The sequence below is a fragment of the Mus musculus genome, chromosome 11 (genome assembly GCF_000001635.26).
Source record: "Mus musculus strain C57BL/6J chromosome 11, GRCm38.p6 C57BL/6J".
Taxonomy (NCBI): Eukaryota; Metazoa; Chordata; class Mammalia; order Rodentia; family Muridae; genus Mus; species Mus musculus.
Window position 1 is genome coordinate 58,249,636 of NC_000077.6, and position 139,877 is coordinate 58,389,512.

Here is a 139,877-nt window from a genome sequence, read left to right on the forward strand (position 1 = left end):
TTTTTAGCCATGGATTTGAGCTCACTCACCTTGGCTGCATTTTTAAGGGAGCACAAGAGCATGCTTTATATTTTATGTGCCTAACTTCTCACAAATGTTGAAAATGGTCATTCCGTGGCTGCCCAAAGCCCAAGAAGCCAAAAGGCAGTCTGCAGTCTCAGAGCGCGCATTATCGTGGGTGGGGCAGCAGGAATACTTACAAAGTCATTAGTGAGTAAGTGTGACTAAGGCCTATGATTACACTTAAATGGTGTGGAGGAGACTCTAGGCTACAAATACAATGCAAACAGGCAAAGGGATAAGCCAGCCTTGTAATTACTGAAGCTTGTTCTGTAAAGTTTTTATAGAATAGTTTTTCAGTTATAAATGTAATACCCATTCATTATAAAAAATACACCCATATACATAATACATATGTCTATATATGCCAAACAAATACATATGTTTATAAAAATTTATATGTATATGTATGCATATACATATGTATAGAGGTCTAACAGATATGTGTAGACTGAAGTCAGGTGGCAGCTAAGGTGAAGTAACTCATTATTTTTACTTACAATGGCATCCTTAATAAACTCCTAGTGGATGAGTCCATTTTTTTTGTTTTTTGTTTTTTTAGGTTTCTTGTATAAATAGGATTAAAAATTTTTTTTTCATTTTGCAACGCCTATTTTCTTAAGAAAAATGTCTAGAAGTATAATTTCTGGGGAGGAAACAGTGTGAGTTTTTTTTTTCCTTCTTTTTTTTTTTTTTTTTTTGATTTGAAGGTTAAGCCAAATGGCTTCGTCCTGAAAATTCAGTAGTTAACAGAGCATTGTCCTTTTAATTTACTTTTTCTTCCATGTGGATACAACTATACTTGAATACAGTTTTCTATTGCATACATTTTACATCTGGACTTTGCCTAGGAGAGCCGGTATGTGGTGTTTGTCTTTCTGAGTGTGCTTAATCCTTTTAACATGGTAATCTCCACTTACATTTTCCCATGATTGACATGATCTCATTCTTGTGTAAAGCTAAATAAACCATTGTATATATACGTTATTAAAAAAAAAAAAGAAATCTCTCTGTTGCAAGACACCTGGGTTGTTGCGTAACTAAGCTGTTGTGGGTAACACTGGCGTGAGCACGCATGTGCAGGTCTCTGAATGTGGCTGACTTATACCCTGGAGAGGAGCTGGTCCACACAGTGCTTCCATGTTTAGGCCTGCCTGCCTGCCTGCCTGACTGCCTGACTGCCTGCCTAGCTACCTTCCTTCCTTCCTTCCTTCCTTCCTTCCTTCCTTCCTTCCTTCCTTCCTTCCTTCCTTCCTTCCTTCCTTCCTTCCTTTCTTTCTTTCTTTCTTTCTTTCTTTCTTTCTTTCTTTCTTTCTTTCTTTCTTTCTTTCTTTCTTTCTTTCTTTCTTTCTTTCTTTCTTTCTTTCTTTCTTTCTCTCTTTCTTTGGAATCTCCAAATTTATTTCCTTAGTGGCTGTACTAATTTACATTTGTACCAGCACAAAGATGCTTCCCCTCCCCTAAATCCTTGTCTGTCTGTCTGTCTTTTCTCTTTCTCTCTTTTTAAAAAGATTTATTTAGCTAGACATTGTTGTACAAGTCTTTAATCCCAGCACTCAGTAGGTAGAGACAGGCAGATCTCTGTGAGTCCAGGGCCTTTTCTTATGTATTTATTGGTCATTTGAACATTGTTCTTTTTTAAAAGAAAAGATTCAAGATGGGGCTGGAGAGATGACTCAGTGGTTATGAGCACTGACTACTCTTCTAGAGGTCCTGAGTTCAATTCCCAGCAACCACATGGTGACTCACAACCATCTGTAATGGGATCTGATGCCCTCTTCTAGTGTGTCTGAAGACAGCTATTTATTTATACTCATATAAATAAAACAAATCTCAACAAACAAACAAACAAACCAACAAACAAACCAACCAACAAACAAAGGTTCAAGATTCTTGGTCTTTGAGAAAATGTAAGTCAAAACTACCCCGAAGTATTTGAATTTCTTCTGTTGTCAACCATGCGTTCAACTCATTTGTCTCTTCGTTATTATGATTGGTTTCTTTGTTGTTTGTGTTTTGAGTATTAATGCCCTGTCAGGATTTGCTCCCACCCTGAAGCTGCCTCGTCAGTCTAGTGATTGTCTCCTTTGCTGTTCAAAAGCTTCTTAATTTCATGCAATTCCACTGTCAATTCTTGGGGTTATTTCCCAAGTTAATGGAGTCCTTTTCAGAGTGTCTGACTGTGCTTACATTTTGAAAGTCCTAGCTCTTTTTTTTTTTTTTGAGACAGGGTTTCTCTGTGTAGCCCTGGCTGTCCTGGAACTCACTCTGTAGACCAAGCTGGCCTCGAACAGGGAGATCCGCCTGCCTCTGCCTCCCGAGTGCTGGGATTAAAGGCGTGCACCACCATGCCCAGCTAAAAAATCCTAGTTCTTGTATTAAAGTCCTTTCCATTCCTTTTCATTCCCTCCCCTCCCCTCCCCTCCCCTCCGCTCCCTTCTCCTCCCCACCCCTCCCCTCCCTTCCTCTTCTCTCCTCCTCTCTTCTCCTTTCCCTCCCTCCCTCCCTCCCTCCCTCCCTTCCTTCCTTCCTTCCTTCCTTCCTTCCTTCCTTCCTTCCTTCCTTCCTCCCTCCCTCCCTTCTTTCCTTCCTTCTCTCCATACTTTTCTTTTCCTTTCGTTTCTCTCTTTCTCTTCTTCTCTTTCTCTTCTTCTCTTTCTTTCTTTCTTTCTTTCTTTCTTTCTTTCTTTCTTTCTTTCTTTCCTTTCTTTCTTTCTTTCTTTCTTTCTTTCTTTCTTTCTTTCTTTCTTTCTTTCTTTCTTTCTTTCTTTCTTTCTTTCTTTCTTTCTTTCTTTTCCTTTCTCCCTTTGTTTCTTTCTCTCTCTCTCTTTCTTTTTTTCTTCCTTTTTTAATGAGACAAGGTCTTGCTTTGCACTTCCTTCCTCCCTCCCTCCCTCTTCCTCCCCTTCCCCCTTCCCTCACTCTCCCTTCCTCTCCCCCTCCTCTCTCTCTCTCTCTCTCTCTCTCTCTTTCTTTCTCACTTTTTTGTGAGACGAGGTCTTGTTATGTGCTTCCTCCCTCCCTCCCTCCCTCTCTCCCCCTCCCTCCCTTTCTCCCCTTTCCCCTCCTCTCCCCCTCTTCTTTCTTTCTTTCTTTCTTTCTTTCTTTCTTTCTTTCTTTCTTTCTTTCTTTCTTTCTTTCTTTCTTTCTTTCTTTCTTTCTTTCTTTCTTTCTTTCTTTCTTTCTTCCTTCCTTCCTTCCTTCCTTCCTTCCTTCCTTCCTTCCTTCCTTCCTTTTTTATGAGACAAGGTCTTGCTATGTAGACCAGGCTGGCGTTGAATTCACAGGAATCTGCCTCTGCCTCTTGAATGCTGAAACTAAGGGCCTGACCACTATGGCTGGCTCGTTGTCTTTGGTCTATTTTCCACTGAGTTTTGTACAGGGCTAGAGACAGGAATTCGGCTTCACTCTTCTAACCCAAACTACATTCTTCTGGATGTGGTTTCCCATATTCATAGAACCATTCATAAAAAAAGAGTTACATCTACAATGTCTGTTTTTAACATCTCCAACCCCACCCCCACCCCCACCAAGCTGGAGGATGCAAGCCCTTTGGCCTCTGCTCATTGCACTGGCCTGCATGCCTGTGGCCTGTGCCAGCACCACACCGGCTTTGTTCTGTGGCCCTCAAGTATAGTTTCAGGCCTGATTTGACTTCTGCAGCATCTCTTTTTGCCTGGGATACTTCTGCTAGTTCGAGTCTTTCATGCTTCCATGTCCACTTTAGGATTATTTTTATTTGTCTTTGGGATTTTGACTGGTATTGCACTCTATTTGCAGATTGTGTCTGATAATATAGCTCATTTTCTTGGTATTAACTTTGCCAGGTTATGTGTGTGGAAGGTCTTTCCATTTCTGTGCCTTCTTTAACTTCTTTTTTCATGTTTTACCGAAACATTTCACTGTAGATGGTTTTCCCTTCCTGGCTTGGTTTATTCCTACATTGTGAATGGAATTTTGCCAGATTTCTTTCTCAGTATGTTTCTTGTTGGAATGTAGGCAAGGTTCTGGGTCTGGCTCTTGATCCTGTTGCATTCTTGAAAGTATGGAAGTTCAGTTAAAAGAACTTATTTATTTTATAAAATTATATTTTTTTTCTTCGAGACAGAGTTTCTCTGTGTAGCCCTGGCTGTCCTGGAACTCACTTTGTTTATCAGGCTAGCCTCGAACTCAGAAATCTGCTCTACCAAGTGCTGGGATTAAAGGCATGCGCCACCACTGCCCAGCATGAAATTGTATCTTAAAGGCAGCCTTTCTAGACTAACAGTAGAGGTTTGCCTGTTTTTTTTTTTGTTGTTGTTTGCTTTTTTGAGACAGGATTTCTGTGTAGCCTTGTCTGTCCTGCAACAAGGCCAGACTGGACATAAGTATCAGCAAAAATGTGAAAGTATGTTGTTTTATTTGTTGAAAAACAATCAGAAGTTTATAGATTAATCTAGAATTGAACACAATAAAAGTTAATAGCATTTGTTTAAAAAAAGAGAAAGTATAAGTCCTAAGGGTTTTCTGTTGAAGTCTTTTAAGTTCATAGCCTGTCTGAAATAGGGAAAATTTGACTTCTTTCTTATTTGTGTTTTTTATTTTGCTTTATTGTTCTGGCTACAATATTTAGCATATGTCTTATAAAAATTGGGAGAAGGGATAGCTTTGACTCACTCTTTTAAAAAAAAGTTAACTAACTAAATTATTAATTAATTTAGATGGAATTTCACTATGTAGCCCTGGCTGGCCTCATAGAGGCCAGCTGCTTTTGTCTCCCCAATTCTGGGATTAAAAGTGTGTACCACCAAACCCAACTAAAAGAGTTAGTTTTATTCATGTACATGTATGTATGCTTGTGTGAGTATATACTGTGTGTGCGCATGCGCCTGCAGTAGCCAGCAAAGAGCACCAGCTCCCCTGGAGCTAGATTTACGGGGGCTTTGTGAGTCACCCAATGTGGGTGGCTGGGAGCAGAATTCAAGTCCTCTGGAAAAGCAACCAGTGTTCTCAGCCACTGAGCAATCTCTCCCATCTCTGTCTCATTCTTAATATTAGAGAAAATGCTTCCAACTTTTTTTTTTTTTTTTTGGTTTTTTAAGACAGGGTTTCTCTGTGTAGCCCTGGCTGTCCTGGAACTCACTTTGTAGACCAGGCTGGCCTCAAACTCAGAAATCCACCTGCCTCTGCCTCCCGAGTGCTGGAATTAAAGGCGTGAGCCACCACGCCCGGCTACTTCCAGCTTTTAAACATTTAGCCCAATGTTGGTTATAACGTTGACTATAGGTTATTATCTTGTAGGTTTTCCGTTGTATTGAGGTATGCTGTTTTTATTTCTAGTATTTTTTTTTCCAGGAATTTTATCTGAAGGGATATTGGATTTTTTTCATAATCCTTTTCTGCATAGTTGGGATGATCATATGATTTCTGTTCCTGGGTGTATTCATGTCTTGTGCTGCTTTATTGATATGCGTATGCCAATCATCCCTGTGATTATGGAATGAAATCTTACCGACCACACTGTGAGATCTTAATGTGTCATCAAATTTAGTTGGTTGTTGCAAGTAGTTAGTTGAGAAATTTTGCGTTGCTGTTCATCAGGGAACTTGGTCTGTCATTTTCCTTCTGTGTGTGGTTGTTGAGTTTGTATCTGGGCTTGGTATCAGACTAACACTGACTGACTCATATGATGAGTTTGGCCGTGATTGTCTCTTTTGTATTTTATGATATACTTTAAGGAGCATTGGTGGTAGCTCAGCTCCCCAGGTCTGTCATGGATTGATTTATTTCCTTTTAGGTTTTCAAGACAGTTTCTTTGTGCAGCCTTGGCTGTCCTGGAACTCATTCTGTAGACCAGCTGGTCTCCAACTTATAGCGATCCCCCTGCCTCTGCCTCCCGAGAACTGGGATGAAAGGCGAGCATCAGCACTGCACAGCTTGCCCCACTGCACGGCTTGCCATGGCTTTTTTTTTTTTTTTTTTTTTTTAAAGATTTATTTATTTATTTATTATATGTAAGTACACTGTAGCTGTCTTCAGACACTCCAGAAGAGGGCGTCAGATCTTGTTACAGATGGTTGTGAGCCACCATGTGGTTGCTGGGATTTGAACTCTGGACCTTCCGAAGAGCAGTCGGGTGCTCTTACCCACTGAGCCATCTCACCAGCCCTTGCCATGGCTTTTTATTTGACAGAAGATTCTTTGTGATTTCAGTCTTCTGGCTGCTATAGATCAGTCGTGTGGTTTGTAACCTCTAGATTGAATTTTGGCAGGCTCTATGTATCTCAGAATTTATTCATGTTTCAAAAGGTATTCTCTAGCAATCCTCTGGATTTTTCGGTGATATCTGTTGTGATTTTTAAAAAAATCTTTACAATTATGTTATACAAGGTTAAAAATGGCCAGATCCATCAAGTGTATAATGTTCACTGAGAACAATCCCCACCACATCCTGGCACCTACCCTTTCTCCCCTGACTGTTCTCCCTGTCCTGTCCCTAGACAGTTTTGCTTCTGCTTTCTTGTCATCTGCACATATATGCTTTTATATATGGGAGAAGGGAGGATTATATATATATGGGAGAATTAGAGGAAATGTGATGTTTGTTTTTCTGAGACTGCATTTGCTTAATGTTGCCTCTGCTTTCCTGGAACAATAGAACTTCACCTTTCCTATTGAAGAAAAACCTCCAGTGTGCACAAGCACACACCTCGGTTTCTTTATCTGTTCCTGTGTTGGCAAATACCCATTCTCACCCTTACTTTTATTAACCAGGGCTCTCTTTCTTGTGATTAGTTTGGTTAAAGGTTTCTCATTCTTTTATTCTTTTCTTTAGAGGACTATCTCCTTGTTTCACTGACTTTTTAAAAATCGACTTTTCTTTTAGTCTTGTTTTTTTTAATTTTGGTTCAGAACTTTATTTCTTCCATCTGACAGTTTTGGCTTGTTCTTCCTACCTTCCTAAACCCTCAAGAGGCATCATCAAGTTGTTTATGGAACCTCTGATGTGTTTAATAGATGCACTTACAGCTGTGAACTTTCCCCTTAGAACTGCCTTTGGTGAGTCGCAAAGGTTCCAGTAATTTATCTCTTCATTTCCATTTTGTTCTGAGAACTTTTATGTTTCCTGATTTCTTCACGGACTCAGGTTCACTATGCATGTATTTGCATGGTTTCTCTTGTCATCGACTTCCAGTTTTATTCCATTATGATTTGATAAGATAAACTGTATTATTTTCTCCCTTTTCATTTTCATGCATGTGCGGTGTGCATGTTTGCATGTATGGGTATGCATGGGTATGTGGGTGCACATGGAGTTGATGTCTGAAACCATCCACCTTCTTTTTTCCCCTTATTCAAAGCAGGGTCTTTCAATCAAACTAAGACAGAACTAATCTTACTAGCCAGTTATTTTGGAGTTCCCCTGTCTCCAGCTTTGCAGGGCAAGAAGAAATTACAGGTGAACTACCATACCCATCCAACATTTATGTGGGTTCTAAGAGGTCCAAACTTCGATCCTTGTGCAGCAAGCACGTTAGCCACTGAGCTATCTCCCCAGCCTCTATTTTGTATTTGCCAAGGCTTGCTTTGTGTCCTGAAATATGATCTATTTTAGAGAGAGTTCCACAGACTGCTGAGAGAACTCATATTCCACAGTTGTTAGAAGGGATATTCATTCTGCAGATGTCAGGGAAGTCCATTTGGTCTATGGTACACCTTACCTCTTAAGATTCCTGGTTGATTCATGTCCCTATCTGTCTGTCTATCTATCTATCTATCTATCTATCTATCTATCTATCTATCTATCTATCTATCTATCTATCATCTATCTATCTATCTATCTATCTATCTATCTATCTATCTATCTATCTATCTATCAATCATCTTTTGATGAGTGTGTCATATTGAAGGCACCCACTATTGTATTTGCATCCATCTTTCCTCTCTGTCCAGTGTCTGCTTTATGAAGCCCAGTGTGCCAGGATATGGTGTGTGAGCATTTGCAATGGCTGCATCTTCCCATGGATTGTTCCCTCTATAATGTGCAGTGATCCCTCTACCTTCTCTGACTGATTTTGCACGTGGCTACTCTTGCTTGGCTTTGCCCCCTCTCGTTTGGTATATTGCCTTCTATTGTAGTCCATTTCTATGTGTATGTTTGCCAGGGAACTGAGTTTCGTGGAGACAGCAGGTTGTTGGATCCTGTTTTAGTCTCATCAGCTTGTCTGCATCTTTTAATTGGATGATTAAGACTACATTTAGGGTTATTATCGAGATCCTGTAATTTTCCTGGTTGTTTTTCTGGTTGGGTAGACAAATTATTGGTGTATACTGATTTGGTCACGGTCTTGCTGGGTAGTGCTACGTGACCTGCTACTCGCTATGTAGCCAGTATGTACCTCAAACTCACAGTAATCCTCCTGCTTCCACCTCCTGAGGGCTGAGGTGACCAGCTGAGCCACCACATCAAGCTTTCTTTTGTCCTTTCTGATGCTCTTTTCCTTTGTCTCTTCAGGGAAGAGTGGGTGAAGGTTTGAACCATGATATGAGCAGCTGGAAATGGACCTGCTCACCCTTTCTCTGACTCAGGGCTTGGAATTCCATGAGTGACAGACAGTGAGGAGAACAGTGGGGGTGGGGGTGAGTTTGCTTATTGGTAAAAGGCCCTGTGGGGCTGAGGTTTAGCCCCATGGCAGGATAGTTATCTAGTGTGTACAAGGCCTTCGATTTGAACCTTATCATCTTCACAAGAGAGTGAGGCCCTGGGTTCAGTCTCCAGCTCCACATAAACGCACCATGGTGGTGCTCACCTGTCATCCAAGCCTAGGAGGTGAAGGCAGGAAGATCAGGAGTTTAAGATCATCTTTCATTACGCAGACAGTTTGATGCCAGTCCAATCTACATTAGACCTTGTCTCCCCTGGGGAGGGGGGGAGGTGTAAAAAGGTGAAATTTGAAACCTGGGTTTTCATATCTGAGGCAAACTCATAATCCAGAGGGCATCTCAAAGCTCAGAAGGGCCACATAGATATAGATCCCCCTTCCAGACCCTGGCTCTGTGTGTGGTCTAGCCTTCTGCCTCCACTATCTATCTCAGTATGTTCCCTTCATTTCTCTGCCTAGATGCCTAGCCTCGGCTTTTCACTCCTGCTTGGCCAAGCCTGGAGTTAGGAGGGCAACACTACCTCACCACCCTCGATCGTGCACAGAGGTGCCTGCATCCCTGCACCACAGTTTTGCTATGAGATTTAAAAATTTTTAATTTTAATGTATGTGTGTCTTTGCGTGGGTTTGTTTGTGAACGCAGGGCAGATGCTTGCAGAGGCCAGAAGAGGGCATCAGATCCTGTAGTTACAAGTGGTTTCAAACCACCCAACGTGGGAGCTAGGAACAGACCTGGGATCCTCTGCAAGAGCAGCTAGCTAGCTTAACTGAGGAGCCGTCTCTCCAGCCAAAATAAAGTGCTGATTCAACAGATGATAACGATAGACGATTGTGCTATGCATGTTGACATTGACAATTGCGTTTGTTTAAAAGTATTTATTATTTTATATTCTCCATTAGTCAGCTTTAATATTATATCAGTGTGATTACTCCCACAAAACAAAAACAGGACCTGTTAAGGGTGGCACTTAATAATAAATACTAGTATAATTATCAAATGTTACATAAGGAAACAGGATCTAATATTAAGTTTTCTAACATCTATTTTTGGTCTTTCCTGGAAGAACTTTAAATATAACTTTAAGATGAATATATGCATGTTCATGTGTGTGTGTGTGTGTGCGCGAATGTGCGTGTGTGTGTGTGTGTGTGTGTGTATGTGTGTGTGCGTGTGCGTGTGCGTGTTTGGTGTATGTGTACAGGTGAATGCCTACATGCATGTGGGCGCGGGTGAAATCCAGGGAACAACCTCGGGTTTGTAGCTCAGGGCTGTCCATTTATTTATCTTTTGACGAGGCTAGGCTAGGTAGGCTAAGCTGACTGTCTACAAAGCCCCATGGATCCTCCTGGCTCAGCCTCCCCTGTACTGGGATTCTAGTGCCCAGATTTGTTTTTACCTGGTCCTGGGGAATCTAACTCTGATCCTCCTGCTTGTGTGGATAACACTTTACTGACTGAGCCATCTTGCCAGCCCTGTTGTTTAAATTCTGTGGACTATAGTAGATCTCTTTGTGCTTTCTTATGTCTCAAACATTGATCCCTGCACTGCAGGACATTTTTGAATTCCTAAGAGGAGCACCCAGATGCTGGCTTAGCCTGACTCATTGTCACAATTATCACCTGAAGTATTTTTTTGGGGGGGGGGCATAGCTTTTCTGTGAAGCCCTGGCTGTCCTAGAATTCACTTTGCAGACCAGGGTGACCTTGAACTCAGAGATCTGCCTGCCTCTGCCTTCTGAGTGCTAGGACTAAAGAAATACCAAGCCTGGGCTCTCCCTTATATTCATTTTAGAAACGTGTTTTTGTATACCCTCTGTCCAGCAGGGTTCCTGACGCAACTAGAGACAGTTATTTTTCCCAGCCATGAAGTTGGCCTCTTATTTCAATACACAATGTATGTCTTCGATTTGCCAGTCTTGCCCCATCTGAGTGTTGTTTCCTTCCTCATGATATGGAGAATAGGCTGTTGCAAGGTGTCAGTGGAAGAGTTAATGCAAGAGTCCGGTCAAGGCTGGGGGTGAGGCAGATGTGTGGCTTATGAAGGACTGTGAGGAAGTCTAATCTGGGCACAGAGAGCAACTAGCACAAAGGCCCAGAGGTTGCAGCCTGCCAGGACTATCTATCTAGTGATCTGAAGGAAGAAAGAATGGAGTTGAAGAGCAATAGGGGCAGAGGCGACTGGGAGCTTTGGCCCCTGATTTAGCCTCTTGCTGAAAGAAAGCCAAAGATACAGATCATGTCTCCACACAGTCACAAACCATCCCCATGGCAGCTTTGAAGCTTAATTTTGCCTCATCCAAACAGGTCTCACTGAAGCGGAGAGGTGGACACCCCTGGGGTGTGCCGGGTAGGAAAGCTGTGCAAGGGCAGGCCACACCCAAGGTTATGACACAGGAATGGGGACAACTGTTGCCAGAGACACCTGTATAGATGCCCACGGCATAAACCTACCCGCACAGCATGTACAACAGAGCTCTACGGCACATAGACCTTTACAGTAGCTGCTTCCACCACGCATGCGCCTCCGCATCTGCACGCACTGCAGGAGCCTCCTTCGTACCATGCACGCCTCTTTCATGCACATTTCAATCTTACAGCACCACATATGTCACAGCCTCCAACACATCCCGTTACACTGCGACTCGAAGCTTTCTAATACTCATGTTTCCTAAGTTGCTTTGATTTTTCTGCTTAGCATCATCAGGGATGCTCCACTCTCTGTTTTGCTTCTACTGCACGGCAGATACATAATGGTCAGGGCCTTTTGTCTGCCTTCCTTTCTCAGCAGTTACTTAGGTTTTCCCTTCCTATTGGTGTGTGTGTGAGATGAATGAGGGATGGTGGAATGGTAGGGTTCGTGTTCCTTCTGACTCTCCACTGCATACAGAGATAGACAGGCAGGACCCCTGTCTTACCATTTTTTTTTAGTATTTGATAAGCACTCTCTTGTGTGAACACTATGATTAACACTAAGTCTTCCAATCCAGGAAGAGTGCAGTATCCTTTAGATTTTTTCCTTGCCCCTTGCTCTCTGGTCCCCTGGAAGCATGCAGGACTTGGGGTTGTGTTGATAATTTACGAACTCTATTAGTTCGTAGCACTAATGAAGGGTTGTGGGTGGAAGGAGAAGCTATAGAGATTTCCCCTAGTCCTATTTCCAGGCCAGGATGAACGAGATTTTTTCCCCTACATGTCTCCTTTGTTAGTGAGTCTTTTAGGTTGCTTCAAGGGAGGGCATCAGAGAATGTGTGGGTCGGCCTAGACACAGTTTTTCTTGAAGTAACTGAGAAGATTCAGGATCTTGCATTATTCAGTGATCTGCAGTAACCAGAGTGAAGAAAACAGGCAAGAGAGGTCAAAAGAAGTATGAGAGGGTGTGGTGGCGCATGCCTTTGATCTCAGCACTTGGGAGGCAGAGGCAGGCGGATCTCTGTGATTTTGAGGCCAGCCTGAGTTCCAGGACAGAGAGGACTATATATAGAGATCCTATCTCATATACAAAACAAAAACAAACAAACAAACAAAAAACTTTTTTTTTGACCAGGCAGGTGACGTTGGAGGCACATGCTTTTAATCCCAGCACTCCGGAAGCAGAGGCAGGTGAATCTCTGAGTTCAAGACCAGCCTGGTCTACAGATAGAGTTCCAGGGCAGCCAGGGCTACACAAAGAAACTCTGTCTCAAAAAAGGGGTGGGGCCTGGTGAGATGGCTCAGCGGGTAAGAGCATTGATCACTCTTCTGAAGGTCCTGAGTTCAAATCCCAGTTCAAATCCTGAGTTCAAATCCTGAGTTCAAAACCACATGGTGGCTCACAACCACCGGTAATGAGATCTGATGCCCTCTTCTGGTGTGTCTGAAGTCAGCTACAGTCTACTTACATATAATAATAAATAAATCCTAAAAAAGCAAAAGAAAGAAAAAAGAAGAAGGAGGAGGAAGAGGAAGAGGAGGAGGAGAGATAGGAGGAGGAAGAAGAGGAGGAGACTAAAGACCAGCAGTGAGAGAGCCAGGCAGGTGGGGGCTATGGCCTCTGATGGGGAGTCACAGTAAGTAGGAGGAGAGGGAGACTGGGAGAGGAAGACCCTAACCTAACATATTTGTAAACAATCCCTGCAACTGTGCAGTCTCAACGCATAAACCTCACCAGGGCATAAAGTCTCAGTAGGGCAGGCAGGCGGGCGGAGCTGTAACTCCACAGTGCCAGGAAACCCTCATCCAGAGTCTCAGCCTCTCAGCATCTGCCAGGGCAGGGATGCCCCAGGCTTCCCCACTGATGCCATCTCTAGAACAGAAGCTTGCTTTCAGGGGCTGGGACCTGTCATCTTTGAGAACCCAGAGATGGGCTCAGTGGCCCATCTGGTCCTACCACCCACCTGTCTGAGTTCCAGAACAGCCAACAGAGGAAAAACTGCCTCAGAAAAATAATAAATAAATAAATAAATAAATAAATAAATAAATAAATAAATAAAGTAAATAAAATAATAAAAGCAAGATCAAACAATCATTTTCAAGTTACATATATTTTATTGCAAAAACATGTTTTTCAAGTGGAAACATCTTCCTGGAAGTTCCCCCATTCAGCTCTCTGTCCCAGTGCCAACAAGTGTCAAAGAGTCACAATAGGGCTTTCAGCAGCCATCTTAACCTCATCCATCCCAGACAAGATGAACTGTCATTGAGGAGTCCTATGCCCACTGTCCTTAGCTTGCTGTTGTTGTGACAAAACACAATGACCAAACAACGTTCGGGAAGAAAGGATATCAGGGCAAGAAGTCAAGCAGCTGCTGCTGCAGGAACCATGGGGAAACTGGTTACTTGCTCTCTTCCCTGGCCTGCATTCAGCCAGCTTTCTTTTCCAACCAACTCCACTTGCCCAGGGGTAGCCCTTCCCACATCAATCATCCAACAGTCCAGACAGTGTCCCACACACCTGCCCACAGGCCAGTCTGATGGAGGCAACTCCTCAACTGAGGCTCTCTCTTCCCTGGTGACTCAAGCTTGTGAAAACTGGCAAAAAGTAACCAGCATGCTCAGGTAGATTAAAAGACATGACCAATGTCATGTCGCCGATGAGAAATCAAAGTTACCTGCAGACTTCAGAGTGCCAGCTCCCATTAGAGGTGATCATCTTTTGTCTTGTTTATGCGGCACCTCTGAAGGCTCATGCTGGAAGGCAGGGTGTGGAGGTGTGGCCTGTCTGAACTGATCCAGACCCAGGGTGGCTTACAGTTGGGGGCCAGACATGATGAGCCTGGCGTCTGGGACACAGATGCTTTGGGGCAAGATTCCGAGTCCTGTACCTGAGTCTCATAGACTTAGGCAAGGGTTTCCCTACTCCCTGATGCCACCAGGAAGATGAAAACTCTGAGGAGCTCCCTCTTAGTTCCTGCCATTCCCAACTATCCTGGTCCTATTGTATCCCCATACACAGAATGCATCCCAGGAAAACAACATGGCCAGCCTCTGAATGTTTCTGCACATGGAGAAAGGGCAGTACAGGATGCTGGGCAAGCCCAGGAGGGGCCAGAAGCTAAGCCAAGGCCTCAGCTATGGCAGGCATGCAGGATGATAAGGAAGGATGGCTTCAGGCTCCAATCACTTGAGGATCTGGGGATCAATGGAACCAAGACACATGTCTGGGGCTTGTGTGGTGCCCACGCATGTCAGGGAGGGCAGACTGTTACACAGACCACATGTTTAATGATGCCCTCAGAGTCACACCCAGAAATACACAGGTAGGTAGTCAGGTCCAAACCAAACACGGAATCAAGCATCACAGAGAAGTATTTCCATGATATATTTATATACTTAACAGATGCATCTCAGAAGTTGTCTGAAGTCCATCAACACACTTATTGCCTGTCATATCATGGTATCATGCTGAAAGCCATATTTTAGGTTATCATTTCAAGTTGCATGTCACAGAATCAGCCAGATCTCCTTGTCTACTACGCTACACTGAGTTCACACTTCTAGTCATGGCCAGTATGCATGTGTGCACGTGTGTGTGTGTGTGTGCATGTGTGTGTACATGCACGTGGATGCTGGAGGTCAATACCAAGTGTAATGACTCTTTGCTTGCTTTTCTCTAAATTGTGTGTGTGTGTATGTGTGTGTGTGTGTGTGTGTGTGTGTGTGTGTGTGTGTGTGTGTGCTCATGCGTGTGATTTGGCTGTACACTGTGCTCAAGAGCTCAGAGGAGCGTGTCGGGTTCCCTGAGACTGGAGTTACAGATGATTATGGGTCCTGGGAATCTAATTCAGGTCCTCTGGAAGAGCAGTCAGCGCTCTTAAGCACTGAGCCATCTCTCCAGCCCCAACCTCGTTTTCGAAGCCAGTCTATAACTGAACTTGGAGTTCAACGATTCTAACTATGCTGGTTAGCCAATGGCTCCAGGGATCTGCCTGTCTCCACCTCTCCCGTGCCAGGATGCAGACGTGCACCACCACACCCAGCTGTTTATGTGGGTGCCAGGACCTCACACTGTACAGCAGCCATCTCCACGGCCTAATCAGGGCTGTTTTTCCAGGGTTGCCCTTTTGATTGGTGCTGTGCCTCACAGAGCCTTTACTGTACGTGGATGGCTTCTTGCTTCCGAGTGAGATGGAAATAGTTATCTTCTCTTCCTACCTGGTCACTCTATAATTTGGAAGCACTAGTTGAGAATGCTTGTCTTCATGAACACATGGCTATTTTTTATAAGGCCGAGAAGAGGCTGGCCCCATTGCAAGGGGACAAAACTGGGAATGTTACTCACTGCCATTGCTTTGACGAGAATATTGGATTAGCTATTTCATGAGGTGTGGTGTGGACAGGCAGATCTAAGGAACTAAGCCTGACTGCAGAATGGGCCTGGGTTTTACCACGGAGCAGGGAAGGGCACTGTGGAACCCCTCCCTGAAGATCTGCCCATATACACAGCTAATGGTTTCTGGGAGAGAGAGGTTTTCTTTAGTGGTGTAGCTGCTAGTAAGGTGACCACTCACCTGCAAGCAACCCTCATCGTGATCCTCACTGGTTCACAAAATGAAACAAATGAAAGACAGGAATTAGAAGAAGGACTAGTTGGGAAGAGGCGGGACTTGGTGGGTGGGACAGAAGATGGAGGCGGGACTTGGTGGGTGGGACAGAAGACGGCAATGGGCTGAATCTAATTAAAATACATTGTACACAAGTGTGGTGTCATCCTGAAACCTGTTATTATGTGTAACTAATATATGCAAATTTTTAACGAAGCTGACTTGGAACCTGCTTTTCAGAACTTCCCAACCTCTTAGGTGGGTTAAGTTCACCTCCCTCAAGTCCCAAGCCCCAGGAGTCCTTTGAAAGAGGACCACCCAGACTTACCAACGTGGAAGAGGTCTGGTGGAGAGTCCTGGGCTTGGTGTCCTGGTCTCAAGGGGCTTTGCAAAAGGCGATCCAAAATTTCCTTGTGTGAACTTCTGGTGAAGAAAAGTTGAAAAGCCTGTGTGGTTAATTACTATTCCTGATGTGCTCCCACAGACAAGCAGAGAGAGCTACCCGGCGTGGTGCTCCCACCTGCAATCCAAGCACTCAGGACGCTGAGGAAGGAGGATTGTTGTGAATTCCAGGTCAGCCTGGACTGCAGAGTAAGCTCCAGGTTAGCCCGGGATACAGTTAGCTTCTGCCTCAAAACAAACAAACAAACAAACAAACAAACAAAGAACCCCTCCCCAAACAAACAAAAATCATTCTCCAAATATAATGAAACAAGACCTATTTGTAAATAAGGAAGACCTTACATTGGTTTTGGGGGATGGCCCAGTGTTTAAGAGCCCATGTTACCCTTTCAGAGGACCCGAGTATAGTTCCTAATATCCATATCAGGCAACTCACAAGTGCCTGTAACTCCAGCTCCAGAAGGTCTGACACCCTCCTCTGGCTTGTGTGGGCACTGTGTTTATGTGCATAGACCCACCGTCACTCTAGACACACATGCAGAGATGTAATCTAAAATAACAGTACTGGCTAGGTTAGTTGGAGCATGCCTTTAATCCAAATAGTTCAGAGGTGGGCACAGAAAGAACTCTGTGATTTTTGAGGCCAGCCTGCTCTACAGAGTTTCAGCACAGCCAGAACTATGTAGTGAGACCCTGTCTCAGAAAACAAGATAGACAAATAAATAATAAAATAAAATAAAAGGTAATGGGGCTAGATAGGTCGCTCAGTGGTCAAAAGCACTTGCTGGTCTTATAGAGGACTCAGGTTCAGCTAAGCACAAGTTGCTCTTTCATAGGACCTGAGTTTAATTCCCAGCACCCACACCAGGCAGCTTATACCCTCCTGTAACTCTAGTTCTAGGGGATCCAACATCCACTGGCCTCCAAAGACCCTTCATGCACACGGTACAAATAAGCTCACACAGACATGCATACAGCCATATGCACACATACATACATAACAACAAAATAAATCTTTAAAACCAGGGTGACTACAAATAGAAATTGAGTGTTTCAGTGGGAAGCTATAGGTCTCCTACAGATTTTCACTTCATACAGCTTCCTCCAGAGTCTGACTACTGTTTCCCAAATGGACATTTCCAGTTTCTCTCCCCCACTTCTGATTTGAGGTCAGTTCTCACATAACACAATGACTAACTGCTTATCTATCTATCTATCTATCTATCTATCTATCTATCTATCTATCTATCTATCTATCTATCTATCTTTCATCTGTCTACCTATATTCTATCTATCTATCTATCTATCTATCTATCTATCTATCTATCTATCTATCTATCTATCTATCTATTTGTTATCTATCTATCATCTGCCTACCTATATTCTATCTATCTATCTATCTATCTGGACGTATTAATCTGCCTTCATAGTTGAGCTGCATTTGTTAGGACTCCATAGAGAGAAAGGCACCAAAAACTTATAATGGTATGCTGTAGCTTTCGCCAGTTTCTTGCTGCTTCCTTGGACTCAGGCTAATTGGCAGAGTGATGTCAGCTGAGACAGATGCAAGACCCGTGATGGACATGTGATGTTTGGAGGGGGTATAAATAGGACTCAATAGACAGTGATGGGAGCTGAGCTTGGCTGGCTTATAGAGTTAGCTGTGCAACGCTTGTGGGTCTGGAGTCTTCGCTGACCTGTGCTTCCCTGAGAGAGGCTGAACACTGTGTTTAACAGAGGTAGACAGGTCTCTGAATTCTTCTGCAATATTAAAAGAAAATGTGTGCTTACTATCTCCTAATAATCAAAGGGCTAGGTCATGGGATGCTGATTAATAGAATAATCAAAAGGAAACCTAGAGTAAATGACTGGATTGATACATAAAATAAAAGACTGGGCTTATGATCTGCAAGAGATGAGCTGGCCAGAGAAGTTTTTAGAATAGCAAGAGAGAACTGCTTGGAGAAATGTCTTGGGCAGAACATAGAACTGGCTAGGGGACTGGAGAGGTGGCTCAGAAGTTAAGAGCACCTTCTGCTCTTCAGAAGGTCCTGAGTTCAAATTCCAGCAACCATATGGTGGATCACAACCATCCGTAATGAGATCTGATGCCCTCTCCTAGAGTGTCTGAAGACAGATACAGTGTACTTACATATTATAAATAAGTCTTTAAAAAGAGAGATAGAGAGACAGAGAGAGAGAGAGACAGAGAGAGAGAGAAAGAACTAGTTAAAGATCTCCAGAGAATGCAGATCAGAGAGAGAAAGCAGATCAGAGAGAAAGCAGGCTGGAAAGCTGTCTCCAGCAGAACATAGGCCACCAGCTTGGACCCACAGTTTGACTTTGAGTCGTTTGTTTTCTCTGCTCCCAGACACGCCTTCTCTCAGAAATCCTCTCCAAGTCAAGGCTGGTCCTTGGCAGGTTCTTTCATTCCAACCTTAGTATTATCTATCAAGTCATATGTTATATAACACAGTATATATATATGTATACATGTATATACATATATATATGTCTGTCTATGATTTGTATGTGGATTACAGAATTCTATCTATCTATCTATCCATCTATCTATCTATCTATCTATCTATCTATCTATCTATCTATCTATCTATCTACCACCTGTGTATATGTAGGTTACAAAATGGCTTCAAAGGGCTAAAAAGCCACAGCAGAGTTCAAGAGTTCACAGAAGGCCTGACAGAGTTGTGTGTGTTTAAGGCAAACAGCTGGCGGTGCTGCAGCCTGTGGGCTAAAGGACTGGGGTGTGGTAGAGGTGGTGGAAGTGAAGGGTACAGCCAGGTTCAGACAAACACGCAGACGGACAGGTGGACAGCAGATTCATGTGGATGAACAGACAGACAGACAGATGACAATTCATGTAGGCCATGTCTACAGCAGGACCAAGATGGGCTGAAGCTCCTGGGACAGTGGAGAGTGTTATGCCTGAAAGTCACTTGACACATACACCAGGTGGTCACGTGGCAAGTTGGTGGGATCTACTGAGCGTTAGGTGCCCTTCTTCTGTGGGGTCTAGGTGGGCAAGTTGCAGTGTGTGTGCTAAATTCTCAAGCCTGAGTTTCTACTTGACTTTAATAGCCAGGTGTGTGCCTACAGTCCCAATCTGGAACCATTTGTACTTTTAAAAAGGAGTCACTTACAGTTTGTGCTGTGTGGTTGGTGTCAGACATATGGTGTTGTTCCCCCTGTCGACCCACGTGCAGAGTCGCCCTCATTCTCAAAGTGGAGTCAAAAACAGTCATGGTGGCTCACACCTTTAATGACAGCTCTTAGGCAGAGACAGATGGGTCTTACGAAGTTCAAGACCAGTCTTGTCTACAAACAGAGTTCCAGCTACAGCAACATAAGAAGACCCTGCCTTCACACACACACACACACACACACACACACACACACACACACACACACACACAACTTTAAAATGGGGCAGGGTATAACCTAAAAAAAAAAATCACTATTTTGCACAATAAAGCAACTTAGAGCAGGGCAAGGCCTGAGTTCGAGTCCCCTGTTTTTCTAAGATGTATGTATGTACGTACGTATGTATGTGAGTGCTCTTTTTTCATGAACACAGAAGAGAGCAGCAAGTCACATGGTGGCTCACAACCATCTGTAATGGGAAATGAACTCAGGACCTCTGGGAGACCAGTCAGTGCTCTTAACTGCCGAGCCATCTCTTCAGCCCCGAGTCTCCTGTTTTTCAGGAGGAAACTTCTTTCTTTTTAAATGATTTCTCATTTGATGGCTGCCGTGCACTTCATGAGGTGGGGATTTATATGGAAATAAAAAGAAAAGAGCATATTCTGAACACAGAGGACCACTGGCTGAGACTTCTGTTGGACACGCAGCATCTTTAATGACCAGAGTAGCAGGGCACGCTTTGGGTGTTTCTGTTAGTTCTCCAAATGCCCAGGGCAGGCTCACAGATGCGTGTGGAAGCCTAAGTCAAGTCACCCAGCATAAGCCTTTAGGACTTGGAGGAAAGGACAGCATTAGCTGTAACTTTAAGTTTTTATTTTTATGATGGTTCTTAAACTCCTTAGCCTTCCTCTAGCCCACCACCCACCAGAGGTAGTGGGAAAGAGGATGTAGGGGGGAGTGGACCTGTTTAGAAAGGTTCTGGTTTTCGTTTTGTTTTGTTTTGTTTTGTTTTGTTTTGTTTTGTTTTGTTTTTTAAGACAGGGTTTCTCTGTGTAGCCCTGGCTGTCCTGGAATTCACTCTGTAGATCAGGCTGTCCTCGAACTCAGAAATCCACCTGCCTCTGCCTCCCGAGTGCTGGGATTAAAGGCGTGCACCACCACCTACTCTACTGTGCATTACCATTTCTACCACACCTGGGTCTAACCTTGCTCTGTCCCAAGCTGATCCTGAACTCAGGAATCTGTCTGCCTTTGTAAGCATAAACAACAAACAAACAAACAAACAAAACCTTAGCTGGATCGGATCTCCTGCAGTCACCACTCCCTACATCTCTTTATCTCCTTCCTTAGTATCTGACAAGTTACCTTATAGTGTAGCTGCCTCTGTTCATTTAAATTCATGAAGCGCCACATATAATTCATATTGCATCCTTAGTTTTTGGATAGTTGAGAAATTAAATATTTTCGAACTTATGTTTTTTAGAGTTCTTTTCCACAGCCTTAAAGGCTGTCCTGAAGATCCCAGCATTTACCATTTTGCTGAGACATAGCCACACCTTTGCCTCTTAGACAGGTGCTGTCGGGTTATCATGGAGTCATTAATGTTAACTGGGAGGACTTTCCTTAAAGGAGGAATGTAGAATATGTACATTTTTATACAAATGAGCCTTATGCCCATGGCAGCCATTGCCACTCATGGAGGCCACTTCTGCTGGCCCTGGCCCATGGGCAGGAACCATGTTATTCTGTCCCCACCAAGGACATGCAGGACCTGGCATGAACCTATGTTTGTCTCGGTCAGGTTTCCAAGGAAAACAACTGCTTGTTAAATTGCTGACGAGGAAGCTAGTGCACTTTCTGAATGTATTGTTAGTAAATGATCAATACACCCTGACACTAAGGAAAGACATGAGAGTGTCTATTTCTGACAGCATGCTTATGACTGGGGGCGCTGCCGAAGGCTCTCTCCTTGATCTAACATGTCTGACTCCCTCAAATTTTCTTTCTGATAAGTCAGCTAACCCCAGATGTGATCATACTTTGCATCTGCACCTCTCAAAATCTATCCCTGGCCTGCCTTCAACATTCTTACTGTCTCAAAAGAGTGAGACACATATGATTTTCTTTCATGTTCAAATTGCACGTGAGCACGCATGCGGGCACGTGTGTATGTATCCATGTGTATTCATATTATTGTGAGTGCATGCATGCACATGTGTACATGTATGTGGAGGGCAGAGAACAATCTAGGTGTCACTCCTCAGGAACCACTCATCTCACTTTGAGGCAGGGTCTCTATATGGCTGGGAGCTAACACTGACTGGCCACTGGGCTTCAGAGACCCATATGTTTCTGCCTCCCCCGTGCTGGAATTCAATCCTGGACCATCACATCTGTTTTATTTATCAATTGTGTGTGTGCATGTGTGAACCATACATTCACGTAGCAGTCAGGAGACCACTTTGCAGAGTCGACAGTTCTAGCCATCCATCTTCACCTAGGAATGGAACTCAGGTCCCAGGTTTGTACCACTGGGTGGCAAACACCTTTGCCTGCTGAGCCACCCTGCCGATGCCACTTCTGGGTTTTTTACCTAGTTCTGGAGATTAAATCCAGGTCCTTGTGCTTTCAGAGCAAACACTGTGATGACTGATGCATCTTCCTAGTCTCCTCTCCTCTCTTCTCTTCTCCTCTTTTCTTGGCCCCTTCCCCATTCTCTCTCAGATTTGAGACAGTCTCATGTATCCCAGGCTGGCCTTGAACTCAATATGAAGATATAGATGACTTTTGACTCCTGATCTTCCTGCCTCTACCTCTCGAGCTCTATGATTCTAAGCATGAGCCACCATGCCTGCAGCTCCTGCTAGTACTTTTCCATTCTCTCACATCTGCTTGACTCCTTGGCTATAAATCTCGGTTTGTCCTTGTATTAAAAATTCAGTCCATACTCTACTGCACGAAGAGCCTCATTCCAGGGTAACAAGACAATGCAACGGGGAAAGATATTGCTTATACAGTGTTATTGGGAAAACTGTGTTTTCATGTGCAAAACAATAAGACACTGGCAATCTCCTTCCTGAATGCATACATAAAAGAAATGAAACCACCACCTCTCCTCTCCTCTCCTCTCCTCTCCTCTCCTCTCCTCTCCTCTGCTCTCCTCTCCTCTCCTCTCCTCTCCTCTCCTCTCCTCTCCTCTCCTCTCCTCTCCTCTCCTCTCCTCTCCTCTCCTCTCCTCTCCTCTCCTCTCCTCTCCTCTCCTCTCCTCTCCTCTCCTCTCCTCTCCTCTCCTCTCCTCCCTTCCTTCCTTCCTTTCTCTTTCTTTTTTGAGACATGCCTGCCTCTCTCTCTCTCTCTCTCTCTCTCTCTCTCTCTCTCTCTCTCTCTCTCTCTCTCTCTCTCTCTCTCTTTTGACAGGGTTTTTCTACATAGCCCTGGATGTTTTGGAAACACAGGTTTCTCTACATAGCCATGGCTGTTCTGGAACGCTATGTAGAACAGGTTGGATCCACCTTCTTCTGCCTCCTGAGTGCTGGCTTTAAAGGCATGCACCACCACTCTCAGCTTGAAATTACCACTTTTTAAAGAAATCTGCAATAAATATTCATTGCAGATTAATAACTGTAGTATGGAAACAAACCTCAATCAATAGATTAATGGATAAAGAAAATATACCAGCTATATCCATATATATGTATATCTGCACATGATATATCTAAGCACATGACATATACCCATGCATATCTATTCATACATATGTATATATTCATGTAGATGATATATATGTGGTGTGTGTACTTGTGCTTAATGGACTATTAAACCCAAAAGGAGAATATTGCCTGAGCTCACTTTTATTTTAAAACCTGAAAACACTCAAATACACATTGACAGAAAATGGAACAGTGGTTATTTTGGTTGGGGCAAGGGTAAGGGAGAGGAGATAAGAAGATGTAGATTAAAAGTGATATAATGATATGCCATGGATGGTAGACAGGATGAACATAGCATACAGTATGAGGACCAAGTTCATTACATTGTAATAGGGATTTTGGTTGTTGTTGAGTAGATTTAATTGGTCGTGTCACACATCACACAGAGTATAACCTATGTGGGATAACAGATGTGGAATTTTACCATGTGTACATACCCTAGAACATTATGCATGAACCTTAAGTACACAAAATAAATTTTATTTGTTAAAAAATTATTGTATTATGCTGAGCTGACTGGCAAGCTGTTCCATCTGGTCCAATAGTGTCACAACCATCGTGGGGTTAACTAATTACCTTCTAGTTGACCGTGAGACCTGCTCAACTGGAGGAATTTCATACCTGGTACTGGTCCAAAGTCCATGACTGGGGACATCACAGACTCACAGGCCACAATGGAAAACCCACTCTTGTCACAGTAAGTAGTCATGCCTTCAAACTTGCTTCTAAATCTTTATAGATTTGTGGTGTTCTCAACTTTGGTCAGAGAAGCTCCATTCTACAGTGGCTAGCTAGTTAACCGTGCAGAGACTCACGTTGGTCAAAGTGTAAGTAACTGTGAGTGCTTAGCTGTGGATGGATCATCTGAATTTGCCTCTTTCCACCCAAGGCTCAGGGAACATCGAGGAAGAGGAGGTAGGAAGAATCCAAGAGCTGGTGAGTGTGAGTGACACCTCATAGCTGGGGGAGTTGCCAGCAGAAGACTGGCACAAGATCAAGAGAGTCAATATTGGAGTGGCTCCCTGGTGGAGGAACTTTTGGCAGTTGATGGTGCTGAGGGAGGAAAAAGTCATGCCCCTTTAGGGATATGGGTACCAGTACATTGTTCATGCCTAGGGCACACATCTATGCACTTGTAGGCTGCAGTCATGGATTCAGGACCTCATTAATAACAACGACAAAGGGTAGAGCTGCAGGTGGGTGGGAGATAGAGTGGGATCACCAGGAAGTGCCAGGCAGAGGCACTGGAAGGCACAGTAATAAAAGTTGTATAGTTCTATGAAATTTTGAAAGAATAAATAAAAAATAATACTTTTTTTTGAGACAGGGTTTCTCTGTGTAGCCCTGGCTGTCTTGGAACTCACTCTGTAGACCAGGCTGGCCTACGAACTCAGAAATCCACCTGCCTCTGCTTCCCAAGTGCTGGGATTAAAGGCATGTGCCACCACGCCCGGCTAAAATAATACATTTTTAAAAAGCTGTTATAGCTTTCTGACTCTCTTCTCTCTCTGATCCCTTTGTCCCCCTCTCCTCTTCTTCCTCACCCCCTCTCTCCATGTGTTCCTGGCTGGCTTTCTTCTTCTTCTTCTTCTTCTTCTTCCTCCTCTTCTTCTTCCTCTTTCTTTCTCTACCTCTACTCCCTTCTCAACCCCCTTCCCCATGTCCTCAAATAAACTCTATTCTATACTAAATATATATATAAAGCAATTATAACATGAATTAAAAGAAAGACAAGAGTCAGGTATCCCCAGTGCTACTAATTCAACATCTGCCATGAGATGGTAGCTCTGTGTAAAGGGCAGAGAAGGCAGAGCTCTGGGAGATGGGGCAATTGGAGGTGGAGATCAGAGTTAGGGTGTAGCCCCTCCACCCAGCATGCACTCTCAGGTGCTGCCTTCTCTTAGGAGACACCTCAAACCTGCTAGTCATGCTGGAACTTTCTCTCCTTATGCAGCTTTCAGAAGGGAAAGAACAGGTGCAAAGCTGGGGACAGAGGCAGCCCACAGTCACACAAGGTCGTGTGAGTTCACTCCCTGTAGGACATGAAGACACAGAGCCCAGGAGCTGGGCTTCATGATGGCAGAACTGAGGACCCACCCCCACCCAGAGGTGCCAGGTCCTGCTGAGCCACTGATGGCCACACCCTCTTGCACCATGCCTCTTCTTGCATCAGGATGAGAGCATTGCCCTGGATGTCACACAGAAGCATATGATCCCACTCTCTTCATCGAACTTCTCTGGCTTGTCAGCAGACCTGGAAAGCAAGGAAAAGCCAAAGGAGTCCAGCTTCATCTTCATTGAGAGTCATGGGCTCATGACAGAGGAGTACAGATGGCCACTTCCTGTCCGGAACTCTGACCTTCACTCACATTCCTCAACTCTGACAACTCTTACGAACTCTTACCCAAGCTCTGGCTCTGTGGACATGGATGCTACCAGCCCCAGGCAGGCTTCTAGGTATGAACCCCTTGCCTTCTTTCCCAGAGTGAAGATCCTGGAAATGACCTCTCTTAGCTTGTATGCCACCCTAGAAGGGGGTGCTTTCCCCCTCTGCCTGTGTCAGGTCCCTTTTGCCTGGACACAACATCCTAAGACTAGCTTTTGGATACCAGGGTACAGCATAGTGAGAGTTCTTCTGGGGTGAGTCCTCACTTCAGTAACTCAGGATGGTCCCATTTCTCCTGCTATTTCATTTGGAATGAGATGGTCCAGAATCACTTCAAGGAGGAAGGGCGTGTGTGTGTGTGTGTGTGTGTGTGTGTGTGTGTGTGTGTGTGTGTGTGTGCGCATGTGTGGTGTATTTTCTGTAATGTGCTGTGTTATGCATGTGTGCTGTGTGTGTTATGTATGTAATATGTGGCATACGTGCACTGTATGTTATATGTGATGTGTGTGGGTTTGTTGTTTTGTTTTGTTTCGTTTTTTTGGTGTGCTCTGTGCTAATTGGGTCTGAGACTGAACAAATGGTGTGAGCTGTGTGTCCCCTAACCCCAGCTGCTTTAGAGGCAACTCTTTGTTCTCCTGGGTTTCCATCCTCTCTCTCCTCTCTTCCCTGCAGGCTTAATCTCCATCCCCCCTCCGTCCATCATGATGTTTTTTGAGCTTCTGTACTGTGCATGCAGTGTAGGGCCAGGCTCCTGACCCACATAATGACCTCTTGAGCCTTCTCTGACTCTGACTCTCTCCAGGGGCAGGGCAGGGAGCAGTTCCCACAGGAGGAACGAGGGTTCTGAGTGGTCATGGTCTCTTTCTGTGTGCAGGGCACAGGCGATTCCCACACAGCCTTGTGGGGTAGGTGCAGGGGCAGACACAAGAGGTGCAGAAAGAGAAAGTCATGTTGCAAGGGCAGGGGCCAGTGCAGGCCCCCAGCATCCTAAGCGCCGACCCACAGTTCCTCATTCTGCTTTTGTGCTTCCTTTACTCTTGTGGGCTCTACTCACATAAATAGACTCAGGCCTTGGGAATACTCTGAGGACAGCCATCTCCTTCACCAACACCATTACAGCATTACAGAGGGATCCCCACCCTGGCTGTCAGACCCCCAATCAAAGAATAAACAGAAGCTGGGCATGGTGCACACCCAAAATCCCAGCACTTGGGAGGCAGAGACAAGAGGACCATCTTAAATTTGAGGCTAGCTAGTTTGCATAGGGAGTTCCAGTTCTGGTTACACAGACCAGGTTTTGTAGATTCTCTCTCTCAAGAAATGGGGAGAGGTGTGGCTTGGAGAGATACTCAGGGGTTGTGCACTTGCTGTCCTTCATCAGGATCTGAGTGTGGTTCACAGAATCCACACCAGGCACCCCATAAATGCCTGTAACTCCAGCTCTAGAGGATCTGACACCCTCTTCTGGCCTCCCCGAGTATCCGCACACCGGTAACATATATGCAAATAGACAGATGGACCCCCAAGACAGACTGTAGGATAGACCTCAGGATAGACGCAAATCTCTAAATTAGACATTCAGGACACACCCTCGGGATTGATACCCTTCTCTCCACCCCATCACAGGCCCCAATACAGACCCCCCCCCCAAAGACAGATCTCTGAAAGCAGACATCCTGGGACAACCTTCTGCAAGACAATAGCTTCTGGACAGAGATCCATGCCCATCTTAGAGGCAGGCATCTCTTTGTGACTGGTGGTCAGAGTCCAGTCTAAGAGTTTCCAGGTTCTTGGCATCTTATTCAGAAAACTGAAATAGACACCCATAGATTAGCAAAAGTGATAAGGACTTTATTCAAAGCAAAAAGTGACAGCGCAGGTCAGAATGTGCCTTAAGAGAGCAGTGGGCCACACAAGTGAGGGTACTCAAGGGTCCTGATTACCCTTCGAGACTTTCCTTTCAAGAGCTTCAGGAGAAGAAGTTCAATTGCTGGGAGGTGTCATGTTGGTGGTTCTCTGCTTTGATCGACAGGCTTGGGTTATGTAAGCCTTTGCTCACTACACATGTCTTTTCCCAAAATGCATCTGATTTTAATAATCTTATGCCCAATTATGCCTAGCTATAAGATGGCCAATAGAGGGTTTCCCCCAAAAGTTCACTCAAGGGACACAGTTTGTCTTGTCATGCATTGTTATGTATAACTGGTCTAGGATGGCTCAGCCCATCAATCTTGGTTTCAAGATGTGTTCTAGGATGTATTTGAATAGAAAGGGGACATTATCAAGGGTTGGCAAAGGAGAGGAACTTAACCTCTATTGCTTAAAGCAGGTTTACATGCAGCCTGGTGCAAGTGGGGCCTTCACTTGCTATGCTATTTGTGCCAATCTCTTGTTGGCCAACCTCTGCATCCCTAGGGCAGTATAGCCCCTTTTGACGCACTGAGCAGAGGATAAGATCTCTTTCAAGACGCAAGTGACAGTGAGCCCTGGCCTGAAGACAATCCCCTGCCTCAAAACACATCCCAGTTCTAGAAGTGTCCCAGTTCACACTAGAAGCATCTCAACCCCAACTGACATTCTGCTCAATTATATTTCATTTCTCTTCTACTATTGGCTTGTTGCCTGTAAATACTCATGTGCATGCATGTGTTCTTGCATGCACATGAACACACATCTTTTTAGAGCTAGAATCTCATTTAGTGCAATCTGTCCTTGAACTTGCCACATAGCCGAGGCTGCCCTTGAACTTCTGATCCTCCTAGTCTCCACCTCCTGTCTTATTTAAGGTTTCTATTGCTATAAACACTATAACCAAAAGCAACTGGGGGAGGGAAGGGTTTATTTCAGCTTACAGCTCTTAGGACCATCACTGAGGAAAGTGTTAGGCTCAAAGGAAAATTCAGTTCCCTAAACCCCAAAAGGCGGTCCAGATACCCAGAAATGAGCTCAACCTGAGCTACAGGAGGATTTCTGGCAGTTGGATAAAATCCAGCATTCCTCAGGAACTTGTGAAACTGGTTTCTACTTACCAAAAGGAGTCATTTCTCTTACTTCTGGTAGAAGGGACTTATGGCTACCTGTAGTGCCTATTAGCATATCCAAGCACATGCTGGCCAGCATGATATTTGTGACATTTCAAAGTCCATGCTAGCTAGCATCCTTTCCAGTCTCACCTCCTCCCCTCCCCTAAACTCCCTCCAGCTCATGACTTCCCTCTCCCCAACTACTCTTTCTCCTTCTACTCCTGCTATTCCTGCTATGTGCATCCTCCATCTCTGTTCTGCCCCATGCTTTCTCTATTCTCCATCCCCTACTGATCTCCTCTCTCCAGCAGAGAGCCCCAGCCAGGCTCAGTCTGCTGGCTCTGTTCAGTGTACTTCTTTCTCTCTCTGCTCTGGACTCTTCCAGATGTCCCTGGTTGTTGGTTGTCGTATATCTACAACAAAAACATTCCCATTAGCCATACCACAGAGTGGTCATTGCCATCAGTTTATACAGAAAGTCAAGGCGGGGACCTGGAGGCAGGAACTGAAGAAGATACTGGAAGACTGTTGCACAGAGGCTTGCTTCCAACGGCTTGCTCAGTTTACTTTCTTATACAACCGAAGACCACCTTACTCATGGATGGTACCACCTACAGTGGACTGGGCCCTCTTCTACCAATGATCAATTAAGAAAATGCCCCCACAGGCTTGCCTATAGACCAGTCTGATAGAGGCATTCTGTCATATGAAATTCCCTCTTCCCAGATGACCTTGGCTTGTCTTAAGTTGACATAAAAACTAGCCAATGCACCTCCCACCCACCTTCCACCTTAACATTTTGAACCTAGGAAAACTGTGTGTGTGTGTGTGTGTGTGTGTGTGTGTGTGTGTGTGTGTGTGTGTGTGTGTGTGTGTGTGTTATATTTGTACATGTGTGTATGCTCAGATGTGGAGGTCAGGGGAGGCTGTTGGGGATTCTGATCTATCAAGTTTCATTTTATTACTGTGAAGCAGGGTCTCTTACAGAACCTGCAGCTAGAATCCAGCCAGCAATGCTCAGCAAGTCACTTTCTGTAACACTGGGGTCACAGACACACAAAGTCACATCTAGCTTTCACGTTAGGTGCTTTGGATTTGTGCTCGGGTCTGTGTGCTCACACAGAAAGTGTTCCTATACACTGCCTTGTCTCTTCAGTCCCTACAAGAAAAAAACAAAACAAAAAACAAAAACAACCAAACATTTTAAGCCAAGCTTATACACTTCTAACCTGGCACTCAGGAGAGAGATACGTGCGAATTAGAAGTTTAAAGCTAGTCTTGGCTACATAGTGAGTTTGTAGCCAGCCTGAGCTACGTGAGACACTGTCTCAAAAATTTTTAGACATGCAGTTTTAATGGTAATGAGGGGTTCACTTTTGTGGTTTAGAACTGGCTTTTGAAATCTTATATACTGCTCTGCATAGTAGTGACACACTCATGCGACCACCACTCAGGGGGCATTGTAACGAATTTCTAGTAGACCCAGGAAGGTTTCCTGTGTCTGATCCCAAGCCACACTTTCCAGAGATCAGCCTTGTGATCACGTGTGGTGTTACTGCTAGAGACAGAGTCACCTTTAACCTAGCTGTCCTGGAACTTGCTGTGTAGCTCATACTGACCTCAAACCCACAAAAAGCCTCCAACCTCAGCCTCTGCAGAGCCGGGATGACAGGTGTGAGCCCCCGATGGTCATTTTATCCCCATTGTTACATCATGAGATGTAGTTATAGCGGGATACCATGAGATGGGGTTTGAGAAGCCTAAACCCAGAGTCTGGTGATGTTCTTGCTGGATGAGATCAGGTTTCAGGAGGCCTCCTGGCTCTAGATTTCAGAAGGCCAGAGTGAGGCTGTGCCAGGCTGCAGGTGCCTGTGCCTGTTGGATGTGCTCTCGTCATTCACCTCTGCTTTCCACCAGGTCCAGATTTGCTCCTTCTGCAGGCGAGTCTTCAGGAAGAGCAGCCTTTACGTGGGTTTGCTCCAACCGGCTCCATCCCACAAAGGGAGGGACAGGGAAGGGTGACAGCCTTCAGAAGGGCTATGGGAAAAAAATAGGCTCAAGTCCTGGAAGTTAGAGATGTGTCAGAAGAGCACTCACCAGGGGCTCATCAAGCAGGAAACAAACACAACTGTCCCAAGTGCCCTGGAGCCCTGGAGGCAGGAGGAAGAGGTGGCTCTTTCCTAGAAGAAAATCTAGGAGAAAGGAAGGATGATGGAGAGAGAGCCCGAGGCAGGTCTGGAATAACACAGTGAGCCCCAGGCTAGCCGGGGCTATATGGTTAAGCCTCCATCTCAAAAAAAAATTAAATATGAAGATGAGAAGGAGAAAAAGGAATAGAAGGAAGAGAAGACAGCAGTAGGAAGGAGGAGCGAATGCTGAGGTGAAAGATTCTCAGGAGGGTTCGAATCTCTCCTAAGGCTTCTGGCCAAAAACCGCTGGAAGGATTCATTAAACCCCTAGTGAGAGGCAAGGGGAATGGAGCTTGATGTAGAGAGCACATGTTTGCGAATGATCCCTCAGGACCTGGGCTCTCTTCTCCAGGGCTACCCCCACCGTCACCCCTGTGCTTCTGGTGGCAGAGTTGTGAATGGAGTATCAAGACAGTGGATGAGCTCTGACATGGGAGAGAGGCATGACCTGTCCTGATTGCCCACCTTCAGACAGACTCAAGGAATTGGAGTCATCTGGTCCCTGGAGACCTGGGATCCATGGCTGGGCTTCTGTGGGAACCGGGAGGAAGGCTGCTAGGCCAGGACTCGGGGCCACCTTCAGGGTTCCTTTGTCATCCCCACAGCTCAGCTCTTAGACCCATGGTGACTCTGGTTTCCAAACCAATGACGAAATGATCTGGCAGGTGTATTTTGAAGTAGACAAAGGGACAGAATTGGTTTTACTTTAGTTAGTTTAGTTAGTTTTGTTTTAGTTTTTAAGACAGGGTCTCATATATCCCCTAATGAGCTCCGACTATAGCTGAGGACCTTGAATCCTTGGTACTTCCTCCCTCCCCCTCCCAAGTGCTGGGATGACAGGTGCACAGCTCTGTATTTTTATCTTTCTAATGGTACATAATGACCACACAGATTCCTGGCTCACAGTGTGATAATTTAGCACCTACTACAGTATGTGATCATAGGGCAGAGGCGGCCTTTTCATCTGTTTACACAGTCATTGTTGTTCAATATCATTTCAAATCCCCCCTTCTTGCTCTTTACAAAATATACAAGAAAGTCAGGCATAGTGGGTGGTACATGTCTGGGCTCCCATCGAATGGGAAACTGAGGCAGGAGGATGCAGAGTTCAAGGCTAGTCCATGTTCCAATGTAAGAGTCTATCTCAAAATTAAACAAAAGCTGGGCATGGTGGGCTCAGGCCCCACCTCCAGCACTTGGGAGGTAGAGGCAGGAGGATTAGGAATTCAAAGGCCAGCTTTGACTACTCTGAGTGTGAGGCTAGTTTGAGCTACCCGGGATCCTGTCTCAGTAAACAAACAAAAATATATTAATTAGGTTGTCAGTTAGTTACCTTACTGTAAAAAATTAGAGCCTTTTCTTTTGTTCTTTCTCTCTCTGTTTTTGGTAGTTTTTTTTAACGTATACAACACACACAATATATGTGTATATGAGTGTTTGCTTGTACATCTGTATACCATGTATGCAGAAGTAAGTATTGAATCCTTTGGAACTGGAGTTACAGATGCTCAACTGAACCTAGGTCCTCTGAAAGAACAGCCACTGCTCTAACCAATGAGCCACCTCTCCAACTCCCCCTTGGTAGACTCTTGTTTTTATGAGGCAGGCTGTAGTCCTGGCTGTTTTAGAATTCCCTCTGGAGATCAGGCTAGCCTCAAACTCTGAAATCTGCCTGTCTCTGACTTTTTATTTATTTATTTATTTATTTATTTTTGAGCCAGGATCTCATGTAGTAAATTCCAGACCAACCTGAGCTTCTTTGAGTGAGGTCTTATCTTAAAGAAACAGATTCAGGAGGTGAGATTTCCGCATCCAGTTCCTCACTTGCAGATTTTATTCATTTCTCCAACAAAGTCATTACACATACACCCACAGTGCTTCTGTGGCCACACGAAGCTTAGCGTCCATGCAAACGGGCAGGTCAGACATGGCTCCTGATTCCAGCAGACACGTGGATTTCTCGTGGTCACCCCACCGAAGACACAGCCACTCTTTAAAGCAAAGGGTGGGTGGAGGGACGCTAGCGCTGTGGATCTGGTGCCAGCTTCAGCTTGCGTAGTAAATGCCTGTGGTAGCCTGGGCCACCACAGGCTTCCTGGCTCCGGATTTGTTTTTCTGCATGTAGTTGGGGACTGTGGGTTGTTGTGCTAGATACTCCCGAAGCTCAAAGATGCTCCTGAAGTTCAAAGATGCTTTGTTCTCCTCTGCTCGACTCTGCAGTAACTGTGTTGGAATGGCTCTCCAGGGCAGGGCAACTGACAGAAAAAAGAGAGCAGCCCAGTGGAACTTCCTCCACTCAGGCAAAACCAGCTTGAGAGAAGTTGTGTTTCCCAGAAGGTCCAGCCTTTTTAAAGGGATTGCTGGTGATTTCAAGCACCATTTTCCAGCAATGCAGTTAAGATGATGGGTGCATACTGTATGAGTGTGTTAAGGTATCATATTGAATCATGCTCGTATGGACAATGCATAAATGCAAATTAGTGCCTCACAAGGGAGCAAAGAGGGAAACCCCGAGACTTCCGGTTTCCAAACCAGTTTGAGTCCACTTCCTTAGTATTCACTAGTTCCACTCCTTGAAGAAAAAAAAGAGATGCGTGAATCCAAGGTGTGGAAAATAGGCTGGAGTTGGGTGGTGGTGACAGTGATGGCGATGATGGTGTGTGTGTGTGATCATTCCTCAAAAAATAATTATTAAGTCAGATGCCTAGTGTGCAGGTTCACAGAGGGAGTCTGGAGACTAGGGTAGGCCCTGAGGAAAGCAGACAGAAACAGATTGTAAAGGTGAGTCGAAGGATGAGCGGCAACAAGTCCAGACGAAACCCTGGCTCCTAGCCGCAGGCCTGGTGTCTGTGATGATTGCAGAGGTTGGAGGAATACCTCTGTCCATGTGTCCTTCCCTCTGTCTACTCATCCACTCCTCAGCCCACCGTCTTTCTGTCTGCCCATTCCTCCATACGTGTATTTCTCAATTGCTGGATGAACTGTTAGGAGCTAAGCTCTTGCAGATGAAACTGAATCCTGATTCAAGCTGGATACGACAGGTTGAGCAATTATCTAACGTATCAAATATGCGTATTGAACAGGAACAGAGGGACTCGGTGCTGGGTGGGGTGTCTGAGATAACACTCAGTCATACAGAGAAGGCAGTTCCTCTGCGTCTGCTCTCTGTAATGCTACGACGTGTTTCAGTGGCAACCTATGCTCTTGGAGAAAGGTACCCAGTCGATCTTCTCTTCACCAACCTGGGAAGATGCAGAGGAACAACCTGTATTAGTCAGCTCAGACTGTAAGAAAATACCATAGAGTACATGGATGGGTGTCTCAACGAAGGTATTGCTGGTGGGTTTGGTCTCTTCAAAGGTTTTTCATCATACCTTCCTCATGGGTATTGCCTTTTGGTGTGGGCATCTCTGATGTTCCTCTTTAGTGTTCACATTTCCTCTTCCTTTTTATTAATACAATATTAGTATTACTTTTTTGAGCATTTCATACAATGTAGCTTGATCATAGTCACCCCCAACTCCTCTCCCTAACTCCCCAGACCCATCTTCCCCTCCACACTTTTCTTCTTCTTCTTCTTCTTCTTCTTCTTCTTCTTCTTCTTCTTCTTCTTCTTCTTCTTCTTCTTCTTCTTCTTCTTCTTCTTCTTCTTCTTCTTCTTCTTCTTCTTCTTCTTCTTCTTCTTCTTCTTCTTCTTCTTCTTCTTCTTCTTCTTCTTCTCCTTCTCCTTCTCCTTCTCCTTCTCCTTCTCCTTCTCCTTCTCCTTCTCCTTCTCCTTCTCCTTCTCCTTCTCCTTCTCCTTCTCCTTCTCCTTCTCCTTCTCCTTCTCCTTCTCCTTCTCCTTCTCCTTCTCCTTCTCCTTCTCCTTCTCCTTCTCCTTCTCCTTCTCCTTCTCCTCCTCCTCCTCCTCCTCCTCCTCCTCCTCCTCCTCCTCCTCCTCCTCCTCCTCCTCCTCCTCCTCCTTCTTCTTCTTCTTCTTCTCCTCTTCTTCTTCTTCTTCCTCCTCCTCCTCCTCCTCCTCCTCCTCCTTCTTTTAGAAGAAGCTATCTCAAAATAGATGTATGTCCTTTGGCTCTTCCGATCTTTCCACACCCCACACACATACCCTGTCTTCCTCAATGTTCCTTGAGCCTTAGTTGTAGGGATTGTGTTGTAGATGTATCAGTTGGGGCTGGGTACATAACAGTAGGTAGTTCTCTGTGTTTTGACCAGTTGTAACTTTCTGTAATAGTCTCTGCTCCGAAAAGAACCTTCTTTGTTAGGGGATGAGAGTAACACTTCCCTGTGGGTATAAGGATAAGTATTTAGGATGCAGTAAGAAATTGTGCCAGTTTAGGAAAAGGTTGGAGTTCTCCTTGAGGGCCATGGCTTACACTCTTCCTCTTCTTATGAGGATATCTCATCGGAGGAGGACCCAGCTTGCAGCTTCGTTTGAACTCACTCACCTTTCAAAGGTGATCATCCCTACATAGAGTTGCAATTTTAAGATCTTGTGGTTTAAAGCCTCAACATATAAGTTTGGGAAGACTCAGTTTGTCCCATAACACAGACAATAGCTTTTTCTTTTCTTTTCTTTTCTTTTCTTTCCTTTTCTTTTCTTTTCTTTTCTTTTCTTTTCTTTTCTTTTCTTTTCTTTTTTAAGATTTATTTATTTATTATATGTAAGCACACTGTAGCTGTCTTCAGATGCGTCAGAAGAGGGCATCAGATTTCATTACAGATGGTTGTGAGCCACCATGTGGTTGCTGGGAACTGAACTCAGGACCTCTGGAAGAGCAGTCAGTGCTCTTACCCGCTGAGCCATCTCTCCAGCCCCGACAATAGCTTTTTTTTGTTTGTTTGTTTTTGTTTTATCGAGACAGGGTTTCTCTGTGTAGCCCTGGCTGTCCTGGATCTCACTCTGTAGAACAGGCTGGCCTTGACCTCAAAAATCTGCCTGCCTCTGTCTCCCAAGTGCTGGGATTAAAGAAAGGTGTGTACCACCACTGTCCAGCCAGACAATAGCTTTGAAAATAAGAATTCACCAGAGCTCGTATATCTAGCTGCATATATAGCAGAAGATGGCCTAGTCAGCCATCACTGGGAAGAGAGGCCCTTGGTCTTGCAAACTTTATATGTCCCAGTACAGGGGAATGCCAGGGCCAAGAAGCGGGAGTGGGTGGGTAAGGGAACAGGGTAGGGGGGAGAGTATAGGAAACTTTTGGGATAGCATTTGAAATGGATATAAAGAAAATATCTAATAAAAAAGTAAAAAAAAAAAAAGAAAAACAAAAAGAACAACAAGAACAAGAATAACAACAACAACAATGACAAGAAAATGACAGAAAAAACATTTTCACCTTCCCAGAAGATATCAATTGCAAATAGTTCCTTGGTTAGGGGTGGGACTTTGGGCTGGCTCCTTTCTGCTTCTCTATAGCATTAGAATTTTTAATCATCTATGGCTTCTAGAAGGAACACTATCTCCTCATGCAAAATACTTCCAATCAAACTATTTCTTAACTTTTAATAAGCTTATTAACTTGTAGGTTTCTATATGCTTTTTCATATACCTTTAGTGGAAAAATAAAACTTAAGTTATACTTAAAAAAAAAAAAAGAATTCAACTGACACAAGATGCACACCTTTGATAGACTCTCAGAGGAAAGGTCTGATCCGCCTTTCCCACAGCTGAGCCAGAACTGATAGAACTATGTCAGAAAACAAGTTCAGAACACAGGCTCACTGCGGGAGGCATACTCTAACTTCAGGGAGCCATGTCCATCTCTTATAGGCAGCCCTGTGATGATCCATTGGGACTTGGGAACCTGATGATCTATCATATACATTTTGGGGACTATTTGTTATATAAGGTTTCAGGCTCCCGATCTTTGGTCTTCCACAATGGCTTAGCTAAGGGTCGTCTCATGACAGACAGTCTATCTACCTCAAATAGTGGTAGAAATGGAAAAAAAGCCAATGTGGTAGCCAGGTCTACGTCATCTGTGTGCATGGCAATCCCACTGACTGAAGGGAAGGAAGGTGACTTGGGCAGACATTCAGCCTGTGTCATTCCCTGAGTGAGAGGCTTTGGTACCTGAGGGGCATTTGCGGGCCAGCAGGAAGAGTGGCAGGTAAACTTGGGAGGACCCGTGACTAAGGCTCTCTTTGGTAGGGCAGTGCCCGGTACGTTGAGTCATAGGTCCAGTGATAAATCTTCCTCAGATCAAGGGTTATGGCCAGTCCTCCTTCATCCCTAGGCATTTGCTTACTTGCCCTATCCACAGCTATGTTCCCAGGCTGGCTGGCTCTCATCTTCTTGTCTGTGCTGAGCTTGGATACCCAGGCCTTCAACAGAAAGCTTGTCAAGTGCTTTGAGGATCCCCAGTATGAAGAGCTGCTGCAGCTGGCTCGAAATGGACTGGGACAGACAGCCGAGAGGAAGCAAGTGGTGGTGATTGGGGCAGGCATGGCTGGGCTCACTGCTGCCAAGATCTTGCAGGATGCTGGCCACCAGGTATGTGATGGAGAATCTCTTGTGGGAAGATTAGGCTCTAAACAGGGAGGCAGCAGCCCAAGCTATGGACATTCCTTGGAGCTGGGGCCAAATGAAGCTCTAGGGTTCTAGGGTAGCTGGGGTAGGAGGGCAGATAAGCTTGCGCAATAACAAAGGCTTAGCTTCAAAAAGAGGCAAGCAGAAGCTAGTGCTGTTGCTTAGTGATAGGGGGAGGAATGCCCTGTGGTTTCCATCCTCAGTACTGAAAAAGGAAGGAAAGAAGGAAGGGAGAGGGGGAGGGATGGATGGAGGAAGGGTAGAAGGGATGGAAGGTTGGAAGGAAGGAGGGAAGGATGGAGGGAAGGAGGGATGGAGGCAAGAAGGGAGGGAGGAAGAGATGGATAATGGAGGGATGGAGGGAAGAAGGATGGGAGAGAAGGAAGGAGGGAAGAAAGGAGGGAGGGGAAGGGAGTCAGGGAAAAGGGAAGGGAAGGAAGAAAGGAAGGGAAGGATGAGGGAGGGAAGAGTGGGGAGGGAGAAGTGAATGGATGGATGGAGGGATGGAGGACTAGGAAGGGTAGTAAATCTGAGTCTGCCACAGGAGGAGAGGATGTTGTGTGGAGCGTATGTGACAAGCTCCATTGAGTTTATTAAAGAGCTGTCTTTCCAGGTGACTGTGCTGGAGGCCTCAGGGCGTGTAGGTGGCAGAATTGAGACTCACCGAGTTCCTGGAGCACACTGGTATATAGAGCTGGGTGCCATGAGGATCCCTATCAATCACAGGTACTCTTGAGGACAGTAGTGGCAAAGAAGGAAGGCTAGGATCAGGGCTGTCACACCAAGAGGCCAATGCAGACACCAGTGGATGGATGGAAGCCTAGGGGTTAGCATCTGACTCAACTCATTTGCCAGCTCCAGGACTGCCTAGGAGCCTCTCCCAGCCTTGGTGTTTAATCCATGTGAGAAGATAACTGTACTCAGTTTGTCTGCCAAGCAGCTTGGGCTGAGGACCCCATACGACAGGTGGTCCAAGATAAACCTGCTGCAAAGTCAAAAGCAGCCTACTGAGTTTGCAGATGACAGGAAGCCTAGCTCCCTCCCAGTAGGACCTTTCTGAATGGGTGAGAAGTTTAGAGAATGCAGCTAGAAGGTTAGGGAGTGGTGAACATAGCCTCCAGGAAGGATGGCTCCAAGGACACACTCTAGGGACAGGGACACCCCTCACTGTGCCCCCAGGAACTGGAGTAGGCTCATTTGAAAATGTGAAGGTTGCAGATTCCACACAAAATGGCAGAGATCTCTGCCAACATAGAAGGTCACTAGTAGGGAGTCTTGGCTTCATAGTTTGTAGTTTCATGTGATAACCAAGGTCCCTAGCATCCCTTTCATGGGAGGAAGGGCCGGGGTGGTCTTGGTGAATCCAAGGCGGACAGGAAGTAAGCCCAGGGTGCAAGAGGCATTGTGCTGTTGGCTCTCCGAGCCTGAGGAGTCTCCAACTCCCTTTCACAGGCTTTCTCATGAACTCATCAAAAAATTTGGCCTGATGCTAAAGGAATTCTGCCCTTGCAACAACCAGACCTGGGTGCTGGTCAATGGAGTTCGGCAGCGCTCAGGGGCAGTGCAGGCCGACCCTGGCCTGCTGGGTTACTCCGTAAGAGCTGATGAGGTGGGGAAGACAGCAGAACAGCTCTTTGATGCATCGCTGAGAAAGGTAAGACAAAATGAGGGGAAACCCTCTTCCCTCAGAGCCACCTTGCAGAAACACCCTCAAGGTCTTCTAGTTCCCCAGGGAAGAGCTTTGAGTCAACCTCAGATCCATGAGTGCAGGAAGCCTACACCAGATTGGCTATTGTTGGCCTCCCTCCCTCTCATGACTCTGTCCCATGTCAGCCACTGGCTCTTCAGGGAGTGTATTCTCAGACCCCAGACATCCCTGCATATACAGACATGTACGGAGTAGCTACCATAATATCATCATGGTGGGATGAGTTCATTGCAGAGAGAGATCTACAAGCAGGACTCTGGGGTTGGATGAATTGTGTGGCCTCTCAAAAATTATTTGTGGACTCCCTTCTCCTCTCTATATTTCCAGAGCCTCTTGTTCCCAGGTTGTTGTGAGTATTAGGTGATTGGGATATGTCTCAGTGATAAGATGGTGGCAGTCGCAGGACCAGTGCTTAGATCACAGTTGTCATCATGACTCAGTGGGTTGTCAAGGAAGAGCAATAAACAGTCTGTCTGAACCGCCTGCCCACCTTTTTGCCTGGCCCAGCAGTGACCATGCCTTTGTCTCATCTGACCCATGGCCTGGAGGGACCCAGTATGATGAATGAGCTCAGTGGGAAAAGAGAGCATTCCCTGGAGGCTTTTGCCCAGGTGTCCCCTAGTGCTGTTGGGCACACTCAGCTCAGGATCAGCCTGCCCAGTCTCTCTCAGCAGCTCTGTGAGGCCAGGCCCTCTGGCTCCTACATGCTTCATGGTTGCTTAGAAGTCCACAGAAAGGTCAATGCAGGAAAAGGCAGTAGTCTCCTCACAGGCAGGAACTTTAAGTCTGACAGGGGAGCCTGGACACCTGCCTTTGCATACCTGGTGTCTATTCAAGGAGAGGAGAGATTCCTACCATGCCAGTTTTAGGACACAATTCTGGATCCCAGAACTCATATAAAGTGTCACACACACACACCATGCACACCCCCCCTACACCACACACATACCACACATGCACACCACACAAACCACACAAACCACACACCACACAGACACCACACCATACACACCACACAGACACCACACCATACACACCACACACACACCACACCATACACACCACACAGACACCACACCATACACACCACACACACACCACACCATACACACCACACACACACCACACCATACACACTACACACACACACACACACACACACACACACACACACACACACACACACACACACACTCACCACATGTCTGCCATGTCTTCTTCCCTCTTAGATTGTGGAAGAGCTGAAGAACAGCAGCTGCCAGGAGGTCCTGGAGAAGTATGACTCGTTCTCCACCAAGGTCAGTCCTGAGACTTTATGTCCCACTGTGCCCTGAGAGCCTGCAGTGGGACTGTCACCTGGGGCTGACTGCTACACTTTACTGGTCTTCCCTGCCTGCCCTGAGAGGATGCTCCTGCAGGGGAGGAAGTGAAGAAGAGGGAGACAGGGAAAGAAGGATGGATGGAAGGAACTCGACCCTGTGGAGGGCAGTCCAGGCTACTTTTTTAGAGCTTGCTGTATCAAAGAGTCCTCCATAATACCCGCTGAATCAGAGGCAGACAGAGATGTGGGAAGCCTTGGACAGGTGTGTGCTGCTTAATGTTTCAAAAGTCACAATGCTTACTTGCATATTGTGGTGTCACTTGGCTCCATACTCGCTGGGGACCACTGTTAAAAGTCTGAAAACATCTTTCGTAACACATGACCACAGTGAAAAAGCAGGAAAGGCTGGGGCCGTGGGTATAGCCCACTGGTATAAGGGCTGAGGCCCTGGATTCAGTCTCCTGCACTACAGACACAAAACCAGGAGAGTTTCTGATGTAGCCCTGACTGGAGGCTGTTGGATCATGGGTCCTGGAGCCAGCCCACCCATGGGCCTAGTGAGAGGAGGATAATAGGTATACTCCAGTTGATCCTGAGATAGAAGGTGATAGTCTGTCTCAGGTCCTGACCATTCTAAGTAGGCTGTGGTTTGCCGCTGTGGTTTGCCTCTGTGGGCTGTTTGCTTCAGACGTTGGGTGGATCAAAGGCTGTTGTCACGTGTAGTCTGACCGCTGCATACTCAAGGACAGAGAGGAGACAGAGAATAAAGACAAGTCAGAGATGGATAAGACCCACATCCACTGTAACACACACCCAGACTTGGGGCACAGACAAGCTCTCTGAACCTTGATATTGACGCTTCTATCATTGGGACTGGCTTCTCTTCAGGCATCCTGGTGTTGCTGTTCCTAGGATTTCTCAGCCCTACAGTTTTACTCTGGTTTAAACGAGTATGTTGAATAGAGGCATTTCCCCCACAACCAGTAATACCCAAACATTCTGTCAGGTTCTTTCAGTGCCTGGCCTTTAGCCCTGCCTGCGCTGGTGATGGGGACCAACTCAGCCCCAGGCAAACTAGATGGTCATCCACTCTAGCTAGTGAAGCCATTCCAGCCAGCTTTGTCATGTCTACGATGGCTTTATCTGAGACAATGAGCAGAGACAAAACATAGGGTACAATCAGGGCAACAGGTGCACCAGGAGCCAGCGCTGAGGTCACTTGCTGATGGAGCAGCTGGTCAGCAGGTGATGGGGCAGGAGTGGGAGGTTGGGGGCAGGGTGAGATGTTTTTGGTCCTCAGATTCTTCTGAGAAGCCAGGCTGGGTCTACATGGATGCACATGGAGACCGTGTCAGCTTTCCCATCTAACAAAGCAGGACTCCTTGCCACTATCTGAGAGGATTGCAGGGATTAAAGGCTGAGAAGAGAGTCTGTAGGCTGAAAACTATACCAAGTATAGTTATTTTCCCCCGTAGACCAAGGGGATCATCTCTGGACACATATATAAGATAGCTTTGGGGCCCAGAGTGTACATGCCTGTCCTACCCTATCCAGGTCTGTTCCTTGCTGTCCTTGGGTAGAAAGCAAGCGCTCACATGTTGTCTCCCTGTACATTCTCACCTGCTTGCCTTATTTCCTCACGCACGAGGACAGGAGTACCTGATCAAGGTGGGGAACCTGAGCAGAGGGGCCGTGCAGATGATCGGCGACATGCTGAACACAGACTCCGGTTACTATGAGGCCTTTACAGAGACCCTGCGTGGTATCATCTCCTTTTTCCAAGATCCCCGGTGAGAAATGGGGTCACTAGTTACTGCTGAGGATAGTAGTGAAGTGGGGAGGGGGGGCGAGGGGGAGCTAAGACATCAGAAGGAAGTCCTCCCCACTCCAAGAATGGGAAGCCAGGTAATCGCATTCAGGAGGCAGAGGCAGGTAGATCTCTCTGAATTTAAGACTACTCTCAGAAAAGAAAAGAAAAGAAAAGAAAAGAAAAGAAAAGAAAAGAAAAGAAAAGAAAAGAAAAGAAAAGAAAAGAAAAGGAAAGGAAAGGAAAGAGAAGAGAAGAGAAGAGAAGAAGAGGGGAGGGGAGGGGAGGGGAGGGGAGAAGAGAAGAGAAGAGAAGAGAAGAGAAGAGAAGAGAAGAGAAGAGAAGAGAAGAGAAGAGAAGAGAAGAGAAGAGAAGAGAAGAGAAGAGAAGAGAAGAGAGGCAGGAGGGATCCAGGCACCAAGAAATCTCAGAGTCACTAATGGGAGTGGATTGGGGTGTTAAACACCTAGTGTAGAACTTGGAGGCAAGCGTTCTGATATGCTGCCTACCTTGGGACCCCACTCTGACAATCTCTGATTAAGGGTGTACCAAGAGTGTGTTACTGTAAGCCTCATCTGTCCTGTGACCTCAGCCCTGCTTCAAGGGACACTTGTCATCTTTCAGCCCGGGGAAGACTGGGCTGCAGGGATATAAACCCAAGACTCCAGTCACCATTGGTCACTGACCAGGTGATCTGTAGCTATAAAGATAAAAGGGCACCAGGCAAGGTGGTACGCACCTGTAATGCCAACGCTCAGGAGGTGGAGGCAGGAGGACCTGAAGTTCCAGGCTCATCTTAATCTCAAAACAACAACAACAAAAAAAGATAAAGATGAACTGGTCTTGTGAAAAAACAGGCCAAGGGGCAGCCAGCCTGTGGCATCGATTTATCTAGACATAGTGTTTTGTTTGTTTGTTTGTTTGTTTTTGTTTTTTGGCCTAGACCCCACCCTTCTTATCAACCTAAATCCAAGCCAAGAACTGCCTTTAGGAAGGATAGAAGAGGAAGTTTCAAGGCAGACTAAATAAACCAGCTTTTGTCGTGTTTAGACTACTTGCCTTCAGTAGCCCCAGAGGACATTAGGAAGGGGTTGTAAGAATCCTGGGCCAGGGCCGGGGATCTGGTTTAATTGCTAGAGAGTTTGTCGAGCTTGCTTGAAGCCCTGGCTTCCATCCTAGCACCCCATGAAACTGGGAGAGGTAGCGAAAGCCTCTAGCCTCAGCACCTGGGAGGTGGTGGCTGGTGGATCAGGAGTCCAATTCTGGGTCTTTGTCAGCTTATGATCAGGCAGGCACTCTGGGTGGCCATAGGAGGGCAGTGACCCAGAGGAGGGGTGTATGTGAGCGCAGAGCAGATGCACTCTTCTGATTGGTCACTGTAGAGCAGATGCACTCTTCTGATTGGTCACTGTAGAGCAGATGCACTCTTCTGATTGGTCACCTCAAAGCAGTGCCTTTCTCTTGTTCCCTGGAGCTAGCACTCTGATTGGCCTTGGTTCTTCGTCAAATTTTTATCCCTGTAAAACATATCTGGGGCGTGTCTGAGAAGGGACTAAGTCATTATCCAGTTCAGATAGCCTGTCCTCCAAAGGGCCTGTCCATCAACCCATTCATCTCCTTCTCTGCTGGCTCATTCTCAGGTTCGATGAAATCGTTGGAGGCTTTGACCAACTCCCCCAGGCTCTGCACAATTCTCTCCTCCCAGGGACTGTTTGGTTCTACTCACCAGCAGAGGAAGTGGAAATGTCTGGAGACTGTGTTCACGTCACCTACAGGACACCTGACCCTCTGCTGCCCAGGGCGCGGCTGACTGCGGATTTTGTGGTGGTGGCTACCACTGCTAAAGCTGCCCGCCTCCTTCGATTCCAGCCACCGCTCTCTCTCAACAAACAGGATGCTCTGCGCTCCGTCCACTACAATAGTGCCACCAAAGTGATCCTGGCCTGCACACAGCGTTTCTGGGAACGAGACGGCATTTTCAGCGGCAAATCTAGCACCGACCGGCCTTCCCGTTTCATCTACTATCCCAACCACATCTTCCCCAATGGTGCAGGGGTCATCCTGGCATCTTACACCCTGGATGATGACTCTGTGTTCTTCACAGCCCTGGACCACACTCAGGTGGTGGATATTGTTCTGGATGACCTAGCTGCTCTTCACAGCCGCGCTAAAGAAGAGCTCCGTGCTCTCTGTCCTTACTCTGCAATCAAGAACTGGAGTCAAGACCCTTATTCCATGGGTGGCTTTGCCTTCTTCACCCCCTACCAGTATGTGGACTATGCCCAGGAACTCAGTCAGCCAGAAGGGCTGGTCTTCTTCGCAGGGGAGCACACAGATCTGCCTCATGGCTGGATCGACACTGCTATCAAGTCAGGACTCAGGGTGGCAAAGAACATTCAGGAATCTGTGGACTTGGCTTTGACAAGGAACCCCAGAAATACAAAAGAATACTTCTCCAAAAGTGAGCTATAAACAACTATACGGGCCCCAGGAACTAGGAGGTTTCTAAACAAGTTTGTCCATCAGGAGACAATGCAAAACCCACTCTCACTCATCTTTGCCTTCGCTCTGAGACTTGACCTGAGGCCCACGACTGGAGACCTAAGGTGACTGCCTGTGACCTTGGATTTATGACAGGAGCTCAGCAAGAACTTGTGGCATAGAGATTATAAACAATAAAGTTGAATTCAACTATTACTGTTTCATTTTTATTTACAATGTTTTAATTTTTTTTTTTTTTTTTTTTGGTTTTGGTTTTTGGAGACAGGGTTTCTCTGTGTAGTCCTGGCTGTCCTGAGACTCACTCTGTAGACCAGGGTGGCCTCGAACTCAGAAATCCGCCTGCCTTTGCCTCCCAAGTGCTGGGATTAAAAGCATGCGCCACCATGCCCAGCCTTAAATTAAGTTTTATTTATTCAGTGTGTGTGTGTGTGTGTGTGTGTGTGTGTGTGTGTGTGTGTGTGTGTGTACATACATACAAACACCATGGTTTGAGGCATGGATGTCAGAGCAAAACATTGGAAAGTTGTTTCTCTTCATCCACCATGTTCATCCCAGAGACTGAGACCAGTCCACTGGCTCGGCCACAAGGATCTTTATCCTCTGTGCCAGATGACCAGCCCAAGTGTTTCATGACAGTCTAGTGTCATCTAAATAATTTTAGAGTAGAGCCCTGAGGGCAGGTGAGACCCTTGCCTTTCTTAGGCCTCTTCTTTTGTTCCTTTATCTGAGTCTGGTCTTAGTTCTCTGTCTTACATTTGCATTGCTATGAAGATACCATGGCCAAGGCAGCTTACTGAAAAAAAGACTTTATTGGTGGCTTACAGTTTCAGAGGGTGGTCATTGCAGTGGGGAGCACAGCAGCAGGCATATAGCGGTCTTTGCTACTTTGTGGGTTCTTCTTTTTCCTACCCTTTATCCCTCTTTCACCTCCTATTGCTAGATAGAAGAGGAGAGAGCAAGATCCTTGAATATAATTTATTTCCTTTTGTTTCTTCTTTGAGCACAACTAATCTACTACAAACAACTGCCCTGAGTAACCACCAACCACCACCAACCCCATTTCTCAGGGACCTAGCATTTATATAACCTCTGAAAAGTTCCCCAAACTCTAAATATCACACAATTGCAGAATCTATCTGCAGTTGGCAAAAACACACCTCTGCTAGAGCCCGAGGCAAATCATAGTCTGTTGCTGTGGACAGTCCAAAGCAGCCCCATAACCCCATGCCTGGTATTAAAATGAAAACATATTCTTATAAAATTTCTGTTGTTTTAAAGAAAGCAAAATTCCAGAATTCTCATTACACCAGCAGGCATGGCACTGGAGACAAAGCTCAGAGCTTATATCTTTATCCGAAAGTAGGAGAGAGAGGGAAATGGCATGTGCTTTTGAAACCTCAGAGCCCACCCCAGTGACATGCCTCCTCCAACAATGCCACACCTCCTAGTCCTTCCCAAACAGTTCCATCAAGCAGCCATCAAGACTTCAAACATGCGAGCCTATGGGCATTGTTCTCATTCAAACCCCCACCCTCCCCGCCTCTTCTCCAGTTCTCCGCCTTCCATGACTGAATTTTAAGAGGAGTTGAGATGCAGGTTACTTGAGGCTAACAACTTACTCCATGCTTTTCTGTGCTGCTCCAACAGTCTCAGTGGACAAATTCTAATAGTACTATTTCTGGGATTTTCAGGGTCAAATCTTGGGTCCTGGAAGCCCCAGTAAGTTAGGCTTGTCCACCATCCTTAACATACCAATTAAGGAGACAAATAATATGGTCAGCAAGATGCTTCAAGGGGTAAAGGCGCTCACCACAAAGCATGATGACTTGAGTTCAATTACCAGGTCCCAAGTGGTTGGGGAAAACTGACTCACAAGTTGTCCTCTGACCTCTGCACGTGACCCTGGAACATGCATCACACACACACACACACACACACACACACACACACACACACACACACACACACACACACACACACACACACACCACATGGGACACACACACACATCCTCCAGGTTCAGAGGATCCAATCCACTCTTTTGACTTCCATAGGCACTTCATGCATATATTGCTTATACATACATACATGCAGGGATATATTCAAATACATTAATAATATCTTTAAAAAGAGAGTAAGCCAGGTGTGGTAGTGCATGCCTTTAACTCAGGCTCAGGCAGCAGAGACAGAGGACTCGGTGAGTTTGGAGGCAGCCTGGTCTACACAGAGAGTTCCAGGCCTGTCAAGGCTACGTAGTGGGGTCTTGTCTGGGGAGTGCATAATAATAGTTTAAAGTAGAGAGAAGAGACTTATTCAGTGTGTTCACACTTTGGAGAACAGTCATCTCCAGGATTCTGACATAAGCTTAAATAGAAAGCACCAGGTTTTGATAGCTAAAGAATCTTGGTCACCGTGTGGTCTTGCCCACATTGATCCATCCATGTCTCCATTCCAGTCTCTTTTATAAGGTGGCCTGAGAATTGAGGGAACCAAGCGAATTCCCTTCTTGGGAGACAAGCTCCCTCTCTGCCTGGCATCAGGCTTTAGCTTTCCCTTCTCCCAGTAGGAGACTTGTGGAGGAATACCAATTCCCTGGGCCCATTGTCTCAATTATCTAATGTCCAAAGGGAGGACCCAAGGGTCTCTCTTCAGAATACTTTCTTTTTTGCCAGGATCGTGTAGCTGTCACCCCAGATCCTTCCTTGTGCTCATACAATATCCAGTGATTCACGTTGGAGACCTGTCACGGTAGGTGGGTTCTGTGTTTGATGAAGACAATGTCTCAGACATGGGGTTGTATTCTGACTTCTGTGCCTTAATCCTTCCCTGTCCCCAGACCTAAGTGTCCTGGCAGACCCAAGAGGAGGAGCGTAGAGATGGCAGAGTTGATGCTGATGAAGTCTTTTAATTAGAGAGATAGGAAGATGAGGGCACAGAGATGGATGGGCCCCAGGGAAGCCCATCATTTGGCAGTGACTTGGCCTGAATTTTGTCCTGAAGGAAACTCTCAAGGTTGTGAGTCATCCTGAGGGTCACAGCAAGAGACTAGGTGGCTACACCATAGCTCAAAACCATAGGCAGCTAGGCACTGTCAAGAATCAGCTGAGATAAGGCTGGGTGTTGGTGGCCTATGTCTTTATTCCCAGCACTCAGGAAGCAGAAGCAGGTAGAACTCTTGAGTTTGAGGCCAGGAGAGTGAATGAGTGAATTCCACAGTATAGTTTTCTTCAGAGATTAAGGCAGAGACAGAGAGAGAGAGAGAGAGAGAGAGAGAGAGAGAGAGAGAGAGGCAGAGACAGGCAGAGAATCATAAACAAGCATGTTAGCTGTTCATGTAGGCAGGGTAGGCATTATTTTATCCCCTAGGGCTGTTCACCAAAGCACAACCCTGAGAAGCAGCCCCAGACAAAACAGTCAAGACCTCACCCCCGCAGCATTCACCCGGAGGCCTTTGTGCAGATACTTGGGCCACAGATTGTTTCTCGCATGGCCGATTTATCCATCCACTTACTCTCTCTCCCCGCAGAGAGCAGCGAGCTGTGTCCTCCCACCTCAGAAGTTAGGTTGAAAGCAGCTTAGGAAAGAAAGAGTGTAGAAGCCCAAGTTACAGTCCATCTCAGCAGGGGAGTCTAGGCAGGAACTTCAGGAGCTAGTCAGTCAAAAACAGAGACATGACCAAGAGAGATGGCTCAGTGGTTAAGAACACTTACCACTTAGTCATGAGAACCAGAGTTTGCTTGTCAGGAACCACAAACAGCTGTAACTCCAGCTCCAAGTGCTAGCACTCTTCTAGCTTCTTTGTGTACTTGCACACACACACACACACACACACACACACACACACACACACACACACACACACACTCTGACTCTTACAAAGGAACCATGTTCTGTTCTCAGCACCTACTTGGTGGCTCCTAACCCTCTGCAATTTCAGCTCCAGGGCATCCAATGCCTTCTTCTGACCTCTGAGGGCACAAGGCATGCACAGGGTGGAAATACCTACCTACCTACCTACCTACCTACATACCTACCTACATACATACCTACCTACATACATACCTACCTACATACATACATGCAAGCCAAATACTCCAACAAATAAAATAAATAAATCTAAAAATTTAAAACTAACTAAATAAAATAAATAAAATCTTGAAACAAAAAGGAGCAAAGCATGGATAAATGAATACATGCTTTGAGCTTAGCGGCTTTTTCAATTCTTACACTATTAGGAGTGGTGTTACTCTTTTCAGGCTGGGTCTTCCCACATTAATTAAGTTGCTCAAGATAATCTCCATTAGACATACCCACATGAGTTGTTGTTCAGGGAGGTCTCAGAGCCTCCTACAGTACAGCCTCTTGCTATTCCTCTTTGGTGTCCGCCAGAGCTGGTTGATAAGACCCTGAAGATATCACATGTCCTGAAGTCAAGTGACAGAGAAATCACATCTGCTGGTCAGTTTTCATAAGGCAAGAAGCTGTCATGCAGGCTGCCAGAAGAGAAAAATCACCAATGGTGGTACCCAGCTGGGAACCCTACCAACTAAACTGCCAACCTTCCAGGTAAGATGTGCCTACGACTATCACGGGGAAAACAAACATTCTTGATTGGTTTTAAGCCTGCTCCACCAGGCAGAGTAAACTCTGTTAAAAATCCATGGCCAAGGAGGTATTCTGTCTTGGGTAAGGGGAACTTACTACTACAGTTTAACTAAATCAGTGCAATGCCAAGGTGCCTTACAGTCACATTCACAGACGAATGCTATTCTAAGTTGTAGAGAATGTTTGCAGGGAATGGCGGGGAGGGCAGAGACACAGGCGACCTCTGAGTGGTGCTTTCCTTTCTGTCTTGTGCAGGAGCTTCTTTGAAGAACTAATGACGTGCGGAAATGAAAGAACTAGGAGCTGGCTTTTATCTTGTTAGGGAATTATTTTATTTTATTGTCTTGCTATGTAGCCTTGGATGGCCCAAAACTCACTGTGTAGACCAGGCCGACCTCGAACAGAGATGCAGTCCTGAGCTCAGGGATCAAAGGCATGAGCCATTTTTTTTTTTCGAGGCAGGGTTTCTCTGTATAGCCTTGGCTGTCCTGGAACTCACTTTGTAGACCAGGCTGGCTTCGAACTCAGAAATCCGCCTGCCTCTGCCTCCTGAGTGCTGGGATGCATGAGCCATCTTACTCAGCATATTTTTATTTTCAGTCTTGCTCTTTTCTAGGCTAGGCAGGTTGATCCCCAAAAGGGCTCTTGTATCTGAATTGCCACACTCCCTAATTTGGGAAAATTTCCACTATGATTTTTATTAAAATGTTTTTGACAATGCCTTTAGTATGAAGTTCTGCTCCTTCTCTGGCCCTGACTCTTGGATTGGTCTTTTGTGTCCATCCATCTAGCGAGCCTTGCTTATACGTCCCCGTTCTTCGACCTCACCTTCCATATGTCTGGCCTATCAGTCTTTCTATCAGTGAGGCTTCCTCACAGCACCTTATTTGATTGCATGTGTTCTTCATACCCAGTATTTCAGTTTGTTTTTTCCTAAGCATCTCCATCTCTCTGCTGAGTTCCTCTTTTATATATTGTATTGATTCGATCTGTTTTTCACTTAGCTGGTTGTGCTCTCTTGGAATTCACCCAGGTGCTTATTTACGACTTCTTTCATTTCTTTAAACATACCTATAATCTTTCTTTTTTCCTTCTCTTTCTGGGATCTCATCTATTTTGCTCTACCTAGAGATCAAAACATAGCTGCCCTGTGCTGTGTGTCACACCAGGCAGGGCTGCACTGCAGGCCCAGGGCACAAGATAAGAATAGGCAAGGTCTAGCTTAGTGGGCTATGTGGCTCTGACTGGCCTGGGACTCAAGAGGGTAGACCAGGCTGACCTCAGACTCACAGAGATCTGTCTGCTTCTGCCTTCCAAATGCTGGGACGCAGAGGCAGACGAATTTCTGAGTTCCAAACTCGGGAGGCAGAGGCAGACAAATTTCTGAGTTCGAGGCCAGCCTGGTCTACAAAGTGAGCTCCAAGACAGCCAGGGCTATACAGAGAAACCCTGTCTCAAAAAACAAAAAAAAACAAACAAACAAAAAACAAAACAAAACAAAAAAAAAGAGTACTGACTGCTCTTCCAGAAGTCCTGAGTTCAAATCCCAGCAACCACATGGCTCATAACCACCCGTAATCAGATCTGAAGACAGCTACAGTGTACTTACATATAAGAAATAGGTTTGGAGCTGGGCGTGGTGGTGCACGCCTTTAATCCCAGCACTCGGGAGGCAAAGGCAGGCGGATTTCTGAATTCGAGGCCAGCCTGGTCTACAAAGTGAGTTCCAGGACAGCCAGGGCTACACAGGGTGTCTCGAACGCCCCCACCCCCAAATTAAAAAAACAAACAAAAAATAGGTTTGGAGGTCTCAAGAAAGTGATCACATAACCCCAGGGCAAAAGTTTTACTGTTGCAAAAGGGTGCACAGCTATGTCAAAGTGAATGAGCAGGCACTCAGGGGTCTCCGCTGGCATTTTGCTGCTAACACCCAGGGGGCAGAGCTCAGCCTTGCAAGCTCACACAACTGGATAATTTAAAGCAGTGCTGCTAGTGAGCAGTCTGCCACCGTGAGCACAGAACGCTGTTCATTTCAGGACAAATCGGGAGATTTTTGGGCAAATGATATTTTTTCCGTTTTTTTTTTTTTTTAAAATGATGTTTTGGGGGCTGGAAAGATGGCTGAGAGGTTGCAGCTCTGTTTGCTAGCACAGTACCCGTGTCAGGCGGCTCACAATTACTCCAGGGGCTCATGTACTCACACCTACATACCTACACATGCGCCTGCATATACACATAATTAAAATTTATTTTAAAAAATCTAATGTATTTCCCTTGTCTTATTTAACCCTGGTAGAAAAGACATACTTCTTTCTTGGTTCATACAGTCTGGGGCACACAGAGTAGACACCACACAGACCCAGAAAGCTAGAAAAGGTGCCTAGTGAGAAATGAATGCTTCCGCTGAAAGCGTCAGAAATGACTCATACAGACTCAATCCTGTGAAGATGTCAGAGATGTTAAGGACGTAACATAGGAGGCCTGCAGACATAGCAGCTCGCTGAGAAGCGCATGCCTTCTACGCAAGAGGCTTTTGGATTTGCGCTCCAGCACCGAGGAGAGAAAAGGGGCCTGTAATTTAGAGCATATATCCCGTCTAAGTACTTCCATTTGTTCTCCATTATTTTCCACAGGCGCTGGAAATTCCTAGAATGAACAGCAGGAGCCGCTGTGGAGGGAGGGCACGGTAGGCACAGCCAGGAGGAGGTTTGATTGAAGTTTTGCACTAAAATGGCAAACGTAGGAGGAGATGCTGGTGTCCGTGTCCTTGGGTGTCTGTGTGAAGTAACAGCAGGCAACTTTCAAATGGTAGGGCAGGGAGGTGGACACCTGTGAATATCCATCTATCATCTATCTATCCATCTATCATCTACCTATTATTTGGCTTCTAATCTCCTGTTTATCAGTTAGTAACCATCTATCAATCTGTTTGTTATCTGTCAATCACCTGTTATTTATCATTTGTTAATGTTTGTCTATCAATAATCTTTCATCTGCCTACCTATTATTTATTTGTCTTTCATCTGTTTGTCTACCTGTCATCAATAAACTATTTTCTGAAAGGCAAAGAATGTGACAAAATATTGACCAGGATTGACTCTAGGTAAAGGGCACATCAGTGTTCACAGCGCGGTTTGAATTATTTCTGTTTTCTAATTAGAAAGGCAAGTGCCAGCAGAGGGAGCAAGGCCCTTCCTCAGGAGCTACTGTGAGCCCCACCCGTGGGTAGCTTTGGGAGCCGCTGGTTCTGAAGGGGCGCCAGGGGGCAGTGAGTGCTGCTTTGTGTGCTTCGGATAACACAGTATTTCAGCGTCAAAGCCTGCCTGCTGGTGTTCATAAGTGCAGTACGGTTCTCTGTTAAAACAGAGAGTTACCGAATTCGATCTCAGCTGTATTTCTTAAAGATTTAATCCGATCTTTCATAAATAATGAAACTTGGAAAGTCGGGAAACAATACAAAGCAAAACAAGTACTTCCCTGACCGGGAATCGAACCCGGGCCGCGGCGGTGAGAGCGCCGAATCCTAACCACTAGACCACCAGGGAAGAGATAGTAACAGCCCTCTGGAGGCACTAGACTAGGTGACGACAATGGTGACGAACAACTGCAGTTCCGTTTGTGAACCAGAGACTAGGCAACCAGACAACCAGGCAGCCAGATGCTGGGGACGTAACAATGCCCGAAGCTGTGAGGAATCTTGTAGGAGAAAGGTGAGTTCCTGAACGGAGGAAAATAAAAGACACTCTTAAAGAGAGGAAAAAAAGGAGTTGTGTCAGAAGTGGGATTCGAACCCACGCCTCCATTCGGAGACCAGAACACCCGTAGGTAAGGCTTGTCACCTTGAGTCTGGCGCCTTAGACCACTCGGCCATCCTGACACTTGCTGAAACTGCTCAGCTCTACTTGTCCTGGATCCTGTGATGCAGCTGGCACTGTCCCTGGTCTCGAGCGTAGGAATTGCTGGCTTCTTGCTTCGCTTGGAGAAGATCCTAGGCCAGCACCGGACAGTGAGCTCTGTGCAGTCGCTGTCTGTGAACCCCAAAACGCACTTCTGGGTGAGACGATTGCAGCACTGAGCCTATGGAGTTGCAGCCGAGTACGCACCGTAACTCTTGCTCCCATGCAAACGCACCCAGCATTCGGAGGCCAGGCTAGGGGCTCTGCGTTTACCGCTCCGAGAGACCTGAGTTCGGTGAGTATCGCTCCAGCAGCGGCTGTACGACCCTGAGTGCTTTAGCTCCCAACGGAAGGCCACGCACCGCCCTGCAGAACAGTCATGGACCCGCTTGCGGATGGCCTTCCTCTGAGATCACCCGTCCTTCCCGTTTTTTTCTCTCCCCCGCAACTTTTTTCTTCATCCTTGCCTCCCTTCTTCCTCCACTTAACTTCAACCTTCCCTTTGCCTTGGTGAACTGATGAAGGAGATAATAAATACAGATGTGCAACTGGCGAAGAAAAAAAAACCCACCAAACAAACAAAAAACCGAACAAAACAAAACAAAGCACAAAGTTATGAAAGGTAGAGGAGTCAGAGTTGCTGATGTATACAGGCACGAGGTGCAGGCGCTGGGATTGGATCAATGTTATCCTTAGCTGTACAGTGAGTTCTGGAAACACGAGAACTCGTCTCAAAAACAAAATAAAAAAGCAAAACAATAACACATGACCCATCCAATCATGATATATATCATGGGCCTATCTCTGGATATATACATATACATATAAATATATAATTTCAAATAAATGAATGAATCTAAGGAAAATATCCTGCCCTTGTTCAAATGGTGAGGAAAGCTATTCTATTTAGACTATTTATTATTTATTATATATTATTTATTTATTATATATTATTATTTATTATTTATTCTATTTAGACTATTGCGGAAGCAGAGAAATACAGATTGTTTAGATCTAGCAAAGACAGAAAAACAGCTGGGGGTTGTAACCAAGGAAACGGTGGCCAGGGTGGGTGGAAAGTTCTTAAGAGCCGATGTCAAGGGCATTAAACATCCCACAGAATTCTTCAAAAACCAAATCAAAGACTTAGACCTCCAAGGCGAGGGATGATGAACTTGTTATTCGACAAAAGCCCATCTCTCAGTGCGGGGGTTAACTGATGGAGTTCTCCACGGACTAATCCAGGGGGGATGGCTAAGCCGAGACAGGTGGGGGCCAAGGTTCAGGCCTAGTCAAAGGGTCCAGAGGAGGTTAACTAAGAGTTGGTTAATGATGGATTTGTAGGATGTTAAAACCACTCAGAGGAGAGTTTGAAGAGATTTTTAAAAGTAGCCCATGTAGCCAAAATGAATGAATGAATGAATGAACAAACGAACGAATGAATAAATACATGGTGTAAAGAGATTGCTTATCAATGCGGGTGTGTTCAGGTCCCCAGTGTAATAAACTGTGATGCTTGACATATGGCTTCTTATTTGAAGTTTTTTTTTTCCCCTGACAGAGAATAAATTATTTTTTATTTTTCTTTTCATTTCTTCCCTTTTCTTGTCTGTCTGTCTGTCGTTTCTTTTCTTTCTTTCTTTCTTTTTCCTTTTCTTTTTTTTTTTTTTTGGAGACAGATTTCTTTACATAGCCCTGGATGTTCTGGAATTCACTTTGTAGATGAGGCTGGCCTTGAACTCACAGAGATCTTCCTGCTTCTACCTGAGTGCTGGGATTAAAGGTGTGTACCACTGTATCTGGTGAACATGCCTGGGTGCAGTGAACAAAATTCTTAATTAAAAAAATATTTTTATATATTTTATATAATATATATGCATTTATATATTTTATATATTAAATATATTATATATATTTTATATAAAAATATATTTTTATACATTATATTATATATATATATATATATATATGGTGTGTCTGTGTGGGAGTTTGTGGGTACAAGTGCAGTAGTGCAGTACAGAGTCCAGAAAAAGGTGTTGGATCCCCTAGAGCTGGAGTTAAAGGTGGCTGTGATCTGTCTGGTATGAGGTCTGGCAACCAACTCTGGTTGTCCACAAGAGCAGTAAGCACTCTGTACTGGCTAGTTTTGTGTCAACTTGACACACCTGGAGTTATCACAGTAAAAGGAGCTTCAGTTGAGGAAATGCCTCCATGAGATCCAACTGTAAGGCATTTTCTCAATTAGTGATCAAAGGGGAAAGGCCTCTTGTGGGTGGGACCATCTCTGGGCTGGTAGTCTTGGGTTCTACAAGAAAGCAAGCTGAGCAAGCCAGGGGAAGCAAACCAGTAAAGAACATCCCTCCATGGTTCTGCATCAGCTCCTGCTTTCTGACCTGCTTGAGTTCCAGTCCTGACGAACTTGATGATGAACAGTAATGTGGAAGTGTAAGCTGAATAAACCCTTTCCTCCCCAACTGCTTCTTGGTCATGTTTGTGCAGGAATAGAAACCCTGACTAAGACACACTCTTAACTGTAAACCCATTTTTTTTTCATGAAGATAAGTTTTTTTAAAGTTTAATTTTACTTTAATTCTCATTTCTCTCTTTCTCGTAGCCCTGGCAAACTTGATATGCAGATCAGGCTGGCGTGGAGCTCATAGAGATAGACCCATTTACCTTTGCTGCTGCTGCTTTTTTTTTTTTTTTTTTTTGGTTTTTGGTTTTTTTGAGACAGGGTTTCTCTGTGTAGCCCTGGCTGTCCTGGAACTCACTCTGTAGACCAGGCTGGCCTCGAACTAGGAGATCCACCTGCCTCTGCCTCCCGAGTGCTGGGATTAAAGGCGTGCGCCACCATTGCCCGGCTCTACCTTTGCTTCTTAGGTGCTGGGATTAAAGTGTGTGCCACCACATGTGGTGATCATCTTTAAAAATAAAAATTATTTTGTGCGTACATATCGTGTGTGAGCATCAGTGCCATGCCTCGTGTCTGTGGAGACCAGAGGACAACTTTAGAGGCCATTCTCCCCCTTCCACCCTAATGCTGGGTTCTAGGGATTAAACTGAGGCCCCAGACTTGCTCAGCAAGCATCTTTCTCTGATGAGATGCCTCAACAGTCTATGATGATCATACTGCATGCTGAAACATAGTTTCACCAAACATCCGTGTTCTAACTACTAGAATATGTGAAAGTTGCTTTTTTTTTGTAGCCAACACTTTGCAGTTATAACTGTTTGAGGTGTTGAAATGGGAGGTCCTCTGGATTACCCAAGTGGACTGTGTTTGAAAGAAGAGGAAGGGTTGCACTAGAGCAAGGCTGTGTGGAGTCAGAAGCTTATGTGATATGGCCAGAAGTCCCAGAACGCTGGTCACCACTGGAAGATAAAAAAGGCAAGGAGAAAACTCTCTTAGAGCTCTTGCTTGACCTGTAGCCCTGTTCAGCACTTTGGTGCAGACCTCCAAAACTGTAAGCGAGTAAATTTCTGCTGTTTTGAGTTGTCAAGTTTGTAGTGATTTGCTACAGAAAACAGTCAGTAGTGCAAGTGACTTGGAGTGAGGTTTGAGCCCTAAGGCTGTTCATTGTGGACTCCCTTGTGCCAGGCACTTGTAAATTCTTTATAAACATGAAGTATATTAAGCCATTTAACCATGGAGAGTCAACTGGGCAGTCAAAGGAGTCTGGAATCCCAAAAGGGTAGCCAGAAACATCAATCAATGGGTGATCTAATTACATCACCCCCCCCCCCCCAAGAGCATACCTAAAAGAGAGGCTTGCCAGGGACCTGAGCCTAGTCCATTCCATCTTTTGGTAACAGAAGGATCTAAGAGAGAAGAGGATCCAGCCAAGCGGGAGAAAACCAGGAGCAGACAAAGTCTAGTCTGACAGTGAAGTTGAGAAGAAAGTGAGATGAATGTGTGGCAAGAGGAGAGAGCTAAACTCTTCTCCATTCTGGGGCAGAGAGGCAACAGAATTGGTCACTTCATTTAGCAACATAGAGAGGTGCAGGCCTTTAATCTCAGTACTTCAAAAGTGGAGGCAGGAGTCAAGGCTATCTTGGCTACATGGTGAGTTTGGACACCAGCCTGAATTACATGAGACCTTGTTTCAAGCAAAACAGAAAATAAAAAACTTGTGCCGTTGACAAGTGCCGTTGCAGTCTCTTGATAGAAATAACTCCATCAGAGCCATTTGTAGACGATGTGAAATCAGAGTCTGTACAAAGTGTAGGCAACTTCTCGTGTGGATGGTGGCAGGTTATAGGTTGCAGCTGGAGGGTGGTCTCGCGGTTCAGAAAGGACTCTAGTTGGCTTCAGCTGGCGGATGCTGCAGCTCGCGTTTGCTTGGTGGCAACTGATAGGCAGAGATGCTAATAGAAGGAGCAATGACGACAGAATCCCAGACAGTCGTTCAGGACTAAGGCTAACTACAATTCCCGGCAGGCTTTGCACGGGGCTCCCGGGGCGCAGGCGCAGACAGCTGTCTTCCCGCTGCAAGTCCAGGCCGTAGCCTCCTGACGCCGAGGGGGGACGGTTTCTTCTTAAAAGAGAAACAGCGGCGGCGCGCGCGGTGGGCCCCGGTCCTTCTGTGGCTTTCGGAGTGAGCACGCGGGTCCGGGGAGCGCAGGCGCAGTTTGGGCAAAGGCGGGTTGGGGCGTGCAGGTAAGACCCCACGAGGGTTGGCCCGGTGTCCTAGCATTGCTGGGTGGGCTTCCCCTGCATGGGAGGCAGGGAGAAGGCCAAGGCGCGGCTGCACGCAGACCTGGCCGCCTCCAGACAAGGAGAGCAAGTTTCCAGTCTTTTCCCCCTGCCTGCGACCCCCGTGTTCCAAGTGTCCTCCCTGGCTCTAAGAAGGGGTGGCTGGATCCGAGAGGCGCGAGCGCTGCGGAGGCACTATGGTCTCCCCATTCATTGCAGACGGAGCGAGGGGCTGTGTCTGTCCCGAAAGCCCCGACGACGACAGCACGTTCCTCCCGTAGGCCCGCACGTCTATGGCCTCTCCGGTGGCAGACGCATCCCGCCGCCGGCGGGAGAAGCGCAGGCAGCTGGACGCGCGCCGCAGCAAGTGCCGCATCCGCCTGGGCGGCCACATGGAACAGTGGTGCCTCCTCAAGGAGCGGCTGGGCTTCTCCCTGCACTCGCAGCTCGCCAAGTTCCTGTTGGACCGGTTAGGGGCCGGGAGGGACCAAGGAGGGCACCGAGACACAGCCCCAAGCCGGTTCCTACAGCCTTGGGTTTCTCGTTTGGGCAGGGTGGGCCTGCTCCTCCCCTCCTAGCCCCAGCGAATGGGAGGTCTGTAGGGTTGGCCCTGTAAGTGTGTGAGTGCGGAGACTTGAGGGTGGTTGGCTCTGAGCTGACACCAAGCTCCTCTCTGGCAGGTACACTTCTTCAGGCTGTGTCCTCTGTGCAGGTAGGTAAAAGACGTTAACAGGTAGTGGCGCCTCCTAGAGACTGAATGTCTCAAGAGAAATGGATCAGAAGCTCCTACTGGGTTCGGGAAGAGGACAAGCCCAAAATAAGCCTGCTGCCATGCCTGTGGGAAAGGAGCTTTGCCTTGGGACCTTTGGGTGTGTTTGTCCCGGCTCTAAACCAAACCAAAACAACAAACAACTGTGCATCTAGGTTGAAAACAAAAACAAGATCCCTTCAAACTCTTCAGGGGCTGAAGCAATGGCTGGGTGGTGTGCTGCTCTTGCAGAGGAACCCAAATTCCTTTCCTTCCTAGTGCTCATGGCAGGAGGCTCACTGTGTGGAACTCTAGCTGCAGGGAGATCCAACATCCCTGGCCTCCAGGAGCACCTGCACTCATGTGCACACACCCACAGATATACAAAGCTAATGACAAATAAAATATTTTTAAAAGAATGCTTAAAAAAAGAAAAAACCCAATGTCTGGGCATGGAGAGATGGCTCAGCAGTTAAGAACGTTGACTGTTCTTCCAGAGGTCCTGAGTTCAGTTTCCAGCAACCACATGGTGGCTCACAACCATCTGTAATGGGATCTGATGCTCTCTTCTGGTGTGTCTGAAGATAGCTACAGTGTACTTACATACATAAAATAAATAAATCTTTAAAAAAGATTAGAAAAAAACAAATAAACCGATGTCGTATATGTCCTGAGGTTGCCAGTGGGTTTAGAGGGTTAGGATGGCCTGAGTGGTTTTCTTGGTCCTTGCATGACTGCTTCATCTTACCTCCAGCTCCAGAGCCTGGGCCTCGGAAGGGTCTGCAGTACCTGGTGCTCCTGTCTCACACACACAGCCGGGAATGCGGCCTAGTGCCCGGGCTCCGGGGGCCTGGAGGTGGTGAAGGAGAGCTTGTATGGGAGTGCTCTGCGGGCCACACGTTCTCCTGGGAACCCTCTTTGATTCCTGCACCTTCAGATGTACCTAAGCAGGCCCCTCTCACACACACCACAGAGAGAGCCTGGTGTTCAGAGGCCAGGAGGAAGCAGGAAGCCCAAGGTGAGTGAGGAAGGAAAACACTTTTCAGTCTTCTCTGAATGTGTTAACTATCATTAGGGTCTCGTGTAGCCACGTAGCCTGGCTCTCCCTCCACCTTCCAAGAGCTGGAGTAATGATCTCTTTATGATAGCAAGGAAATATATCCTCACATGCATTGCTAGGTATGGGAAGCAAAAGTGTGGAGTGATGGATGGACAGAAACTGGAGATAAGGTTTGAAAGAGAATTCATTTGTAAAAAGCACTACCAAGCAAACCAGGATGCCTTTGGGAAGAAACTGTCCTCAGTCTTTGAGTCTAGGCCTCCTTCTCTTATGACCTGCTTGTGCCAACAGGTTTGGAATGTGAGCAGCGAGAAAGGACTCAAGAAACCAGGCTGTCCAGGTGAGGGAAGCGAGGGGCAGGACAGACCTGCATAGGGAGTGGGGATGAGGTGGCAGTTTCTCAGGCTTGTCTTTCTTGAGCTTGCAGGAGAGTAGATTCTCCATTGGAGATCGACCCACCTCTGGGAGAGGATCAGGATGTGGAGGAGGAGGAGGAAGAAGAAGAGGAAGAGGAAGAGCTGCTCAGTGACGCCAGCCCATGGACCTACAGCTCCTCCCCAGATGAGCCAGTTGGGATTGAGGGAGGATGGGGAACGGCTTGAGAGAGGGGGGAGGCAGCTGGCCATTCAGAGATTGTGCCAGCTGGAGGGATGGTCTTGTTGCACGGTGGGCAGGGCAGATGCTGGGGAAAGTAACGTTAGCCTTTGAATTGGAGTTGTGGGAAGGGATGAAGTAAGGCTCTGGGGGAGGCTGAGAGCAAGAGTGGGCTATGGGAGTTGGGAGTTTTCTACATAGGGGTTAGAGATGGCTGATGCCCAGGGGGATAATGCCCTCCTCCTGCTTCCCTTTCCAGCAGTGAACCAGACGTCCCTAGGCCACCTCCGTCCCCTGTTACGCACACACCTAAGGAGGGAGAGGTCTCGCCAGTACCTGCAACTCTGCCCACTCCCTGTGCTGTTCTCGCCTCCGTGGGTTCTCCAGATGCTCTGACATCAGATACTGAGGTGCGGCTGGAACTCAGCAGGACCCCTCAGGTGCCTGCAGAGCTGCACATGACTGAGTCTCTGGAGAGGTAACCTGATGGCTGAAACAGGGCAGGGGTGTCCTGGGATGTGTCACCCTTGAGGCCCTCGGCTCCTTCTTTGCTACCCATAGCCCTGGGAGTCAGGCCCAGTCTGCTCCGAATCCGACTTGGGATGAGGATACTGCCCAGATTGGGCTCAGGAGAATTAGGTAGGACTGGGGAGAGGGGACTCTGGGGAGGGTCAGGTGTGAGGCAGAGCAGGCAGGACTCCTGCTCCCGTTTTCCTCCCCTAGGAAAGCTGCCAAAAGAGAGCTGATGCCCTGCGACTTCCCTGGCTGTGGAAGGATCTTCTCCAACCGGCAGTATCTGAATGTGAGGGACACAGATTGAGGCCTGTGTGGCTACTGGGGTTGGTGTGGAAGCTGAGGGAAAGATACCCTAGGCTGAGGTAGATAGAGCTCAGTCATAGTGCAGTTGTCTAGCATGTGCAAAGCAGCACATACAGCCACTGTAGAGGGAAAGGCCCGTGCTTCACAGTTAGTAAGGCCTTCTGACCTCAAGTATAGGGAGGGCCAGGGGGATGGTACAGTGTAGGTGGTCAGGGTAGACCTAAGAAGAGCATAGCAGCTCAGATTTGAGCAGGATGCAGGAGCCATCCTGTGCCACCCACAATCCATGGTGTGACCAGGTCCCATAAGAAGGACTTATTCATTGGGAAGTCCAGGTAGGAGCTCCAGCTGCCAGGTAGTGCAGCTCAGTGGTGGAACACTTGTCTATTATATGCTGGGTCCTGGGTCAGGGCCCCAAACTGAAGAAAATAGAAAACAAACAAACAAACAAACAAACAAGAAACCCCCTAAGAACCCTTTTTCCTCAACAGGAAAATGAGGCCTGTGTATTTCCAAAGCAGATTTAGGAGAAAATCCCACATTCTATGCATTCATAGCGGTAGCAAGAGACTGTAGCACATATGAATGTGGGTCATCATGCTCACATCAACCATATTCTGTCCTGACAGACAAGGTTGGATAAATGACAAGTGTTAATTGGAGTGGCATTTTGTACAGGGAACTCTGTGGACATTGCAACGATGGTGTGCAAGGAAGTGAGTGGGTGGGCATCCAGAGGGGACAGGTGAGGCAGTTAATGGTCAGGGTGGTAGGACAGCTGTGCTTCTTAGGGCATAGGTGAGGATGAGGCCAGAACGGTGGCCCGGACGGGGAAAACAAGGGTGGATGAGAAACCCGCCTGCTCACCCAGTTCCAGTCAGTCTCCCTGGGAAGGCATCCATGCTTTTGCCTCTTTTGTCTCTCTTGTCACCCACTTTCTAGCACCACAAGAAGTACCAGCATATCCACCAGAAGTCGTTCTGCTGCCCTGAGCCAGCTTGTGGGAAGTCCTTCAACTTTAAAAAGCACCTGAAGGAGCATGTGAAACTCCACAGCGGTGAGTGTGGGACCCCCCCGCCCCCTTCAGCTGTCCTGGGGAGGACTCAAATCCCTTGGTCCTTGTGTGCCTTATAAGCCCTTGTCTGCTTGAGTTTGTAACTAGGTCCTTGGTAGCCTGACCCTAGTGAAATGCCTACTCTAGTCATGTAGGGCCATGAAGAGATGGGAAAGCAGGGAGGGTGGAGTGCAGGAAGGACACGTTGCTTATGTGGTAAAAGAAGCCTTGCAAGCAAGACCCAAGTGGAGTGAGGAATGGAGGCAGCGCATGTGCGGAACATCTACATGATCCACAAATGGGGAGGAGGCCTCCAAGACCACAGTAAGGGTGATGTGGTTTCTACTTTGAGATGAGACCACTGTGAGGTCTTCTAAGGTGGAGAGATAGCTGACTTTCAGAGATGGCTGTTGCAGCTATGTGGAGAGTCAGGGACTGTAGATGAGTAGAAATGGGCGTATACTGATGGTGATGACTAGGGCTTACTGGTCACAGTTGGTGAGCAGTGGTTGAGGCTCTTAGAGAGTTAAAAGGTCTGTGTGAAAAGGATGGATCAGCCACAGGTGAGACTGGCAGAGAGAGAGAGAGAGAGAGAGAGAGAGAAACAGAGAGACAGAGACAGAGACAGACAGACAGACAGAGACAGACAGACAGAGACTCAAAAGATTCCAGCCTGGGCAGCTGGGTAAAAGGTGATGTGTCCCTGAAAGCAAGGAAGGGGTCACTGAGTAGGAATTTGGGTTAATACATGTTAATTAGATGTCAAGATTTAAGTATGGGACTTATAGAGTAGCAGAAATCTGTCATAAGCATGTGAGTAGTGTTTAGAGCCATGGGGCTGGAGAATGTCTGCCCAGGGAGGTAAGTTTGATGTGGTACATTTGCTCTTAGAGAGCAGGCCTTGGGGAAAGAGAGGAAGGCAAAGAAAGTGGCACTTGAGCAGGCAAGTGTAGAAAGTGCTCCAGGAAGGAGGGAGGACAGGTTGACAAGAGCTGCAGGCCAAGGAAAAGAGATAACATGACAGAGTGACGAGCTCTGCTGTGGGAATGACAGCCACAGTGGTGTGGGTTCAAGGCAAGCTGGGCTGGGGAAGTGGGAGATGCTGTAGTTTTGCTCTGTTGAAGAGGAGTAAGGTTTTAGATAGAAGGCTAAAAGCTTAAGGAAAGGAAGAGTAGGAAAGGAAGGCTTGATGACATCAGGGTGAGTGGAGTTTGGTATGAAAGAGATGAATTCTGTGAGATATGGTGGAGACATCCACATATTCATGTATATGGGCAGGGGTACTAGTTGAGTACTGATGGAGTTGTGGGGGGAAGCTGTACTGGAAATGTTGGAGACAGCAGATACTCTTCAGGATTCTGGACAGTGGGCATTACAGAGCCTGTCTGTGAAAGGGAAGACCATGAGGGAAGGTTGAACACTCATGCCTATCTTCAAGTAGGCCAGGGGATAGGTTTGGCCCGAGTTTGGGCTTTTCCCAAGCTAGTACTGCTAAGGGGCCTGACAGATTGGTAACCTGAACAAAGTCCATGTGAAAATGGAGCTGAAGGGAAAGGGGGCTATGAGACGATTGTAGGGATGGTGGATGGTGGCCTGGAATCAGATTGTCACACCAGAACAAGGCAGGAGGTCATGGTTGGAGCCTGGTAGTACAGTACTTAGTAGTGGTGCCCTAGCAGAGTTGGGGGATAAAGTGATGAGGGAACAGGGGTACAATGATGCTTAATGACAGCATAGTGGCTGGCAGGTGTAGAGGACTTGTGGTGTGAGGGAAGTGATGGAGATGAAGAGTCTGCAGAGTGTTATATGATAAGGCTTCAGAGAGCTGGTAAGACAGTCTGAAAGGTACCAGGAGAAGCAAGGAGAATGTTTCTGCTCTAGGCCTTTAGGTTTAGTGGCATTGGAGAGAAACCACAGCAGCCTGAGAGCTGTTGTAAGGATGGATGATAGCAAGAGCTGTTGGATCTAGCAGGTTCAGTAAAAGGAGAGACTTGTAGACATGGTGCTTGTGGTGGCAGGTGGAACATGCACCTGGATGGGGGAATTCTTGTTTGGTGGGGGAGTATCATTGGGGCTTGTTACTGAAACTCCAACTTTTGACTCTAGGCTTATATGTGGCTGCTACTCGGTCCTTCCTATCCATACGCGGCTGACAGAGAGCCAGCTCAAGGCCCCAGATAGGGGCCTGTGCCCTAGAAATTAGGCACAAAGGGTGACAAGAAGGCAGTTTTGGATACCCCGTTATCTATCTCACTCAATTTTAGGATCAATTAGGTACAGGAGGTCTATATGCCTATTAGGACCCAATACTCCTGAACCCTAGTACTGACACCACCTGTTGGGAGTGGTGGGCTAAAACCTGAAGACAGATAACTGAGTATCCCTCGTGTGCCTACAGATACCAGGGACTACATCTGTGAATTCTGTGCTCGATCTTTCCGCACTAGCAGCAACCTTGTCATCCACAGACGAATCCACACAGGAGAGAAACCCCTGCAGTGAGTTCCAGGGGCCATGGAGGGAGCTATTATCTGGCAGCCAGGGAGTGGGCAGCAGAACCGCCAGGGAGGTGAATGTGATCCAAGGTTCCTTCCTATCTTTGGCTCCAGGTGTGAGATATGTGGATTTACTTGCCGGCAGAAGGCCTCCCTAAACTGGCACCGACGCAAGCATGCAGAGACAGCAGCTGCCCTGCGATTCCCCTGTGAATTCTGTGGCAAACGCTTTGAGAAGCCAGACAGTGTGGTAGCTCACTGTAGCAAAAGCCACCCAGCCCTGCTCCCAGCACAAGAGCCACCTGGCTCTTTGGTGTCTAGTCCCAGCATTTCTGCCCCTGAATCCCTGCAGTCTCCTGAGGGGGCTAGCATCTCTACCACTTCTGACTCTAATCCTGCCTCCTCAACATCCATTTCTTCACCTGGGGTGCCAGACCCCAGGAACAGAGAGAAAAGTTAGGTGAGTGCAGTGGAGGGTAGAGCACCATTGGGCTCCAGATACCAGGTTTTAGCCTTCAAAGAAATAATAAATGGTATTTTATACAAGTGTATGCTTTGGTGCTACAGATATAAGAATCTGGGAGTCTTTTGAAAACAGGCTGTTAGTGTGTGCCAGAATGCAGCAGAAGCTGACCCACTCACATGCCCTTTTTTCTAGACTTACTTTACAGACCTTCCCTGTAGAGTGTTAACAGTTGCCTTGGGGCAGACTAGACCAGGAAGCAGATAACCCTGTTCTGTCTAGCATTTGCCTCTAGTGAGGCCCTGCAGACTGGCCTTCTGATCTAGAACTGAGCCCCGCAGCAAAATAGCTAGTCTACAATGGATGAATTTTTGAGAGGTAATTGAATTGTGGATCATGACTTGCTAATGGGTTAATCCTTTGATAAGTTCATGGCTTGAAGGCCACAGTCTCTGGGGAAGTGCTTTTGAAGAGTAATCTTCCCTTTATCCTTCCCATGTGCCCTTTCCCCAGAGTAGATAGCCTGTGTCTTTCTATTTTGGTTCAGGCTCAAAGTGGAGCCAGTTGACAACGAAGTGACACTATTGAAACCACGAGCCAAAATAAACCTTTTAAGTTGATTTTCTTAGGCATTTGTCACAGCAATGAAGAAACCACCACCTAAAAGGAAGAGAACTTGGAACTCATTTTGACAAAGGGGTTCTTGGTGTCACAAACCCAAGCAAGTAACAATATCACCAGCTATAAGCAGTCATTGAACAATTCCAGGCTTTACAGCCTGCTCTTGCCCAGGACTTCAGGTAACTTGTTTTCTTGGGCCTTGAAGTTTCATCTGGAAATATTCTTTTGTTTCACACAGTACTGGGCTTTATGGACCCAAACAGTCTTCTGCATCCCAAGACAAACATTTCCTAACTGATTGGAGAAAGCTGTGCTAAGAGCCATTTACTGAAAAAAATTCTACATTTCTTTATGTGTGCACATGTACCATAGTACATATGTGGATTCGAAGGATCAAATTAGGTTGTCTGCAGGTACCTTTACCTGTCTAACCATCTTGTTGGGCCCTAAGATCATCTTGTCAAAGGACATATGGATGGCCAGGCTGAAGACTGCCTACTTACACGTATTCTGGTTACCTCTGCAAGGGAGAAACTTGTCACAGATCTTGGTCCTTTAATGAAGGGAGCTATTCCACTCTCCTATACTGCCTGTATGTTACCTCTTCAACTATGTCTCAAGCAAGAGAAAGCAGTAGAGATTAACAGGCAGCAAAGGTAGAGCTCAGCCCACGTAACAGAGCAGAGTGGCAGCAACGGAGCACAAGCACCTGGTTTGTCTTGCATAGGGCTGTGACATCGGTTCCCTGACTCCTAGTACTCAGAGTTGGGGAATACAAGGATGGATGATAGAAGAACTGGTGGGGATTTCCATTTAGAGACAAGGCAAGCTAGGTGAACGGCTAGCAACAATGTAACAACAGCAGGTCTGGCTTCCCAAACCATCTGAGCTTTTCCTTGGGACTGAAAGTCTGTTCACCCAGCTATCTCCTGGAGCCCTCTTAGCAAGTTTCCTGAAATGGGGATACTAAGAGCCCTGATTTCTCCTGTTCTGTTGGTCCTGTGAGAGTGAGAGAAGGACCTATTGTCACCTCAGTGACTACAGTGGTGGTGGTAGTGGCTGCCATTGCAGCTGCTCGAGCCCTTCTGTGGGACCGCTGGTGCTGTGATAGCGACCGGCCATGGCTAAAGAATTTGCCACACTCTGTGCACTCTGCTGTCCGCTCACCTAGGTGTGTCTTTCTGTGCAGTGCAAGCTTGGAGGCAACACTAAAGGACTTGCCGCACTCTGGGCACTTGTGTGGTTTATGGCCTGCATGGTTGCGCAAATGTACATTGAGGTTGGAAATGCAGGTGAATCGCTTGCCACACAACTCACAGTGGTAGGGCTTTTCCCCTGTGTGTGTGCGCAGGTGTTTGGTGAGGTCGGAGCGGTCTGTGAAGCCCCGGCCACACTGCGGGCATGGGAAGGGCCTCTCCCCTGTGTGGCTACGCTGGTGCACTACTAGATCATACCGCTGCCCAAAGCCCTTGCCACAAGTGGCACACACGTGCGGCCTTTCACCCTGATGGCTGCGCTGGTGACGCAGCAGTGTGGAGCTCTCGCTGAAACAGCGTCCACAGTCGCTACATGCATATGGCTTCTCCCCAGTGTGTGTTCGCTGGTGCCGCACAAGTGTGGCACTCTCCAAGAAGCCCTTGCCACACTCAGGGCACTTGAAAGGCTTTTCCCCAGAGTGCCTCTGGAGGTGTCGTGTGAGTGTGGAACTCTTGCTGAAGCTCTTACCACATATGCCACATAGATGGGCCTCAGTGCCAGGGTCACTGAGGCTGGGGACCACATGGATGCGGGAATGGTTCCGCAGCCCAGCACTGCTATGGAAGGCCCGTGGGCACTGTGTACAGTGGTAGAGCGTGCTGGGGGAAGGGGCGGTGACAGTGATGATCTCAGGGGGGTGTGCTCGTGCCAGGTGGAAAGGAAGAGCGCTCTGCCGAAAAGAGCGGGCACACAGAGGGCAGCGGTGGGGCTTCTCAGGTGGGTGCTGGCGAGCACGATGCAGCAGCAGCGCAGGGACATGAGGGAAGCGACGGCCACAGAGGCGGCAAGGACGGGTGCGGCTGCGCCTTCGGTGCGTTCCCAGGTGTAGATCCAGCAGGCCACTGTGACTGAAACTCTGGCCACACTCGCTGCAGATATAGAGGGTCTGGCCAGCATGGGTCCACCTGTGTGCACGTAGGTCTGCTGCTCGAGCACAGCGTTCACCACACTCTAGACAGCAGAAACGCTTGTCGCCACCATGGGCCCGTTCGTGCCGCAGCAGCACTGCACTATACTGAAAGCTCTTGCCACACACACTGCAGGAATAAGGTCTTTCCTGGGTCGTAGCCATACCAGGTGCTGTGAACATGATGTCTGCCTTTCCCAGTCAATAATTTGTAGTTTTAAAGCCTGGAAAGCAGCAAAGGGGAAAGGCTGTGGTTTGAAAACTGCTCTTCAGATTCCTGGGTTTCTTCTTTTAAGAGCACATGTCTGGCTGTTCAAAAAGCAGGCTACAGCTGGGCTCATTACTGTGATCCCTGTAGGGAGGTCACCCCAAGTTCAGCTCTGGCTGGGGACACAGAAAAGGCACCTTGAACTCTCTAGGTCTGTAACACATTAGCTAGTCTAGCTCTCAAGAGATGAAACCCACATGGCTCCCAGCAATTCAGAGGGGTGTATCAAGAGGGACAGATCACACCTGTCCATGAAACAGACAGGTATGGATTCTAAGGTGCCTATGTGTTTCTTCGTTAGAACTAAGAACCCTCAAAATTGCCAAGAGAGAAGTGCCTGACCTGTTCTTTTTTTTGGTGTGATTTAGGTCCCTGGGGAATTCTTAGCTTACCATCCCTCCTTGGCCATCTCCTAATGTATCAGAGGTAGGAATCCCTTGTCTACCAGAAAATAGGCCTGACACACATGCTGACCCAATGGGGGACACACTACACTGATCTAAGGGACTATACCTGGTACTGGGTATCCTAGGCTTGTGATAAATCCCAGGCCCTGAGGGAGTTGTCACTAATAAAGTTAACTAGGTAAGACATCAGTCAGCCTTTGTTTTCTAGTAAAGTATGCTCTCAGATCAGCATGAAAAATGCAAACAAAATGGCAATAGTCATTTTTTTGTGGGAAATGAAAATATACCATGCCTAGCAGGTTCATGGCTTGACTGAAGAACAGTTTGTCTATTCTGTATGTACCTGGAAGCAAGTGGATGAAACTTGTGGCTAACAGTAAACTTGAGGTGTGAGCCTAAGATCGCTTTCTCCATGCAGGGTGGAAGAACAACAGGGATACGCACCTCTGGGACCTTTTTTTCTGGAAGGACAGACTTTCTTCCATTTTTTTTTTTTTTTTTAATTTTGAGGCAGGGTCTATTTATGTAGTCCTGGCTGTCCTGGAACTCACTCTGTAGATCAGGCTGGCCTTAAACTCAAGAGATGTATCTGCCTCTGCCTCTAGGGTGCTGGGATTACAGGCATGCACTACCATGTCCAGAGACCCACCTGTCTCTGAGTGCTAGGATTAAAAGAGCGAATCACCACACCCAGCGAGAGGAAGGTATTTCTGAAATGGTTATTTTTACATACTAAAGCCAAGGGAGAATAAAGCCACAAGCTACCATTAGCTACTCATCTTACCTGTGACACTACTCTATTTTTTATGTGTGGACAATTTTAAAGACATCCTAGACATCTTACTTAAAGTTGATTTTCAAACTCTGCAAAGCAGGGGCACCTTTGCAGCCCAAGAGCTGACTTTAGAGTAGTTAGCTCTGAATCCTTGGGGAGCTTTCTATTTTTAATTTAATTTTAATATTTATCTTATTTTTATGTATTTCTCTGTAAGGATATATACACAAGAGTGCAGGTACCCACAGAAACTAGAAGAGGGCATCGGATCCTCTGGAACTGGAGTTACAGGCAGTTCTGAGCCACCTGAAGTGGGTGCTGGAAACTGAACTTGGATCCTATGGAAGGACAGTATGTATTGTTACCTGCTGAGCCACCTCTCCAGCCCCTTAATTTTAGTTTTGAGTCAGGGTCTCATTATGTTGCCTTGGCTGGCCTTGAACTCACAGAGAACTGCCTACCTCTACCATCCAAACTTGCTGATTGTTTAAGGAATATTTGCCTTCATGAAACTACAATCCAGTGGCTGATTTCAAATGTATAAGAGCAACGCTCTGACTCACCTGAGGTCTTGGGAGGCTGTCATCTCTCAGCCCATGCTTCCGGGTGCTCACCCTCTCCTAGGCCAGTGCTTCCTAAGGAAGTTGCCCAAGGAAAGTAACCCAAACACACAACAAGTATGTACATATAAAAGGCAAATAAAAAAAGAGTCCATCTCTTCCTATAACAGACATGAGTGTAGGGTGCAAGCTTGCTGCTTGACTTTTTCACATCTCTTCCTTAGCTCACCCTATTATATGAGCAAATAGGTCCATGCCTGGGGTAGAAACCTGGAAAAAAAATTATAATGCTTAGAACACATAGAAATTATCCTAAATATCATCACTTTGAGAGTGCGTCTTGAAGTGTTATATAACCACTATGTTTTAGTTTGGGATGAGCAACAGGTCCTGACTGTTGAATACTTTACTATTTTTAGCTTTCAAGCATACTTTATTACAACTGCAAGTCAGTATCAAAATTCATCACAATTTAGTACATTTATTATTATTTAGTCAACTGGGCAAATCCAGTCAGCTTCTCTCTGGGTGTTTGTTCTGCCATACCAATATTTCTTGGGTAGGATGAGAAGATCAAGTCAGGAGTCATAGAGGATATCCATCTTGAAGCCAGAGTTAAGTACAACTCGTTTACCTAGTAGGAATGAAACGGATCTTAATGGTCCAGAGCTGTGCTTACTAAAAGCTGCGTGTAGCAACTAAGCATTTGGAAGTGTTGTGATGCTCAAATGCATTTATTTAAAAGTTTCAGCATGAAAATGATAAGCAAATTATTTCATCAACAATGTTTAGGGGTAGGGATAACCTAGATTGTTTTCTAGTATGCATAAGGCCCTGGGTTCAATCACTCTCTCTCTCTCTCTCTCTCTCTCACACACACACAAATTATAAATATGGTTAACATTTTATTTCTACTGGAACAATCACACATTTCAAGTTCTGAAAAAACTTAGAGGAACATTAGTCTACCTCATAGTCCCCAAGGGGGCTGTTGTTGAACAAAGTTGCTAAATCCATCTGTCCATTAGAACTTCACTAAGCTTGGAGGGTTGTCCCCACAATTTCCCAAGGCTCAGTTTCCTGACCATCCCTTCCAAAGGAAATGAGTCACTCTTCTAGAAAACAGGTCCCTGTAATGCCCATCTAGGGGACCTTGTTGGAATTTGGGCTGTGACTGCAACACCTCGTCTCACTGCTAATCTGAGTAAAGCCATCATCGCTACTGTCATGAGCATCAATACATGACTACATATTTGGGTGTACCCTTTCATCCAACAGTACTTTGAGGTGGTGGCTATCCTTTACCTTCCCCATCCTCCATGTAACCTGAGGGTCCCTTAAGAACTTGTCTGGTTGTATTGAAAGCATGCAGGTGTGTCTGGTGACAAGAATGGTGGCTGGACTCGCATATTCCTCAGGTTCTGAAGATTCAGCTTGTGTATGCTACATTAATCTTAGGTCCCTTGCCCAGGAAATGGAACTTAAGTGAGGGGACAGGAACTTGAGGTAGGAATATGGAGTGTGGCTCTCCAGGGAAAGTGACTTTTCTGTTGAATTCTTCCTAACTCTAGGAAGCTAAGAGATGCTGTTGTCCCTGAGGTTCTGTGATCCCAGAAATTAGGTAGAGTTCAATTACCCATTCCTTTCTAGATAGTATGTGAGTAGAAAGACTTATGACCACTGTGACATATTGAAGAAGGTGACAGGAGTAGGAGAGATAACTGCCTCCACCTCAAGAACCAAGTCTGATCATGATCCAAATACAAATAGAAAGTTTTCATTTTAAAAAGATTGTAAAATCTGTGAAGGCTAGAAATTAGAGTGTAGGTACAAGAAAATACAGATAGCAAGAGCGTATCCTCTATCCCTCTGGGAAAGACTGAAGTACAGAATGGCTAGAAATCTTGGAGTAGAAAGAACATGGGAGAATAGACTACAATCTTTCTGGGCCTTTCAATGAGTTGGACATAACATACTCTACACTGTAGGGAATGATGTGTAACCATGTGCCAATTAACAATGGAATGAAATCCTGACAATGTGGACTTGTCATTGTGACTATCACAGAAATTACTTACATAAACTCAGTTATGACATTGCCAGGTGATTGAATCTTAAGGGATCACCAATAAATAAACAGACTAAAATGCTGCTTTGTGGCGAGTGGCTGTGTTAGCTCTTTCAAATCTGTTCTCTATGGATCCATCCAACCATATACATTATATATATACTTTGCCCTGGATAACTGAGTTGGGATAAGAACCTGTGGAAAGCCACACATATGCTGAAGACTCTGCAGAGTGATTAGAACTTGCTTGGCTATGGAGACTTGGACTGCTGCAAATGGAGAGCCTAATTCATCCTGTGTCATCTCTAGTCCTTGTAATAGCCATTTACCACCCACCTCCGCATCTGACCTAAGATCCTTAAGACTATAGTCATTTAGGAGACTATTATCTTCTACTCACTCAGCAGCTAAGTTGCTCACTAGATAGCATCTAACACCTATAGCATGGGCTGGTAAGATGTCTCTGTGATTTTAAGAGAGCTTGCTGTTCTTGCAAAGGACCAAACTTTGGCTGATTCTCAGCATCAATGTAGGGTGGCTCACAAGTGCCTGTGACTGAAGCTCCAGGGGACCTGTTGCTTTCTTCTGACCTCCATGGTTGAGTGCACTCAGACACATGCCCAAACACATATACATAGATAAATCTTAAACCCAAACCAGGCCTCCCACCTCTTTTGTTGGCAGAGTTTTCTCATCTGCTACCTGTACTGTAGGTCATACTTTCTTTGGGGATGAGGTATCATGTAGCTTCAAGTTGTCCTCAATCTTGCTACCTGAATTATGGAGGCTAATAACATGATACAGGAATTTGTTCCTTAAGATTTTGTTTATAAAAACAAAGCACAACACCCTAAAGGCTCTCCCAAAGATCACCTTCCTGTGTACCCAGTCTCATCTCACAGCACCCCGGCACAGTAGTGCAAGCATCCGAGGCAGAGGCGGGAAGTCTGGTAGGGGTGATACATTTATTTTGGATATCTTTATTTTTAATCACCTTAACAGTCATTTACCTCTCATCTCTTTAACAGACTTTTGTACCATCAGGTAAAGCTTTTGGAAGACATTAACTTAAACCACTAACCTCCACTAACCTGAAAGCTAAGACTATAATTACATAGCATCTAAAACTTATAGCAATTTCCCCCCAATTCTGCTGTAGCCTGCATACATCTCACATTACCTTTGGGGAGCTTCGTTTTATGTTGACAAACCTGCTTAGAGGATCCAGAAAGGCAAGCATCCAATTCCTAGTTCTTCCATGACTAATTGTGTGACCTTGAGGACTTAAGTTGCCTGTACCTGCAGCCTGGGATAACTCAATACAGGAAACCATAACAGTTTCTATGAAGAGAGAAAGGTCAAAGCAGTCATAAACCTGAGAACTGAAGTTGTGCGGTACTTGCGATTTACTCTGCAGGACCGCTCTTACTTAGGCAGAGCCTGACTGAGGCAGGGGCATAACTTACTGGCCGACTTCTAGCACACTACAGCCTGCCAGGTCTTTCTGGCTTTTTCGCTCCGCCCCAGGAATCCTTTCCCACCGCGATGGCACGCACACCCCGGCCTGCCTTAACCACAGGCGGGCGCCGGCGCCCCAGTGACGCGAGCCTGCGGGGCGCTGAGGCAAGACACACGCTTCCTCGGGTCTCCTGAAGCTGTCACTACCGGCCACAGGCTGTCATCGCCCCTTGGCCCGCTCCGTCAGGCGGGCAACTTCCCCGGTGTGAGGCTGGACAGCACCGCCGGCCTGGAGCAACCTGCGCAGGCGCGTTGGCCCGCCGCCCTCCGGTCCAGGTCCCTCGACCCGGTATTGAGAGGAGACGGCAGCGGCCGAGGGCCGCGGCCCCGCCCGCCCTGCCTTGAGGCCCTCAGCCCTCTCACCAGTCTTCGGAGGGCCGCTCCGAGCCGCGTTCACCTCAAAGCGTTGCGGACAGCGCTGGCCTCAGGGCGCGGAGGAAGGGGCGGGCGCAGTGCAGGGCGGGGCCAGGAGACAGCACGCTGATTGGCCCACTCTGTCCGCAGGGTTACTGGGGCATCTAGCCCGCGCAAGCGCACTATTGACCTGCCCTGGCAGAGGGCGGAGTTGACATGGTGTGCCCACAGTGTCACAGGGCAGGTTTAGCTAACCTGTCTCTCCGTTCGGGTGTCCACGCGTGGGCCCTTCTGCTACTGAGAGCAAAGGGCTGTGAGCCCAGTGCCACCTTGAGCTGAGTCAGGGCCGTATAGACCACTCGAGGGAGACCAGTAGCACCCATCCGTCGCCATGTTAATGTATTTCTAAACTGCGAGGCCAGACCAGATGCTCACTGTCTTGATTAATCTTCCCCATAGATTAATGACCTGTCCAGCATTGCCAGGGACGGCGGTAGTCCTGTTCTGCTGACCAGATGCCTTCCGGTGTGAATGGAGACGGCTCCCAACCTTTCAGAGCAAGGGCTTCTAACCAGCGCTTGCAGCATAGAACGCCCAACTCAAAACCGTAAACCTGCTGGGGATGTAGCTCAATTGACAGATTGCTGGACGAGCCGAGACCCAGAGTTTATTTACAAGTACCACACGAAACAGATCGGTGGGACGCAGACTCGCTGGACGCAGTGGGAGCAGGAATTCAGCCAGCATAGACCCTGAGTCCGTGTTGGTTAGTTTTGTCTATTTGAAAGGATATCAAAACACCTGAGAATACAGTCTCAACGAGAATTATATGGGTTGAGTTGACCCATGGTTAACATTTTCATGATTGGGTTAAGTGAGGTGGAAGGCCCACTCCGAATGTGGGAGGTACCATGTCATGGATTAGGTTCTGCACTGTTCTGAGTGTTGGGAGGCGACAGAGAGCAAGCGTCAAGCACCCATTAGCTCTTTGTTCATGACTATGGGATGTGGAGCAAGCACCTGTACTGCTGCTGAGACTCCTCTATAGTAATGGACTATCACCTAGAGTTGGAAGCTAAAATAGTCTTGCTTCATTTAGTTGCTCTGTCAGGGTGTTTTACTAAAGCAACAGACATGAAACTACCTGTCAAGACCATTATTGAAATAAAAGAGTAACATTAAAAAAAAGTTTGTGTATGACTTAATTTTGTAAGATATATAAATATATTTAATCATTTGACTTTATAATACATACTGGGAACTGATAGTATCTTCAAGTTACCTTTTAAAAATTTACATCACAATATCAGCCCCCTCCTCCCAGTACCCTTTGCACGAAGATCCTCCTCCCATCCCCCTTCCCTTCTGAGTGACTTATTTTGTAACAACTTCACAGTTGTTTACTTTTTAGATGACAACAGACTGAAATGTCACACAAATATATTTGTATATACACATAGGTTCAGCTTTATGGTGGTTTCCAGGGTGTTATCTTCTAGGTGCAGACAGTGAAACTGGCATGGCCAGATGTTACAGATGGTTCTGGTCATGAGTAAAAGACAGCGATTACTGAGCTGCTAACCTGTCATTTGCAGAGCAGGTAGGCTTTGTTTTGAGAGAGGGTCTCACTATGTAGCCCTGGCTGGCCTGGAATTTAGTATGTTCACTTCAAATTCAGAGATCCACTTGCCTCTGCCTCCCCGTGTCAGGACTAAAGGTGTGACCATCATGCTCTGCAATTAAGATAGGCATTATCTGATGATTGAAGGCATTTCCACACCTCAATCCAAATCCACACATTGCCTGCTGGGTTTTAGGCCCTCCATGTTGCACACGCAGATGAGATATGGAAGGATCCAAACCTTGCTTTCTATTTTCCTGTCAATTTTCATCATAAAAGTAAATATAACTCCTTGTCTATTATTTTTATCCTATCATGGCTTCTAGCCTCAAAAGAAAACCTAGCCTCAGCCGGGCAGTGGTGGCGCACACCTTTAATCCCAACACTTGGGAGGCAGAGGCAGGTGGATCTCTGAGTTCGAGGCCAGCCTGGTCTACAGAGTGAGTTCCAGGACAGCCAGGGCTATACAGAGAAACCCTGTCTCGGAAAAAACCAAAACAAACAAACACAGCCTCAGGACTGTAAAGATATCTTAGTGGGGAGAGGCTCTTGTGTACAGACCTCACAGCCTGAGTTTGATTCCCAGCTCTCACAAGGTACCAGCAGAAAATCCTCTAAGAGTTGTCCTCCGATCTTCACATGTGCATGTGCACTAGAGCACACACATACACACAGCAAAATAAATAAAAATTAAACTGAACTCCAGAGACAAATTACATATTTAGTGAAAAGCAGACAGCTGACTACATTTTTGTTAAGGCACTCTGCTTAATTTGCAGGGAATTCATGCAAGATTTCTAAGACTTATGGCTTGAAAGGCATTAAACACATCGACAAATCTGGTGCTCAAGGATTGTGTTGTAAGGAAAAACAGAAATGGAAAACTCTGTTTTGTACACCTTCCTTGTCTCTTTCAGTCACTACATCACCTGCCAATTCTCAAATGGAACGCACAGAGCTAAACTCTGACATTCAAGTAAAGAAAAATTTGATGGTGTCTGACTCATAGGTCCTATCCTAGAGATACTTATTTTTCAACTTATGATCACACCTCAATCATGACAGCAGCTACATTTGAGCAACTATTTTCAAGAATGAAGCATAGTTAAGAGTAAAATTAGAACCCAGATCTTGTGAGCACCTGAGAACTGAAATTGCTCATTTAACCAGATATTTATGCATCGGGCCTATCCCACTTAGCTTTGTTGCCTTCTTTAATTTTTAAATAATAAAAATAATGCTGCTTTAATTATTAGTGACTATAAACCTGGGACCTGCCCAGTGATTTTAAAAGACACTCTGAACATGGTACTGCCTAATTAAAATTATTCAAAACCTTTTTTGCTTATATATGTAAGCAGATATCATCAAAATGATACATAAACACCCATCTCTCTCTCTTTCTCTCTTTTTTTTCTTTTTGGTTTTCCGAGACAGGGTTTCTCTGTGTAGCCCTGGCTGTCCTGGAACTCACTCTGTAGACCAGGCTGGCCCTCTTACTCAGAAATCCGCCTGCCTCTGCCTCCCGAGTGCTGGGATTAAAGGCGTGCGCCACCACCACCTGGCTGGGTGTGGCCAACTTAAAGGTGCGAAACACTTATCCCAACAGAAAGACTGATGTTTCATTTTAGCCTTTTGTAGGTAAACTAACTATGAAGAGGTATCAGTAAATTAAACATAGGCAAGCTACATGGATTTGGTATAGTACAAAGATATAACATGCTGGAAAGGTATTTAAAGATCAACATTTTTGAAAACAAATTTTACTAGTTCAAGATAGGTCTTAGTTTTTAAGGATGAAATTAATAAGATAGTAATATCAGGAAAAACAAATGTAAATGCCAAACTAAGGTAATTGCCAGTGCTTACCAAGGGTAAGCAGGAGGGGCACAGCAGTTCTAGGCCTGCAGTACAGCGAAACCACCTCAAAACGGCCCAGCCTGCTCCTGCTCTTCCTCCAGAGTCCTTTTTTCTGCCTCTGGCCTGACACAGCTTTGCTCTCTGTCTTTAATGCTTTTACAAGTTAATTTTTTAATAATTAAAAAAAAAAGTATGCATATATGTATGTGCTCCACATGCAGGCAGTGCCTGAGGCGACCAGAAGAGGGAGATGGATCCCTTAGAACTGGAGATACAGATGGCTGTGTGCTGGAAATTGAAGTTGGGTCCTCTCAAATAACAAATCAGGTTGTTGCAGGCTTGTATAGCAACTCCTCTATCCACTGAGCCTCTTACCCCTCTCACCCAGATCTTTGTTTTCATCTTTTATTTTCCTTACAACATACACTGAACTATCTTCATTAAAAACTAGGTTTTGTTTTTGTTTTTGTTTTGGTTGTTTTGTTTTAGTGGTTTTGCTCAGTCTTTTAATCCAAGCACTCGAGGGTAGAGAGAGGTGGTCTCGAGTTCCAGGACAGCCAGAGCTATACATTGAAAGCCTGTCTCAAAAAAAAGCAAATAAAATAGATTAGTAATAAGTAAGTTTTGGGGGGATTGGAGAAAAGGCTTAATGGAAAGAGTACTTGCTTTTGCAGAGAACCTAGATTTGATACTTAGCACCCACATGATGGTTTACAACATCCATAACTCTAATTCTAGAAGACTCTATGTCTCCCTTTAACCTCTAAGAGCACCAGACATGCATGTGGTACACATACATACAAGCAGGCAAAACACTCATACATGAACAAATCTAAAAATAAGAATTCTAAAACTAAAACTTCCAGTTTTTGCAGCCCAACAGTCTGGACTCAGAACCTACTAGGACCTTGCACATACAGACAAGTTCTGAACTGTATTTGCACACTCCATTTTAAATTTTTACTTCTTTCTCTGTTTTGGAGACGTTATCACACAGTTGCCTAGTGTGACACTCTTCCTGCCTTAGTCTCCCTAAGTGATGGGATGACAGGTGTGTCCCACTGCCCTTGTTCTTTGTTTTTAGTCAGTGTGTATGTGCATGTGTGCTGACTCACAGCCGTCAGTCCGCTCCTTCCAACTCTTGGGTTCTAGCGATCTAACTCAGGCTGTCTGAGTTGGCAGATGGTGCCTTTTAACTGTTGAATGATCTCCTCGGTCTATACCTTTTTATATTGCACTTCTGAAGGTGTGTGTGTATTGGGAGAAGGGGTTGGATCAAGGGCCTCAGGCATGCTAAGCAAACCCCCATCGGTGTACTAAATCCCCAGGCTTTAAGCAGTTACTCACAGGGTTAGAATGGAAGGGGAGAACTAGGAACTGAGGACCTCTTGGTTCCTAATGTTTCCATCCAAAACCCTGTACTAAGAGGTAACTAAATCCTCGCAGGGTTTCTAGCACCAGTGGTCTTGTTCCTAGGAGGACCAGGTCCCCGTGCTTCATGGAAACAACTGTCTGAGAAAGTTCAACACTGCCAGGAGAAAGCACTAGATATTCTGAGCAACTCCTGGGATTAACAGAGTCCCAACTTCCTTTTCTTAGAGCACTTCCTAAAAGGGGCCTACAAACTTGTCTCCTTCCTTTATCCCTTTAAGGTAGTGCATGCATTTCTTACTCTTTAGGAGAACCCTTCTCAGGAAGCCAAGAGCCAAACATCTTGCTATGCAGTCATTAGGAAAGACAGGGCCTTCATGCCCTACCTAGTCTTGGAGAAACATTCTTTGGTCTAACTTTGGTCAGGCGCCTGAACCTTTTTCTAGGCCTATCCAAACACTATCTTGTAAAACCTAGTTTTAATGAAGGACTTTGTGAAGGGAGTTTACCAAGACCACCCCTCTGCCAATTCTGTATGCCAGGCTCCCAATTATAGACACAAGCCTTCCAGGATTGTCTTCAGCAAGAACCCAGTTAGGTTGGCTTAGCCAGACCCCTTTACCCTTTTTTTCCCTCGAATCACATTCTCATCCACTAACCCTCAAAACTGATCTTTGGTTACAAATTTCCCCCTTGTTCATCTCTAGTTGGAGTCCTATTTCTCCCCCACTGTACTGGCTCCTATATCTAGCTGTACAATCCTTTATACCAGTTCTTAACCTGTAGGTTGTGACCTCTTTGGGGGAGGGTCACATATTATACCTGATACCATACTTGAATATCAGATATTTACATTATAATTCATAACAGTCGCAAAATTACAGTTATGGAGGAGAAACAAAATAATTTTACAGTTGGGGGACAGCACTTTAAAGGGTCGCAGGACTAGGAAGGTTGAGAACCACTGTTTACACGGCCTTCCTTATCGTTCTTTGACAAGCCACAGAATACTTTTTAGTGTAACTGCTAACTAGACACAAACTGGACTTACAGCATAGACAGTTGAAGCCTGTTCCCCTGGCACTGCCTCCCTGGCATAGCTGTAGCCATTTTGCTTCTCGCCTGCCAGTATGAGTGCCATCTCATACTGCTGCCACTGAAATTAGACTGACTGCTGACCCAGAGAATAGTCTGGCTCAGACCGTGGTCATGTTGACCATATATCCCGGTATGTTCAGAGGTTTGTTACCATGTTTTGAGGACTGTTCTTCTTGCAAACTCCCCAATTGCAGACTTCACTCAGAGCTAAGCAAGATAGAAGTCAACTTGAACTGTTATGTCTAAATTATTTAAACACACACACACACAACTTGGAAAAAGGCCAATAACCCTACAAGCCCTCCCCGCAATTGCTTGTGAGTTCATTATGGGTTTCTGCCTATATAAACTGACCCTGAAACGAAGTTCATGATAGTAGCATTCAGTTCCAGAGTCTAAGCTATGTCTACCGACCGTGGGGTGTGCATTCAATACACTATCCCTGTCTGACTGAGATTGATATTCCTGTGGTTTGTGGGGCGACTCCTGGACCCTAACAGGGACCAGCTCTGGAATTCCTTTCACTTCAGACTGTGGAACCCCGTCCTCCTCCATTCTCATGCCTCTAGAAACACCTAAAGACTCCTTCACAGATAGGAAGGCAGCTCTTGACTAAACAGACTCTTTACCGATTTACTAAACACGGGCTATGTTCAACAGAACCCAATGGGAAGAGAATTGGGCCCGGATACGTGTTTCATCTCCAGAAAAAAAGCCTGGGGCCCCGAGGCCGTCAGACATTTGTACCACGCAAGCATCCATCCTGCATCCCATCCATGGCTTCGGTCCGTCTTGCAAGCCACACATAGCACTGGTATCCAGACCACCCATGAACGAAGCAGGGAGCTCACTGGGCTAAGTTCGAGCCTCCTCCTCCCACTCTAGGAAAGTGAGCTAACAGTGAGATCCTCTGCATTCACGCGGTAGCCGGCGTCCCGTGAGGCCGGCTACTTAGCGGGAGAGATGGCGCCCGCTGCAGGTGTCGGGAGAGGTTCACCCACCTGTCTCGACCTAGAGTCCGCCGGATTCACTGAACCGAGAAAAAAGAAAAGAAAAGGAAAAAAAAAATCACTTTTGAAAAACGACTTCGTTTTTGTTAGCAATACCCAGATAGGAGCTAGCCGAAACCGGAAGTTGCATCACCTCCGGTCGCGCCAGGCAGTGACAGTCCTTAGCCCCGCCTCTGTTCCTAAAGCAACGATGGCCGCTCCCGCGTACGACACTATTGCTAGCATTTCTCGAATTGGGAGGGACTATCGATTTTCATCACCTGCTGTAGTTTTCCTCAGCAACTCTTACTCATGCATTCATTTTATTTAGGCTTGGTTGGCGGGTGAACTGGGAGCTAGGAAAGGCGACGTCGGATGTAGAGTAGCGCCATCTTGTACGGACCCTGAACGTTTAGCACGCCGAGCGTGAGCTTACATCGGGCAATACTTGTCAGAGAGGAAAAAAAAAAATAGCGTTTTTACGCGATGGCGTATTTCCGTTTCCTCTCTGCCAGGGCGTTTTTGGTTGGACGGTCTTGTTGCGGAGGGAGGGGGAAGATTGTTTGCTCCGTAGACGCTCCCCGTAAAGCAAGGTAAACTGAGGTAAAGCCGGGAAGGGGCATTTTTTTTTTCGCCTGGTTACATGGGATGGCTGGGACTCAGACGCTGGGTCCGCGGAAGAGTATGCGCTTGGAGCCTGGAGGCTCAGATGGCCCCCAGGGCTGGAGAGGCAAGGTTGGGGGATAGAAGGTGAATTGCAAAGCCGGACCGAGGGGGACGGGCTTGGTAGAAAAAGGGTGTGGAGGAGAGAGGGTGGGGCTCAGAGGGAAGTTTGGAAGGGGAGGGACTGTGGAGGGAACAGGGACGCGAGCAGAGTCGGACCTAAAGTCCTTGAGGCCGGAGGAAAGAAGTTGAGGTGGGGGACTGGTCGGATCTCGGGAGTGTGTGTTGGGAAACCAGTGGTATCTTGGGGAGACCCAGGACGCGGAGGAGGCTGCTGGCCAAGGTTCTGATGCTGACATCCTATGTAACTTGACCTTTGTGTCTCCTGCAGCTCCCCAGAGGCGCATCTCCCACCCTCTGCTTGGACTTAGCTTTCTCTCCATCTGCCACCACAGCCTGGAGGCGCTTGCCTCCACCCTCCCGAATGGTGCTCCTCTTCCCAGGCGTCGGCCCAGGATCCAGGCCCCCTTTGCTCCTTGAGTTGGAGCTGTTGCCGCTGGGGTCTCTTGGTGGGCTCCCCGTGGTGAGGTGTGAAGAACTTTTGCACAGACGAAGCTTTAGTTATAAGGACCTCCTCAGCAGTTCGAAGCTCAGCCTCTAACTGAACGCGAGGCCCATCTGTGCTGCTTCTCTTCGGCCTTTGAGAAGAGAAAGCCCTATTCTGTTCCATCCAAAGTCCAGGAAGCCTCAAACTGGGGCCCTGCTCCCAGCATGCCAGCCCTCTCTTGTGCATAGGGCTTTGCCCTCTTCCAGCCAGCATGGCTGATCTCAAAAAGGCTGCAGGGGGCCGGGAGACTCCGCAGGGGGAACTTCGGTCAGAGGTGGTAGAGGATGAGGGCCCTAGGAGCCCGGTCGCAGAGGAGCCTGGAGGAAGTGGAAGCAACAGCAGTGAGACCAAATTGTCCCCTAGAGAGGAGGAGGAACTGGATCCTAGGATACAGGTGAGAAGGCTGATGGAGGAGGTCAGAAGTCCAGAGGCCAGACTTGCTGAAGAGCTGTGGGATCAATGAGGCCTTAGACTCCTCTCTCACAGTGGGCTGGGGTGGGAAAGGGAAGCAGACATGTACATAAAACGTGGCGGTTCAGTGTGACAAGTGTGACAAGTGCTGATGGAGAGCAGGGACCCTGCCTGAGTGCTTGGGGCATAGAACCACTCATTGTTCTTCTTTCTGAATAAGCAAAAAGATTGCTAGCTCAGGTATCTTACATATCCTGGAGGCAAGAGGAGATGGCTGAGACTGGGAGGCAGTTTGGAGGCTGAGGAAATCTCCCCCCCCCCCCCCCCACCTTTTACCTTCTTAGATATGTCTCTCAGAATCATTTTGAGTTGTGAGACCTTTCAGGTATTTGAAAGGCACGGTAAGGTTTGAGTCTGTAAGGAAATCAACTCCCTTCCCTCCTCCCCATCCCCCTCTCTTTGAGACAGGATTCTCTTGTGTAGCCCTGGCTGTCCTGGAACTTGATTTGTAGACTAGGGTGGCCTAGAACTCCGAGATCTGCCTGCTTCTGCCTCCCTGCTCCTGGGATTAAATTAGGTGTGTGCCACCATGATCAGCAGGAAACTTTTTATATTGCAAGGATTTATCTCTGTTGTGATTGGCCTTTAATATATATTTCTGGCTCTTGGAATTGTGGGCTTACCAAAAGAATGTCAGGATAGTTTACTGTCATGGAATGTGCACAGTCTAGTTGGTAAACCAGAGAGATGGTTGTGTAAGAGACTCAGGGAACTGGTATGAGGAAGAGTGGTCATTGTGGAGGAGATGGCCTGCTAGGACAAGCTTAGTTATCTATCGTGTTTCAGGGTACTGTCTAAATGGACTGTATGGGAAAGTTTCTGATATGGGCTGATAATGGCTAATACGTGCTGTATGTCTGGGGTCCAGGGCTGCTATTCAGATAGGTTGCATCTGAGATGCTGTTACTGGGAACATGATTTAGCTCCTTCTAGGTAGCTAGAACATCCCAGAGCTTGAATTCTTGGGCTTCTCCTTCAGTAAACCTTACTGGGTAGTGCCAGTGAATTGCAAAGAAAGTAAGTCTGGTCCTGGGGTGTGTGTGTGTGTGTGTGTACTGAAGCTCAGCTCCTTGGGTTGTTTGTGACCTTATAGTGGAGCATTGGCGAGCTATTCTTTTCTGGCATGAGTCAGTAATTTATTTCTGCTGTGCTTCAAGATGCTGCATTGACAACAACTCAGCTTCTCTCATCCATTCTGAGGATTTGTCCTCCACTGAGAGAGTGCATTGAAAAAAAGAAGTCTTGGGATAGATATTCAAGTCACTTAAGTTCCATGATTTGGGAATTTGTGAAACCGTTAGCTTCTTTGAGCTTCTGTTTGTCAGTAAAGTGAGGGACTTGGTTTGTCTGGTGTGCACAGCTCCTATTCACTGTGCAAAGGGTCTGGAAGATTACAGATAGTGAGTTAAGAAGGAACTCTCTGTTCCTGGATGAGAAGGGCCTGTAATGCACTTCTTGCACCTCCCTGAAACATCCTTCATTCTGCGCAGGCAATACCTTCTCTCCTGCTATCGTTCATCAACCTCTTGTTCTGTGTATTTTTTCAGTAATCATATAGGCGAAGGCAGTAGACTGAAGAGGCACACTTGTGGCTATGGAAATACAGTCATTTGAGATAAAAAAAAATGCAGTTGTGTACTGTAGCGATGGCATAGATGTAACATTTCTGCCATCATAGTTCTGTCAGTGAGCTCTGGCAGTGTTGGAATGTCTCGGGAATGCATAAGGTCTACTTTGCCTCCAGTGAGCGTGCAGAGTGATGGGGACTAGGGGGCCATCGAGACCCTTGTTTCTCTTGCCGAGCTGTATGGCATTTATTGTAGTGTTGTAGGTGGTACAGGGAGGGAAGGCTCATCTGATGACACAGGCATGTGTCGGTTGGCTCTCCAGACTCACCAGGGATTTAGAGTTTGCCGTTGGAAAAGCGTCATGATGTGAGGCATACCACAGTTTGCAGGTGGAGGTCACGTTTGCCCTTCTGTATTAATATTCTTTTGGGTGCTGAGGAGATGCGTTAGTGTTTGAAGTTCATTTTAGTGTTGATAGTGATCCACATCACATGCCTTGAAAATGTGCTTCAGCTCCTTCAGGGAGTATCTGTTTTTCTAGATCAGCATATTTAATGTGTCTCCATCAACAGACCCATCAAGATCCACTAAAAGACTCTTAAAACACATTTTCCCTTACTTCCATTACTAGGATAAGATTGAAATGAAAGCCCAGCCAGGGCTGGGTCCACTGGGCAAGGGGTGGCCCAGAGCTCGGGCTCTGACCTATTTTAGAGTGTTTTGAATTTCTCAGAAATGACTATCCTCAGGGTGAGGTTCCACGGCTGACAGGCAGGTAGCTCATGTTGTCATCTGGTGTGATCTCTCTGGAGGTAAAGGGAGACTAGGCCATGCCTGCCTGCAGTATGTCTTTGTTTACCCCTTCAGAAAAGGCTGAGTCTCCATCAGGGTCTCATTGGATCATTGGAATTCCTCATATCCTCCAGCTTTTGGAAAGAGGGTGTTGGTCAAACGGTTTGGTGGTGCTAGGATGGGCCTGGCCTCTCAGGTTTTCTATGTTCTCCACCCCCTTTTTCTTTTTTGTGAGACAGTGTTTCATGTAGTCTAGGGTGGTCTTGAGCTCACTGTATAGCTCATGCTGATTTTGAACTCCTGATCCTTTTGTCTCTGCATCCCGAGTCTGAAATTATAGGTCTGTGCTGCCAGGATACCTGGACACACTTGTTTAACTCCCAATTCTTCAGGGTGACGTTGCAGCCTCAGAGTTCTCATCTTCAGGTGTTGGCATAACTAAAACAACAGTCATCACCCTGGCCCTGTTGACTCATCATCTGCTTGGGCCTTTCGATGCTTTGTCAAAGAGGACCAGGAGCGTCCAAGAGTGGAACAGAAACATTTGTAGTCAAGCACCCATGCTTTGACTCAGTGGCCTGGCATTCTGGGAATGTGTCCAGAGTGCCCCAAGAAGGTCATCCTCCTGCTGGCTGCTGGCTTTCTGACAGACGATGCATGCTGACTCAGACCTTGTCCTCCTTGAATTCCATTTTCAATGAGTGCCAGGAGTTCCTAGTGGAGCAGGCCAAATGGAATGTGTTGCTGACTGTCCACACAGTACTTTGGGTGCTCAGTGACTCCCACTGTGCCCTCTCTGCCTTGGTGCTTCAGCTTGGCTGCTTCTTCCTGCTTCCCTTGTTCATCAGGCTTTGGGGGTGTGAGGGGTGTGGGAGGTGTGGGGGGTGTGGGAGGTGTGGGGGGCTTCCCTTTATCCTGTGAGAGCTTTGGGAGCACCAGGCTGATCGATCATCACACTTTTTGTTTTTTGTTTTTTTTGTTCAGGTTGACCTTGAACTTAATATCTCTCTGCCTCAGCTTTCCAAATGTTAGGGTTACATGTGGGTGCCACTGTAATTGGCAGCAGGGATTTTTTTTTTCTTTTTAATGTTAAGGGGTACTAGTTCCTATATTTAACTTAAAAACCAAATCAGAAACCAAACCAAACCAAAAAAAAAAAAAAAAAAAAAAAAAACCCAACCAACACAGGGTTTTCCTCTGTAGCCCTGGCTGGCTTGGAACTTGTTATATAGATCAGGGTGGCCTTGAGCTCATACAGATCTGTCTGCCTCTGCCTTCCAAGAGTTGGGATTAAAAGTGTGAGCCACCATACCCAGTCCTATTTTTACTTTTTAAATGTTAGGTGGATAGCTGGCTGTGGTGGTGCACAGTTTTGATTACTCCCCCCCTCCCCCCCCCCCCCCCCCACACACACACTCAGGGTTTCTCTGTGTAGCCCTGGCTGTCCTGGAACTCACTCTGTAGACCAGGCTGGCCTCGAACTCAGAAATCCACCTGCCTCTGCCTCTCAAGTGCTAGGATTAAAGGTGTGTGCCACCACTGCCTGGCCACAGTTTTGATTTTGTTTTGATTTTTTTTTTTTTTTTGTTTTGTTCTGTTGATGTTTGTTTTGAAACAGGATTTCTCTGTGTAGCCCCAGCTGTCCTAGAATTCACTCTGTAGACCAGGCTAACTTTGAACTCACAGAGATCTGTCTACCTTTGCCTCCCAAGTGCTGGGATTAAAGGTGTGCATGCAGCAGGCAATGCTGGTGCACATTTTTAATCTCAGCCCTAGGGACACTAAGCTAGGAGACTTAAAGTGTTTTAAAAAATGGCCTTTGAAAACTGGACCATTCTGTGTGAGTTCACAACATTGTTCTGTGAATGGCTCTGTCAAAGAGAATCAGCCAGGTTCATGGCTCTTCTGAGATAGGCTGTACCCGGGTTCATGTCCTTGTTCCTGGTTGGAAGGGCCAAGTAAGGTGAGTGGGAGCCAACATCAAATCTATGCAGATGGGCTAAGATGGTGGTGTTGTCATCTAATAATGCCTGTCACGGAGGAGCAGCAGGCAGACTGGGATGGTGAAGGCAGAGCCTGGAGTTGAGCACCAGTTTTGCAGAACCTGTAACTAAGTACCTGGAATTTCCAGATAGAGAGCTCTTGGCACACCCTAGACTTTTAAGGAGTATCCTCAGATCATCAGAATCTGGGGTTGGATGTGTTTTCTTAGGCAGGTGAGAATGATTTGTGGCCAGCCCCCTTTCCAGCTCCATGCCACATCACTGAAAGAGGCAGGGTCATCAGTGGGTCATTAAACTAGCATGTCCAGCGATTTCCCCTGAGATTCCTCCTTGCCAGGACAACATTGCACCGGGGGCTTCTGAGATGACTTGGTGGTTAAGAGCATATTCTGCTCTTACAGGGACCTGAGTTAAGTTCCCAGCACCCATTTGGGCAGCCCATAATCATTTGTAACTCCAGGTCCAGGGGGATTTGATGTATCTGGCCTATGCAAGCACCTCCACTCACATGCATTCTCCCTCTCACATACTCATAGTTTAGAAAATAAATAGATAGGAAAACTTGTACTATATTGGGTGGGATCTGGGTTTCTGTCGTCCGAGAGGTGAAAACCCCTCCTGCCCCTTTACCTGGTCCTTATCTTTATCATGCACCAAGCCCTGATGTTTCTGTGTCCTGCATTTTCTCCCTTCTTCTCTCACCTGGTACACAATAAATAGCTTTCCTTTGCCTTACTTGTCTCTGCTGGAGTACTTGCCCTTCTCCGCCTTCTCGCTAGAAAGATATGGGTCACCACCTCTGTGTGCTGTGTTCTACATTCCTTTTTAAGATGTCTTAAACAATTGAATATGTGCTTCACCTGTATATATGTATGTAGACCATGTGCATGCAGTGCCCTTGGAGGCTGAAGAGAACATTGGATCCCCTGGAAATGGAGTTACAGATGACTGTTAACTACCACGTGGGTTCAGGGAACTAAACCTGGGTCCTCTGCAAGAGCAACAAGTAGTCTTAACCTCAGAGCCATCTAGACTCCAGCCCCTGTGTTCCACATTTTTCTCCAAGTACTGACCAGGAAGTATGTAGTGAGCATGTGCTGAGTGAGTGGCCCTCCTGGCCCTGGGAGGAGAGTCCTTCATCTCCTAGGACTCCTCATTGAGAGGAAGAGATAGATGTGCGCTAGTGGAGAGTAAGGCTCAGCGCCACCCTGCTGTCTGTACCGCTGTATTCCCGGAGCTAGAGTTTCCTCATCCCTGCAGTGGGGGTTGGAGTACTCAGTTAAGTGAAAGCACGAAGATCACATGAGACTGTCCTGGGGCCTAGACAGGGTGCCCTCTTCTAAGTGACTCACCCGTTCCCCCGTGTGCTGGGGCTTTCTGTAGTTGACTTGAGGTTGCTTCCTTCTGTCCTAACTCCCGTGCTTCTTTGGCAGGAGGAGCTGGAACATCTGAACCAGGCCAGTGAGGAAATCAACCAGGTGGAGCTACAGCTAGACGTGAGTCTCTCTCTCCTCACAGCCTTGGGTTGCTCTCTGGAGAGTTCTCTTTTCGTGTTTTCCTATATTGAGACAGTGGTAGAGGAAGGGGTGTGTCGAAGAAGTGAGGTTCTGTGACCTGTATGCTTGCTTTCCACATTCCTTGCCAGGAGGCCAGGACCACCTATCGGAGGATCCTGCAGGAGTCAGCCAGGAAGCTTAACACACAGGGCTCTCACTTGGGGAGCTGTATTGAGAAGGCCCGGCCCTACTATGAGGCTCGACGACTGGCTAAGGAGGTATGCCTGTGTTCTAGTTTTATTTCTGTTGCTGTGACAAATACCATGCCCAAAAGGACCTTAGGGGTGGACAAAGTTTATGTGACTTACTCTTCCAGGTCAGTCCACTATTGATAGAAGTCACTGCAAGAACTCCAGCAAGACCTTGGAGGCAGAGCCATGGAGGAAGCTTGTTGCTTGCTCACTTGAAGGCATATACCCAGCTAGCTTTCCTGTAGAGACCAGAACCACCTGCCCAGGGAATGGTGCCACCCATAGTAGGCTGGTCCCCTTTCCATCAGTGAAACAATCAAGACAATCCACCATAAACATCCACAGGCCAGTCTGATTGGACAGTCCCTCAGCTGAGAGTCCCTTTTCAGGTGTCTCTAGGCTGTGTATGTCAAGTTGACAGAACTAGGGCAGTTTGACCTTTCATTAGGAAGGGATGCACGGTCTGTCTGTCTTCAGTCTCTGTGTGGAATGGGGAATAAAACACCATACTTAAGGACATGGCCATGCTCTCAACAGCCTGTGAGTTGAGGTTCTTAAAAGTTGTAGGGAATGTGTTCATTGGGCCAGTGAGATGGCTCAGTGGATAAAGGCACCTCCTGCCTGACGATCCCAGGTCATTCACTGGAGTCCACATGGTAAAAGGAGAGAACTGACCCCTGAGTATTGTCCTCTGACCTCCACACGCTTGGTGTGGCATTTGTGCTGAGGCACACACATACATACACATGCATACAATAAATACATAAATGTAAGAAAATGTCTCATGGTCAAGAAATGACTGGGTGGAGGCATTGGTCCTGTTTAGAAATTTTGTTCAGTCCCACTGATAGCTTTGTTCTTTCTTCCTTCTTTTCCTCTTCATTCCCCTCGCCTGTCTTTCCTTGGGCTGGAATCAAACCCAGAGTCTTGGGAACAGCAGACGAGAACTGTGATGCTGAGTACCACCCACAGGCCTCACCTGCTGATGGGTTTAAATAGTTAGGATTCAGGCTGTACCTAGCGTCCCCTCCCTCCCTCTCTCCCTCCTTACCCCCATATCACCCCTCCCCTCTCTCTGAGACATGGTCTTTCTATGTAGCACTAGCTGTAGTAGAGCTCTCTATGTAGACCAGGCTAGCCTCAAACTCAGAGAGATCTGACTGCTTCTGCCTCCAGTGTGCTGGGATTAAAGGCTGTGCCACCATGTACTGGCTCAATAATCCTCTGTTTTGATTTTTTTTTGCCATTTAATTGCATTAATATTTACTATTATTGCTGGGAATAGGTCTTTGTTTATCACAAAATATGTGACCCATATGGTTTCTACACTATAGTTTCACCATATTATTACTTACAATGCAAATTTCATTCAGTCTAGCCATTGTACACTCATATTTTGCATATGAGAGATACTTCTTAGTAATGTGCATTTTTTTCAGAGTTTTACATTTTGAACCAATTAAATTTGATGAAAGCTAGTAATTATATATAAATTAAGTAATGTATAGAAGTTTAACAAGGAGGGGAGAGCAGATATTCTCCTCCCACCCCTCAGCAGCCCATCCCTTAGCATCCAGATATTTCTTACGTTTGCATATATGAGAGACTTAGCTGTAAGTCATATAATTTGATAATTAGCATCCGTTTGAAAGCAAACGCTCTTTGCTCAGGAATGTTAAAATTCTTCTCGAATTTATATACTTAACTAATACTGCCAAATTTGGTAGGGTGTTTGTTTGTTTGTTTGTTTCTTTTCGATAGTCTGTTTATAAATCTCTTATCAACCTATAACAAAAACTTTGACTTGGTAATTTATGTGTCACTTTGTCAAATGTGCAAACTATTTCTGTTTCTAGAGAAGTGCAGAAGATGGATGAGGTTCTATGAGAAATGTGATTTCTCAGCTTGAAGAGCTGAGAGTCCTTGATTCTTGGTTCATGTGTCTGTTTAAAGCTGTGTGTGCCCAGCGTATGTTCACACCAGCTCTAGAAACTGGTGTGCTAGTTGCCAGGAGTCTGTTGCTTTGGATGCTATCAGCAGCTAAACATTCAGTCTTCCCTTATTACTGTCTCTGTATTTTGCTTTTTTGTCTTAAAACCACTTTGTTATGAATTCTATAAAAATGGGGTCATATAATATGTGCTGTCTTGGTTCCTTCATCTTATCTGTGTAACTGTATTATGACATAACACCAGAGCTCTAGAGAGCCACCTTTTGGTAATGAAATGCTTTGTGGGGCTGGAGAAATGGCTCAGTCATTAACTGCTTTGCTATTGAACCATACCCTTAGCCCTGTGTCATACTTTAAAAGCTTCCCTCCCCTCCCCTCCCCTCCCCTCCCCTCCCCTCCCCTCCCCTCCCCTCCCCTCCCCTCCCCTCCCCTCCCCTCCCCTCCCTCCCCTCCCCTCCCCTCCCCTCCCCTCCCCTCCCCTCCTCTCTTCTTCTCTCCTCTTCTCTTCCTCTTTTTCCCTTGGCTGTCCAGGATCTTGCTGTGTAGAATAGGCTTGCTTGGACCTGAACTCACAGAGATCTGCCTGCCTCTGCCTCCCAAATGGTGGGGATAAAGGTGTGAGTGAGGAGGCACCAGGCCCTGCTAAGCCATTTCCATTTGTAAGACGTACTTTTTTGTCACGCTCCTATAACTGGAAGCTGGGGATCAGCCTCTGGGTTTTGCTTGGCTAGCACTGGTTGAATAGCCTACCGTAATTTCAGGTTGAGCATAGCATGTATCAGATGTTGAACTGGTAACAGGTACTATACCTGATCTTAGCCAATGAGCTGAGAAGCAGGCTTTACTGTAATTTTGGGCTAAGAAGTATTTTAGATTTTTATTCAGATTTTGGAATATGTGCCTACACATAATGACATACATTGGAGACAGCAATTAAACAAGGAATGCATATATCTGATAAGCATCTTATATATAGCCTGATATATGCAAATATTGCTCTTATTTTAAAATACTCATTTTTAATTATGTGTATGTATATATGTGACTCTGCTAGATTTCATGTGGCCACCATCCACTGGCATTTTCTTTCTTAATATTTACTTCTATGTTTCTAATCTGTACAGTATTGCTTTGATGGCATCTATCCTTAGTATGGTTTGGGAAATGAAGCTGAACTTATAAGTGGGCCTTCCTCTTTTTTTTGTCTTTACCTCCTCAAGGGATCGCAGGGGGGGCTGGGGTTCCCCCTGGGCTTCCCATCCTGACGACCCTCTACCCCCACAGGCCCAGCAGGAGACACAGAAGGCGGCCTTGCGGTATGAGCGGGCTGTGAGCATGCACAATGCCGCCCGGGAGATGGTCTTTGTGGCTGAGCAGGGGGTCATGGCTGACAAAAATCGACTGGACCCTACCTGGCAGGAGATGCTCAACCATGCTACCTGTAAGGTGAGGGTGCTGTCAGCAGGTTCCTTTCACTGTTCCTTGCTCTTCCTTTACTCCGTTCTCCTCCCTGGCCCTCTCCCACTTCAGGCCTCCCCACAACCCCCAGCTTTGGTTTCCTTTAAGGTAGATCTGTCCTATGCCTGCCTAGCTTGGCCTCCAGTGCTTCCATTATTCCAGTTCTCATTAGAAAGCCTCCTGTCTACTCCTGCTTCCTCTGGGTGGGGCCGACCCTAAGCTCCTCCCAGGCAGTGGCCCTGGATTTAGTACTCATACACTGGGTTCAGCTTTGTGGTTCCCTGTTCCTGTTTGCAGAAAGTTTTCCCTTCACGGGTGGGTCCTGCACTCTGCTAGTGTGTGTTGGAGGTATAATTTTTGTACCATTTCCAAGCTCCTAAAACTAGACTGGGCATATGGGCACATGGGCACCTGGGCCTGGGCTTATTCTGCCCCCTTCAGCATGTACAGGCCCGTATCAACTCCTGGATAGTGACTGTGCCTTTCAGTTCTTTGACTGCACAGAGAAGACCCTGTCCTGGGGTGGGCCTTGTGAGGTGAGGATAGTGAGAGAGGCTGGGGTGTAACCGCAGGGATGGGAGCAGCTATGAGCTTGCCGCCGCCTGGGAGACGAGGGGCCTGGAGCCTGCACCTGTCCCCTGCTCACATAATGCTCTGGGCCACACACAGATAGGGAGGCTGTGGAAGCTACAAGAACCCAACATGCCTCTGTGCCTCCTGTCCCTGACCTGAAGCCATTGTCACTGAGGGGTTCCTCAAGACTGTGGTGTCTGCACGGTTGCAATGTGTTCGAGGGTGTCCAGCCATGTTTAGGAGGGACTAGGCTGGTGGTGGCAGCTTTCCACGGTATCAGCAGAGCTGAGGGGCAGGTTGTTGCGGTAAATCTCCAACCCAAATATGCCCCGAAATGAAAACACCACTCAATTAATATGATTACATGTTGTGCACCTAGACTGGGCAGATCTGCTGCTACACTACCATCTTCCCCATATAAGAGACCCCTTAGAACTTGAGGTTTCTCCAGGCCATGTGCTTCTGCTCCGCTTTGCTTCTTCTTCCTCCTCCTCTGCATCCTCTCTCTCCCCCACCTTCCCATCCACCTTCCTTTATCTGCCCAATCATCAGCCCTCCTCTATTTTACAGATTAAGGTGGGAAGCAGGTTTACAGGAAATCACCACTGACTCTTTCCTTGTTCGAAACCCCTCACTGGAGAATGGAATTAACATCAAATATAATTAGCCCCAGGGCTATCTGCAACATTTCCCCCTTTCTGTCCAATTAAAAGACTATTTTATCTCAGATACAATTGAGCATAACTATTACTATTTTGTAATTTATAAAGTACAAGAGACCTAACACCCAGTCCATCATCTTTGTTAAGTAAATGGAACCTCTGTCATCTATCCTTACCTAAAAGACTATAGCTCTGCACCTGGCTATGCCTTGGCTTTAGATTGGATGCCATCTGAAAACCATCCTCTCCAATCTGTTCCTCTCCAAGTAAAAAGCCTGGGTGGCTAAGAGACTATGTAGTTGTTCAACCCCATCAGAAATCCAAGAAAAACTGATATTAACTGAAAATATATAGGAAGCCTAACACAGCTTCCAAAACTTAGCCAATTTATAGAGACTGCTGATCACTTGGACAGTCCCTTACTTCAACATGTTGGAGCATCGGTCTTCAGCCTACTGGCCAGGGTCATCTGACAGACTTAGAGAAACAGAAATATTAAGGACTAGCCTACTCTGTCTCGCAGAGTCAAGCTATACTAACCTGTAATTGTGTCCTTTCTTTGGACAGTATTGTCTGTAGATGAATGAGGCAATTCTTGCCTAGTGGCTGTTTCGCCACAAGTGGAGTAGCTCAAAGAGGCTCGGTTTGTTCTTTGAATCCAAGACAGGGAAAGCTGTCTGGAGTAGACTGGTCTCAACAAGTGAATAAATAACATTAAACGTCACATTCTGTGGACTTCTGACGTTTTTGAAAACCAACTATCTGTGAATTAATCTGGACTGCTTTCTGTTACCTACTTTCAACCATTTCTGATTAAAATAACTGAAAACACCCTAACAATAAACTCAAAGCCATGGATTTCCTATTTGGCCCTTAACTCACAGGCTTAAACATCTCAGATCTGTTTATAATAACAGCAATAGAAGGACTGGGTCTAAGCCCTGTACTTAAATATTTTAAGTATCAAAGGCAACCTATAATAACCACCCCCAGCCCCAAAGCCTAGGGAACTGGGACGACGACTCTTCATAACTTCTTCAAGCTGAATGTGGGCGTTGAGATATTTTGAAGGGAGTGGGAAGGATAGGGAAAATGGGGGAGTTGGTTGGCCTTAAGAAGGCCACACCAATGATTGTATTAGTCTCTGATGTCTGTGTCCTGACTGGATCCGGATGAAAAACCAAGACATCAGGAGTTCTGGCAGGTCAGTTCAGCATGTCTGATGATGAAATTCACCAAGACTATATGTTCTGTAATATTTAAATCTCAAAGCAAAATTTTAGTATCATCAAGATAACCTTTTTGTTTGATTCTCTGGAATCTAGTTCTCAGGGGGTCTCCCTCTATCAAATCTGATCCATAGAACTCTGGAAGGTGTAAATACCTTAATCACCTTTGCCAAAAACACAAAGACAAAACCTTTTCTCCAAGTCAGCATAGCCTTCAGCCGGTAACCAGGAAAACCTGTAGTTTGCCCTCTGTCCCAGAGGAACAATAAAACAACCACAATACTCAAAATCACACACATTTTAGCCTCTTTAGGCCTTTCTAATTTGTCATGTCAGGATATTAACCCAAAATTCCTGTGAAGCCCATGTTAGACAGAATATGAGTCTCCTGCAGACTTTATCATACTGTCTTTAAAACAATTGATTCACACTTCTATTTTCCTTTCCTTTCCTTTCCTTTCCTTTCCTTTCCTTTCCTTTCCTTTCCTTTCCTTTCCTTTCCTTTCCTTTCCTTTCCTTTCCTTTCCTTCCCCCCTTCCCCCCTTCCCCTTCCCTTTCCTTTCTATACCTGCTTATAAGAAGCAGCTTGTCAAACCAGGATTTAAACCCAAAATTCCCGTGGAACCCACGTTAGACAGAATATGAGTATCCTGTAAGACTTATTAGAGCAATATATCTTTATATCATCCTTAAGTATCAAAAGGTTATATTTCTCTCTTTATATCAATGAATCACCTGGTCTGGAGTCCTTTGTACCTTTGTCTCCCAATTCTTTATTCACAGGGAGAAGCTGACCTGAGTTGTCTGTGTTCCCATTTGGAGGTGGGGGAGGCAGGGTGGGGAGTGAAGGATACAGGGAAGAAAACATAGAAAGGCTCTCTCAGGTGTAGATGCCTCTGCCATTCTCTGTGAGCCCCTCTAACCCAGTCGGCTTCAGATCCATACTGCTGCAGCTTACATCACTGCCCAAGCCCCATTCAGGGGTTGGGGGGTGGGCAGGGAATTTTTATCTCAGGTTAGTTGGATTCAAATCAATACGTTGGGCGCCATTTTGTTTCGGTAAATCTCCAACCCCGGCAATGAAAACATAACTCAGTTAATATGAATACATGCTGTGCGCCTAGAGCAGGTCGTACAAGTACACGTTAGACAGTGGGAAGAGAGGCTTTCAGAGGCATGTGTTTGAGATCTGTGTCCAAAAGAGATGGTAAGGTGCTCTCGCTGCCCCCAGTCCTTATCTGTCTTCCTCTGTAGACTGCAGGAATGTCGAGGGCTTTGTAGACAATCCTGTTCAGGTCCCTCAGGGCAGTGTACATATTGGCAGCCTAGGGCAGATCCCATTTGAATGCCAGCTCACTGATGTGTGTCCCCCGCCCAACCTGGGCCAGGTGAACGAGGCAGAGGAAGAGCGGCTTCGAGGTGAACGGGAGCATCAGCGTGTGACGAGGCTGTGCCAGCAGGCTGAAGCTCGGGTCCAGGCCCTGCAGAAGACCCTCCGGCGGGCCATTGGCAAGAGCCGCCCCTACTTTGAGCTCAAGGCCCAGTTCAGCCAAATCCTGGAGGTAGCTAATGGGGGAGGGTGGGCAGGTACAGCGAGTGCTGGTGTGCTGCTTTGGTCAACCTTGCTAGACCAGCCAGTACTGTAGCCTGTGCTCAGAATGACCCTGCAGGAGTGGGAGGCGGGGGTGAGCGGCTTGTGCCCGTGGAGAACACTGATGAGGAAGCAAAGGTAAATGAGAAGGGTGGGAGGTTGGAATGGGGGAAACCAGCCAGCTGGGGAGGAAGAGTGGAGAGAGAGGGGGGAGCCAGAGGGGTGAAGACCTGGGAGGAGGGCTCGCTGGGGCTCAGGTCAGGAGGGACATTCAGAGGACAGTAGGGCTGGAGAGAGTATTGCAGTTCAGAGGTGCTGAAGGTGTCCAGGGGCTCTGGGGTAGGAAGTCTAACCTCAGGGACAAGTGCTGAGTGGGTCAGAAGACATCTCATAGCTTACCTATTTTTTTCTGCAGGAGCACAAGGCCAAGGTGACAGAACTGGAGCAGCAGGTGGCGCAGGCCAAGACCCGCTACTCGGTGGCCCTGCGTAATCTGGAGCAGATCAGTGAGCAGATTCATGCCAGGCGCCGGGGTTTGCCCCCGCACCCCCTGGGCCCACGGCGATCCTCCCCTGTTGGGGCTGAAGCTGGACCTGAGGGCATTGAGGATGGGGACAGTGGGATTGAAGGGGCAGAGGGCGGGGGCCTAGAGGAGGGCAGCAGCCTTGGGCCTGGCCCAGGCCCAGATACGGACACGCTAAGCTTATTGAGTCTGCGCACTGTGGCCTCTGACCTGCAGAAGTGTGACTCAGTGGAGCACCTGCGTGGCCTCTCGGACCATGCCAGTCTAGATGGCCAAGAGCTGGGAGCCCAGAGCCGGGGACGCCGGGGAAGTGACATCGGAGTTCGAGGGGGTCGGCACCAGCGCAGTGTCAGCCTGTAGCTCTGTGGCCAGAGCTAGCTTGATTTCTACCATGGGCAATCAGGGCCCACAGGCCTTCCCTCCTCAAGTCCTGTCTGCCCCAGATCCTGGTCTGCAGCCTTCCTTGGGCAGGATCAGCTGTCTCAGTCCTGTGTCCCCAGCTTTCTCACCGTTCCTTCTCTCAGGAGGCAGCTCTCTCTTTGCCTTACCCACCTAGAAGGCTTGCTCTCTGGCCCTGTCTCTTCTCCCCGTGCTGGCACTCGAGTCTCTGATGCTCTCTTGATTTCCTATTCTGACCTGACTTCTATCTGTCTGGCTTTTTCCCTCAGGGAACTTGGTCTAGAAGACGCAGGAGGTCATGTGAGAACATGAGCATCCTAGCCCAAGTGGTTGGACAGGCTTTCACCCGTTGATTCCTGGCCCTGTCTTCCCAGAAGGCGTGCCCTAGATATGCTGCTGAGTCCCCGGCAGCCTGTGCTCTTGTCCTGTCCCAGCTTGCCTGTGAGCAATGTGTACAATGTCCATGTGCCTCTGGAAGACACCACCTTCTGTCAGTGCACCTCTTGTGACCTTAGCCGCTGTGCTGTGTGTCCTTCATTCAGTGTCAGGTGGGGGAGTTGAACCCTGTTATCAACACAGGCATTTGGGCCAACTCCAAATGGCCCCTGCCTGTGTGATGTGTCTCCAGTTGGGCTGAGCCCTTACAATTGCCAAGGTGCTAGTGGGTCCCAATGGGGTCTATGCTGGAGGGTTAGAGATGGGAGATTCTCAAGGCTGAGACCTTGCCATCCCTCCTTCTCCATGTGTGGCGCTGGGCTTGCTTTTTCTTGGTAGAGGTTGAACTGGAGCTTGGCACCCTCCTACAGGGTGGCATTAGAGAACTTGGTGCTCAATTGCTCTCTATTGCTCTTCCTCACACCAGATGGTACCTACGCCAGGAACCTTTGGAGAGCGCTTAAGCATGGGTGCAAAGCCTCCTTTCTTTTATGAGAGGAATTGACTTGAAGTGAGGGGTTCCAGCCTCAAAGAGCAGCTCTGGGTGCTGGTGTTCCTGGGCTGTGTGAAGGGAAACCACACCTGATCTGGGTGCCTTGGAGGAGTTGACCTCCTGTCCCATCAGGAGGATGAGGAGAGCGCGTGCCCAGGGCTGGGAGAAGAGTGCCCGTTGTCTCGCATGGGATCTCCCAATTTTCAGGTTTTAGGATGGTCACAATGAAAACCTGTGGGTTTGAGGTGGCTGTTCAGGCAGCACAGAAACGAGGAGGACATGACTGTGCGAGTGCATGTGCTGGTGCGTGTGGGAAAGGGTCAGTCCTGGTTTTATTTAAATAAAATAGTTTATGTAACAGTGATGTTTACTGTCTGTTAAAAGAGACATGGGGGTGAGATAGGGAGCTCTTCAGACCATGCAGTCAAGGAATCAAGATAGTACACACCAACTGAGAAGAGGGGAGAGAGGTGCCAGCTTTTGGTGGTCACACCCAAGCTAAGTGGACAAGGCTGGGGAGCCAGTGCCCAGAAGGCTGTGTTCTACAGTAATGAATGCCAGGGGTGGCCCTGCTGCAGAGGGCCTGCAGGGTGGAGTGGCCACGGTTAGGACACATAGTATCCTGGGTGTGTCTGCACATAAACTTTAAGAAAGGAGAGGGATCAAAGTAGGGACACTTGGTTATTAAAAACAGTGTGATGCTGAACCTTGAATTTCCAGTAGACAGTGGTTTCTGTCCACTGCAGTATCAGGACATAGTCACAGAGAGTGACTCCCGAGTTGGAGCACATCTGGTTATAGGTGTGAGAGGCCAGAGTCTATTTAGACACGGATGGGAGACACCTGTGAAACATCCAGTAAATCAGGTTCCCGGAAGCCCTAGAGGTAAAGCTGAGGCTTGCCACTCTCCATGCAGTGTAAACAGATGTGGCCCACAACTGTAATCCAGCATCCAGGAGGTGAAGGGCAGAGGATCGTTAAGTTCTGAGACCGTGATCAAAATGCTGTGGGACATGCTAGGGCTGGACAGTAAGGCCCACTGAGGCAGTGGGTCAGCCCAGGAGAGAAAGAATTACCAGTATGGTAGGACTCTAGGTGTCAGGGAAGGGCAGGGTGGAGGCCAAAGATGGAGAGGTACAGGCAGAGCTCTGATCCTGGGGACACTGGATACACAGGGCCACCGGGAGCCAGGACAATTGAACCTTCACTGTACCTTTTGACAGGTACTGTCCAGGTCTTTGAAGCCACCTTCCTGATCTGTCAGAATGTACCATGAGTACATACATGGCTTTGGGTGAATAGAGTTAAACATGAATTGCCTTTATTAAAGGTTCAGAGTGGAGTGCTGTGCATGTAATGAGACAGTTACAATAGTTAAGCTTAGTGGGTATTTTTTGTGTGTGTAGTTATTTTCTCTTTTATGTAAAGAAAAAACATCAAAAATCAGTCTTAGTGAGCTTAAGACTATAACATAATCATAGTTCTCAGGAGTGAGCTGCTGAGGTGGCCCTTGGCAGGCAGGGTCCTTAAGGCTTCTGGTGCAGTGGGACATCAGAGGATAATGCTTGGGCTGTTTCCATGCAGTTTGTCCTTGGCTTAGTCACCTGCCAGGTAAGTGAGCAGAGACTAAGGAGGCCAGAAAATGTGTTTCCTACAAGTAAAAAGACTAGCCTCCCCTGAAGCCCTCCCCCACAGCAACCCCCATAAAGGTTCTGCCCCACTTTGCTGACAACAGTGGGCTTTACTTAACCAGTGTGTCTCTGACCAGACACACTGTACCCGTTTGTGAGGCCCCATCCTCATTCCCACACGGTCCTACCACATGTCACCTAGGGTGAGTTCTACATGGCGTCTTCTCTGTTGGAGGGCTGGGACTTCAGCCTCCTCTGCTCAGCACACGCCTCGTACCTGGAAGGCTTTAATGGTGGTTTTGTGTTTTGTTCCTCTTGCCCCCCAAACCTACAACAGTCGACTTGATCATCAGAGTGGGTAAGAGAGCCCCAGAGTCAAGTCTTCAGTCTCTTGGGGAAATCTCAGAATTTTATCACAGTGTAGCTGCGTATGGTGTGATGTTACAGGGACTATTACGCATAATGAAAGCAGAAATTCCCTCGGGCCATAGTGTGATACTCCATGGTCTGTGTGCACATGGAGGAGTCGCTCGACTCCCCATCCCTGTGTGTGCAGGGAGAGGGCTGGACTAGGTAGTCTGAGGCACCTAAGTGGCAGTGACCCTTAGGCCTTGTAGGGTGTTTACACAGAAGATGGGGTGGGGATGGCAAACTGGGAAGACAGAGCAAGTCCAACTCGGGGTAGTTGAGGCTGCTGAAGATAGAGCTTTCTGCAGGAGGTGCTGCCCGTAGATCTTAAGTTTCTTCTTGCCAGGGGCAGGCAGCTGGTGCTCACTGCACAGTATGAAAAGCAAGATGACCTCTGCACAGCACAGCTGATATATTCAAGTGAGCCTTGGAGGAAGGGCTTTTCAAGATGAGTTTCTCTCCTGAATAGGAAAGAACGTTCTAGGTCTGGAGTGCATTAAAGGAGCAGGACCCTGGAGTTGAGAGAAGACAGGCTCGCCTGCTGCCTCGTTGTGGATGCTCTGTCTAGGCCACTGGTCTATCCTTTGTAGTCTTTTGAAAATAGACACATTTATTTTGAAATAGGAAGGTATTGTCTACTTATTGGAAAGCAAGAAAAACATAAAAATCATTCAAACTGCATATTTCTACTAAAAGGGCTAACTTCCTGGCCACCTTAGATTAAAAGTATAGCTGAAGGAAATAGAGTTTTGCAGGCGTTTGAACTTTGCTCTTTGTTTTTTATGTATTTTACAGAATAGGGGACCAAACCTATTGAACTCATGGTTGACAACTGAATTATACCCCACTCCCCACACCCCATCAGTGAGCTACACCCTCATTCTACATAAGTCTTACTTAGTAAAATACTTAGAGTTGAGATTACAAAAGTAACCACTGCTTATAAAAACCTTCAAACAGACAAAATGAAATAGCGTTTCAGAGCCGTGAGTCTCCTGCAGCCCATCCCTCACTCCTCCCAGAAAGGCACCTCTTGCTGTGGTTTGTGTCCTGCCTTTCCAAATCATCTATACAGATGCAAAGTCACCTTTATTTGTCTCATATCACAGTGTTTTGTAATCTGCAATTACACTTCACACGAAGTCTTTGACATCTTTATATGTTCGCTGGACAGTAGTCCATCTTTCAACATCCCTTTAAGGCTGCGTGTGGGATCTCAGCACTGAACGGAAGCAGAAGGACAGGAGTTCAAGATCAGCCTCAGTTACATCGTGAGTTGTCTATCTGAGCTACAGCAGAACTTGTCTCAAAAAGCTAAAAATCAGAGACTGCAGAGATGGCTCAGCGGTTCAGAGCACTGACTGCTCTTCCAGAGGTCAGGAGTTCAATTCCCAGCAGCCACATGGTTGCTCACAACCAACTGTAATGGGATCTGGCGCCCTCTTCTGGTGTCTCTGAAGAGAACAACAGTGTACTCACATACATTAAATAAAAGTAAAAACAAACAAACAAACCAAACCAGGGACTGGAGAGGTGGCACAGCAGTAAAGAGCTCTCTCTCTCTCTCAGCAGTAAAGAGCTCTCTCTCTCTCTCTCCCTCTCCCTCTCCCTCCTCTCTCTCTATGTGGAGAGGAGGGGAAAGAGGGGGTGCAGCATACATACTACACCCTTTGCAGGGGAGTATCAGAGGGCAATGAATTGGCCCTTCTGATAGGATATTTATTTATTTATTTGGGTGTTTTTTTTGAGAAAGGGTTTCTCTATAGAGCCCTGACTGTCCTGGTACTCATTATGTAGACCAGGCTGGCCTCGAATTTAGCAATCCACCTGCCTCTGCCTCCTTGAGTGCTGGGATTAAAGTCATGCATCACCACCACCCAGCAATGATAGTTAATATACCTATATGCATCTGCAGTCTCAATCGTACTGATAAATGTGTAGGGTGACACCCATTTTGCTCCCAGAAATAAGTCATCTATCAGCCTGTGTCATGTGGGTGGAACTGGGCAGATGGTGTCTTTCCTTATCCTCGAAGGTGCACAGTCCATCCTAAAGTGGACCAAAGCTACTTATTCAAATGGAGTCTCCCAGGGCAAGCCACAGCCGGAAGAAAGTTTATGTTGTGTTTACACTGTTTTTACGCTGTACAGAGTGACTTACAGTGGGACACAGCCTGAGTTCAACCCACAACATTTTTGTGAGATTGTTAGAAAAATGTCTGGGAGTGGTGAGACCTGCCTGACCTGAGGTCATATATATTCTGGCCTGAAGCCTAGTTTATTGCTACTTGAACATTCACACCTGAAAGTGTTTCCATATAAGAGAACCACTAACTCTGTGCACTTTACAGTGCAAGTTAATTGTGCTGCAGGCTTGGGAGGGCTTCAACCAGATTCTAGAGTGAAGGGCTCCCCTTTCCCCCTTGTATCCCTATAAATTTCCCCATCTTTTTATCCTGTCTTAGTGTCTTAGGTAAGGTTACTATTGCTGCCATGAAACACCGTGGCCAAAGCAGGTTGGGAATAAAAGGTTTGTTTGGTTTACGCTGCTGTTCATCATCAAAGAAATCAGGTCAGGAATTCAAGCAGGTGAGGGACCTGAAGGCAGGAGCGGATGCAAAAACCATGGAAGAAGGCTGCTTGATGGCTTGCTCCTCCTGGCTTGCTCAGCCTACTTTCTTATAGATCACTTGTCCAGGGATGGCCCCACTCACAGTGGACTGGCTCTTCCCAATCACTAATTAAGAAAATGCCCAGTGTTGGAGGGATGGCTTAGCAGTTAAGAGTACTGACTGCTCTTCCAGAGTTCCTGAGTTCAATTCCCAGTAACCACATGGTGGCTCACATGTAATGAGCATCTGATGCCCTGTTCTGGTGTGTCTGAAGGCAGCCACAGTGTACTTATATACATTAAAAAAAAAAAAAACAAAAAAGAAAATGCCCTATAGCCCCATCTTAGGGAGGCTTTTCTATTTGTTTTTGTTGTTTTGTTTTGAGATAGGGTTTTTCTGTGTAGCCCTGGCTGTCCTGTAGACAAGACTGGCCTTGAACTCCTAGGGTGATAGAAATAAAGGCATGTGCCACCACCGCCTGGGAGAGATTTATTTTTCTGTGCATTAGTGTTTGCTTACTTGTATGTCTGTGTGAGGATGCCAGATGCCCTGGAACTGCGGTCACAGTCAGTTGAGCTGCCATGTAAGTGCTAGGAATTGAACTCCAATCTTCTGGGAGAGCAGCCAGGGCTCTTTAACTGCTGAGCCATCTCTCTAGGCCTGGAGGCATTTTCTGAGTTGAGGTTTCCTCCCTCCTTTCAGATGACTTTAGCTTGTGCCAAATTGACATAAAACTCTCCAGTACACTTAGCTTTTCTAAAGTTTCCTTTTATTTATGTGTCTGTGCATGTTTCAGTGTGTGCCTGAGGAGGCCAGAAGAGGGCGCCAGATTCTTTGGAACTGGAGTTACAGGCACTTGTGAGCTGTCCCTGTGTGGGTTACTGGGAACTGAACTCAGGTCCTCTGGAAGAGCAGTACACATTCTTAACTGCTGAGCCATCTCTTTAGCCCCACATATGTCTCTTTGGTTGAAATATTAAGCTTGGGGTAGTAGAGCCTGGATGCTTGAGGCTATCTGGCTCTGGCTTGATTGAACTCTAAAAACAAAAGAACCTCTGTATAGCAGCAGAAAGGAAGTAAGCCCCAAGATATGTGTGATTAGCTGGTAGAGGGCTCCTTAGGGAAAGAAGAGGTAGACACCCAGTGACAAGTGGTATAAAGGGTGCCCAGAAGTACTGACTGGTATTGTGCACAGCCTCGCTAGCTTTATCACCCTTGCTTATCTTAACCTGGCTTATCTTGACCCGCCTTAGGTTTCTAGGTGTGGGGCTGTTCCTGGGGCTCACTGACCTCCTCAGCTGTTGACAGACAGAAGGTTTATGGATCCAGTGTCTGTGAAATCACTGATAAATGGAGTTTTAGACAGACCCCACCCTTGGTTGGCTCCGGTGGCCTCAGATAGCTAACCCTGTAACGGGAAGCCAGACTCCACGAGGACAACAGAGTATGCAGCTCTCCAGAAGGCATGTTCACATGGCTGGAACGTTTTTTAAAGTCTTCTCTGGAAGGCATGCTCTTTAGGAAGAAGACCAGGAGAGTGGGCCTGAGGATTTGCCCGTGAAACTCAGCCAGCTCAGAAAAAGCCATTGGCTAGTTAAAATGCAGTTGCCCAGTGTAGATTTTTTACTTGCTATTTTATTATTTTATTTGATGCGCATGGGCATTTTTGTCTGCATGTATATCTGTGCACCATGTGTGAGTAGTGTCCAGGAGGTCAGAAGAAGGTGTTGGACCCCCTGGAACTGGATTACAGATGGCTGTTTCCATGCAGGTGATGGGAGCTGTACCCAGGTTCCCTGCAAAAGCAGCCGGTGCTCTTTACTGATGAGCTATTTCCTCAGCCCCTTCACTTATGATTTAGTTAGAAAAGGTCTGCCTGTCTGCCTGTCTGCCTGCCTGCCTGTCTGTCTGTGTTGGGTAATATGTACACGAGCATGTGTGCTTTCAGAGGCCAGAAGAAGTCACTGTGTGTCCAGAAGCTGGAGTTGGAGGCATTTGTGATGTGCCTGGTGTGGGTTCTGAGGACCTAAGCAGGGTCCTCTGCAAGAGCAGGGAATACCCTTAGCAACGGAACCACTTCTCCAGCCCCTTACTGGTTTTTGTTTTGTTTTTAATGGAATATATTGGATGTCTCCACAATTATGTTCAGGTGACTGCAGAGCCTGGAAATTGCTGCTGTAATTGATACAGAACATACTAGTGTTCTTGGTATTTTAACAAACACAGATACACTGTGTGTGTGTGTGTGTGTGTGTGTGTGTGTGTGTATGTGTGTGTGTACATGTGCACACACGTACATAATTTGAAGTTTCAGAAATTTAGTTGAGTTCTCAAATTTGGTTTAAAAATTTCTCTTATTTTATTGTGTTGAGTTGCATTATAGAGAAATCAACAGTAACAATGGTCTAGACATGTTAAACTTACTTTCCACGCCCCCCCCCAACTTGTACAGGACTAATTCAAGGCACTAAACATTTAAACTCTTGTCTATGTGAAGTTGACTCTGGAAGACTCGTGGGCTGTGTGAGGTCTGTGCTGTGTGGGATGCAGTTTTTCAGGTTTGAACATCAAACGCCCACGATGCAGTGAAAACAGAAGATGGCCTATTTACCACCCAATTCTTCAACAGGACTCAGAGGCTGCAGCCTAGCGAAGGAGTTGAAATTTCCACAGGAATCGAATGTTGGGAGGAGACAGCTGAAGGCTGGTGCCAGCCGGAGGGGGAGCTTGTCTCCTAGAAGATCCCACACAGATCTGATAACATGTCAGGCCACCTTGCAAGAGACCGGAGCTGAGGCCATGACAGTCGGGAGCTGCTTAGCAGTGGGGACCTCTGACCCTCTAAAAACGAAATCTCGTGTTAGGACTCCACAGATTGACTTGGGAGTGGGGGTGGGGGTGGGGGTGGGGGTGGGTGGGGGAGGGCTGTCCCTGGATTTCCTTATTTGTTCCTCTTCCTGATGTGAGCACATTAAATGCCTTTTCTGTTCTGTACTATGAGGGTGGGTAGCCACACCTGCCTTGTTAGAACTGCCAGGCTCTGTCCTAACACTTGTGGCCACAGCACAGCCCTCAGCTGGGAGCTGACAGGAACAGAGGCTCCACAAGCTTGCCCACCTCCATCTGGTGTCTCTTTTCATTTCTCCTGGGCTTTGGATAAAACAAGTGGGTTTGACTGGAAGGGCTGTAAGTGCTTGCTGTCCTTGCAATGTTCTAGAAGGTTGTCTTGAATAACTACGTCTTCATTTGCACAAGTTCAGAGATGGCTGTTTGGTTGTTGGTCAAAGTCGTTTTCCTGACTGCCGAGCTCTCCTAGGGAGTATGTGCACACACCCCTGACTCTGCCATTGCACACATAGGCCCCACCTTTGCAAACGGCCTTTGTTGGCCACGGAGTAATGTTCCAGTACTTCAGTTCCTTTCGTCTTATGAGTATTGTTTTGAAGACATTTGAACCCCAACTATGGAAAAGCTTCATGTGACAGTCCACTCATATTCTACACAGGCCAGAGGGCCATGTCTGAAATAAGAAAAAAGACTTGGACTGAAGCCAGGCTGAACTCAGGACATCTCAGTGGATTAAGTGATTTTTCATCAAAGTGACAGGCTATAAGAATCAGATGTGAATGCCCTCTCCTTCCCATGCCTCTGACATCACACATTGGTTATTCACATGTAGTTCCTAAACTAGCACCATAGCCCAGCGGAACGGTATTCCAGTGCTCCAGAAGGTTCTGGAAGCCTGGGAGCATATTCAGGAGAGTCTCTCTGTGTTCTCTGCCTCATTGGCTCTCCTGTTTTTGTTTTGTTTTCCTTTAGACCCAGTAGTCCTCCATAGGTCTCCATTCTACCTGTTGCCTTTCGGATAAACCAAATAACACTACAAAATGCATGTTTGTGGCCCCCTCAAATAAAAGTGTTGAACTATTGTACAGTTTCTGAATTTATTTTCTTCCCTCCTTCATGTTCCTTTCTTTTTCTTGGTTTTCTTTCTTTAAAAAGTATTTTCTCTCTCTCTCTCTCTCTCTCTCTCTCTCTCTCTCTCTCTCTCTCTCTCTCTCTCTCTCTCCCCCCCGGTCTTTCCCCCTCCCCTCACTCTGTGACACAGTGGTCAGTAGACAGCTTTCAGGAGTCACTTTGGTCTCTGCCTTCCACCTTTCTCACATTTGCTGCTGTGCTGTGTACCCCAGGCTAGCTGGCCTACAGGCTCCTGGGAGATTCTCCCTTCTCTGTCTCCCCCCTTGCTGTGGGGATGCTGGGGTTACAGGTGCGTGCCACACCTTTGACTCCTGGACTCATGCTGTCTCTGGTTATCATGGAGTCATTAATGTTAAGAGGGAGGACATTCCTCAAAGGAAGAATGCAAAAATATGTACATTATTATACAAACAAGCCTTACAGCCACAGTAGCAGTGGACAATCGTGGAGGGCCACACCTGCTAGCCCTGTCCCAGAGCTGGGAACCATGTCATTCCACCTCTACCAAGACCATGACAGACCTGGCACCAGACCTGAAAACCAGAAACCAGGATACCAGCATGGACATTCTCTGGCGATGGCTCTTCTAGGTTATGAACCATCCACTTCCTGTTACAGATCTACCTGCGGGAAGTGTACTCTTCTGGAATGGCTTTCATAATGGCTCCACCCTCAGACCTAATTCCCTTCCAAGGACCCTACTTCCAAATCCTATCCCGCTGGGGTCTAGGGTCTGACTATGTAAATTGGCGGCAATCATCAGTTTTCCGGTGCCTTTTCTCTACCTCCTGCCCTGCTCCCCATGCCTACCTTTAGAGCACCCTTAAGTTCAGCGATCTCTCTACACTGTATGTAAGGGGAGTCTGTAGAAAATCCACTTTTACTTTTAGTTCTAAGAAGGTCTGACTCAGTTTCTGATGCCTGGAGTCTTTCTCACACTGTCTCCTTCCTCTAGAACACGTAAATGGAATTCCAGAGCTTGGTAGAGAGGCTGAGGGATCAGGGAGGCCTCTTCTACCGTGAGCTCTCCTTTTCACAATTCATTCGTTCATTCGTTAATTCATTCATTATTTATTTATTTGAGATTAGTTTGTGGGTGATTGAATGTTACAGTATGTGTGTGTGCTGGTGCCCTTGAAGTCCAGAAAAGGGACTGAATCTCCTGGGGCTGGAATTACAGGTGGTTGGGAGCTGCTCCATGGGTGCTGGGAACTGAAGTCAGGTCCTCTTCAAGTCCTTATCTTCTTCCTCCTCCTCCTCGCTCTCCTCTTTCTCTTCTTCCTCTTTCTGGCTTACAAAAGGCCTTTTCCATGCAAGTATATAATATACTTTGAACATGCTCTCCACACACCTCAGTATCCTTCCCCTCCTTATTCCACCCTACTTTTTCTTCAAGATATGATTTAGTTCCCCACCCCACCACACCCTGCCTCACCTGTACTCATGCGGGAGCTGGAAAGCTCTTTCTAGAAATGTGAACCAGTGAGCAGAAATACAAGAAGGTAAGACGTGAGGCAGCTGGGATAACCTCTCCTTCAGCCCTTCTGTCAGGTCTCATGGTACCTGCATCTTCTCTCCAGGGTTTCCTTGATTGGTCACCTCAAGGAAGTAGCTTTAGTGTTTCTATCCTGTCATGCCTTGGAACCATGGTCTGTTCAGGTCACCTTCAGCGAGGTCATGCATAATGCATCCGGCTTTGCAACTGTGAATGCCTGAGCTGCCTGCTACTCACTACCTTACCATCTGACTCTCCACCTTTTGGAAAACAACTGCAGGTCTTCAGATACATTTTCCTCCTGGATCTTCGTGCTGTCACACTCTCTGAGGCTCAGGTCAAGGATCCCCCCCAAAACCATCTCTTCATTTTTCAGGCTCTTGAAAATAGGAACCCACAGCAGTTTGTGGGCCCAGCTGAGTCTCATGTATCTTCCCAGCCTCAGGCTTAGACCATCCCTGACAGGTCTGTTAGAAGCTCTACAGAAGCACTAGATAAGGGCAGTGTTGGGGCAGAAGCATCTAGCGGCCAGGAGAAAGCCACACAGCTGATTGCTTATTGTCTGGTGGGCATTGGCTCATGCCCAGCTCAGCTCTCCTACGCCCTCACGCTGGCTCATGTCTGTCTTTTCAGCCATGGCATTTGCCCAGGAAGAGCAGATCCAGGTGACTCGGCTGGCTGCCAAGCACATGACTGGGCGTCATAAAGAAGGACTGAATGTTTTTAGAGTCTAATTTTCTTTTTCACTTTTGTATGACACAGTCCTTGAGAGATACAAATGCCACTTGATCCTTGATCCTTGTGAGATCTTAGACACCTCAGAAGATCTTGTTTTGCTGGGTGTCAGGTCGCTGAAGGTTGTAAAAGGGGTGGGTGATTCCAGGCCCTGGTGACATCAGTATAATTCTGTATTTCATTGGCCCATGTCTATCTGCACTATATAAAGAGTAGGTACCAATAAAGCACCTCACTTGGGAGGATAATTAAGACTTCCAACCAGTTTTTCTTCTTCTCTCCACTTCTCTTGAGAACAAGAAAATGGGCTGTGCCTCCCTTCACTAGATTAACCTATGTCAAAGGCTCTCTCTTGTGAAGAAAAGCTTTCCTTTATAAGCCAGGGATGAGGCCCTTGGTCTCTGCCCCACCCTGATGAGTGCAGCTATGCAGTCGTTCTCTGCCTTTGTTTTTCAGCTTCTTCCACTGCAGGTCTCCATACTGCATCTTGAGCTTTCAGAATATAGAAACACATCTCTTCCTTTCGCATAAGGCAGACGCAGTATTATGGAATCTTCATGGCTGTTGCCAGCAGTATGGCTAGCAAGAGAGAAACAGTAGCTATGCTATCCTGTATACCAGTCAGCATAGGTTATGGGAAGCTGCTGTAATAAGTCATCCCAAGGTTCCAGAAGCTACAACGTCAAAGATTTATTTCTTGCATTTGTTACTTGAGCTAGCTGCATTTCTGTGCCATGCCATCTCATCCTAGACTAAGGGAAAAGATTCTAGACTGGAGACCATGCTGTATGCCTCTAATCCTGGAACATGAGGGTCAGAGGCAGGAGGATTGCTGTAAGGCCAGCTTGGTTAATGCAGTGAATTCCAGGTCAGCAAGTATAAGAAGATCCTGTTTCAAAACATCAATCTAACAAAATGAAAAATGAAAAAAAAAACAAAAACAAAAACAGAAAGAGAGAAGGAAGAAAGCCCTGGAATGGAAGGAGGGAGAGAAGAAGGAAGAAAAGAAAAAGAAAATATTCTACATGAAGAATTGTTGAAGGCTGAGTGTGGTAGCACACACCTTCAATCCCAGCTCTCAGAAGGAAGAGGCAGGCAGATTTCTGTAGTTTGAAGCCAGTCTGGTCAACAGAGTGAGTTTCAAGACAGTCAGGGCTATGTAGATAGAGCCCTTCTCAATAAGCAAGCAAGCAAACAAAGAGATGAACAACCAACCTAACCAAAACAACAACGACAAGAACAAAAAAGATTTGTTGATTTCCATGGGGGAGAAACAGAAAGAGCATTGTAATAGGCCTGGCAGAAATGAAGATATTCTAAAGAGACGCGTGTGTCTCTCAATCCATGCGACTGTTGAAATAATGGATCCTCAAAGAAATAGGGATCATCCCAGGAATTTCAAGCTGGGAGAAACAAAGAGATCCAGGTAGCATGGGAACCTATCTCCCAGAAGACTATGTCGCACGGTTCTAACCATGTGTCTGACAACCTTATAGGATGAGACTGAATCCCAGATGGGTGATTCGTAAGCACAACTGCACCTTGACTGGTACCCTTATCCTTTGCTTCAGGACCTAGGAAGATAGACTTGGGGGTTCACTAGATCTCCTTGTCCCTCTTTCCAATGTGGCTACATAGAATAAATCCTATCTTTCTGCTGTCCAGTTTTAATTTGGTTCTTTTAATCCACTTAGTAAGGACAGGTGGTCAGGCCTGATGTGGAGCTCAAGTTCAATAACAGCATGGGGGCTTGTCACTAGTCCTTTTATGAACTGTGACGTTAACTTCTGCTAAGATTTCATTGGACAAAGCAGGTCATTAGACCAACTTTGACATCAGTCAGTGCAGTGCGCCCCAGGAAGGACCACTGATTTGCTGGAAGTATGGCTCCATTCTCTCAGTCCCTGTTTGAATATGAAAATGGGATATTCTTCTCAGAACTGGGAAGTCTATCAGGGGAAGTGTCAAACCAGACCTTCTCTGGATCTTCTGATGTTGATAGCAGCTGGTGGAGGCAATGGGCATTTGAGAGAATCAGGACACCTGGGTCTTTATCAGAGTTGCCAGGCTCAGATCCTGGGTCCCGAAGTCATAAGATGTGAGGATTGATCATTCATCCTCAATAGGTCAATAAGGAGACAATCAGTAACAAGCAGAAGGATTTTAGTCAATGTGGCCACATGGGGAAGAGGAACAGAGATGTCGAGATATCATATTCTGATAGGAGGATTAAGTTTAAACAGAGGGCACAAGGTGTGCTTAGCTAAGCAGTCTTGGTCAAGGTGTGGTCCTGTTGATCACTGACCCTATCCATCACTGACCCATCATTGCCTCAGTTCTTGCAAGGAGGTCTGTCAACTTGTCAGAGCTGTCTGAAAATCTCTTTTTTTGGAAGGCAGGTCTACCTCTGGCTGGCACGAGGATTCAATTTTCTTCTTTCTTTTAGCATGAGACTCCTGGGGGGACATTCTAATTTCTTGGGTCCAGTGTTTCAGTAGTCTGCTAGCCGAAGGGGAGGCATAAGTAACTCTTTAGTGCTGTCTTCGAGCCTATGGGGACGGCTACAGGTAGATTCACATTTTGCTTCAGTCAAGTTCTGCATCTTCTCTGAACCTTCGACTTCTCATCCTCAAAGAGGGGCCTGAAGTATACAAAGGCTGAGGTTGGTTCCGGCTGGAGGTAATGATGTCTCCATGGACACACCAGAGAGGAAAGTGAGTCATGTATGCATCCCAAGACCAGAGCATCACAGAGGAGTTGCAAGCTTCCTCTCCGTGCTCTCCCTGGACATGACTTGGGAACCCCATCCCCAGACTCTGCAAATTTTTTTTTTAACATTGGCTTTGTTATCCTTTGCTATCCCTGTCCCCCTGTTCTCTGCTCCCTGGAAACTGATTTTATTTTCCTCAGAGAGCACACAGTGCCTTATGGTTTAGTCCTGACTTCCCTATTGCCCAGGACCTTCCTGAAAGATGTATCTCCATTTTCAACCTGTGTCTTGAGTCACCTACCCTGTTCTTTCTCACCTCCTACCAAGCCTTTCATAATGTCTAGCTCAAATTGCAGTTTGAAAAGCAATAACCACTACTTACGCACCTTATCTCATTAACTCACCACAAGGTAGATATAGTCGCTCCCATGATCACATGAACTTCACAGGCTTGCTGGTAATCCAATAACACAATTTAGTATGCTCACGGAATGATTAATAAACATTGATAGGATATCTCAAGTGGCAAATTCTACTCCACACCTTATCTCTGAGGGGTTGGTGTTCATGAAGCTCTGTTTCACACAGAATTATGAAAAAAAATTTGCAGAATTCTACCTTAAGATTAAGTGTACAAGCTTCTGGTGATGGTGCACACCTTCAATTCCAGCACTTGGCCTTCAGAGCTCTGTGAGTTCGAGGCCAGCCTGGTCTACAGAGTAAGTTCCAGGACAGCCAGGGCTACACAGAGAAACCCTGTCTCATAAAAACACCCCCCCCCCAATTCCAAGGTGTTTCATTATCTATATGTGAATATTCAAAAAGGGAAAAAAATCCAAAATCAGAACCTTCTGTCCTGAGCATCCCCCAGGGAGGCGTGAGAGGGTTGATGAACACATTTCTAAGTCCTTATAATCACCTCCAGTGGTGGTGGTGGCCGTGACATTTTGTAGGAGCAGGGGAAGGGAATGCTGAACACGCGGTGTTCGTCATCTTTCTGTCAAGATGACAAAATACTTAAGGGAAATATTGACAAGAAGCAGAACAGGTGTGTTTTGGCTCAAGGTTTCAGGGACATGGTCACTGGCTCTGCGGTTTTGGGCCCACGGTGAGGGAGCACTGAGGGGAGAGAGATCTGTGGCTGAGCAGAGCTTACCTCATCGCCGACATAATCAGAAGGAATTCAATAACGGGGTGCTAGGGACAAAGCGCTGCCTTCAAAAACATGCCCCTAGTGACCCTCTTCCCCTATCCAAACCCACCAACTGATGACTGAGCTATTCAGCCATGGATTCATGGATGCGTTAACCCGTAGGTGAGGTCCAAGTCCTCAGGATCCAGTTGTCTTGCAAGCGGGCACCACTGATGTGCTGAGAACCAACATGAGAATCCTTAGGTGGCCATTTAATACTGGATTTGAGCTCTGGCTTCAGGAAATGTAAAAAGCTGCAGATCCCAGGGACAGCTGCAGATCCTGGGGACAGTATGCTTGACTCCACAGTCACATTCCTTCCAGGTAAATCTCTTCTTGGAACAGGTGCATGTGACTGACTCAGCTTCCTTAGAGAGCCAGGTGCTTTACTCTGGGAGGGAGATCAAGAACTGCCCCCTCACACCAGTGAGGGAACGAGTGGGTTACCCCCACTTTCACTGAAGCCAATTCAAGGGAGAGAGAGAAACAGAAATTTCCAGAAATGCAGCTTATGACCAACATTAGGTCTGAAAGTCAGGCTGTCTTTCAAGTGCCACTGCTGCCCCATCCCGGGCCGCCGAGCTTGCCATCCACCTTGCCCTTTGACCTCTGACAATGCGTGTCCTTTCCCTGATCCAGGAAGAACCTGCCTTTGGGGAGTTGCCAAGGGCTGTTTAAGGTTGGCGGCAGGGTGGAGGGGCACCTTGTGTTCCTTGAGAGAGAAACGAAACCAGTTTTTCTTTTTTTCCCCAGCTTCTCCTCCTATGCCTGAGAGATGGTTCCCACTCTCCCTCTTCTCAGGACTCTAGAATCTTCCCTTCCCCTGTCTTCCAGAAAGAGGGAAAAGTATACCGATGTGTCACGCTTCATACCCTCTGGAGTTCCTTCGTGGGGACAGTTATGCCATGACATCTGTTTCACTAACATATCAACTGAGCCAGTTTGGTACCATGGACCCTCCCATGTGCGCAATGAATAAATGACTGACCCCAAATATGTGAGTATAAGTTATAAAATTAACAAAATACCTCTATTCATTTATTTTATGTGTAAGAGTACATCGTAGCTGTACTGATGGTTGTGAGCCATCATGTGGATGCTAGGAATTGAACTCAGGGCCTCTGCTCCCTCCAGCCTAAAGATTTATTTATTATTATATCTAAGTACACTGTAGCTGTCTTTAGATGCACCAGAAGAGGGTGTTAGATCTCATTTCGGATGGTTGTGAGCCACCATGTGGTTGCTGGGATTTGAACTCAGAACCTTTTAAGAGCAGTCAGTGCTCTTAACTGCTGAGCCATCTCTTCAGTCCCAATAAAATACCTTTAAATATCTCACAAGAATCCTCAGACAAATATAAAATCCCCATTAACTACTTCCCTGTAAGTACAGAGAAGGATCCACGCCTGTTAGCCAGGCCTGGAAGCCAGAGGATGAAGAAATTTCCACCAGGTCCTAGGTTGCACTCAGACAACCATTGTCTGTCTTGTCTTCTTTAGAGTCTTACCATTTCTTAGGGGTTACCTGTTTTGGACCTTAGAATTTCACTTTTCTCTGTAGTTCTATAAAGTTACCAGAATTGTCCATGTAGCAACACCACCCTGCCATGCATGGTCCTGCATCCTGGTAACTGATTTTATTGGATATTGATATACATGTGTGGTTCCAGGTGTCTCAAAATTATTATTCTCTCTCTGTCTCTCTCTGTCTCTCTCTCTCTCCTTTTTCTTTCCCTCCCTCACTCCTTCCCTTCCCTTCCTTCCTTCTTTTCTTTTTTTCTTTTTGGTTTTTCAAGACCAAAAAAAGCTGCAGATCCCAGGGACAGCTGCAGATCCTGGGGACAGTATGCTTGACTCCACAGTGTCATTCCTTCCAGGTAAATCTCTTCTTGGAACAGGTGCATGTGACTGACTCAGCTTCCTTAGATCCAAGCCAGGGTTTACCCCAACACATGCTTGCCCTGATCCTCCAGACTGGGCTCTGTGATAGGCTGTATTGACACACAATGCTCAGTGGGAGCCATTCAAGGGGATGGAGTGGCCAGTATGTGAAGCTCTGAAGGGGAGGTGTAGACAGTAGAAAGGGCTGATCTTGAACCCTTCAGTGGGGGTTCTTCAGTGTAGGTTCTTTGTTATTATTTTTTTTTTCATTAAGTTTGTCTCAACATGTCTCTTAGATAATTGGAAGGAAATATGTAGCAAGCTGGTTGGGGTGTTGCCCCAGAGGGCTTAGTGGACTAGCCGCATCCATGTGTGTGTTTTTGTGATGGTTTTATTATAGGACACAGACAACAAAACCCACCTGAGAATGGCTACAAGAGTTGGTGCACTCTCTCACTTGCCTTACTTATCACCATACCCCTTCATGTTGAAGCACCATTTCACCTGGTGCATCTTAACTAGATTGCATGGTTCTTGCCGGAATTTCCAAAGGAGGCTTTCCATGTGCTGGGGCCCCTGGTTTCTATAGTAACTACATAATAAACCTAGAAAGAAATGAAGTTAGTGATTAACCTCCTCTGCCAGTCCTTGGAAATGACTATAAGCAAGTGCCACTCATGTAGAAGTTAGAGGTGGAAGGGCTGGGAAAGCAATGCTACGTGTCTTAATCTCACCCCAGGATCCAGTGCCTTACACCATGGGTTGTTGGCACGTTGTTAGGGACACTGTAGAACATTTTGAGGACCTAAGCTGGGTCTATCCTGTGTGCAGTGATGTTGATGGGTGTTGGTGCCAGGGTTGTGGTATTCAGGTTGTAGTGTGCATGCTGTGATGTTCAGGTTGTGGTATACAGGCTATGATGCATAGGGCTGTGGTATTCAGGTTGTACTCAGGCTGTGATGTGCAGGGCTGTGACATTAAGTTTGTGCTGTGCAGTTTGTGGTGTGCAGGGCTGTGGCAGGAAGGGCGCTGGTGTGCAGGGAGGGATGTGGCAGCCTGGAGTCAGAACCCTTGATTATTATTTTTTTTGAAGTTCTTTCTCTTGATCTTTTATGCACAAAGACTAGCATGGCCTCTTTCATTGGGCAGAGGCTCTGGAATAATCCATTCAAGGAAGGTCGCTCAGTCCAAGTTAGTGACACCTAGGTCCTTCTTGAATTCATGGAAACAGTGCTTGCACAAGTTCGACCTGTATTTCCAGGTCAGGCTATGGAGGTTTGAGCAGGGAGGGCTGCAGTGAGAACCTGGCTGAACTTCTGCAGGTAACTCCAACAGAGCTGCTGGGTGCCACCTTGCTCTGAGATAGTCAAAGAGGGGAAAGAAAACAAAATCCTTGATTTTTACAGATTAGTTTATGTTTGACAATTTCAAATGCATATGTAATATATTTTGGTCTCATCCACACCCTCCCTTATCTTCTTCCTATCCTCTAACCTCCTTCTTTCCCCACCTCTCACCAAGACCTTTTCTACTTTCTTGGTTTTTTGTTTGTTTGTTTGTTTTTATTTTGTTTTTGTTCTTTATAAACAAATCAGGTTTAGCCAGATAACTCATGTGAGTCTAGGTGTGACATCACCCACTGTGATATGAGTAACTAGCCCACCAGTGGCTATGTCACTAAAGACAATGGCTCTCTCCTCCCTTAACTCTCTACTGCTATTAGCTCCCCTGGATGGGACTGGGTCTCACAAGACCCTCCCTCATCTATGATTGAGTGAAAAACTTTGGCTTTGAGACCTAGCTTTTTTCCTCCACACCTCTGAGGTTCTGGAAGCCTGGGAGTGGGTGGGGGTGGGGGGCTGACGTCTCCTTTCTTCAGAGGTGTTGCCTGTGTACCTTGGTGGGCATAGGAGGTAATGTCGTATTGTTTAGTATTATTCAGAGACACATTGTGACACACGCAGGGAAAGAGAGGCTCTGACACTGGGTACTTGAGTGTGAGCATGTGTGAGGAGACCTGAGTCTGGGGGGGAAAGGCTTTTCTTTAGATTTCTGTGAGAGCTGGTCAGTCACTGCAGGATAGTCACTGTGGTCAGCTGCTCTATGATGTCCAGAGAGTGAGATGATGGAGAAGAGCCAGGTGCTTTACTCTGGGAGGGAGATCAAGAACTGCCCCCTCACACCAGTGAGGGAACAAGTGGGTTATCCCCACTTTCACTGAAGCCAATTCAAGGGAGAGAGAGAAACAGAAATTTCCAGAAATGCAGCTTATGACCAACATTAGGTCTGAAAGTCAGGCTGTCTTTCAAGTGCCACTGCTGCCCCATCCCGGGCCGCCGAGCTTGCCATCCACCTTGCCCTTTGACCTCTGACAATGCGTGTCCTTTCCCTGATCCAGGAAGAACCTGCCTTTGGGGAGTTGCCAAGGGCTGTTTAAGGTTGGCGGCAGGGTGGAGGGGCACCTTGTGTTCCTTGAGAGAGAAACGAAACCAGTTTTTCTTTTTTTCCCCAGCTTCTCCTCCTATGCCTGAGAGATGGTTCCCACTCTCCCTCTTCTCAGGACTCTAGAATCTTCCCTTCCCCTGTCTTCCAGAAAGAGGGAAAAGTATACCGATGTGTCACGCTTCATACCCTCTGGAGTTCCTTCGTGGGGACAGTTATGCCATGACATCTGTTTCACTAACATATCAACTGAGCCAGTTTGGTACCATGGACCCTCCCATGTGCGCAATGAATAAATGACTGACCCCAAATATGTGAGTATAAGTTATAAAATTAACAAAATACCTCTATTCATTTATTTTATGTGTAAGAGTACATCGTAGCTGTACTGATGGTTGTGAGCCATCATGTGGATGCTAGGAATTGAACTCAGGGCCTCTGCTCCCTCCAGCCTAAAGATTTATTTATTATTATATCTAAGTACACTGTAGCTGTCTTTAGATGCACCAGAAGAGGGTGTTAGATCTCATTTCGGATGGTTGTGAGCCACCATGTGGTTGCTGGGATTTGAACTCAGAACCTTTTAAGAGCAGTCAGTGCTCTTAACTGCTGAGCCATCTCTTCAGTCCCAATAAAATACCTTTAAATATCTCACAAGAATCCTCAGACAAATATAAAATCCCCATTAACTACTTCCCTGTAAGTACAGAGAAGGATCCACGCCTGTTAGCCAGGCCTGGAAGCCAGAGGATGAAGAAATTTCCACCAGGTCCTAGGTTGCACTCAGACAACCATTGTCTGTCTTGTCTTCTTTAGAGTCTTACCATTTCTTAGGGGTTACCTGTTTTGGACCTTAGAATTTCACTTTTCTCTGTAGTTCTATAAAGTTACCAGAATTGTCCATGTAGCAACACCACCCTGCCATGCATGGTCCTGCATCCTGGTAACTGATTTTATTGAGTCTTGATATACATGTGTGGTCCCAGGTGTCTCAAAACTATTATTTCCTCTCTCTCTCTCTCTCTCTCTCTCTCTCTCTCTCTCTCTCTCTCTCTCTCTCTCTCTCTCTCTCTCTCCCTCCCTCCCTCCCTCCCTCTCTCTCTCTCTCTCTCTCTCTCCTTTTTCTTTCCGTCCCTCACTCCTTCCCTTCCTTCCTTCTTTTCTTTTTTTCTTTTTGGTTTTTCAAGACAGGGTTTGTCTGTATAGCCTGGCTGTCCTGAAACTCACTCTGTAGACCAGGCTGGCCTTGAACTTACAGAGAACTAACTGCCTCTGCTCCATAAGTGGCAGAATTAAAGGCATGTACCACCCCCGGCTCGTTTCTTTAGGTGACCATTACTAGACCAGTTAGTGAGATTTCATAATCAACCCATCTCATCACATCTGTAAACTTTCTCTTCCTTAATTATGCATCTGATGTCTCACTAGATCAGCACTGTGGTCCCAAAGCCCAGAGGCCTGACCTGTCAGCATGTAACTAACTGCCCAACATCTTCTGCCACTTGTTAAAATCAGTAGGGAGTATGGAGGTTGTGTTTGGCAGGGGGTGGGGTGCCAGGAATGAGGAACAGCAGCACATTGAAGTTGTAGGAATAGGGGTAGGGGCAGGGGCAGGGGCAGGGCAGGGGCAGGGGCAGGGGCAGGGGCAGGGGCAGGGGCAGGGGCAGGGGCAGGGGCAGGGGCAGGGGCAGGGGCAGGGGCAGGGGCAGGGGCAGGTCTTAATCTGTAACCCACTGTGGCAACAGTGATATGATGTGAGCTGGGCCAACCTCAGTGAACATAGAGATGCTTATACTTTGACCAAATGCATTTCTTTTTTAGGAGGCATGTGATTGGATTATGTGATGGTTGGAGTTAGAGTGTCTCTCATATGTTTGAATGCTTAGTCATCACAAGTGTCACTATTTGAGAAGGATTAGAAAGATTAGGAGGTGTGGCCTTGTTTGAGTAGGTATGGCCTTATTAGAGAAGAAAATGTGTAGGTGGAGGTGGTCTTTGAGGTTTCGAAAGCCCAAACCAGGGCCAGCATCTCTGTTTCCCTCTTGGTCTGTGGATGAAGATGTAGTTCTCAGCTATGTCTCCAGCACCACGATAAGCATGACCTCTGAAACTGTAAGCAAGCCCTCAATTAAAGGCCTTTTTAAAAATAAGAGAGGCCCTGGTCATGGTGTCTTTTCATAGCAATGGAAAAGTGATTAACACAGAAATGTTTTTAGGTATAGGACTTGTCACCATTCTCTCTCAAATTCAGGACCTCTTCTTTATTACTGTTACACACACACACACACACACACACACACACACACACACACACACACACACACACCTATGTATTGGGTAACCACTGTTGTCAATTCAACTGGATCTAGGGTGAACTAGAATTCATGTGCAGAGAATGAGATGGAGCAGGGATGGGGTGGATTAGCAGAGACTGCAGGCACTGCTGCTCTTACAATGTTTGTCAGACCTTCTTGAATATATATATATATTCTAGGTAGGTCTTGCTGATTTCATGGTGGTGGGTGTCTGTGTACAAATCCCTAAGACTACTGCTTCGAAAGGGAACCTGCTTTCTAAAATATTTGCTCCATTTGAAAATTAAGTATTTTGTTTTATTTTATTATACTGGGCCACATAGGTGTATTAGTCAGGATTATTTAAATGAACAGAACTGATAAAATGAATACATACACGTTAAAAGGGGATTTATTAGATTGACTACACCGTATGGCCCAGGTAGTCCAATAGAGGCTGTCTCACCCTGAGGGGCTATGAATCAGCAACTGCTCAGCCCACTAGGCTGAATGTTTCCACACACTCCCAGACTGGCACAGAAGCCTTGAGGATTCCTGGAGAGCTGCTGGCCTTCAGTTTACTTTGGAGTTGAAGAGGCTGGCTCTAATATTGGTGGAAGCATGCAGCAGCATCAGAATAGATGGGCTTGCCAGCAAGAGTAAGCAAAACTTCCATGTTTTTAAAAATATGGGCAGCACATGAAGGTGCCGCACTGATATAGGGTAAGTCTTCCTGCTTGAAATAATCTGATCAAGAAAAATCTCCACAGGAATGCTCAGGGGTTTGAATTCTAGTTCACCCTAGATCCAGTCGAATTGACAACAGTGGTTACCCAATCCATAGGCTGTGTTTTACAAAAGTATATGAAGTACGTTGAGCATACCACAAACTTACCTTTACCTCCCCTTTTCATCTCTTTCCCACCCCCCAGTCCCCTCTGTTTTCTAGACGGTCTCCTTTTTACTTTGATATGATGCATACACACACACATAATTTTAAACATCTATATAAAATCTAGGATCCATGAATGAGAGAAAATACGTAATGGTTGTCTTTTTGAGACAAACTTAATTCAATAAGTATGAAAGTTCTTTTAGTAACTAAAAGTAGATGTGTATGACCCACCTATAGTACTGCTGCCTAGTTACCCTCAGGACCCCAAGTCAACATATCACAGGTATAGGCACACATACATAGTGTTCACTGCAGAACAATCTGCAACAGCTATGCTACAGAACCCATGTATGTGTCCAGAACAGAGGAATGGGTAAAGAAAAAAAATACAGTTATTTTGTTTGTAGGAAAACAGAGATGGCTTGAGATGATTGAATTAAATATTGATAGGTGTTTTGCCTTTGTTCTTCTGTGAACATTTTAAGAATTTTTGGACTCTAAAGAATTTGAAAGGCAAAGCCGGGTTGGTAGTGGTGCACGCCTTTAATCCCAGCACTTGGGAGGCAGAGGCAGGCGGATTTCTGAGTTCCAGGACAGCCTGGTCTATAAAGTGAGTTCCAGGACAGCCAGGGCTACACAGAGAAACCCTGTCTCACTGCCCCCCCCCCTCAAAAAGAAAGAATTTAAAAGGCTTTACATGTTTGTCTTAGTTAAGATTTCTATTGCTTTGAAGAGAGACCACGACCAAGGCAACTCTTATAAGGACAATATTTAATTGGGGCTGGCTTAGAGGTTCAGAGGGTCAGAACATTATCATCAAGGTGGAAACATGGCAGCATCCAGGCAGACATGGCACTGGAGAAGGCGATGAGAGTTCTACATCTTGTTCTGAAGGTAACAGGAGAAGACTGATGTCTTTGAGGCAGCTAGGAGGAGGGTCTCATTGCCCACTCCCACAGAGACACATCCTCCAACAAGGCCACACCCACTCCAACAAGGCCACATCTGCTAATTGTGCCACTCCCTGTGCCAAGCATATTCACCCTCCCCCCTCAATGCTGATGTCATGCACACGTGGTCTACAGGAGGCCAAGATATCCAAATTTATTGGCCACCTTTGTATTCAGTAGAGAGGTAAACGCAAGGTCAAAATGTCAAGGGAGCTGCTGACTCTGTTGGGATAACGTACTTACTACCAGACTAAGAAAACCAGCGACCCCATTGGTCATCACCCCTAGAGAGCCAGGAGGTAGTGTCTTGCTCTGAGGCAGACCAAACTGGTGTACTTGCCTCTGAGGTGGTACCCATATGGCTCCAGTCCCGGGTGGCACAGAAGTGGTAAGAGGAGGAGGTGGGGTGGGGAAGCTCAAAGCTCCCCTTCTTTCCTCTCATGCTCTGTCTCCCTGCCCATTCCCAGCTTTCTTGCTTCCATCTTGTTCTATGAAGTTTTCTTTCTTCTCTTCCTTCTTTCCATTTCCCTAGGAACCCATGTGCCATCCCAGGTAGCTTATAACTCTGTCCCTCATGTCCTTCTGGAATCTTGGATGCCTCATGTCCTTCTGGAGTCTTGGATGCCTCATGTCCTTCTGAAGTCTTTGTCTCAGGAACCTCTAAAACCCATTTGTTTATTTATTTTGAGACACACAATAATCATGAACTTCAGTATTTCCCAAAGCAGCAGCACTCCAGGGCTGACCATCTGCCTAACTGAAGTTCTGTGGCTACAGATTGGTTTTTCTAGCCTCAACCCTCCTTCACCTCTCTACTGCAGCAACCTATATTCCACTCTGCATTTCTATGAAACCAGTTTGGTAAGCTCCCACACGTGAGTGAGAGCATGTAGTGTATGCTTTCCTTTATTTAACACAGTGTCCTCCATCGAGGTTGCCACGAATATCAAAATTTTGTTGTTTTTCATGGCTGACTACCTACCATCCCATTGTGTATATACACCGCTTTTCCTAATCTGTTTATCTGAGAGTGACCACTGTGGGGGACTCCATACACTAGCTGAGCAGTGTTATGTAAGTATGACCTGGTACTTCATTGGCATTTTGTCTCTTTTGTAGATGTACCTAGGGGCATCTGGGATACTTGGCAGGTTAATTTCTAGTTTTCTGAGGCACCCCCATGCAGTTTGCCATAGTAACTGCACTAATGTATGAGTTCTCCATTTTTCTCACGGTGGGTAGCATTTATTATTTATGCATATTTTTATCCTTTCCATTCCTTTTCAGCTGGGGTAAGACAATGTCTCACTGTGGCTTTCATTTGCCTTTTCTTAATCAGTCATACTAATGGTGTTTTTTATAAAGAATATGTTATTCTGTGAATACATTATTTTAAGGAAATGTGTATTTAGGCCAATTTGCCTTTTTTGAGCTGGATTACTTTTTCGGTTATTGGATATTTGAGTCAATGTGTATTCTGGACACGAGTCCTTTTTCAGACAGACAAATTGCACATCTTTCCCACTCTGTATATTGTCTTCTCATTCTTTGTTCCCTTTGCCCACCAGACACTTTTCAGTTTGAAATCACTCCATCGGTCATTATGTGGTATCAAGGTTTGTGGGCAACACATGGCACTCAACAGTGCGAACACTCAAGCATCGTGCTCATGAACCAAAGAAAGGACCCCACTTGTCGAGTTCTTGCTGCTGCTTCTGGTGCTTTTGGAGGTCATCATTGCTGTGGCAGGGTGAGCTGCTCAGCAGGTGAAGTACTTGCTGCTAAGGCCTGAGCTATGACCTGAGCTGGGACCCATGTGATAGAAGGAGAGAACAGACAGCTGTCCTGTGACCTACACACACACACACACACACACACACACACACACACGCACACACACACACGAATAAATGAGTGCACTAAAAAGTTGCTTTTGCCGTCTCTCTGGAGCAACTCTTGGTAGCTTTGAGTTGAGCTGAGACAAGGTTCTGTTTTGTTTTTATGGACATTTGGTTTCCCCATCATGGCCTATTGAACAGACCCTCTTTTCTCCAATACATATTCTGCCAGTTGTCTTGAAGATCAGTTGTCGTGGGGGTGAATGGTGTGGGGGTGACTTCTAGGGTTTCAACCATCCTCTATTGGTTCAGATGTTGATGTTCGTGCTAGTGGCTTTTGTTTTTTACATTGATGCTCTGATTTAAAATCAAATATTCTGACCCTTCTAGACTTTGTTTCTGCTGAAGAGAGGGAGGGTGGGATGTGGGTTTGTGGAGAGTCAACTGGGAAAGGAGCTATCGTTTGAGATGTAAACAAATAAAATGATTAATAGTAAAAAAGATTTGGCTATTAGAAGTCTGTTTTGCCTTTGTATGAATGTTAGCATTATTTTTTTCTAGCTTTGAGAACTCCCTTTCATAGGACTTTGATGGGAATTGCATTTTGCATTGAATTTGGAGTTGTTTTGAATAATGGCATTTTAACAATATCAGATCCTCCAATTTGTGATCATCCATTCCTTGTGCCTTTTTTTTTTTTTTTTTTTTGCTTCATCAGTATTTCACATTTATATTACAGGGGTCTGTGTTAGTTACTTTCCTCACTGTGGTAATAAGATACCCATTAAAAATCAACTTAAGAAACAGTTTTTCTGGGGCTGGAGAGATGGCTAAGTGGGTAAGAGCACCGACTGCTCTTCTGAAGGTCCTGAGTTCAAATCCCAGCAACTACATGGTGGCTCACAACCATCTGTAACAAGATCTGATTTCCAATTCTGGAGTGTCTGAAGATAGCTACAGTGTACTTACATATAATAAAATATGAATAAATCTTAAAAAAAAGAAATGGTTTTTCTTTGACTCACTGTTCAAGGGTCTAGTTTGTTATTGTGGGTCAGTTGTGGTGGCCGGTCTCAAAAGAAATGTCTCAAAGAAAATGGATTATAGTACTACCAGAGGATCCCGCAATACCTCTCCTGGGCATATATCCAGAAGATGTTCCAATTGGTAAGAAGGACACATGCTCCACTATGTTCATAGCAGCCTTATTTATAATAGCCAGAAGCTGGAAAGAACCCAGATGCCCCTCAACAGAGGAATGGATACAGAAAATGTGGTACATTTACACAATGCAGTACTACTCAGCTATTAAAAAGAATGAATTTATGAAATTCCTAGGCACATGTATGGACCTGGAGGGCATCATCCTGAGTGAGGTAACCCAATCACAAAAGAACTCACATGATATGTACTCACTGATAAGTGGATATTAGCCCAGAAACTTAGAATACTCAAGATACAAGATACAATTTGCAAAACACATGAAACTCAAGAAGAACGAAGACCAAAGTATGGACACTTTGCCCTTTCTTAGAATTGGGAACAAAACACCCATGGAAGGAGTTACAAAGTTTGGAGCTGAGACAAAAGGATGGACCATCTAGAGACTGCCATACCCGGGGATCCATCCCATAATCAGCCTCCAAACACTGACACCATTGCATACACTAGCAAGGTTTTGCTGAAAGGACCCTGATATAGCTGTCTCTGGTGAGGCTATGCCGTGGTCTAGCAATCATAGAAGTGGATGCTCACAGTCAGCTATTGGATGGATCACAGGGCCCCCAATGGAGGAGCTAGAGAAAGTACCCAAGGAGCTAAAGGGATCTGCAACCCTATAGGTGAAACAACAATATGAACTAACCAGTTATCCCTCCCGCCCCCCGCCCCCCGAGCTTGTGTCTCTAGCTGTATATGTAGCAGAAGATGGCCTAGTCGGCCATCATTGGAAAGAGAGGCCCCTTGGTCTTGCAAACTTTATATGCCTCAGTACAGGGGAACGCCAGGGCCAAGAAGTGGGAGTGGGTGGGTAGGGGAGTGGGGGTGGGAGGGTATGGGGGACTTTTGGCATAGCATTGGAAATGTAAATGAAGAAAATACCTAATAAATAAAAAAGAAAGAAAAAATTATTACATCAAAATATTAAAAAAAAAGAAAATGGATTATAGGACTCTATGTAAGACATGAAACTTCTAGAAGAAACTATAGGGCATCAACAGGGCTTGCCAGGAGAGAGAGAGAGAGAGAGAGAGAGAGAGAGAGAGAGAGAGAGAGAGAGAGAACAATACTGTGTTCAGTTCATTTCCTCCTTTTGTTCAGTGTAAGACTACAGCCCACGGAAGGGTGCCACCCACATTTAGAGTTGACTTTTCCACCTTAACTAACTCAGTCTATAAATCCCCTCACTGACATGCCCAGAGGTTTGCCTATTGGGTGACTCTAGAACCTGTCAAGTTGACAATGTCAACCACCACAGAGTTCTTTACTTACTTGGCAAATGTTATCCTGAACTATCTTTTTTTTTTCTTTTCTTTTGGTGGGCTTGTGAGAGTGGGCGCTTCCTTAAACTTTCGTCTGGGTATACTTCTCATTGGTGTGTAAAGATGCAAATTCTGGAACACATCATTTTATGGAGAAGGAAATTGTAACCTTGGAAGGAGCATTGACTCACAGCTCATAAATGTCTCTAGTAAGCAGCCCAGGCCCTCTTTGCCCGTCATCTAAGCTGCTTATGAGGAGGACAAATATAGAATATTAAAATGAGCTCAGGAGGAAGATGTGAGCACAATTTTGTAAATTCTCCATGAACTGGTTTCTTTTGTCAATTGGCAATCCTTTAGTAAGCTTTGTCTGATTCCTTAAGCAGGACACGCTGTTCCAAAGTCAAGGAGACTTTTTGGACCATCCTGCCTCTCTAACTCCCTGCCTGGTTTCTTCTCAGTTCTCAGTAGTCTCTTTCTTGCTGGAATATTGTGTGCCTAGGGAGTTGCTTTGTTATTTTCTGTGTTTTGCTCCATTTTAAGTCTACTTAAAAGACACTGCAGTTTGCTTAGATCTGGACATGTCTGTCTGCTTGTAGTTATTTTCCTTAGATTTTTAAAAACCTAGGGAGGGCAGCTTTCCGTTAGTGCTTTGTTGAATAAATGAGTAAATTTAAAGTTTGGTGGTGAGGATGCATCGGAAACAATAGAGGTCAATGGAGGAAGGGGGCTGCCACCTCTTAATGTAGATTTTTATTTATGTGTATGTGTGTATGTGTATGTGTGGGTGCACAGCATGTGTGTGCAGGTGCCCAAAGGAGCCAGAAGAGGCTGTCAAATCCCTTGGGACTGGAGGTGGCTGTGAGCTACCCTGATGTGGATGTTGGGGTCTGAGTCTTCTGCTCACAGGTTTTGTAGACAAGATTATGTTGAAAATTTCCTGTGATGGTTAGTGAATTTGTACCTGCACAGATGCTCACATGAAAGGGCCCTGTTGGTGGCTTTGCCCAAGTCACTGAGAACACTGTGACAAGTCCTTCAGGCCAGCCTTAGCATCTTCTGTGCATTGTGCAACGATGATCATATCTTTCTCTCTTAATCTTTTCTGCTTATTTGTTTTGATTTCAATACTACTGTCTTTTATTTGAACAACAAAACAGAAGCAATCATTTTGGTACAGCTTATAGAAATGGTAAAAATTAACTCTCAAATCTCGTGATCTTTACAACCAATTAGGTCTTGTAGGTATTTCTGCTTTTTTCTTGAGTGGAGAAACAGGGATTCAAGCTCCTAAGCTTGCTAATCTTGTAGGCGGCAGGGCCCACTCCGAGGCTGGGCTTCACCCAGGTTATCTAGAGGAGGAAGGCAGCCAATGAGAGCTCCCCAGAAGCAAGCAGAGGGCAGATGGGGCAAGGGTGGTTGCTTTTGATGGAATCCTCTGCCAAACTTTTCCCTGATGACTCTGCACACTTGACTACAATGAAGCTCTTTTGGGAAACTCATATCCAAGCTTTGTTGGAGGTTGAGAGAAACTCGGAGGAAATCACTCTCTGGGAGGAAACCACTTCCTATAGTTGCTCCAGGTTTACATCCACCCATACATACATCCATACATACACACATACACACACATACATACCTACACACACACACATACATACACTCATAATTCATACATAGATAACATACATACATTGATACATAGATAGATAGATACATACATACATAATACATACATACATACATACATACATACATACATACATACATACATACAGCTTTCTGGGACCCAGCTAGGCTTGCCTCAGCAGGACCTGGTTTAAGAAGGGGTGACCTCACTCTCTTCCCCAGAGATGGAGCCTGCGTGTCAGAGCCACTCTCAATGATTCTCAGCTCAAGAGTGAAAGTTGGACAGAGCACTGGGCCTGTTTTCTCTTGGGTCCTTGGGCATCTTAGCCAGTTAGACTGAGGGTCAGCTGCAGGGAGGTGGGTTCTCACAACATGATGGAATGAGATGTCAGATGTCCGATGACAGACACCTTACCTCTAGGGTCTTACTAGGTGGAGTCAGTGTGTGTCCAGCCCTTTGGGTAGAGAAGCTCAGTACACCTGAGCTATGTTGAGATGCAGGGAAAACTGGCTTGCGACTGAAGCCAGAGCTCTTTGGGCCTCAGTTTTCTCATCTGTTAAGGGCAATGTGATAACTCAGTGTACACTTCCTATACTATAGGCAACTATAGGCAGTGTGTATTACTCAGGACGTCAAGGGTGCTTAATGCGGGGCTGTGGTGGGTGGTCGTACAGAACTGCCTAGTCTAGTCCAGAGGCTGTTGTTGCCTTCAGTGTTGACACCAATTGGAAAGCATGATTGAGATCATCTGTGTGAGTAACTCCAATGGCTTAACACCCCTCTAACGTTCCTGAGGTGGCCTTGGAAAACGCATGGTGAAATGATGTGAGGCTTCCAGGAACAAGTAGCCAGCAGATCTTATTTTATTAGGGCTTTCATTTTATTAGGGCTGTTGGGATTTCACACAGGTAACACAGATAGTGAACAAGATTAATAAGTAACTTATGTGATATGAGGTGCAAAGTCTGCACTTGACCATATATATCTTTTTGGTTGCTTTTGTCTCTCTATGCTGGGTATCTGATGCCTCTTGCAGAGACTTAGCATTGCTTAGCCTGTGTTCCTGTGTCCATCCTCATTCTAACACTTGATAAGGCTTCCCAGAGCTGTCAAACAAATTCACACTCAAAGTCCTCCATGTGCAGCTGAGACTTCAAGACCTGACTCAGGTTGTGCCTTCTCTACCAGGTGATTCTGATGTTTCTATTTAAAACTCAGACCCACACCCCCAATTGGGTGATACATTGACCCCGATCTTAATCTCTCTTTTGTTTGATTGAATATTTATTTATGTTCTGTCTTCCTCTTCAGAGAACATTTCAGGAGAGTAAAGGTCACAGACCCTCCCACATGTCTAGCCAGCTTGACATATGGAGGGTGTTCCAGGAGTGTCTAGGGAAGTGTGTGTGTGTGTGTGTGTGTGTGTGTGTAGAGAAGAGAGAGAGAGAGAGAGAGAGAGAGGGAGAGAGAGAGAGAGAGAGAGAGAGAGAGAGAGAGAGAGAGAGAGAGAAGAGCTGGGATAGGTAACAGAGGTATTTTTATTTATTATTTTTGAGACAAGCTCTCATTATGTAGCCTTGACTGGCCCAGAGCTTGCTATGTAGACCAGGCTGGCCTTGAACTAATAGAGATCTGCCTGTCTCAGCCTTCCAAATTCTGGGATTAAAGGTGGGTACCACCGTAGCAGGCTAAGAGATATTTATTTTTAAGAGTAAAGAACTTCTGAGTTTGAATTCAGGGTGTGGGCATTGGTGTGGGTACACTTATCAGTTTCATTCTTGGCAGAGTTTCTCTCTCTCTCTCTCTCTCTCTCTCTCTCTCTCTCTCTCTCTCTCTCTCTCTCTCTTTCAGGAAGCTACCCTGGCTGTTAGAGAAGGCAGTCATTCCTGCTGGAGGTCCCGGGGAGAGCCTGCTGTGGGTAACTTTCCCTTCCTGGCCCACTCATCATCCCATGCAGCTGCACAGTGCGCTTAGCTTTAACTTGGCTGGAAAAATTCTGAAACTGAGTCCAGTTAAGTCATTTGCCAAAAAGACTTGAGACTCTTTTCTTCTGTATGGTGTGGCCTTCCTGTGATCCATCCCACCCTGCCCTGTGACCTGCCATGGGAAAGCCTGTTACATCCCTCCGTCCATAGCTGGGATTCCTCATCTATAAATGAGGATTTTGCCAGAACTGGGAGTCGACTGTAAATCAGGCTGTTACTCAGAAATGCCAGTCCCAGGTTATGGAAGTGAGCCAGTAGGCTACAGCTGACATTGGAAGATGGTAGGAACACACTGTGTTCTCTCACACACTAAGGGGAAGGCTTGTACTTCCAATTCCTGCAAGTCTCAGAAAGAACACCACCTACACAGGGGCAAGGGTTAAGGGTCACTACAGTTGGGCAGGGCACCATCTAACAGCCCTAAGCTGGGGCTTGGCTAACAAAAAGGCCCCTCCCCAGAAGGCAGCTGGGCTTTTAGAGCATACAGCCACCTACTATATAAGGCCTCTTTCCACACCTGCTCCAACACATTGCCAAGTTCCATCTTCCTCCGGATAGTGTCCCTGGCTGGACCCAGAAGGTGAGGGACTCTGAGGTTGGAGCCTGCATCCTGGAGGTGGGAGTGGGGCACTCAGGGCACTCAGGCTTGCTCTGGCTACTGTTCAGGATGGTCTTGAGGTTCAGCGTTGCCCACTGCTGTCCCGATATCCAGATGGGCAGGCTGTGGCAGAGGTTGAGGCTGGGAGAGGGAGGTTGCTTGCATGGCATTCTGTTGTCTGTGTGGCACATTGCCTTTGAGCTCCTGCTTCTCCGGCAAATGGCAGCAATTTGGGAAGCATGCTACCTGACTGCTGAATGTTGCAAGTCAGGAAGGGCCCCGGAGATGGAGTTCAAGTGGTGGAGTATATGCCTAAGAATCAGGAAGTGCTGGGTTCCTTCCCTAGTGCCTCAGAGACTGGGTATGGTGGATGTCTGTCAGCCCAGAACTCAGGATACAGAGGCAGGAGCATTACAAGTTAAAGGTCATCCTGGATTACAAAGTTAGTTTGAGGCTAGCCAGGGCTACCTAAGACCCTTGTTCTTCCAGCCAATAGAAATGATTAACAGGCCTCATGTCCCACTACAGGATTGCCACAAGGCTCTGCCTCTCTGCTGTCTGCTAGCCAGGTCCTGAATTCTCTGGGTCTGGAGGTAAGACTCACTCACCATCAGGCTGGTGGTGGAGCTGAGGTGATCTGTGCTATGACTGTACTTCTATGGTTGCCTCTCCCCACATCTTTTATCTCTCTTCCTCTCCCCCTTCCCAGTAATTAGGTTTGAGAAGTCTTTTCCCCAGCTGTTGAGGTGCCAGGCCTGGAGAGGTGCCTTGGTATGTGAATGAATACGTAGTTCAATGCAGAGCTCGCATGTCACATACTCTAACCAAGACATATGCTATCTGTCTTTTGGGTTTCTAAACTTCATGGCCACTGGGGAAACGCGTTGGTCTCCTGTCCCTCTGACCAGGCTAGTTTTCTTTTCTTTTTCCCTAGTCTCTAATAAGTCAACCAGAAGGCCACACTGCTGTGTGCGCAGTGTGACGGGCTGTGTGTTTGAGCGGCCGTACAGGATGGAGCAGGAAAAGGGCTGTTTTTCCTGGAAAAGGCCAGCTCTTCCTCAGCCTGTGGCAGCTGTCATAGGAAGAGCCTGGCATGTGCCCTGCTTTGAGCCTGAGCTGCTTTTGCTATTCCTCGTGGTTGCATGTCTGGGGAACACGGCGACACCAGCCTGGCTTGTGGTAGCACTTTTCGGGTGCAGGGGTGTGGTGTTAGGAGTGCTCCATGGAATGGGAGAGTTCTGCCTGCCCCGGCTGGGAGCACCTGCTCAGCATCCGTGGCTACTGAGCATCCGAACAGTGGTTCCTGTACCGATAGACAGGTGTGTCGTTATCTACCTCGAGTGGATTAACCCGAGGAGCCCCATTTGGCCATGGCTGCCATTGATAGGGTAAATAATATCATAACCAGGGAGGGCTCCGTGCAAATGTTTGCTTTCTGTGTCATGCTGCTATTCGGGCAAAGCGAAACTTACAAGCTAGGATCCTAACAAACGCGGCAAAAGCCTAGCAAGCCTCCAAGAGCTAATCCAGACGATTCGAAGGTAAGGAATGCTAGGTGCTGAGAAATTGGTGACACTTTAATCTGACTCAGGAGCTTTGGCGTGTCCAGGCCTGGGGTTTTGAGGTGTGTCACGAGGCAGAGCGGAACGGGCGTGTCCCAGCTCTGACACCTCTCTGGAGGAAGAGCTTGATTTTGAGGGCATTTCTCTCGTCTCAATTTTGACCAGGTTCTAAGAATAATGCTGGGTTGCCTCAGTGGGTAGATGAGTCCGTGTAAAGGGCTTGAAGCATAGCAAGGGCTCATGGGTGTCGGCATAGGTGAGGCAGCTAAGCCCCTGAGCACCCCAGGGAGGGAGTGCAGGAGACCCCTGGAGGGAGAATACCCACGGCTCTCTGGAGTGGGGAGGGGACGCAGGATCTGTGTCGGGGGAGGTGAGGGGAATACAGAACCAGAGGGAAGTGAGGAGGACTCAGAACCCAGGGCAGCTCTGTTTATCTAGGGCCCTGGGAGGATTTGAATCTCAAGTATCCCTCAAAAGCCCATGGCCTGCTCATCAGCCTGCAGCTCTACATTGAGATGCTGGGACCTTAAGGAGGGTGGCTAGAAGAAGTTAGCTCATTGAGGGAGACAATGGGGCCCTCTCCTCTTTCCTTGTACTTTCCTAGCTGCCATAGGTGAACCGACCTCCTTCCACACAGGTCCATATGATAGGTCAAAATGACGGACACTTTTCTTTTCTTTTCTTTTCTTTTCTTTTCTTTTCTTTTCTTTTCTTTTCTTTTCTTTTCTTTTCTTTTCTTTTCTTTTCTTTTCTCTTCTCTTCTCTTCTCTCCTCTCCTCTCCTCTCCTCTCCTCTCCTCTCCTCTCCTCTCCTCTCCTCTCCTCTCCTCTCCTCTCCTCTCCTCTCCTCCCCTCCCCTCCCCTCCCCTCCCCTCCTCTCTCCTCCCTCTCCTCTCCTCTCCTCTCCTCTCCTCTCCTCTCCTCTCCTCTCCTCTCCTCTCCTCTCCTCTCCTCTCCTCTCCTCTCCTCTCCTCTCCTCTCCTCTCCTCTCCTCTCCTCTCCTCTCCTCTCCTCTCCTCTCCTCTCCTCTCTTCTCTTCTTTCTTCCTTCTTTCTCTCTTTCTTTCTTCCTTTCTTTTTAAAAGAGATTTATTTATTCATTTTATGTATATGAGTACACTGTCCTGTCGCTTGCTGTCTTCAGACACACCAGAAGAGGGCATCGGATCCCATTACAGATGAGACGCCATGTGGTTGCTGGGAATTGAACTCAGGACCTTTGGAAGAGCAGTCAGTATTCTTAACTGCTGAACCATCTCTCCAGCCCAACTGATACTTTTGAAGCCATCGGTGACAGGGAATCGTTCTTCCTTATAAATTGACCATCTTAGGCATTTTGTTGAAGTGACAGAAATCTGATAGGCACAAACTTTGGCCCTGGCAGAATTGGAAATTGGCCCGTCTCCCCATCTGCAGCCTCAATTCAACCTGGCACCAGGACTTCATGGACACGAGTCACAGCCCCGTGCACCCATGCAGAACTCTGGTTTATATTTTCCCCCAGACACAAGGGCAGAGTCAGCACTAATGCCGTTTCAGCGTTTTTCAAACACTCTTTGGTGGTAGGCATTCCTCTAAGACCCTGGGCTGCCCTCTGTGTCTCTCCAGGTTTGAGGCTCTGTGGCCCCATCCTCTGGGGAAGCCAACTCCAGCATCATGAGAGGCGTCTTCATCGCTGGTGTCATTGCGGCATTCGCCATCACAGTTGTAGGTGAGAGAGGCCACTCGGCCCCCTTTGCAATACAGCTTTTTTTCCCCACTCCGGCCAAACATTCTTGCTCTTGGCATCCCGTGGTTCCTACCACCTGGCCTGTTGTGTTGCGCAAGACCCATGTGTCCACTCTGCCTTCAGAAAGACCAATCTGTGGTTGGTCAGGGGTTGGATTTTTCCTGTCGGGGAACAGTGAATGATGAGGCAAAACTTATGGGCATGGCTTCATCTCACAATGTTAATTTCGGGAATCCTTAGAGAACAGTTGGGCGTCCCATCTGGATATTTATCCTGTTGCAGGCGTGGTGCTCTGTGAATGTCTGCTGGCTGTTGACTGTATTCTGTAAATGCTTTGTCCTCTCAGACTCCCTGAATTGTACACAGTGTTATACGTACAATAGCACCTGTGATGGCCAGGCCACTGAATGCAATGAGCAGTCCTTCAGTTGTGTGGAGTCCTCTATCAACTCCACTCTAGGTGAGTGGGGCTGCTGTCGCTGGTACTTGTGGGAGGTAGGAGCTAAAGAGGGTGGGCAGTACAGTGCAGAGAGACTACCGGGTCATTCGGACAACTCCCCAGTGGCTGAAGTGAGCAGGAGCTGGATAGGAAAATGGGCACAGAATCAGACAATCGGATGAGCCCTGTGACGTCATGGAAATCACTTCCATTGATTGAAACCTCACTGTAGATACATTTTGTAATCAGCAAGAGCAACTCAGAGCTGAATAAGAGGCAGGTGTTTTGCCTGAGACAGTTGTATCCCCTCCACTCCCCAGCCATCTCTTCCATCCGCAGCGGGCTCCTATCTTTTCTAGATCAAATGTTTTTGTTTTTGTTTGTTTGTTTGTTTTTGTTAGTGAATACCTCCCCAGGCATTCTGATCTCTGGGAATCTCTCAGGGTACTTAGCAGTCTTCCATGCACAAAAGCAGCAAGAACAACAGCTGACATCTAAGCAAGGGTGCTCAGGAGATGGGTCAATCAATGAAGTGCTTGCTGCGCAAAGCGTGAGGACCCAAGAGTATCCACTCTCAGCATCTATGGACAAAGGCATGGTAGTACATGCCTTTAACCCCAGTATGGGGGCAGCTAAGACCAGAGGAACCTGTAGCTTGATGGCCAGCCAGCCTAAAACTGGTGAGGTCCAGACCAAAATAATAAGGTGGAAAACCACTGAAGAAGCTGATGTCATTCTCTACTGCTTGAATGCTGGAATTATGATTGTATACCAACATAGCCGGCTAACTTACTTAATGTTTTTTGGTGGTTGGTATGTATGTGTGTGTGTTTGTGTGTGTGTATGTGTCTGTGTGGTGCTGGGCATTAAATACAGGGTTCTGCATGTGCCAGACAAGCACTTTACCACAGAACCACACTCCCAATCCATTAATTTATTTATTTTGACTAATCCACATTTAATGTAACAGCCACATGCAGCTGATGTTTCCATATTGCATAGCTATGACTGGATTTTCGTGCAGTTTCTAGGAAGGAACCACAGCTGGCTACTGTGAGGTTGAATCATATACAAAAATCCCACCTAGTCTGCTTTAGTACTTTTTGAGACATTAAGACAAATTAGTGGCCTGGGTGTGTGTGTGCTGTTTATATGTTAGATTAGGCCACCATTTTTCTGGTGTCCCTCATGTATAAGCATTTTACCCAACCTTTTGACATCATGATATAACATTGTCACCACCAAACTCATGTTCAAGAACAAGAGATGTAGTTAACAACGGCAAGAACAAAATCATGAAAACTTTTAACAGATCTAAGTTTACAACTTTGTGCTGGGCTCACATATATCTCTTTTGGGTTGCACGTATAATGACAGAGTTTAACCCATCTCTCTGTTAATCTTTGAAAGGAAAGAGTGCTCTGATGGGGAACAGTTTTCTCTTTGTTTGTTTGTTGTTGTTGTTTTTTCCAAGACAAGGTCTTACTCTGTAGCCTTGGCTGTCCTGGAACTCACTATGTAGACCAGGCTGGCCTTGAACTCACAGAGATCCACCTTCCTCTACTTCCCACGTGCTGGGGTTAAAGACGTGCCATTGCCACCTGGCTGGGTTCTTCTTGGTATAAGAATCCTTCTCCAGTCTCTCCCAAACTGTGCTGAGCAGAGGTTTAGGTCGTCTGTCCCTGTCGGAAGCATTGTCTTCCCAGGACGCTGCTCTCCCCGAAACTTCTCCGGGTGCTAACCGTCTGTGTTTGCCTTGCTGCAGGAGGGTTCCTGCATGTGTACCAGAACAAGTTCTGCTCCGCATCGAATTGCACCGAGAACAGCACGGAGGTGGCCTTCACTGTCCATCTATTTGATGACCAAAGATACCATTTTGCAAGCCAGTGCTGCCAAGGAGAGTCCTGCAATGCCACCCACTCTGGTTTGTACAGGGCCCAGCAGCCTGTCCTGGGCCACACCCTCACACCCCACTCTTGCTTTTCTGCTTGCTTTGCTTGGCTAGGGGTAGATGTCTCCAGTCCAGGCACTTCTGCACCCAGTTGGATAACGTTAGCATCTGACTTATAGCAGTTACATAAGAAACATGGGGGATGTTAAAGCAGGTCAAACACCCTGCTTTCTCTTCGGTGAAGACAGGGATTTCATGGGCCATTCTTGTGGCAAGCGAAGCAAATGCTCGTTAGTCATTTTTAAGTTTTGTGATCTCGGGGCCTCAACTAAGAAGTTCTTTGAGACAATGTCTCCCACAGTCTAGACTCACCTCAAACTTGCTATGGACCCAAGGGTGGCTTTCACTCAGCCCTCCTGCCTGTGCCTCCCTAGTGCTGGGATTACAGGTGTGTGCCACCGTGCCTGGCAACATTTTAAGTCTCAGTAACAACTGAAGACTCCCCAAGTCTTTGTTTATATGGTCTCCATCTAGGAACATCTACCAGGTTAGAAATTAAAGCTAAGCAAATTCACAGATCTTAATTCAAATACTCAAAAGGAAAATCAGTTAGCCAAGTTCAAGGCCAGCCTGGCCTACATAGTGAGACTCTGTTTCAAAAAACAAAAACAAACAGTAAGTTATATATATTAATACTATTAAGAGTTTTACTTAGAAGTAACTTCCAAAATATTTAATGAGTAGTGTATATGTAATTAGATATACTAATATATGATATATGCTAGTATATCATATATTATATGTTGTAATATGCCATATGGTTTCTGGGCACTGAACTTGGGTCCTCTGGAAGAGCAGCCTGTGCTCTTAATTCCTGAGCTATCTCTTTAGTCCTGCCCCAGTATATTTTTTCACAGAGTGTTTAACTCCTGGCTTAGAAGGAAACTGGGGGCCAAGAAGTGGGAGTGGGTGGGTAGGGGAGCAGGGCAGGGGGAGAGTATAGGGAACTTTTGGGATAGCATTTAAAATGTAAATAAAGAAAATATCTAATTTAAAAAAAAGAAAAAAAGAAGAGAGAAGGAAACTGGGATCTCAGATTTGCTTGTGTATTAAATCTGATTGGGTCTCATCCACTATGTGGTGCTTCTGGAAAATTCTTCTGCATGCACACAAAGTGACAGGAGTAGTAAGAGAAGCAGATAACATCTCAGTGTTTTATAAAAGTGGCTTTAACCATTTGGAATCTCTGCAGGTCTCAGGGACCCAGGAGTTCCTGGACCACAGTCTGAGAAGTGGTTTTCTAGATCAACGTCTCCATTTAGAGCAGCAGTTCTCAACCTGTGGACCACAACCATTGAAACCCTCAACCATAAGTTTATTTCTGTTGCTACTTCATAACTGTAAGTTTGCTACTGAGCAATTTCTAAGACCAATGGAAATATGTGTTTTTCTGATGGTCATGATCCACAGGTTGAGAACCACTGATTCAGAAGAAGAAACAAAACAAAACAAAACAAAAAAAAACAAAACAAACAATGTGGGCAGAGATGGTGAGGTTCCTCATCATAAGCACAGGCAGTTAGGGGTAAGGCTTGCTCTCAATGTGATTTAAACATTTTTTTTTCTCTATCCCAATATGAAAATGGACCATTTTCATCTGCTCAGAACAAGTCTTAATGGCAATCAGACACCTGCTGGCTAAGGCTTCAAACAGTCAGCTGATGTTAACATTGACTACAGCTTGTATTCTTTTATTTCTCGCTTATGTCTACCCCACTGTGGATCACCATTCTTGAGAACTGGCTGGCCTACAGGGGTGAATCTCAGGAGCTGTGCATAGGAAAGCTTTGGGCAAAGCATGTGTCTTTAGGGCTAGATCTGAGGTTCCTGGAATGTAGACTTTCCGGCAGCTTTTCTGCGTGCTTGTTCCTGCCTCTCAGGACAGTGTGATAACGTGAATCTAAGTAACGGCTTTCCTCTACCCAGAATCCGGAACACAGAATGTAACTGACATGCAGTGCATGTCTTGCTATGGTCACAACAAAACACTCTGCGAGGAGAAACCCCAAAAGTGTTACGAAGGAGAACAATGTGTCTTCATCATTGCGGAGATGGTAAATGGTAAGACTGGAGCTTCAGCTACTTAAATGGGCTCAAATTGAAACGAGATTCAAGTTGCTGTGCTGCAGCAGAAGAGCTGGGGATCGAAGAAACAGAGGGAGGATTAGCTCAGGACGTCTTTCAGTTAGAGACTGCCAGGAAGCCTTCTGCTGGTTACTACTTCTGCTCTTTGTCTAGGGCTACATCTGGTTGCCATTCTCCTGCCCTTCTGTAGTCACACCCCAGGTTCAGCTATCTGACTGCCTGGCCCTCCTGGCAGTTGCTTCTTTACTCAACTGCCACTGTTCTTTAGGTGTGGAGGTGTGTGACTGTTTGTTTGTTTGTTTGTTTTTGTTTTTCTCTGTGTAACCCTGGCTGTCCTGGAACTCACTTTGTAGATCAGGCTGGCCTTGAACTCAGAAATCTGCCTGCCTCTGTGACTTTTGTTTTTAATACCTATATATACTTTTCTTCTACATCTTGAGAGGTGTTGACTTGGAACAGCTAGGGCCATCTAGTTATTTCTCTTCTTCTACAAAAGTAACCTGAGAATGGCCATCATTTTGCCAGCGTACCCAGGCAACTTGTTGGCAGCTTGCAGTGCGTGTTTGTTTCTTGCTAAAGGAACAGTTCTGCGACCACTGCTGCCCTGTAGCTCTGGTCTTATTTTCCTAGAAGAGTTTCTAGTGGAGCGCTGCTGATCTTTTGTGATGGTGGGCGGAGAGGAGGACAGGAGGGCAAGGGTGGGGCCGTCTCAGGAGTCAGGGCCAGAAGTGAATGTGTAATGTCCTCCTGGCTAACGTGTCAATCCTGGCTAACAGAACTCTTGGGAATGTGGTCTAGTGATGTCCAAGAAGGAAAAAAAAAGGTACCAATCAAAAACCAATAACCAGCCTGTCTCAGCTAAAAAACAGCTCAGACTTATACGAGCTTAAGACCTGCACCCAAATACAAATTTCCTTTCAATTTCTGCTTAATGTTAACTTCAAAGCTTAACTAGAACCACAGAGATTTCAGGATATCCAAGTATTCTGTTTTTTTTTAAACCTTTAAACCTATTTTTTTTTAAAGATTTATTTATTTATTATATGGAAGTACATTGTAGCTGTCTTCAGACACTCCAGAAGAGGGAGTCAGATCTCGTTACGGATGGTTGTGAGCCACCATGTGGTTGCTGGGATTTGAACTCTGGACCTTCGGAAGAGCAGTCGGGTGCTCTTACCCACTGAGCCATCTCACCAGCCCTAAACCTATTTTTAAGAGCTATTTTAGGACTACACTAAAGCTGGGTTAAAGGCACAGACATCTCCCATGTACCTTTGCTGCCTGGCTCACGTGTAATTGCTATCATTGTCAAAGCTCTCACCACAGTGGTGAGCCTACACAGGTGCTTACTGTTACCTAAGTCCCCAGTTTACCTCAGGGTCACTCCTGATGTAGTGCATTCCACCATGACAGTGTAACATAGAGGACAGTCTTGTCCTGAAAGACGTCTGTGAGCACCTGCTCAGGCTTTGCTTGTGCCCAACTCTCTGGCAGCCACTGGTCTCTCTTTTTTTTTTTTTAACTGCCTCTATAAACTTTCATATCTCAGAATTTCTGCTTTCTCTCCCTCTCACTTTCTCAGTCAGTCTCTGTGTCTTTCTGTCTGTCTTCTCTGTCTCCCAGAGGCCTCACACATGTAAAACATACATTCGTCCACTGCAAAGGTCACACTTTCCTTTTGAAATGCTCTAGGCACCCATACTGCCTTGTCTTCTTCTTCTTTTTTTTTTTTTGGTTTTTCGAGACAGCATTTCTCTGTATAGCTCTGGACATCCTGGAACCCACTTTGTAGACCAGGCTGGCCTCGAACCTGCCTTGGTTTTTAATTTGGAAGCTGTGCCAAAGAATTAATTTCTTCCTTCCTTCCTTCCTTCCTTCCTTCCTTCCTTCCTTCCTTCCTTCCTTCCTTTCTTTCTTTCTTTCTTTCTTTCTTTCTTTCTTTCTTTCTTTCTTTCTTATTTCCATGTTCTTGAAGAATAGTGTTGGGATTTTGATGGGGATTGCATTGAATCTGTAGATTGCCTTTGGTGGGATGTCCTTTTTATTAGTGTTAAGGGTACTGGAAGGTACTTTGCCAAGAATTTCTATGCTCATCTCATTCCTGTGTCTCCTGGTGATGTAGCCTCATTAATGCTCAAAGCCAGGTAGACCACAAACCAAGACTTTTTCCTGCTTGTCAAGGTTTGTCAAGCACCGTCCTGACTAATGCAGAGTGTCTCAGCTCTCAGCACTGGTACCTGGGGTGAAGCAAGAACAAACTGTTTTCTTCTTGGGGCTTGGTGGTCTCTTTCACACAATACAGTCTGACTGCACTGAGTCCCTTCACACTCTCGAGCCCCTTCAGTCCTCAGCGAGCTCCCTGTTTCCTAGGGACAGTTGAGTTGCAGCTGACAGCCTCATAGGGGCACAACCCCTCAGAAGTAGCTGCTGTTATAGCTATGTCTTTGAAAGAGCCATGGACCTTTCCCTACAACTTGAGTCTGAAACTATGTTTAAATAAACAGAACTAAGACAGAGATGCTGAGAATTTCCTGTGCACTTTTCATTTTTCTCAAGGAAAAAGTCAGACCCAGAGGAGTAAGATTTCTAAAAGAAAATGCTGGGTGGAGCCATTCCTTTCGGAATGGAGAGT

General features: G+C 46.4%; 5 protein-coding genes, 2 long non-coding RNA genes and 2 other non-coding genes across 43 annotated transcripts in view; 5 read left to right on the plus strand and 4 right to left on the minus strand.

The window, feature by feature from the left end:
• Window positions 1–25,192: 25,192 nt before the first annotated feature.
• 4930438A08Rik (RIKEN cDNA 4930438A08 gene) lies at window positions 25,193–44,655 on the plus strand. 2 transcript variants are annotated; one of them, NM_001374705.1, is made up of 7 exons: window positions 25,193–25,452; window positions 36,860–37,089; window positions 37,739–37,851; window positions 38,578–38,779; window positions 40,063–40,131; window positions 41,808–41,944; window positions 43,602–44,655. In NM_001374705.1, exons 1-7 carry the CDS (start codon window positions 25,425–25,427, stop codon window positions 44,431–44,433), a joined length of 1,611 nt encoding a protein of 536 aa, NP_001361634.1. In that variant the 5' UTR covers window positions 25,193–25,424; the 3' UTR covers window positions 44,434–44,655. The 2 variants fall into 2 exon arrangements, with proteins under 2 accessions (NP_001361634.1, XP_017170355.1); XM_017314866.2 differs by lacking the exons at window positions 25,193–25,452; window positions 36,860–37,089; window positions 37,739–37,851; window positions 38,578–38,779; window positions 40,063–40,131 and adding an exon at window positions 40,711–41,104.
• Gm39827 lies at window positions 34,665–52,978 on the minus strand. The gene is made up of 4 exons (XR_001780091.2): window positions 52,908–52,978; window positions 52,542–52,786; window positions 41,775–41,777; window positions 34,665–34,675 (listed from the first exon to the last, which is right to left on the minus strand). It is a non-coding gene; the product is annotated as a predicted gene, 39827 (long non-coding RNA).
• Window positions 52,542–52,613, minus strand: n-TEctc10. The gene has a single exon. It is a non-coding gene; the product is annotated as a tRNA-Glu (tRNA).
• Window positions 52,839–52,945, minus strand: n-TLcaa3. The gene is made up of 2 exons: window positions 52,908–52,945; window positions 52,839–52,884 (listed from the first exon to the last, which is right to left on the minus strand). It is a non-coding gene; the product is annotated as a tRNA-Leu (tRNA).
• Window positions 52,979–57,421: 4,443 nt separating the features above from the next.
• Window positions 57,422–65,510, plus strand: Zfp692 (zinc finger protein 692). Of its 4 annotated transcripts, none has more exons than XM_006531919.4 (12): window positions 57,422–57,621; window positions 57,877–58,126; window positions 58,338–58,369; window positions 59,160–59,423; window positions 59,757–59,805; window positions 59,886–60,030; window positions 60,319–60,537; window positions 60,621–60,698; window positions 60,783–60,861; window positions 61,821–61,935; window positions 64,331–64,430; window positions 64,542–65,510. In XM_006531919.4, exons 4-12 carry the CDS (start codon window positions 59,343–59,345, stop codon window positions 64,885–64,887), a joined length of 1,212 nt encoding a protein of 403 aa, XP_006531982.1. In that variant the 5' UTR covers window positions 57,422–57,621; window positions 57,877–58,126; window positions 58,338–58,369; window positions 59,160–59,342; the 3' UTR covers window positions 64,888–65,510. The 4 variants fall into 4 exon arrangements, with proteins under 4 accessions (XP_006531982.1, XP_006531983.1, NP_892041.2 ...); XM_006531920.2 differs by having other exon boundaries at window positions 57,939–58,126; NM_182996.3 differs by having other exon boundaries at window positions 57,434–57,621; window positions 59,893–60,030; window positions 64,542–64,978.
• On the minus strand, window positions 65,479–80,733 carry Zfp672 (zinc finger protein 672). 22 transcript variants are annotated; one of them, NM_001256519.1, is made up of 6 exons: window positions 73,635–73,730; window positions 72,934–73,094; window positions 70,232–70,319; window positions 69,689–69,955; window positions 69,372–69,463; window positions 65,479–67,899 (listed from the first exon to the last, which is right to left on the minus strand). In NM_001256519.1, the coding sequence occupies exon 6, from the start codon at window positions 67,856–67,858 to the stop codon at window positions 66,452–66,454; it is 1,407 nt and encodes a 468-aa protein (NP_001243448.1). In that variant the 5' UTR covers window positions 67,859–67,899; window positions 69,372–69,463; window positions 69,689–69,955; window positions 70,232–70,319; window positions 72,934–73,094; window positions 73,635–73,730; the 3' UTR covers window positions 65,479–66,451. The 22 variants fall into 22 exon arrangements, 20 of the variants coding, with proteins under 20 accessions (NP_001243448.1, NP_001243447.1, NP_001243446.1 ...); NM_001256518.1 differs by lacking the exons at window positions 69,372–69,463; window positions 73,635–73,730 and adding an exon at window positions 73,220–73,478; XM_030246076.1 differs by lacking the exons at window positions 69,372–69,463; window positions 73,635–73,730 and adding an exon at window positions 80,577–80,707 and having other exon boundaries at window positions 65,489–67,899; window positions 72,965–73,094.
• Window positions 80,734–81,071: 338 nt separating this feature from the next.
• Window positions 81,072–98,093, plus strand: Sh3bp5l (SH3 binding domain protein 5 like). 5 transcript variants are annotated; one of them, NM_001161338.2, is made up of 7 exons: window positions 81,072–81,167; window positions 81,619–82,228; window positions 88,102–88,164; window positions 88,314–88,442; window positions 91,651–91,812; window positions 95,677–95,850; window positions 96,295–98,093. In NM_001161338.2, the coding sequence occupies exons 2-7, from the start codon at window positions 82,046–82,048 to the stop codon at window positions 96,760–96,762; spliced, it is 1,179 nt and encodes a 392-aa protein (NP_001154810.1). In that variant the 5' UTR covers window positions 81,072–81,167; window positions 81,619–82,045; the 3' UTR covers window positions 96,763–98,093. The 5 variants fall into 5 exon arrangements, with proteins under 5 accessions (NP_001154810.1, NP_077800.3, NP_001295096.1 ...); NM_024480.5 differs by having other exon boundaries at window positions 81,072–81,157; NM_001308167.1 differs by having other exon boundaries at window positions 81,072–81,157; window positions 96,304–98,093.
• Window positions 98,094–112,427: 14,334 nt separating this feature from the next.
• Gm33660 lies at window positions 112,428–123,149 on the plus strand. Of its 4 annotated transcripts, XR_388688.4 has the most exons (5): window positions 112,428–112,813; window positions 113,243–113,486; window positions 114,285–114,365; window positions 116,882–117,125; window positions 122,519–123,149. It is a non-coding gene; the product is annotated as a predicted gene, 33660 (long non-coding RNA). The 4 variants fall into 4 exon arrangements; XR_388689.4 differs by lacking the exon at window positions 114,285–114,365 and having other exon boundaries at window positions 112,434–112,813; XR_879893.1 differs by lacking the exons at window positions 112,428–112,813; window positions 113,243–113,486; window positions 114,285–114,365 and adding an exon at window positions 115,608–115,691.
• Window positions 123,150–129,396: 6,247 nt separating this feature from the next.
• The window catches only part of Lypd8 (LY6/PLAUR domain containing 8), an 11,510-nt gene continuing 1,029 nt past the window's right edge, over window positions 129,397–139,877 (plus strand). The window contains exons 1-6 of one of the 3 annotated variants that reach the window (NM_001083884.1): window positions 129,397–129,463; window positions 130,010–130,074; window positions 132,650–132,752; window positions 133,117–133,230; window positions 134,975–135,133; window positions 137,087–137,221. In NM_001083884.1, the coding sequence (NP_001077353.1) occupies window positions 132,698–132,752; window positions 133,117–133,230; window positions 134,975–135,133; window positions 137,087–137,221 (463 nt within the window). In that variant the 5' untranslated portion in view covers window positions 129,397–129,463; window positions 130,010–130,074; window positions 132,650–132,697. Of the gene's footprint in view, window positions 129,464–130,009; window positions 130,075–131,010; window positions 131,023–132,649; window positions 132,753–133,116; window positions 133,231–134,974; window positions 135,134–137,086; window positions 137,222–139,877 lie in introns of those variants that run through there. The other 2 variants (NM_027339.2, NM_001330197.1) reach the window with 2 other exon arrangements.

Coding starts and splice junctions, on each gene's coding strand:
- Zfp672 (NM_001256520.1), bottom strand. CDS start 67,858: ATGTTCACAGCACCTGGTATGGCTACGACCCAGGAAAGACCTTATTCC.
- 4930438A08Rik (NM_001374705.1), top strand. CDS start 25,425: ATGCTACCAGCCCCAGGCAGGCTTCTAG. Junction 25,453..36,859: donor AGCCCCAGGCAGGCTTCTAG/GTATGAACCCCT, acceptor CCCTATCCACAG/CTATGTTCCCAGGCTGGCTG. Junction 37,852..38,577: donor AGGATCCCTATCAATCACAG/GTACTCTTGAGG, acceptor TCCCTTTCACAG/GCTTTCTCATGAACTCATCA.
- Zfp692 (NM_182996.3), top strand. CDS start 57,951: ATGGCCTCTCCGGTGGCAGACGCATCCCGCCGCCGGCGGGAGAAGCGC. Junction 60,862..61,820: donor CCAACCGGCAGTATCTGAAT/GTGAGGGACACA, acceptor CCCACTTTCTAG/CACCACAAGAAGTACCAGCA. Junction 61,936..64,330: donor GCATGTGAAACTCCACAGCG/GTGAGTGTGGGA, acceptor GTGTGCCTACAG/ATACCAGGGACTACATCTGT.
- Sh3bp5l (NM_001161338.2), top strand. CDS start 82,046: ATGGCTGATCTCAAAAAGGCTGCAGGGGGCCGGGAGACTCCGCAGGGG. Junction 88,165..88,313: donor AGGTGGAGCTACAGCTAGAC/GTGAGTCTCTCT, acceptor ATTCCTTGCCAG/GAGGCCAGGACCACCTATCG. Junction 88,443..91,650: donor CTCGACGACTGGCTAAGGAG/GTATGCCTGTGT, acceptor CTACCCCCACAG/GCCCAGCAGGAGACACAGAA.